Genomic DNA, 121,794 nt, shown 5'->3' with positions numbered 1-121,794 from the left:
TTCTTACACGATTTTTATATTATTAGATAGATATAGATTGATTAGACATCAGTAGTGGGATGCCACATATAATTAAGATGAAAAACTCTCTCACCCATGAATTAATAATGTGAGCTTTAGGTTTTAACTCCGTTGAAGACAACTGTCTGGATCAAAGATTTTTTTTTTTTTTTTGGGTTCAAAAGTCTTAATCAACGATTAATACTCAATTCAATTTCATTTCGAAAAGGAACAGAGTAATCTTGTGAGGTAGCAAAGGTAAAATGAAGAAATCACAGTTGAGGATTCAGGGTTGAAAATACACATTTTGAAATTTTCAATGACTGAAATTATTTTAGAAAATTGCAACGCAAAACCAAAAATTGAAATTATGAGAAAAAAACTATAATCAGGACTCTAATTCAAATCTCTTATTCTTTAGACTCCTTTTAAACTAATTATAAAACCTACTATAAAAAATATTAAACCTAAAATCATTTAGTATAAATAATTAAATTTGGAGGTTTAAAATTTAAAATATATTCATTATTTTTTTTAAAAAAAAAGCAGGCATGGTTTTCACTTTTCAGCTTTCCCCAGGAAAAGTGCGCACATCCGCGAGTGCAACAAGGCCAAAAAAAAGAGAGAGAGAGAGGAAGTTATTGTGAAAGGTAGGACAAAATCGAGCAAAACGTGATCCAAATATTAAATTGTGAAGTTAAAATATTAAAGCAGAGAGGAGGAGTCAGGTATCTCATAAGGTCTCTTCTTTTCTTTCCTGCCTTTATTCTCTACTTTTCAAATCTTTATCATTCATTATTATTTTATTAAATAATTTTTTAAATTATAAAATAAATGAAAGATAAAGATTAAAAAAATAGAGAAAAAATGAGAGAACGAAAAGGAGAGACTCCTCTCCATTTCCATTTGATAATCCCTGGCTGTTACAATTAAAAACAGAATATATTATTTAATCTTTAAAAAAGTTGGAGACCCAATCAAGATCTTCTGGCCTAAAAAAAATAATCAAGAGCTGTGATGATCTATCATAATGCTACGTGTCAGTCCCCTGTGCTTTATCCTTTTCCTTCGCGAATATAGTGTCATGCTGGGAATTAGACTTATCCAAAATATTATCTTCATCGTGAGGCTTTGTTCGAGCCTCATCATTAAACCTAACTATATTTGGATACAAATTTTATGTGATAGAAAAAAAAATACAATAGATTCAAAATTTTAATGATAGTTAAACCAAATACCAGCTCTTATATTTGAAATAATATTTGTAACGTTTGAAATGAATTCATAACTCATGTAGGTTGAAAAATTGTCAAAGAAAATCAAATATCATTTTAATATGACAAATGGCCTCTACTCCTAACCTTCTTGTTAAGCATGCTTTTCTCGATGTCAATTCTATTTTCTGTGTTAGGGTTTATGACTTTCGCAAGAATGTAGAAGGATGGAACATGAATCTTTTAAGTCGTTATTTCCATCTTGATGTGATTAAACAAATCTCGCTTGCACAACTTCCTAACCAATAAGGTGAAGAAGATATTCTTTTTTGGAGACCATCCTCTAATGATAATTTTTCTATTAAATTTGCTTACAAAGCTGTGGAATCTCATAAGGAACAACATCACTCTGATATATAAATTAAGATTTAGAAATGGCCTACACATAAAAAATAAAAAAATTCTATGGAAGGCTACTTTGAATCATCTCCAACTTAACCACGAACATACAATTGGAAATACTTCCCATCAACGTACTTGTCCTCTTGGTTATAACTCCTTTGAATCTTCAATTCATATATTCATGCGACTGTGAGGAAGCCAAAGAGGTTTGATTAAAATTAGTTAATCCAACAAAAATAAACACCTTCTCCTCTCTTGATGTGCAAGATTGGATAATTGAGAATGCAAAGATTGAAGCAGGCAGCTTGAAAATAAGAAGAACGTCCTGATAGAAATTTTTTACACAAGCTTGCTGAAATATCTAGAAAATTAGATGTAAGACATTATACTTAGAAGACGAGGTCCCAAACAATAATATTGCCTTATCTAGCACCCAACAGATGAACAATGATTTAAAACTTTTATCTAAAATCACCTACTTGGGCAAAAGAGACTATACAAATGGTACTAAATAGAGCCCACCTAAACTTAAATGGGGTAGACTAGACATAGATGACTCTGTTAACATTAATAGCGCAATAGCTTGTGGAAGCATTATCATAAATGATAAAGAAAAATAAATCGAAGGATTTTTTAAATACTTAAGATATCAACCCAGCACAACAACAGAACTAAATTTTTGAAAGTCTTAACCTTTGTTGGAATGCAAATTTGCCCAAAGTCAATGTCCATTCTAATTTGATAGAGGTGATGTTACTTATTAACCACTCCTACTTTGAGAGTCATATATTACAAAACACTGTCAGGAAAATTAAAAAACTTATTATGGAATATTAAATAGTCACATTTGACCACATTTATAAAGAAACAAATAGATATGCAAATCTCTTAGCTCATCGGCCAACTTTTGATACCTTTGAAATCATGGTTTTTGATGTTTTTTCCCATAATTATAATGATATTATAATTTAGATAGGATTAGATTTTAATTTTTTTTGGGCATTTTCTCTATGGTCGGTGGCTGCTACTTCATAGGCCCCACAATTACACTCTATAGTCTATACGTAACTAATGAAGATACCATAAATTGTTTTACAAAAATTTAAAAAATGCTCTCAAGCTCTCAATCAATAATAAATTGTCTTGTACAACAAATAAAATATTCCTCCTAGCAAAAATTATAAAATAATTTTAAAAAAATTTTGTTATCTCAAAATATAAAATTTTATTAATAATATTCTTTTAACATTACCCTTTAAGTGAAGATAGAATTAAAATGATATTATAACTTAATGATTAAATATGTAGAGAAGTTTTTGAAAGTTTAAAATTTTATTTTTAAAAAATAAATTTGTAAAATATCATTATTATATTTTATTAGTATCCATAATATTGTCTCAAAATATTTTATAATTTGATATAGAAAGAGCAATGTTTTATTTTAACCTTTTGATTTTAATGATACTCTTGAAAATGAAACTCAAGATAGTATAATCACCAAACATAAACAATAAAGTGTTCATTCCACGTTTTTATTAGCTAATCTTTTTATAACAATATTTCTATCTCTTTAATTAATAAAATTATAATTAAAAAATTGTGATACTTTTTAACCGATAAAGTAACATAATAGCTTTGTAGATAAGGGTAAAAAAAATGTCTAGAACACTTATAATTAAAAAGGACTAGATAGGGATATGAACGCACGTACAATGTGAAAGGGCACAAGTGTTCCTAAAAAATAAAAATCATTTTGCTCAATTTTACGTGTATAATATAACAATAATACGAGTTACAATGCCCTGTAAAACATATGTATGTGTATGTCTCTTTGACATTCTACAATTTATAGGACCAGAGGGTATGTAGCTTGATAAGACGCCTAGTCAGAATATCAAACGACGGCCCTTTTTATCCTACAATTTTAATATTTAAAAAAAAAAAACTTAACCATGGCATGGTCACACGGTGCAATTCTTTTAATTAATGAGGATGTAGTTGAAATTCCTAATCTACGGGAAAGATATTTAAAACACCAGGGGACTAGATAAAGTATCGATTATCAGTACTAATGATCAACATAAAATATATCAGTACAGTTTTCAATTTTTTAAAAATTATCTTTCTCTTATTTTTATTAACGGTTCAAATTAGTATAACCTCATTATGTCACATAATTATTAATTATAATTTTTTGTTAGATTGCATGCAAGCATAATGAACTTTATGAAGAAAAGTAATATTAATAATATAATTTAAAGCATATCATACATATAGAAGCTACATGATTTGCATGTTAGAGAATTAAGCACAGGTTTTTTGAAAAACATTTAGATCAATTAAATTATCACCTCTGTTGACCTATCATCCATCCATTGACGAATAATAATGTGCACAGTGCTATTTTATTTTGCATGCCAAACGTCCCCTGTAATATAGCTGCAAAGAGTAACAGTAGCAAAAACAGTAACAAGAAATATTATATAAACAAAAACCCAAGAGAAAACTGTTATAAAACTAATGAGAATATAAATAACTTGACATTCGTCTATAAGCATGCTCGGAGAACAATAAACCAACAAGAGATATTTTTCAGATTGGAAGAAATAAGGGAATTAATGCTTATCATTTACCCCCTCTATTCTATATACAAGAGGTTTTTTTAAAATTTTTTATCTCTAAATATAAAAAATTATCAACATATTTTTTAATAAATAAACTATTACACCTTCATTACATTAGAAATGAAAAAAATAAATATTTATAAATTTATTTTGAAAAAAATATTTATTTTTTATTTATAATAATTAAGAAAAAATTAAAATATTATTATGTTTTTAAGTAGATAAACAATTTTTATTAGTTTACATAATTTAATTAAAAATATTTTATATAGCCGGACGGAGGGAGTAGGTTTTATACCAATTTGTTGAACCTATTTTTGTAGGTTTTCAGTCATTAAATAATTGCTCAAAAAGTTGTATATGCACTAATATATTATGATACACATTTTCCATTATCGAATAAAAAAGAAAACGGTGTTATAATTGTTCTATATACATACAAGTAGATTCATTTATGTCATCCTCAATATTTTGAAATCAGATGCAGTTGGGGTTGGGTGACTATAAAAGTTCATGATAAATAATACTCCATTCGTTTAAAAATATAAAGTTTTTTTAAATGAATATAACCTTTTAATAAAGTAATTATTTATCTTTAAATTAATCTTATATCTTTTTATATTTATACATATTTAACAAAATGTTCTACTCCAAAATAAATATCAAGTAATGTATTCAAAATGGATACTTAAAAAAAAGACAATGGTTATATTTTAAAGATTAAAAATATTTTATATTTTTAAACATTCAATCTTTTAAAAAATAGCTTTTATTTTTTAATTAAGGGAGTAATTTTTACAGCACATGTCAACACAATTAAGCTGTTCTGGCAATGGCAATGCCGGCTGCTTCCGTTGCTTGGAAGGGGTCTTAAATTTAAACCTGCCATTGACATATATAAGAAAAGCTTGATATAGCTTGATATGTTGAGACAGCTGTGTGTAATTAATTGATTGGTCGATACTAACTGACTGGCCTTAATTATCGGACCCCAATATTAGAAGGTGGATCAACCCCGACTGGTTATGGTATAATTTTATTTCAACATCACTAATGATAAATATAAAAACTAATGATAATATGAAAACCAATGATAATCAAAGCACTGATAGTAAACAATACTGTTTAAATAAGAAATCTTACTCTTGTTTATTATCCATGTGTGTGCATAATTAAGTTGGGGTCCCTCTTACAACATAGGAACAAAATAAATTCCGGATAATGTTTTGAAAGTTTCGTGCTCTTCTCTCAAAAACGATAACCTTTTTACCCCACACGTAAACACATAACTCTAGAGTTGTTGATTTTATAACGCAGATTGGTGTTTGGCCTCCTATTATTTGGCAAAAAGTAGTAAATTTGTGCAAATAGTAATTAGCAGTATACACATATTTTTGCAAATCTTTATCAAAAGCTATTTCATAGCTTTAATCGTAAGTCATGATTAAATGCCTTAGTATTTTAAAACCCACATTTATTTTAAAAAGTACTAGTAGTATATATTAAAACAATAATCGCGCCTTCCTTTCTTAGGCATGGAGGCTTTTGGGCCGTCACTCTGAAAAGTTTTTCGAGAGAAAAATTTACTGAGTTCGCCGAGAAAGTGCCTAACATCATATGACACGTGTCACTCAAGCTGCAAAATCTAACCCTATTTGTGCCACAACTCACAACTCCAACGCTTGCAGGTTGCAGCGTAATTGACTAGATTCTCCGACTTTAACGTCCCGTAGCCAAAAATAGTCCGCTCGAGTCACTTCCACTATTACCATTGGTTAACGACGCCGTTTTTTCCCAACTCTCGTTCGATTAAATCGGCTTCTCTTTTACTCACAAACTCCAACTTTCCTTTTCTGCCCTCCAACATCTAAAATTCAACCCAAATGCACTTCAAATAAATCTCAAATCCAAATGCGTTCTTCATATTTAACATAACCTCTCCCTCTCCCGTCCATTGCCGCCACCACCTCCCACTTCCTCCTCCTTCCATAACGCTTTGTGCTTCTCGTTCATCTCCAAGCACAGTGCTTGTCCCTGGTGGATGGGAGGACATAGTATCTCTTGCCGTTAACCATGAATCTTTGGTCCGACGAAAACTCCTCCGTCATGGACGCATTCACAGGCTCCGATCTATCTTCTCTCTGGCCTCCTCAGCAATCCTCTACTTCTACGATTACCACCACTGAAACTGACCCCACCAAAGCTTTCTCTCAAAACCAGCTTTCGGCTTGCATCTTCAATCAGGAGACTCTTCAACAGCGTCTCCAGGCGCTGATTGAAAAGGCCAGTGAGAGCTGGACCTACGCTATCTTCTGGCAATCTTCTTGTGATTACTCGGGAACCTCCGTGTTGGGTTGGGGGGATGGGTACTACAAAGGCGAGGAGGATAAAGGAAAGGGGAAGGCCAAAATGACGGCATCTTCCGCGGCCGAGCAGGAGCACCGGAAGAAGGTTCTTCGCGAGCTTAATTCGCTAATCTCCGGCTCGTCGTCCTTCCCGGATGACGCTGTGGACGAAGAAGTAACGGATACCGAGTGGTTCTTTTTGGTTTCGATGACCCAGTCGTTTTACAACGGCGGCGGATTGCCGGGGCAGGCGTTCCTCAATTCGAGCCCGGTGTGGGTCGCTGGTTCCGAGCGGTTGGCGGCTTCGACGTGCGAGAGGGCGAGGCAGGGTCAGTTGTTCGGGCTTCAGACTTTGGTTTGTGTACCGTCGGCGAGTGGAGTGGTCGAACTGGGCTCAACGGAGCTGATATTCCAAAACTCTGATCTGATGAATATGGTCAGGGATTTGTTCAATTTCAATAACGCCGAGGGGAATTCTTTGTGGCCGTCAAATGCTTCAACTGCTGCCGATCAGGGTGAGAACGACCCTTCGTCACTCTGGCTCAACGATCCTTCTACAGTTGAAATTAGGGATTCGGTGACTACTGTTCCCCCCATTTCTGTGCCTAGTTCTAGCAACAGCCATAATAACAATCCGAAGCCGATGCAATTGGATACTAGAGGTTCCGCAACTTTAGCCGAGACTCCAAGTTCCATTCATATCCCAAACGCTCACCATAGTCACCAACAACAACGGCAACAGCAGCGTCATTCGCTGAACCAGGGTTTCTTTTCCCGGGAATTCAACTTTTCGGACTATGGATTAGACGGAGACGGTGTGAAGAACGGTAACTCGCATTCCTTGAAGCCCGAATCGGGTGAGGTTTTGAATTTCGGGGAGAGCAAGAGAAACGCTTATAATGGAAACGGGAATTTCCTTTCAGGTCAATCTCAACTCAATGCTGAGGAGAAGAAGAGGAGGTCACCTACGTCCAGGGGGAGCAATGACGAAGGCATGCTTTCTTTCACTTCAGGTGTGATTTTGCCTGCATCAAATACGAAGACCGGCGGCGGCGGTGATTCTGATCATTCCGATCTCGAAGCTTCTGTGATTAAGGAGGTAGATAGTAAAGTGGTAGAACCAGAGAAAAAACCTCGGAAGAGAGGACGAAAACCTGCAAATGGCAGAGAGGAGCCTCTGAATCATGTTGAAGCTGAAAGGCAGAGGAGAGAGAAGCTCAATCAACGGTTCTACGCGCTTCGTGCCGTGGTTCCAAACGTTTCAAAGATGGATAAAGCATCCCTTCTGGGTGATGCCATTTCTTACATCACTGAGCTCAAGTCGAAGCTTCAGAGACTAGAATCAGACAAGAACGAATTGCAGAACCAATTGGATTCTGTCAAGAAGGAGCTCGAGGTAGCCCACAAAGGCTCAGCGCCACCTCCACCGGATAAAGAACCGAAGCCGTCCAATCATCATGCAAGCAAGATCACGGATTTGGATATCGACGTGAAGATTATCGGTTGGGATGCGATGATTCGGATTCAGTGCAGCAGGAAGAATCACCCAGCGGCAAGGTTGATGGCAGCATTGAAGGAGCTAGACCTGGACGTGAACCACGCGAGTGTGTCGGTGATGAATGATTTGATGATCCAACAAGCAACAGTGAGGATGGGCAGTCAATTCTACACGCAGGAGCAACTCCGTTTAGCGCTTTCGTCCAAAGTTGGCGATGTCCGATAGGTCATCGACATTGGGATATAAAGCTATTCCTTGTGGTGTCGGGCTATGGGATATTTTGAGTCTTCCCGTCAGGAAACTCTGTAGCATGCTACTGTCTCAGTGTTTTCAGTAGTTCTTTCTCTTTGTTTCTGTTTTTTTGGTTGCTGGTAGCTTAGTTTAAATTTTGAGGTAATTTAAGTTGGGAAGCTGGATTTGAACCAGGGGAAATCAAGTGTGGGCAGGGATAGGTAGTTCGGGTGAAATTATCAAAAAAAAGGGAGTAATTTTGTGTCAATATTGTCAATCTAGATTGTTATGTATATACTAATAAATTTGATCATGAAATTCCTTAGATGTGATCAGAGTGCACCATGTGTTCATCATCTGGGTTTCTGTGTGAACGTGTTGGCCCTTCATATTGGGTGAAATATCTTAAAGAAGGTGACATTCTTGATCCTCATGAATTCCCTTTGATGTTTTATTGCCCCATATCTGGTCTCGTGGGAAAACTTGCATCTGTTTCGTTACATGCAATCGAGCCAAAAAAATAAAAATGAAAAAACTTGGTAAGTTGTGGAGTCAAAAACTCGCAGCGTCTCTAGCTAAAGCAAAGGGACTTTCCCTTCCAGTCATGTGATAAATGCATCAGAAAAGCCCCCTTTCTTCTCTTTCTGGTGGTAATTATTTGTTTTATGCGATCGGCCTATGACTTTGACCCCACCCACATCGACATTGATAATTAATAACTGCCGGGATGTAGCGTAAGAATATGGAAAATACGAATCGAACGTATTTGGATGCTGCTTTACCCCAAAACTGGTGGCATACGAGGCTCTGATCCCGTGGTATTTACGTGTTTGAGGAATCACAGTCACTTCTTTTGCACAGACAAACATCGCGAGCAGCGAACAGAGCAGAGCATCATTTCTGGAAATAAAGAAAGAAGCTACCTTCTGTTCTTGTGATCATCGCTGAAACTTGCTTTTGGCTTTGAATATTGGAGTTGGCAATTGATGAAACGGGTTAGGACTCTGCATATGAAGCATTGTATTATGAAATGATTCTGATAATGTGGCAGTAAAGAACAGGAAATTTTATCAACCGTATTTATGGGGTTCACGGTGTTCGTAAATTCTGATGACGATGTGTCCTTGTGAATCACGTGGTGTCGTTGAAGGATCTTCACCACGGATTTGCTACAACTGGTGCGTGGTCCCTTTCCATTTTTTCCCTCTCTTTCTTTCTCTCAGTACTGTCCTGCCACCATGTGTGGGTTCCTCTCTGTTTTTTTTTAATTATCTCTTGACTATAAATTTAAATCATTTAAATTAAATATATATTTTTAAAAATTTTAAATTTAAATTTAATTTAACGATTCTAATTTATATTGATTTATCTTTTTCTCTCCTTTACAGTGAAGAAAATCCAACTCCTGCCACCACTGCAATATAATTTATTAGATGCAATAATACTTAGAATATTTATGATACAGTTTATGCCAGTCCTTTTTATAAAAATTAATATATTACCACTAATGCGTTTAATATTCATCAATCCCAATTGCAAGAAATTAAATAAACCCTCTAATAAGTACAATTCATTCTATCAACGAAGAAGTTATACTAGTTTATTCAGAGGTTTTGAATTCTATTAATATGAAAATTTTGGGTGGCAAAATCAGTATGCATTAAGAATGAGGAGTGATTACTTAAAAAGGAGGTGAGGGAAAACGGGTGAAAGTAGCAGAAGATATAACTTTTTAACTCAAAATTTTAAAGTTAAAGTTTCTAATTTTTTTTTAAATTTTATGTCAGTTATTAAACTTAATTTTATTTTATATAAAATTTTTTAAATCAATTCAAATCCATTTACATTTGAACAATTTTATTGTATGCATGCTAAAACACTATTCTGCATCAGATATTTATTTCCGCATCAAAAAAGGTTTTGAGGTGGATTATTTGTTTTTTGGGAGTTGCCAGCATAATTATTAATTAGTTTATCAAGTCTAGCCCAGTAGTGTACTATTAATTCAATCCTAGCTTTTTCTTTCGTAACAACTAAAGTGAAACCCCGAGGATCACGACGCAACACAAATTTAATTAAAGGAATGTAAAGTACGCGAGATAAGATAAACGATAAGAATTAAGGACCACTGTAGGTTAACATATGAGGGCCATATGTGGACCCGTGTAGCAGTGATTGTATATTTGTTTATGTTCCTTTCCATGCCGTTTTTTTTTTTTTTTTGGCTATCAATATTCCCCATAAAATTGAAGCGATAATGCTCATCTTATTTTTAATTATAAAATAATTTGAGATAATATTTTACATGTAAATAAAGTATTGGGATTTGAACATGAACATAGAGAGGGACTCAACTGAAAACATATTGTTGTTATTCACTCAAACTATAATTTACTCTATCCATTTAAAAATATAAAATATTTTTAATTAAATCTCACTTTAAATAAAATAATTATTTATTTTAAATTAACTTTATTTTTTATTTTTATTCTTATTTAATAAGATATTTCATTATAAAATAAATATAAAATAATTTATTTAATGAGAATACTTTTTTTAAATAATGAGTATACCTTAAAAATAAAAAAAAATTAAAATAAGGAGTAAAACAAACATTTCTCCCCTGCTCCCTCTCTTACCTTACTTTTTCTCCCAGACAACCCACAAGCTAGACCCACACACTAATTGTCTTCTCTCACTCTTGTCACACGCCCCTTTCTTTCCTCTCTTCTCTTTCCTTATTTCACCCTCTTCTTCTTTCCACAAAAAATTCGCACAAAATAATAATAAATGAAGCTATGTGAGAGCACGAAAAATTCTTACACTCACTGTATTGGAAATAAAAAAATTTTGACATCTAAATTATCATATAAAGATTGATATGTAAATTAATTAATGTATTTATTTACTTTTTTAAAGACATAATCAAATGTAATTATTTAATTTTTTTTATCTATTTCACTCTCTTTCATATGCCCGGTAACTAATATACATATATATTTATAAGTGATACACATGCATATTTATCCAGCAGTATCTAGAAATTTCACTACTCTACTGCCATTGCCATGCTTAAGATTAGATAAGAGAAGTGTCTAGATTTTTCCTAACAAATATGGTTGCAACTTTTAAAATGAGACATTATCATCAATTTTTTTTTTGGGGGAGGGGAGATTGATGATTCTCAACATAAAATTTAATAAGGACACTTTACAAGCTCACTTAAAAAAAATAAAAGTTTTTAAAAACATCTTTCATTGAATATAACTTTTAAATTTATAAACATTTTAATTTTTTTGAAAGGCATCATGAATAAAATTTTATTTTTATCAAATTATATTATACTTTGAGATAATGAAATATTTTTAGAGTTATTTTATAATTTGAAACGGGAAGAGTATAATATATTTTGCTTCAATCACATGACTAACTAGGTTGAACAAAAATGTTCGCTTTACAACCAAACCTTGGAGTTAAACACAATGTAAACTGTTGATTTTGGGGCATTGCTTATATATATAATACCATATATTCTACGAGTTAAATAATAAATGGTAAACATATTTACTTTGGCATAATTTGAGCGCATTAAACTATAAAATAAAAATTCTTCTATTATATTGATAATTCATAATTTTTTAAACCATATCACAGGGTTTCAACTTTTTTTTGGTTCCCAAGAATGTGTTAAATAATTTAAAACTTGGTTGTCTAGCACATTCTTTTATTCTTTAAGTTAACAAAAAGATTGTGTTTTATTGAGTATGTGCAATGACGGAGTCACTCTATATTAAGGGTCTGTAAATACATTCCTTAACGTTGAAAAAACATTATAAATAAAGTATGTAAATTTTATAATTTTTTATTTTTTACTCGTGATATTTTATACTATTTAAATTAAATAAAAAATAATCATGCTTAAAATTTTATTAAATATATAATATTTTAATGGTGAAGATGATAAATGAAAAGTATAATTACATAAGAGATCGTATAAAGTGATGATCAGTCACTTTATGTTATTATAATATTAATTTTAAAATTATTATTATTATTATTATTATTATTATTAAATTATTATTTTTTAAAAATTGTTAATTTTTAAATTAAACGATTGACTTCGGCTCCCAGCCTCGCCGTGAGTATTTTTTTAATATGTGTATTTTTTACCATTCAAGAAAACAAAACGCTTTTTTCTTTTTGTTTTTTTTTTTTAATGTCCCGGTCGGAGAAGCTATCTCTTTAATGATTGGTGATGTTCCAAACCTCACATGAAATATATGCATGTTAGGAAGTGAAATGATAACTTATAATCTAAAATAAGCAAATTTAATTACTATTTTATTTAAAAACACTACATTTCCTGGGTGAGTAATTAATGAAATCTTCCTTTATGGAGTATAGGGTCTCCTATTTTTAGTGGATTAAATAATGTTATTTTAATTTGTCAGGATGATAATTAATCAAAGAGTTCACACACCTATCAAAATGTATGCATGTGCTATGAAAACTAATTTTTTTCTTAAAAAATACCACACATCTTCAAATTGGTTGACAATTGAATTTCCAAGTTGTTTGACATATTTTTTAGAAAATAATTGAAAGCTAATGACAGCAATATTGGATTTAAGAAAAATTTAAAACGTAACATAGAAGTTCATAATAGCATTTTTAGATCATACTATGGTCAATTTTGATTTTTTTAATGATACTTTTTTGAATAGTGAACAACATTGCTTGCAAGACATCAATAATCAACATATGAATATAAATGTAAAATATTAACTGGTAGGCATTGATTTCAGTAGGTGTTTGTTTTTTTTTCCTCCAAAGTATCCCATAGTAGCAATAATAAGACTAATCTATTAAAAACATTTGAATATCATTTAAGGGGCTATCTTCTTTCAAGTAATGCCTTTCAAATACATTTTCAAGAATTGAATTATGAAATAATACTAGTAGAAGGAGCTTTGAATGCATGCTTAAATAAATGTCTTTTCTATTTCTTACATGTCTTTATTTTTTCATGCAAATTCTTCTTCTTCTTTTTTTTTTAAATTCCTTCATAAGTGATAAAAATAGTACTCCTTTCATTAAAAAATGTAAAATATTTTTTGAGAAATTGAATGTTAAAAAATGTAAAGTATTTTTAGTCTTTCAAGATATAATTATTATTATTTTTTTAAAAGTGCTTTTATTGATAATAATTTTATATTTATTATAGGGTATTTAATAGGAATAAATATAAAAAATATATTTATTTAAAAATAGATAATTATTTTATTAAAAGATAAAATTTAATTAAAAATATTTTATATTTTTAAACAAAAGGAGTATATATTTTATATTTAAAGTATCATTTATCTGTATCTCGCGTACAAGCATATGAAGCTGGTATGCTGAATTTGAAGATGCTCACACGGCTGTGTACATGGAAGTGACAGCCTGCAAAATGAACCAAACTGAAGGCAATCGATTTTTTTTTTTTTTTTTTTGGGTTCAAGATTAACGAGTTAGATTCTAAAGGCAATAGATTTTTTTTTTCTTTCCGGGTCAAAAATAAGGAATTAGATTTTCTCTACTTTAAGGAAAGTAGAGGAGAGATCAGTGTAGATTTAGACTGTTAAATTAGATTAAAAAATTTAGATTTGATAATTTTTTAAAAAATAAATTTAATTTAAATGGTTTAGATTTACAGTAGAAAGGCAATAGAGAAAAAAAGTAAAAAAAAAAAGGAACCCACCCCTAAAATCAAAGGCAATAGATCAAAGCTCCCTAAAATATGAGATTAAAAAAAAAAGCTACCTAAAATATGAATAAAGAGGGTAAATGTGCATTTTTTTCTCGAATGATTTAAGGAGCGCTCATTATTTATTATAGCATTTTCACTCTTAAAGTAATTATATAGGAGCATTCTCTATCCTAATATTAAATCCCCACAAATGTCTATTAAATTAGAACATTCTGTGACCAGGGGCTATAAGACATTGTTTAATGGACATTTGTTGGGATTTAACGTTAGGATACTTAGATGAGGAAGCTCCAATTTAATTATGCAAGGGTGAAAACATTATGACAAATACTTTAGGTTACATTTGGATGGATGAATTATGATTAAGAATTTAGATTTGAAATTTATAAATTATAAATTCTTTATTTAGATGATATAAAAAATTTTAAATTATAATATTAAAATTTTTTGTTTATATCTTAAGTAAAATTTTAAATTTTAAATTTTATGTTTGAATTTAAAAGCAACTCGGATGACATCAGTGATTTGAACGGCTAACTTTCAATAGAACCAAATCGATGGTGCCGACTAAGACCACACTGTCAGTGACAATTGGGACCAAACGTCTAACTTGAACCTAGATCAGATCATTGGCATTGATCGAGATAAGATCAACAATGATCATGATTGAATCTCCATTGCTGACCACTACTAGGTTGCTGCATAAGATTGGGAGCAGACAATGTAATATTCTCCTTCTTCTAATTTCATAATTAACTTCAATTCTCAAGTAACAAGAAAATTGGATTAAGATAATTAACATAATATCACGTTTTAAATGGTTAGAAAAGTTGGGATCTAAGTTTACAAAACTAAAACCATTTTTAGAGTTCTCCAAATAGATAAATCTAAGTTCCTAATTACGTGGAAGCATGAGATCATTTCAAACATGAGTATATTAGCTTAAGAATTTGAAAACAAGAAAATCTTGAAAAGTATTGGGGTGTATGCGCCATGATTCATTGAACATGCGCTGCGGTTGTTTGCTTTTGTGACATGTGCTGTGGCTCATGGCACCATACGCCACAGTGTAATTGTATAAATTTTGATAGTAAATTTTGCTGTCAATTTGACAGCTTTTAGGGCAACTTTTGACTTGCTCCAATTCCCCGTCCAACATTTGATTGATGCGAACAAGGTATGTACAGAAAGTTCTTTTCAAGCTCTAATTAATGCTTTAGTTTCATCATCAAATTAGCACTCAATCAAAATTTGAACACTCTTTTCAAAACTTGCACTTTTTAAACATTTTTCACAAAATCAAGTGTCTAATCCATTTACCAAAAGCCAATAACCATTAACACCAATTTGATCACATATAAAACATCAAAATTAACTCGTGCAATGTACCATATCACATTAAATTCTCATAGATCACATTTTTACTATTCAACACCTTAATTTTAAAAACATATAAGAGGGAGTTTAAGCACATTTTCATCAAGTAATTGATGATCAATACATAATATGCTTTACTTTTACTTGTATTAGTATTTTGACTCTATTACACATAACATATATCATCAACTCACTTCCTAGAGCCCAAAATACAATTACAACTCACAAACACATAATACAAGTAAGAATAAAAAATGGATAAAACTTAGTTGGCAATTTAAATTGTCAAATACATATAATGACTTAAAAATGAAAAGGCATACTAAATAGGATCCAATCCTAAGCCTCAGGAAGCCTTCCTCTTCTCTATCCTCTAGAGCTATTTCCTGTAATGTTGAAGATAGTAGGATGAGTGCAATTACTCAGTAATTAAGATCTAACTAACCCATGCTAATGCATGTCAATCAGTTTAAATACAAATGGCATATATAAATAATTCTTCAAACCATATAGAATATTTGAGAATATATATATATATATATATATATATACTTTCAAGTATAATAGCACATACTTGAAAAATAATTTTCATATCCCATAAAGTTTATCACACTATACAATCCTGAATACTTAGGGGTGATTTAGACTCAATTCATAAATTTTCTCATTAGGGTCACAATACAGATAATCATGTGTCCTTATTCACTATATGCATAATCACACTTCTCTTATATCCTTTTTATTTTTCTGACATAAAATTGTAGGCCACAACACAATAGGATAATCTATAATCTATGACTTCCCTAGCCTAAATATTTGTGAGGGAATTACCCGATCAAGGCGTACCCAATTCACTTATGGAACATAGTTTCTCCGTTTCTCACACTATAGGGTGTCATATACTCTAAACTAGCTTCTTCATTGAACTAGTGGATAGCTAGCTAGGTTCGAGTCCCTCGTGTAACCAATGGGATAGTTCCTCACTAAACAAGTAGGACAATATGAATATGATCGATTTGGGCAAGCCATCACTCGAATGGGAGCTCTACTATGTGGATTTAATTCTTTAATCCTCTTCCTAGGCGAACTCCTACATTTTAAGATCATGCAATGCGTATTCAAGCAAAATTCACATTTAGTTGAATTCATAGCACTTTACACAATCAATTTTATTGAACTCTACCATTTTACAAATCATTAAACTTCTTAAATAAATTTTTATCAAACTCTAAATTACACAAGTTATTGAACTCCAATTCAAAAAAGTCGTTGAACTTCAATTCAAACAAGTCATTGAACTCCAAACATTTTAACATCATTAAACTCCAAACATTTCAAAATCATTGGACTTCTATTACTCAGATCATTGAACTCCTATTTTCATAATCATGGTACCTACACTTTGACAATCATTGAACTTCATAATTTTTTAAAATAATTGAACTATATTAAATCTCTACTTTATAGTGGGCTTTTCCAAGAAAACTAAGTCACATTTGCATTTCAATTAATTTCACGTAATTCAATCATTATTTATCAATCAATAACTAATAAACACACAAAAGTTTAAGTTAGAATTCCTCCGGTTACCTCAAATCTTTGAGAAGTCAAAGGTTTCACCTATCGACTACTCACTCTTAAAGCTTTCAAAAAGCTTGAATGGTGCCAATGGTAGTTACTTTACAAGCATTTATAATGCAAATAATTAATATCTATATTTGAGCTAATTTTTACTAATACTTCAACATTTCTTAATACTCAAGATTTATTCTTAACTCATGTAAAAGTATCTATAGGATTTTTTAGCTTCCTTTAACCCTTACTAATATTATTGAGCCCTTTAATGGTCATTAGTGGAATCACATTTTTCCCAACCACCATATTTATGAGGATTTTCGGACACTAAATGCTCCTCAACCACCAATCCTTATATAATCATTAATACCAAGTTTTTTTAGCTTAATCTGCTTCTATCAACTCAATTTAAGTCAAGGAATTTAGAACCATAACCTTTATGGATTGAAAATCACTATTATCAACTAAACTCTAACTTCTACCATCAAGAAAATGAAAGAAGAGAGAAAGATTTAAGTATAGGAAGCTTATCCTTGATGTTTAGGAGTTTCAAAATACTCTTAATACTCATATTTCCTAAGCCCTAGCACTGCTCTTCTCTCTCTCTCTCTAATTTTCCTTTGTTTTTCCTCTATTTTCTACTTCATTTTACGACTTATGATAGCAGAAATGTGACCATGTAGCGGCGCATGACACAAAAAGCCTCTCCTAGGCATGTTGCCACACATGCGTTGTGGTGGCTCATCCACAAGCCACGGCACATGGCACATAATCTTCTTTTTCAGAATTTCTTTCTCTTTCATTCCCGAGTGACCCAATTCTCTTTCGGACATGTGTTTAGGGCTGAAATTTAAACTAAAGACACCCGTTAGGCCTCTCTAGCCACACACCTCACTAACACACTTAATTAATCTAATTGGGCTTATGTAATTTGGTCTAGAAATCGAGGATGTTACAGACGACTAACTCCCATCGTGACTAAGATCGGTGACTATGACCAAGATTAAATCGTGGATAATCTAATCTTGATAGTAGGTAGTTGTCTGGTCATCATTAACATTATAGCTTAGTCCCAGTAGATGGCAGCCATTCGATCTAGGTCAGTGTCGATGGCACAATGTCATTTGGCCCCAATCATTGCCTGTACTTTAGTTCCTATTAGTTATGGTTCGATCCTGTCACCACTGGTGATTTAATAAAATTACTAAAGAGATTGATGTAGGATTTGAAATAATAGAGTGTAGAAAAGATTTCAAATTACAAAAAAATTGAGGTAGGATAATCCAAATCCATACATTTTTTAATTACCCAAACAATAGATTTGATTCAAATTTAAATCTAAATTCATATGCATCCAAACATAGTATTAGAATATTAGGTGCTTCTTGAAAAATATTTTAAAGCAAACAAGCACCTTTACCCCAGAATATATGTCATATATATGGATTACACTATCATCATTGCAGGTGAGTGGTGTCCAATCTCTTAGATCTTATAATAGGCTTTAAATCATCTGAAGTTGAGATGTATAAGTTTTTTTGGAGTTTCATTTTTTAGAACAAAGAGAAAATTTTATATTTTATAAAAATAATAAAATGAGAAAAATATTAAGAGAAAGAAAACTTCACTTGAGATATATACTTGAGAGAATTTGAATCCACACATAATAACAAATTAAAATATTAATATACACACTTCATGCGCTTAAGTGCACGCACATCTCAACTTGCATGACAATTCAAAACTTGTAATCATTAAAATGAAGTTTCTTGGAAGAATGACATATAAGTCTCAAAATGATTAATTAATTTAAATTAAGTTTCAAATGCCAAACTTTAAGAATTTATAAGTTTGTCTCTCATTATTGTAATTTTATTGTGAAGAATTTGCAACTTGTTTTCTAAATTTTAACATGGTTGAAAAATAAATAAATTTTTTTCTTTGTTAAAATTTGAAATACAAGTTGTAAATTTATTACAATGAAATAGAAAAATTGAGAGTTAAACTTGCAAATTGAATTAATTGATTCCCATGGGACCTCTTGGTCATTATCTCAAGTTTCTTACCTGGAATACTGCTGGATGCTGAGTGCTGACTGGAGACATGCACTTGAAAAAGCATCAACACTTGAAACACATGAAAAAGCATCTCAGAAATTCAATCACAGTAGGTCCACAAAATAAGTCTTGTTCATGCATCAACACTTGAAACACATGGTGAATCCATCCCTACATGAGATTCTTAATTTGTTGCACATAAGCATGCTTTGAATTTCACAGCATCACTCGGCGAAATTCAATGTTCTTAATCTCTCTCTCTCTCTCACACACACACGTGTGCATCCATTTTTAGGAAAAAAGGAGCAAAATCATATACTTCATATGTTATCTTTGCTATGCTGAAATCAAATACAGTACTCACAGAGGAACGTATGCGGGACCTCCCATATTTTTAAATTCTAAATCATATGTAGTTTGCCGAATCTCCTTTTAAGGAGGACTCTTATTAATCTTCATCTTCTGTTTTAATTAAAAGGCATACATAAACACAATTTATAGGTAATTACACTCTCCTGCATAATGTTATCTTTAAATATATGAATTCAGAATGTTACTGGAAGAACACTTAAATGAATAAGACGGAGAGGATTTTGTTGCATGCACGCAAATGAATAGTTCAGAAACGACATATATTGGTCTCTCATGCCGTCATGCATTGATTTTTGAAACCAACCGTACATTCTCTCACACAATGAAAAATGTGCTTTAATTTGGATGGTCTTGACTCTTTGACTTTTGATTAAATCTGTTTTGCTTGAATTATATAATTGGTTGGTTGGTTGGTTGGTCAGGCATTGATACACGGAATGACTAAATTGTATAAATATCATGGATGCATGGGGCATGATAGAAGTTATGTACGTAGAGACTATTTACGGTTACCTAGCTATCATGACTTAATTATATAGCGATATATAGCGAACTACGTTGCTTAATTAAAGTAGGTTGTGGACATAACTTCTAAGCAATCTTCCTATTCTATTTTATATAGGTAGGTGATTAAAACTTGTTGATTTATTGATGATGCAGTCACGTACTAAAGCTTCGTTCCTACATGTTATAAAAGCTGATGAAACACACATGTATAGAGGCAGCACAAAGACTCCACAGTCTACAACTTCAAGTACGGAAGGAGTCAATGGAGAGCGATAAACGTCTTCGTTGTTATTGTTTTTTGTTTTGTCTACTTGACAGCAAAGAAAATCCCTTAATTGCAGGAAGTGACGATGTTTAGGGTAGGTATAGTTGGCAAGAGTTTGAAAAGAGAAAAGAAATCAGGAGACAAAGATCACATACACATTCGGATGGACAGCAATTTAAAGGATAATCCATTAAAAATATGATTCATCACCCAAATTTAGAAACCAGCAGCTAAACTTTGATTATATGGGTCAGAAATTCATGGTAAAAGATAGCAATATTAGTTATTCTTAATCAGCTATCCTAAACTAAAATTAGCAACACGTCTTCATGTCTTGTGTATTCCAAACCTAACATTTAATTTATATAACTCATTCAACCCAAAACCTGAATCCCAAGCATCGCCTAGCTAGCTTCTTCCACCAACCTTCTCATCATAACCATCTTCCACGCTCTAATACAGGAGCTGGGATTTAGGTTTGGTGATTGCTATTGGGATTCACGCAACCCCGTTGTCTTCATCATCTCACCATCATGAATCTCAATTGTTTGGCATGCACCCTAATCCCAAGGACAGACTCCTACAGGGAGCATAATCTACATGAACGCGCCGCCAAACTGCGAGCCTTGGTCGCGAGAAGCTGGTCCGGGGCAATGGTTTTGCCGGACGACAGCCGCCAGCAATGCCATGATCAGCAAAAGAAGACTAAAGGTCCTTTGGCCAAGATCAAGGCCGATCATCGCCGGATTCATAGCGCCAGCGATGTCAGCTTTCCCGGCAGCCCGGAGCCGAGGTTAGTCCGGAGCTGCGGGGTGAGAAGAAACTGGAGTTTTGAGGAATTGACTTCTCAATATCTGGACAATAGGGTGGAAATCCATTGAGGTATATAATGGATCATTCATTATTTCTGCTAGCTCCACATTATTCAGACGATAGTAGAGAAAACAGAAATGAAAGTCATATATTTCCTCACATTATTCATGAGCTTTTTCAGAGCTGTGTACATGATCTATGTCTGATTGCTTGGGGTTGATGATGAAGCAGATGGTACGTGGTGGAATATTGGATGGGGAAAGTGTAGATTGAATTAAGGTTATAGGGATTTATTTATTTGTATCAGAGCAGAAGGGAATGGGGTTTTCATTATAACCTGATATTCTAGAGAGCCTGGTGCATATTATTAAGGCACCCGCCATTTTTTCCCCATCATTTTAATTTATGTCCATTAGATTCTTTTATTTATCTTTCGTAAAATTGTTCGTCAATGAATTGCTTTATGATTACTCTACTGCGAATCATCAATTAGAACGCTCTTAATGCGTCGTGTGTGTTTGGCAGAAATAATATAATGTAGATCGATGTGGGAATTGAAACTAATCAATGGATATATAGTGCTTAGCTACGAATACACTGGATGGATAATACTTACTTATCCCAGTAATGGAGCTGCAAGTGATTTGCTGTCTAAGGTTACTTAATCACGATTACCAGAAACTGAAAGTTGGGAAAGAAGAAATGCAGGATTCAAATTATTTAAATTTTAAAATAGATGGTATATATCTACCGCGCTTTAATTTGATGACAATGCAAATCACACAACAAAGACACAATCGTCCTTAAAACTGTATGTTCAGTTAAAGCTCCATGCAAGGATCAATGTAAACTCTTTTGAAGTAGCTAGCTTCTCCCAGAGGCATCTAAAAGATCTTAACCTCGTCATTCGTGAACAATAAAATGATCGTTCCGCAGACCGTTTTTTTTTTTTTTTTCCTTGCCACGAACATATCTTGCAAAAGAGAGACACCTGAAACCAATGAAATTGTGAAACAGACTCGACGAAAGACGAGCAAGAACTTTATTTAGGTATTAGACATCCAAAACACAACCTCGGGGTGGTGGCGCAGTTGGCTAGCGCGTAGGTCTCATAGCTTCTGAGTGATCCTGAGGTCGAGAGTTCGAGCCTCTCTCACCCCACAAAATTTTTTCTTTACGGAGCAATGCCGGTCTTATTTCTTTAAATTAAATAGTAATAATAAGGCGCTGACCCAAGTCCGTATTTGGTGTGGCCCAATATGGAATTAGGGTCCAAAGTTGGACTCTGTCATCTTCTAGAAACAAAGGACCAAGTCCTTTTACCAAAAACAAAAACAAGGACTCCCAAAATTTGAAGTGGCGACTTCGGACCCGAACTCTTCCGAGAAAGCAAGCCGACTGACACTCTGATTCTAACTGTTAAAGACGAATGATTCAGATCATTCCATAAAAAAATAGCAGTCCGTTTGTGGAAATGATATAATATTAACGTAGAAGCAACGTGGAATGATGATTCTGCTCTGTTTATGTTTGACTTGAGGCGTGACAGGCTCGCAATTTTAATTCGAATCCGTATTTGCTTCCACACCAAAGCTTAGTAAAGGAGCTGTTTGTATTGGACGCACTACCGATAGTTTCTTCCCTAGTCCTACCCCATGGACCCCTCATAGCCACCTCCTAAGTCCTAAATACCTAAAGCCATTTTCCATTTTCAATCATTTCTCTCCTTTGACCAATTCTCAGCTTGTTGTCTTCACCACTTTAGGGTTTTCTCCTCTCACTCTTGCTTCTACAATATGCGAGATCCAGTTGCCCCCGCTTGAATCGTCTCTTCTCAACTCTTTGGTTCTGCGCCGAGGTTGATTCGTTTCACGTTTTATCTTCTCGCTGCAGGGAATTCCGGTTTTTGCTTTGCTTGGAATCGTGTTGGGTATTCGATAGATCTCTGAAGGGTTTTCCTTCTGCCTTGTCAGTTCTTTTGGATTGAGTTAAGCTTGAATACGGGTATGTTCTCTGCTTCTACCCTCGGATCTTGGGTTAATTTTGTAGCTGTTGGTTGGATGGATCTGTACGTTGCGTGTAGCTGTGGTAAAGGGCAAAAGCGGATTTGAAATTGAAATCAGAAAACCTTAGATTGAATTCAGGAATGCTTTGCTTAGGGCTTTAGTTTTCTGGACTGAGTGTTCAGTGTTTGAAGTTCTGCGGTTCTTTTGGTTGCTTCGAAAGATATTGATTGTTGTGGGTGTTTGGGCTCTGATTTTAGAACCCTGGGGCATCCGAAGTTTATACATTGGTTTGACTTAGGGGAACTAAAAAACAAGTAGCATTTCCTTGTTGGTGCAAGTGTGAGTTTTGTGTACAAATGGATAATTCTAAAAACAGGCAAAGTGATAGTTTGGGTGTGAACAAAATGGGAAAGAATATAAGGAAGAGCCCACTACACCAGCCCAATTTTGGTAATAATGCTTCTAGGCAACAGCCTCAGCCTCAGGTCTACAACATAAGCAAGAACGATTTCCGGGACATTGTCCAGCAGCTTACTGGATCGCCTTCACACTCACAGGATCCTCCTCCGAGACCTCCTCACCATCCACCAAAACCACAGAGCAACCGATTACAGAAAATAAGACCGCCCCCATTGACACCCATCAACAGGCACCCCATGCCTCCACCAATGCCAGTCCCTGCAGCCCCTCCCCCTGTTCCTTATAATAATAGCTTGCCTAGGCCTGCTCAATTAGGGCAACCATCACCAACTCCCTTGCATCCATTAAATCCAGGGGACATGAGTTGGTCTAATCCAACTGAGTCACCCATCTCGGCTTACATGCGCTACCTTCAAAGTTCAATGTTGGATCCAAGTCCGAAGGGAGGCCAAGCTCAACCTCAACCACACCCAAACCCACAGTTACAAGGGCCAGGCAATTTTCAGCCCCGACCACCACCATCTGCTTTACTTCCTAATCCTTCCATGCCTATGCTTCCTTCTCCTCGATTAAATGGTCCTATTCCACCCATGAATGCTGCTAATCCACCTATGCCAAATATCCCTTCCCAACAACCAAATGGTCCTCCGCCTTTACCTTCTCCAACCTCCCAGTTCCTCTTGTCATCCCCTACTGGTTTCTTGAATATGCTATCCCCACGGTCACCATATCCACTTTTATCACCTGGAATGCCGTTTCCATCTCCTCTTACACCCAACTTTCCATTCTCACCAATGGTACAACCTGGGATTTTAGGCCCGGGGCCTCAACCTCCACCTTCTCCAGGCCTGTCATTTCCTTTGTCTCCTTCAGGCTTTTTCCCTATCTCCAGTCCTAGGTGGAGAGATCATTAGTCTTTTCATATTGAGCTACATGCTTCGTTGGGGAGTGCTTTGTTTCAACTGGACTAATCTAGATTCTCGCAAGAGCTTTTGTTCATGGGCATGTAATGTACAATAAGTTGTATAAGGTTTTTCTGGATATTTGCTGTGTTCCCTTTTCATTTCTCTTTTGTTGATAACTAGAATGGCTGCAATCCTTGTACTTTGACAAGTTTTACTTTAGCTTATATATTGAAGAACAGACAACTCGATTGGACAATTGGACATGAGCTACTTGGGAGACTGAACTGTAAAATGAAAGAAAGTAGGATTACAGACAATATTTGTTATGTAGACTAGATAAATTTCTTTTATGATATATTGGTTTACATCTTAAATTTTACATTTGGTTTCATTCTGTCTTTCCTATGGAACGTGTTTCTATTTAGAAGCTATTGTGCTCATTACCATGTCATCTGCTCAAAACGATATTTGATTCCTCAGCTGTAGAAGTTTCTGTCTCAAGCATTTCCTTATTTTATCTAGAGGCTGGTTTGATTGATTTGATTTTCTGCTTTAATGCCATTACTATACGCACATGTTTAAGAAAATTATTACTTGCTTTAGATGTCTCATAAGACACTGTTTGGAAGACTTGCTTACAATTGTCCTGTTAGATTTGATAAATCGTGGTCAATAATTATTTGGAAAAATTACTTAGAATGACCTAAATTGAACCTTAATGGCAATGAAGTCCCTCGATCACAAAAATCATTAACAAGGGCCCAAGATCAAAAAATTAGACATGAAAAGATTGTCATGATAACGTCTTTAAACTTGATGGTAATATCAATAAAGAAATGTTATCATGATCTCTAAGAATGTTACTCTGTATTTTAAGGGATGTTTTGATAGGTACAGCCTACAGGCTTGGTATCATCATTCTCAATAACACCTTACAATTGAATTTATAGGAATGTTTTGCGAGTTTTGGACAAATCGCCTTTTTGAGCATAATCATGCTGCTTCATGTTCATGGTAGTATGCTACTACTTGATTATAGAGTTGTTATTTTGAGGATGTTTTGATACTTTCCACTTTGCAGCATTAATGCTGGGCTTGGATCTTTGTAAATAAACAATGGTGCCTTCCTATGCCCAACATATTAATATTTCATGTGCTGTTCCTCTCTAAATGACGCCGCTAGGCGCCAAGGGTTGTGCGTGTCATGTCTTTCTCCATGCAAAGCGCTGAGTTGCGATGCACAAAAGGCCCATAAAGAGCAGTTTGATTGTTACTAATCAAATGGCTGATGATGCGTTGATGAGTATGTTTGTACCTTCTACCTTGTACCCCTTTCACTGTTCAGAAGATGTTGCCACACAAGAGAAGAAGCAAACTCCACCATGGAACCTTGGTCATCTTCAATAACCCAACTTTATAAGCCTTTTTATATCTACAAACAGCCTTCCTGCTAAAACCTTTGTTTTTTTTTTTTTTTGAGCAAAGCCAAAACCTTTGTTTTATTTTCTCTTTTTCCTTCTGCCTCTCTCTTTTAAAGATGCTTTTTTGCTCTTCCAACAAACATTTCTCCCTCCCAAATATAGTTACCCAGAGTATTATAGTTATGTCTCTGAATGGATACGTGGCACAGCCAACCATTCCCATTCATGATTCATCGCTACCACATCTCTTGGAATTTTTAAATATATAGCCCCAGGGTATGAATGTGGAAGTCGACGGCGAGACATGGAGATATTGATATAGATATAATCAAGAGACAGCCCAACGCAGCAGTACATGTTCGCATCATTTTATATACGAGACACTTCCTCCACAACAACGGATTTGCATTCGGACTGCGTGCTCATGGTCAGGAGCAATCCTAGCTATTCATTTCAATCCAAATTAATAGCTGCTGTTCATTTAAAGTAATTTTTAAATATTTTTGAGATTATATTTATTAATAAAAAATATAAAAAATTTTAAATTTTAATAAATTTGTTCATTATTAATTTGACCAGTATAGATTTAATCTAGCATTTTAATTTAATATTAAATTTTTTTATAATTTTACAATTTAATTATTTAAATAGATTCTGAATAATTTAAATATAATTTAGATAACTTAATTTAATATTAAAAAATTTATAAATTTTATAAGTTAACCATTTAAATATATTTTAAATAATCTAAATTTAATATTAAAGTTTTTTGTATCTTATATTTTAATAAATGTAATATTTAAAATATTTAAAAATTAATTTAAATGGACGGCAGGAATTAATTTGAGCTGAAATGGAAGGCCTTGATTGCTCTTAGCCTTGATGGGTGAGCACCACGGACACCACAACAACAGCTAACTAATTGCCTCCTCTATCGTACAACACTTTAATGCAAATATTAGAACTAGTAAATTGGGCTAAGCCTAAGCCCACCTGAAAAAAAAAATTAAAGTTGGGTTTGGCTATATAAACATTTTGAAAAGGGTATGATATTTTAAATTTGATTTAAATAAATTCAATCATTAGAATTTTCAGCTTTATATATATATATATATATATATATAATTGAAAATTTTAGTCAAGTTAAACAAGTCAGCTCAAACTCGATTGAAAAAAAATTAGGATCAAATTTAATTATATAATCTTTTTAAAGAGGGTAAAATATTTTAAATTAATTTAAATAAACTTGATCTAAATTAAGTTGGATTCAATCAAGTCTTGCTGTGGCTTGAATTATCAACTCTAGGTGCAATCCTTCCAACTCTCAACGTTCAACCCAGCCTGGTGTTCCATATCTATCGGTTGTAAATATCTCTGCTTCATTCCACTTTTATGCCCCTTCCACTACATTTGATTTCTGCCCCTATCTTATTCTCCACGTACAGCAAACATTTATATTCACATCATATTTATCTGCCAAACTCGCGACCGAAGCACATTCTCTATGCTCTTCATTGAATGCACCGACAGATTCTTCTTCTATATGATATCTCCCACGTGACGGACGCCGCTATAATTGTCGTAATTTCATCCCCAGTCATTATTCTTTCACTGTTGCTCTTTTTAACGTGACATTATATTTTAATTCAAAAGGTTTGTTCTGGAAATGATTCCTCGTCTTTTGTTCAACTTTTTTAACAGCGTAATCCCTGGGCTCGTGGGTTTGCATTAGAATATGTAGAGGGCCTTTTCACAAGAGGCATGGAGCATTGATTCCAGATCTCCTGCTCGCAACTCTGCATTACGCTTTGTTTGGACGATGAGGTTCTCGATAGTCTCACCAATGCAGAATAACATTAGCATCTTAATCTCATAACTAACGGATAATATAATGCGTTTACAAAAGAAGCACATGACAAAGGTAAGCAATCACATTCACATCAAATCTGCAACCAAATCATATCAACTCAGATCTCCGTAGCCCTCTGCTCATCACGCTAATGCAATCATACAACTAACTGTATCTAATATATTCTTATTTTTAAATATATATAATATCGAGTTACTACAAAGTTTATTAACAATTAGTTTAGCCGTCATTTTTACACAATAAGCATGTATCTCTATCGATTATATTACTATCATTATTACACAATACTGTTTATTATTTTTCATCTTAAACATATAACGAACATTTTGATCTTATATTTCTAACACTCTATTCTTCATAAAACAACGTCTTTCATTACATGAAAAAATGGCAAATATAGATTGAAAAAAATAAGTTTCAAAATCATGTCCGCATTTAATTAATAAAAAACAAAAGGCCCTTCCTCCACAAGTCAACATGTGCACCGCATTGACGGAATTACCCTCACCGTCGCTAGCCAGTAACTAGTAAGTAATTAATAACAGATTAACAGTTCTCGAAGTCCCATTTTCCAAATACACCTCAGTAAAATCCCAGAAGCAAAGTAAGCAAGAAGAGGATATAATGTACTCCCTCCATCATAAATTATAAGGTATTTTTAAAAGAATTTTTTCATCTCAAAATATAAAACATTTTAAGTAGATTAATGTTTCATTAAATGTATTAATTTTTATGTTATCCTTTTTCTCTTTATAATCAACTATTTCTTCTCTTTTTAATATATTAAATAATAAATATTTTTTAAAATTTATATTTTTGTTTGAAAAAGTTATTAAATGTAGTTAATAAAATTTATTATTATATAAAATTTTATTTAAAAATATTTTATACTTTGAGACGGAGGAGTATATTGTTCGCGATAATGTGACAAAAAAAAAAAATCGCGTACAGGAATAGACGAACAAAAATCGAAATAACATGATGAGCTCGTGAATCCTGCTGATTGTATCTTAGTTGATTTTTGAGCTTTGACTCTACCTACCGTCACCGTGACGGTTCATCCCTTCGGTGACGGACGCCAACTTCTGCAGGTTGAGCTTCACGACGGTATCGGCGAAGAGCAGCGTGTTGCCTTCCGGTACATCTACCATGCAAGATTCCACAACAACGGTCCAGATCTTCCCGTCATCCTCGAATCCGTGCACCGTCGTCACCGACCTGTAATTCCTCAGCCGGTGCTCGCCTCCGATGATACTGAAACCGGTCACGTGCCGGTCATCGTCCAGTATATCGAGCCTCTCGGTACTGGTTGCTGCCGGTAAACCTGAAAGCACATTCACATCTCTGGTGCAACCAACTGTCATTCTAAATCCTTCTTTGAGCGCACAGCTCTTGATGAACTGCTTATAGGCCTGAGGCTTGTCGAAACGCCTCACCACTGACCACGCCGTCTCCGGCAGTGCATGGATTCGCTGCGCCAGCAAGGATGAGCAATGGTCCGGTCCCACCATATAGGTTTGGTGCTCCGTCGCTGACCTCTTCAACCCTTCGAACTTGTTGCTGGTCAAGCCGGATGGGACGGTGAGGTGGTATTGGGTCGGGTTATTTATTTCGGAGTCAAGCTTAGATGTGAAGCTCTCGCCTTTCTCCATTGCTTCCGGAGAGAGAGCGAGGAAGAAGCGATCGATGGCGCTCACGAGGAAAGGAGATTTTGAGGAATAAACAGGGGCATTTTGGAAGAAAGTATGTACGGCTTTTTTATTTTATTTATTTATTTATTTATTTTTTTCCTTTTTTACCTTGGAGAGAGGAAGGATCCTGGCTCGGTAATAATTACAATTAATAAATAATATATATTTTCTTTGGACTACTATAAAATAATAATAGTTATTTCACTATTCTCAAAAACTTTCGATGACGATCTTTTTCTCTTAAAACAAATTTGCATATTTTAAATTATATATATTCGTTAAATATTTTATATAAATATCTTAATAATAATAATTAAAATTATAATATATTTTTTGAAAAAAAAATTAATAAATAAAATATGGATATAATTATAAAAATAAATATAAAAATTATTTAATAGCTTATGTTTTGTCCGAAAAGAGTAACTAATTATATGACTATGTTATATGAACTCTATAATTATTAATTAATACCGGTAATGTGAGTTGAGCCCTGCAGAAAGGTGCAAGTTGAGTCTACAAAAAAATGCAACTTATTTCGATGTAAGCCAATTGGGTTGGTGCGTTAGTCCACGTAATTTTTTTATTTTAATATTTTTTGACAAGCAAATATTATAATTAATAAACTCATGTGTTAGGCATTGAGGATCAGTAGTAGAGCCGTCAATTAGGGCCGAGCCCATAGGGCCGGCCCTTTTAGGCCCGAAAAAATTGAGGGCCGGGCTTCCATTTTATCTTTAAAAATGTAAATCCGAAAATAAAAGGGCCGGCCCTTTAGGGCCAGGGCCGGCCCTTTTAGGCCCGTTTATAATTTTTTTTAAATTATAATATAAAAAAAAATAAAAGATTAAATACATAATTCAAAGAAATGAACATATTAAATGCATTCATTCATCCCTTATTTATTTATTATGATAATATTAGTTAAGTTTAATTTTTATTGGTATTCACTTTGATGTTGCTATTTGATATTAGACCTAAATATTTTAGTTTTCTTTATTGTTGTGGTGTAAATTAATTTAAATTTATTTTCTTAAACTTAATTTTATGAATAATAACTTTTTTTATAATTATAAATATATATTTTATAATTTTTAATTGAAAAAATAATTTTAAAAAAATAGGGCCGAGGCCCTGAGGGCCGGCCCTTTAGCCCTGAGGGCTAGGGCCGGGCCTTAAAAAATGAAACCCTGACATGTAATCGGGCTTATTAGGGCCAGCCCGTTTAGGCCCTGACCCTTCAAGGGCCGGCCCTTTAGGGCCGGGCTGGCCCTAATTGACAGCTCTAATCAGTAGGTTGGGGGTTTCGGTGTTTACTTCATCTCCTCCACACAGTGTCATGCATGTGTTACGAGTGGCCGGGGATCTAATACTTTATAAGATAGATTAATTATGTTTCTTTCTATTCTATCAAATAAAATTTCTTCTTTTATGATTTAATATTTTATAACATTACTATTATAATTTCAATTAAAATATATAATTAAATTTAAACTGTTGAAATTTGATCTATATATCCTTTTTTTTTTGCCAACTTAAAAATTGATCTATCTAATTTAATTAAAACTGTAAACTATTATTAAAATATTTTATAAAGCGATTTTATTTTTTCACATTTTTATTATAGTTTTAAATTATTCAGATAAAATTTTAAAACTTTAATTTAATTTATATATTTTTATAAATTTTATGAAATATTAAATTGGAGAATCGTTGAAAATTTTGATATAAATAATACATAAACAAAATTTTTCTTTTTCTTTTATTATAGATGTATTAATATATTTTAAATTTGTATTGTCTTTTTTAATGATTTAAAAGGAATTTTATTGTTATTGAGATAATTATTTTTTAAAAGAAAAATATGATTTTTTATTAGCCAAAAATAAAAATTTGAATGTGTAATTTTTAAAATTCAAAAAAGTGTTTTACTTGTGAGTTAGTTTGTAAACCCATTGCAAGTTAGTAGGTTGTTAGAAATATAACCCACGAAGATGTAAGTTATGCCAGCTTGTATCGTGAAACTTGCAATCTGTTGTGGACTTCCATATTATCAACTCTAGCTATAATGCATGGATGCAAATTTTAATTATTTAGAAAACTTAAAGGTCTTGAATTTTGAGGAGTAAACAAAAGTGTTCAGTATAGTATGTCAATAGCTATGAAGCACGTATGCTTCAAAAAAGTAAATATATCCATATCCGATGTAATATTTGTAGAATACTTTTGCATACGTATTTCATATTCTAACATTTGTGATATAATTTTTTTTCAATAATTTTTTTTCGTCAATTGAAAACTTAAAAAAAACATTTAATATTTTAGTTGATTACTATAAAAATCCTTATATTACCTTAAAAATTCTTGTTTAAAAATTAAAATACCTATACTGATGACATAAAATGCTGAAATATCTATTATAAATATCTCCATACCATATCCTAAAATTTTAAAAATTTGTTGTATCCTCATATCATGCCGTATTGTATTGGGTACTCCCGTGTCTTTGTGACCTAAGTCACCGGATTTTGAAATACCAAATGGCATGTAAGGATTATATAGGCTCCAGAGCCTCCAACATAACTTAATAAAAGAGAATTGGTGTTGCACATAGATAGATGAAGCTGAGTTTGGTATTAAACTTGGTATTAGAAAGAAATTGCGATTCATGTCCTCGTATTCATATTTTTTCAGTCAAATTAAACGGAGTTAGATTAGTGGAATCACCGGGCATACAGAAAGAAAGCAAGGAAACACCCAATATCAAAAAAGAGTAATGGATGAACATAATTTCAACTGTCTCAAGTAACTGATCTAAAAATAAAGGGAACAAACCATTTTAAAGCGCATAAATGTCCAAAGCTTTGGATAATCAGAAATCTCATGATAAAATCAGAAGACCCGTACTTGCATCATGTATCAGTAATGTCCAGCAATTAGTAAAGGCAAGAAGAAATGGGAAAAGAGGTACGTAGCAGGAATGTGCTGAGAGGAAATAATGACTTAGCAGCCTAAAAGCTTGAAATGTAGCCAAGTAGAAGGCGGCACTGATCGTTTCTTTCCACCTTTGCTTTTCCTCTTCTCCTCTTTCTGCTTAGCAGCACTCTCATTTTTCATCTCATGCTGCTTCTCTCTCCTTGTCTTTTCCTGCTGCACCCTTATATTCTTCATTTTCCAAATCATTCCCAACACATCAGTTAATACCTTTGTAAAAGAATGAATGACTGAATGAAGCTTATAGATGATGGTTCAGATAAAGTTACCTGTAAAGGATCGAGTGTGTTGAGATGGGTGTGGGAACTATCTCTGTCGTGAGGAATGGTGAATGTAGGGAAAGAGTAGAAAATTTCAGTCTTGGTGCTCTGGCTGGACGAAGACTCGCCTGAGGTTTGTGTTGAAGCCAGGGACATCAGGTACGAGCTGCTACTTGAATCCATCTCCATGCATAGCTAAAATCATCACATCCCAATAACAATCTTCTTCTCATTAGCTTCTCAATATATTGATTCATATCTGAGTTTTTTATTTTTTTTCTCCCGATTTACTCTCACCTGGAAAAGTCTCTGTTCAAGGGAAGCCACCCGATCCAGCAATAACGTGTCTTTATAGTAACTCTGCTTTGCAGTAAAATCCAGAGGCACGCTTTGTTTCTCAGCATATGCATTGCTTCCCCCTCTCTGTTTCCTTTCTAAATATTTGATCTGCAATTGCAACAAAAGAATCAATGGCGTATTGATGTCGAAAGCGGAGAGAAATTCATAGGATGTATGCAGAAATAAGGAATGGGATCGAGAGAGAAGCTCACAATGAACTCCAAATGATCTAACCTAGAGACGAGAGGCAGGGAAGAGTTAGATGGAAGTGTGGCTTCTTCCATTACAAGCTTTTGCATTGTTGAGTGTATTGTGTTGAGATGAGAATGAGGTTATTATAATTCAGAAAATAGGTTTGGAATTGTAGCATTGCTGATGAGAATGAGAAGATTCAAAAAAGACAACTACGTGTTCCATCCTCTGCAGTTACACTTTCCTTCGTTTTTTTTGGATCCGTCTGAGGACACCTTACTGGTCAACCGCTAGTTTGTTAATTACGTGGCACACACCTACCCTTTTCTTTTAGTAAATTACCTTTTTATTCACCATTTTTTTTAATATCTGTCATGAATTGAAAATGATATGTGAAATAAACATTCAGTTGGCCGTCTCAACGATCGGGCATCAGTTTGATACTGAGTCTGTTTTATGGGCTCAGTGGGCTCAGTATTTGGTCGTGTCTTTGATTGAGATGGATTTAATTGGGTCAGCTTGAGTTTTATTTATTTATAAAAAATAATAAATATTAAAAAAAAGTTGTATACAAACCTATATGAAATAACATATTACCTTGGATAAAAAAAATTATATTATTAATCTTTGCTCAATTACATTTTTAATCCATAAAAAATAAATTTTATATATAGTTCAATAAAAAAAAAATTCTACTTGAATCGATCTCCAGGCAAAAGCTAAAATCATCACTCATTACGTTCATTGACAACCTTCTATTCATTAGCTTCAATGATAGTTACGATACCTGAGTTCATGCAATCCTATGCCAAGCACAGCATCAAATCTAACGTCATAACTATGTCTTTTATCTTCTATTATTTATTTATTTCTTTTTTCGGACTCCAAACAACCTATGTTATAACTGGTGTCATAACTATGTCTCTTCTATTCACTGGGGAGGTGTTGGTGCCATCACTGGCCATAACTCTGTCTTTTCACTTAATCCATGAATGAGGTGCTGGAAGAGTGAGATGGGAGTGTGGTTTCTTCCATTGGAAGCACTGAGATTGTACTGTGTCCTTATCAGAATGGAATGATTCAGAAGATGGCCTTGAAATTATATCAAGCTTCATCCTCCGTAATGACACAATCCCTCGTTTGCAGCAATCTGAGGACCCCTTATTGGTCATGAACCAGTTTGTTGATCTGCGTGGCAAACACCCGTCTTTTTTAAGTTTTATTTTTGATCATGTATTGTACTTGTGTCTTTACCGGAATAATTATGGTCATTCATTGTCTTTACCGGAATTCAAAACTATTTATCAGTCTTTGAAATGAAATATGCCAATGAATCAGCATCTGCATCAGAATCTTGTCACTTCAGATTTCATATTTCACTGCTTTTTCAGTAAGATGTTCACTGTATCTGGCCCTGACAGATCAAACAATCGCCTATAAAATTCTAAGCATGAACAAAGAACGGAGTGTGGGGCTAAAAGTATATATTACTACTGATAAAAGAATGATGATTCCTCGAAGATTGAAGAAATGACAGAAGATGAACGGGTATGGCTGTATTGCAATGAACATAAAACATGTCACTTGCCTTTTTGGGGCCAGATTTAAGAGAAAATGGGAGCCTTGGACACTCAAATGATAGCCTCACAACGCATTAACATGAGAACATATCACCCCAGAGCTGATCTTGTCACCTCATACGCTAAGAAGCAAGCTGCATTTGCAGGAACGCTTCGCGCCATTGCAGGACCGAAACCCTTGTAAAGGCCTTTAAATCCCTCTGAAGCTTTAATCTTTCTAAAGGCATCCCATGAACCAGAATACTTGGGATTTTTGTAATCATCAACCTGAATCACACTCTTTACAACATCAGTCGGGTACACCATGAACCAGAAGGAAGCTCCTGCCAAGCCTCCAGCAACTATCAAAGAACCTCTACCAAGTCCAGAGGTATCCTGGCCTCCAGCAATTAACTGCTTTACTGCTTCATATACACCAAACATTGCAGCGTTTCCAGGTATTTCACGAGCCATTGTCGGAACCAAGCCCTTAAAAAGACCTTTCGCGCCCCCTTCTGACCTGAGAACATGCCGGGCCACATCCATGGGGCCTCCATACTTCACAGCTACCGTAGCTGTTCCAGAACCTGCCAGCGCACTTTGCGCTTGCAGCCTGATACCATCAGGCAACGAACTTTTAACTAAGAGATCACTATATACTTCAGCACTCATGTATCAACAATAACAATAAGTCAGAGAAAGTTAATCCAGACTACAAATTTTAAGCTGAAATTCAGCTTGCTCTCATGAGTCATTCCTCTCTTTCAGTCAACAGTTACAGGCAGAATCAAGTGTGGTAAGGCCCTTTATAGTTCATGTAACATAAGAACTAAACAACACTATACATGATATATATACATGCATATAAACTTGGAAGAGTGCATAAGTAATCATAGCGAAGCTCTCATAGAAGTTACAGAAGAAGTAAAATACCAGAAGTCGTTCAAAATTATAAGCTATATCAACATAGAAATTAACTAAAAGGAAATCAAACACAGAAAACCAAGTTAAAAGGGGCAGGACAAAAACAACAGAAAGAATGACCTGCATTTGATTAGCTCAGTGGGGCAAGCTAGAAAGGAAACGGCGACTCCAGCCCCAGCTCCACAAACAACCTGCTGGTTCACTGTAAGAGGGGCACCAGGATGTGATCTCAATAATGCCTCCATCTGTCCCCTTACTGTGAATAGGACAGCATTGAAAGCTGCCACTGTTGCAAGTGGAGCGCCCATGCCTTTGTACAGACCCCTTGGGCCTTCAGCTGCTAGTGTTTGCTTGACCGCATCAATGGCGCCAGCATACTTGAGAGGTTGGCCAGGGGCTGGTGCAGGCTGGCTTTGGAGCTTGACTTTGATGGTGTCAAATGGGTGTCCGCATATCAATTGTGCTGCCCCTCCAACAGTTCCTGCAGTGAGGTCCTTAGCCACGTCCCCCATCTGCAAAATAAAGAGGAAAAACAGAATTGAAACAGTGCAATAATATGAATTCAAATTACCATACGATAAATTTAGGCTCCTTGAGAAACCATATTGAGCAAACTAAGAATGTGGATTCTGACATTAATAATATTACAATTCATTCAACCCAATGAAAATCCAGTAATGGAGAGGCCGGCAAATAAAAAAATTTCCCTCAGGCAGCTGGGAGATGGATTAAATGAGCATCTAAAGTATGGTAAGATTCTAAGCCAACAACTCAATACATCTATATTCCTTACAGAATCAATGTTAAATTAATTGATACTGTTTTTGTGGCTCAAATCTACTCTGTATTCTTTTGTTCTTCAACCATCAAGAAACTGAACCCAGGAGCAATACATTGAAGCAACTTAAGAGTAACACAATGGCAACAGCAGAATGGAACTGCTCGACCCAGTCATGTGTTTGAGATCTCAGATTATGGATGTATAACGAATTGATGAACAGAATCATAGTTTCCAACGACATTTTCACACCAATTGAAATACCTAAATTAACTTGATATATTAAATGACTGCCAAAAAAAAATGAAAATAAAAATCTGAAAAATTACACAATAAACTTGCCAGACCAAAAATCCAGCATATAACAACTAAAGCATTTACAATTATTTCACAGACATGCTGTAGAGAAAACTCATGTAAATACCTATAAAATTTATTCATATAAGTTCGCCTTTCTGCATTCGGAGGTTACAAACTTCTGAAGGGTAAGATAAGAAAACATCAACTGTCTCAAGTAGACAGCCCAGGTCATATTCTTTTCATCTAAAAGGGATTTTAGCTACTCAGAAATGTGAAACCAAATTATGTGGTCTATTGACAGTCATGCCTTATTGGCTAACGCTATGAGCTATATGTTTATTGCAATCACCACCTGATGATTGCTATGACCCAGAGGCTTAGAACATCTCAAGAGACAAAATTTCATATATGCAACAGTTACAGTTCACCATTTCGTTAAATGGTATAGATGGAAAGCTGTTATAGCATTTTACAAATTCTGCTTGACAGAAGCACTGCAATATCCACATCCAACGGATGTTTTGTGAGAATCACAGGAACACTGACTCATAAAAAATGGAAAGGTGCAAGTCTAAGGAGGTATTTCATTCAATTTAATTATATTTCATACAAAATTTAATCACTAAATGATTAACATACCCTGGACCTATATACATGCCCATGGTCCGCCTAAGGTTTCAGAGTATGACACACGCATTGAAGAAATGTACCACACAACAATAGCAGCAACAAGATTTATTCCACTAAGTGACGTCAGTTCCATGAATTGTACAATGCCATTTTATTCTATCATCAGCTAAGCTTTTAAAAGTGAATAGGAGTAATTTTTAGTTCAAATTATGACGGGCGAAAGAAAATGACTCTATATCTTCGCTTCTTGCGTTAAAGATTAGGAAAGAAAACAGTGACAGATAGCCTAACATTCAATTCCTCAGGAAGAGCAAACCATATCATTTTTACGTGCTTCGAAACGAACACTTCCTTTCCATTTAGAAGAAATATTTTTTAAAAAATTTTTAAAAAAAGTCGCATAACTAAAGACAAGCACCCGTTATTTTACTGGCACACAAAACAAGATAAATTCAAGAAAAAAGATTTCTTAGCATTCCAAGAGTGGCAATAAACAATGGAACATGCAAGTTCAGTGATGGTCAGCAGAAAAATAAAACAAATCGGATATGGAGACCTGACATCAAAATTTCGTATTCTCAGATTCAAGATCCAGATACATAGCTAGCATATGATGTTTACCAATGCAGCGACTAAAGTCACAACACATATGGAGTATCAGGAATCATATTATCGATGGCATTCGCAAATCAATTGTTTCAGCGTAAAAAGAAACTTGTGGCAGATGCTGGAATCTCACCGTGCCCTTAGCTGGGTCCCAAAGAATCAGATGTAAAGCAGAATGAAAAAGAATCAGATAAAGGAATCGGGGATTAAAGAAACAAGAGAGAACATTAATAGTATATATCTGCAGTATGAAGTTGTAACAGGGGACGGAGCTTTACTAAGCTTGAAATGTAAAGCTGGGAGATGGGTTTGTGAATCGAGATATAAAGAGTGAAAAGGGGGAAAAGAATAGAAACCTTTGCTGGAGATACAGAGCCACAAGACGGATGCTAAGGAAGAGTGTGAGTGTGGCTGTGATGCAACCGAGAGAGAGAGGCACAGCCGTCAGAAACAGATACGACAGAGATTGTCAGAAAGAGTAGAAGGGTGAAAGAAAATGGGAGCAAAAGCCAATCTCAGCCACTCTCGCCCTTCACCAGACAAAACAAGACTTAAAAAATTACATATTGGTTCATGGCAAATGAGACAGAGAGTGTCCTTCACACTTTGACGTATGTCGAGCGCCTTGCAATTGAGCCCCCAACACATGAGGACTAGAGTTTAAGAAAAGGCATATTTTGTGTAACGATCCGAAGTGAAATTTTACCTTCTCAAAAATTAATCCAGAGGATGTATTTGAATTAGAAAGAAATCATCAAGATATTATTTACACAATCTATAAATGATCAGGTTCGTCAATATAAAACGGTTATTTTAGTTAAATTGGAAGTTAGAAGATGATCCGGGCCGAAAAAAGAATTTCATGCGCATCCACATCTTATGTACCAAGTTCTAAAAAGCAATTTACATACCGTTTAGGCATTAACAAAGTGACACAACTTAAATTATGATATCGTGCTTTATAATATAAATTCAAAATAGCTGAGATTGAGTTTTTTTCTTTTTTAGGAAAAAAAAAAAGCACAGAAAATGCGCAAGGACGTTCTCAGTTTCCTTACCAGTATAATCAAACTTATTAGAAGAATATCTTGATTTGATACGAGAAAACATTTTGATAGAGGAAATGTTATTAAAACAGATTAAATTGAACTAAACACATTTCTGTGCATCACGCAAATTAATATGGATTACATTATATATAACTTATGAATACAGCATGGCATATTATAGATTTTATATGCCATCGTAATTATTTTTTGCATTGTTAAATTGAGATGAGCATTACTCTTTTGAGACAAACACTGATCTATTTTCTTAGCATGAGAAAGAGAGTAAAATGCCCAAAAATGTCGCACGGTTAGTGTCAGTCATTTCCTTTTTAATTGAACCATCTTATCTTAATGTTTTATCAAAGTGCGAATAATTTATCGTTATTGCGGTCAAATTACAACAAGCCGCAGCAGGAGGTTAAGAAGCGGATTGGTCAGAAATCTAAATTTTAATGAAAATGATCAGCAAATTTGTTAAGCCAACGCAATGTCAGCAGAAGAAGAAAGAGAAACACAAGTCTTTGATCACCGTTTGGCTGAAGAGGACTAGTAATTATCAGACTTCAAGTTTATGAAATAGGCCTTCTTTTCACCATGGTTGATTCAATTGCCAGTCCCATTGTATTTGGATCAATATACAAGTTTAGTTTGCAGCGGTTGAGATGATGTAGAATCTTGAATGGCGTGTATGAGTAGGCAGAATTACAATCCGCTTGACAAGTACAAAGAATAAGAGACTTAGAGAGTGCAGAAAAGAAGTGATCGATTACAAACCTCTCACCCAAACTCAATGCAAGAAACTCACGTGATGGAATCATGACCCTGTCCTGGGAATGGCAGGCAGTTGCATACCCTTCTCAATCCGAAGCCACCAAATCTTTCTTTGGCCATAATTCCTTTCCTGGGTGCTGAACCAAGTGCAAGCGTCATTTTTGAAGATGATGAACCAATAGCGCAACCACTTTGGGACCAAGAGGTCGTCAGACACGGGTAATTTTTTGTTCTCATCGATTGTCACTCTTTCATTAATTGTTTTGATGATTGTTGCCTCTTAGAATTGTCGCGGTGCTGGTAGTTGTGGATTTCCAGTATGGTTAGGGATATTATGTGTAAGAATAAAATTGATGTGTTATGCCTAGTTGAAACTCAAATCAGTGGTACTAGAGTTGATAAAGTGGTTCATAAGCTGGGTTTTGATGATTGGATTCAAGTAGAAGCCTCAGGTTTTACTGGGGAAATTTTGATTCCCTGGAATGGTCAAGATGTGGAAGTTAATTACATTCTTTCTAATGAACAATTGATTCACTGCCAAATAACCAAAAACTCTATGAACCTTTCAAGATATTTTACTTTCATTTATGCTAAGACTTATCATTTGAAACGAAAGCCTTTGTAGGATGATTTGGAGATCAGTCTATAAATGGTGATTGAGTAGTTCTTGGTAGTTTACTACATTTCTTTTCACCAAATGATAAATTGGGTGGTTATAGACTAAATTTTAACGGTATGGACTAATTCAGTGAATGCGTTCAGATGACAGGTTTAATTAAAATTTATGTTGGGAGGGATCCTTTCACTAAGGAAAAATTGAGGGTTCTAGAGAAGCTTGATTGGGCTTTTACTAACTTTAGTTACTCGATTAAGTATCCTAATTCTAGAAACTCTCATAATCTTTGCCTTAAGTTTGATCATCGGGTACTCATTATCTCATATAAGACTAAACCATTGACTCCTAGCAAGACTAAACCAATCATCTATAAGGCGTCTTGGGCTTTAGAAGACGATGTTGGTGACATTATTTCTGAATCTTGGAAGGACAAGGAGTGGGATTCAAGTCAAGCTTGGTTTAGAAATGAGGTAACAAAATGGGATATCAATAAGACTCAAAACTTTACTAAGCAAAAAGAAGGAGTTGATTAGAAGAATTGAAGGTATTGATTGGGCTCGGGAGAATGATAGGAGTAACGGGCTATTTAGATTGGAGAAAAAAGTATGGGATCAATACTATAAAATTTGTCAACTAAAAGAGTTGTTTTGGTATTAAAAGCGCTAGATGTAGTTAGTTAAAGTAGGGAGACAAGAATATAAAGTTCTTTCATGCCATTACTGTTCTCAAAAGAAAGAAAAAGAAAATTCTCACTCTCAAAAATGAGGAAAATGAATGGGTCAAAGACCAAGATCGACTGAAGAGCATGGCAAAGGATTTTTTTAAAGGCTTGTATATTAAAGCCAATAGGTTGTTTATCCATAAAGATGTGGATGACATTGAGATAAAGAGCTTTCTCCATGGGGGCCTTCAAAGCTCTAGGTCATGATGGTCTACAAGCTCAATTCTTCTAATCTAAATGGGAGACGGTTGGTGGAAAAATTTGCAAAGTTGTTAAAATAATCTTTCTTTCACCCAAGAAAATTCAAGAACTAAATCAGACTAATATCATCTTGTTACCTAAAGTGGATCACCCTACTACTCTTAAAGAGTTAAGGCCTATATCATTGTGCAATATAAGCTTCAAGATAATTACTAAAATCATCACCAATAGATCATGCCCTATGCTTAATTACTTGATTAGGATTGAGTAATATAGTTTTGTAACAGAAAGACAGGGAAGTGATAATGTGATAATTGGTCAAGAAATTATATAACATCCTAAATTTTTATCCTTGATTAATTAATGATACAATCAAGTTTAATTAAGTGAATTCAAAGTAGAGAATGATTAAAAAGGATAAAGGGACCATTTCGGCTTGGTAATGACCTTGGGATAGGGGTTTGAGACTGAGTATAGGCCAAGTAGGCTTAACAGAAAGAGAAAATGGAGGTATGTGGTTCTATACCACATGTCATGGCGTAATAGGCTAAAGAAGAGAGGAAGAGTCTCTATCCACCATTTGCTGCAGCGTAGGAAGTGTCCGCCACAATGCATGGTCACAGAAAGGCGTGGGTAAGGCCCTTTGTGCCACACGTCACATCATACAACCAAATTTCTATAGAAAAGGGACAGTATCAGTTCAAAAATTAAGAAAGGGAACTTAAAAAAAGATGAAAGAGCTCACATTTGCTCTACTAGGGCTTCAATTTTAAGAAGGTTAGAGGCATTTTGAAATTAACAAACCCTAAAAGTAAGTCTTCTAATCTCTTCTTCTCCCTTTCCAACCTATTTTCTTAAATTTTTTTATTAAGGTTTGATAATGAGAGAGAATTGTCAATTCATATAAGTTATGGATCCGAATCCATTAATTTAAATAGAGTTAATGAAAATTGTTTGAGATACTTAACTAAATAATTGAGGGTTTTACATGTTTTTGGTGCAACTTCATTAATGTCCAAAAATAAGGCATTATATTTAAGTTATGAGGGTTGTTAAGGTATTAATGACCTTATGTGAGATTAATAATTATTAGTTAGGAATTGATAGAAGTTAATACACTCAATGGATATGCCTAAATGTGAAAAATAAGGGCTTTAGGTATTTTATAGATGAAAAATGAAATTTAGAAGTGTATGTTTGGCAATGTTGATAAGTTTGACTTGATTAATTGTGGATTAATCATTAAGGCACCATATTTGACTTGGAAAGCAAGCTTAGAAGTAAGTTATTGAAAGATAAACATTTGACTTCTTAAAAATTTGAGGTAACCAAGAGAAATCTGATATGTGTAGTTGTATGATAATTTATTTGTGTCTTCAAAAAATGGATAAATTAATTTGAATGGTTGAATATTATGGTTGTTGTTTTGCAAAAAATCCTGTAAGGCTTTACCAAACCTACTTTGGCTATAATGATGAATTTGAACTTGAAAAGTTCTACCTTGTGATTTTGTATTGGAATGAAAAGTTGATGAGTGATGTGATGATATTGTGATGTGAAAAATGTGAATTTATAAGTTGACTTAACAGATGTGTGATGTGGAGATTATGCATGTGAGTTTTTGAAAAAAGAGTGATTATGAAAATATTATAGATGCTCACATGGGTTAGATCATACTTGTAAATTAATAAGTCATTTATTTATGAAACGAGTAAGTATTGCAGATTACATAATTGTTTGGCGAGAGTTCACTTAGAGAGAAAAGTAGATTAAATCCATATGGTACTTATAGCCACCTTTCGGTATACTAAGGCTAGCCATGTCCTACTATTTATTAAGGGACTGTCCCATAATTTGTCGAGAGACTAGAACCCAGTTATTTTTACCTGTTTGTTAAGGATATTAGCTTAAGATATACGACACCCTAAAGATTTGAGAATGGGGAAGCCGTGGTTCAAGAGTAAGTGCTGTAATCTTTGGCTAGATCACACCTCATAATTTGTGAGCTTAGGGTGGTCCAATCATACAGACAAGGTCCTAATTGATAATATAGCCTATGATTTCAGTTAAAAAAAATACAGAGGAAATAAGGAAAAATTGATCATACATATGTTAATTCGATATGTCATATAGTTGTTAAGTTTGTGGCAAAACGTGATAAATGATTGTGTTATTGTCACTTGGTTTTTTGTATTATAGCAATGTGCATTATTATTGTTGATCAGACCATTGTCACATGGTTGTTTGTATTTTGGTAACGTGTCTCGCAATGTGATTATGTGGAAAAATGTGATATTAAGTTAATGTTGTAATTGTAATGCATATATTTGTTATGTATGGTTTTGTGAACCAAGTTTTCAACTCCCATTTATATGCTTTAATCAATTGATATTTAAAATATCTCCCTTACTTATCACAATTAACTCCATAATCCAATGTAATCTTTGGATTAACTAATTAAATTACTAAGTTTGTAATTTAGAGAAATGAGATCTTAAGTTTTCACAATATAAAACTATTCAGAAATCATTTAAAAAACTTCTAATCAAAGTAAAATATTATTATAAAAGTATGAGATATCTCATGAGAGTGAAATGATTTAAAATCAATTGAAAAATATCAAGAAATGAAAAGCAGGAGCAACTGTCCCTCTTTATGCCATATGCCAAAGGTGTGTTACATATATCAGACAGCAATTATGCTATTATTTGACAATCAACCAAGTCAACTTTCAACGTGCCTCATTTCTCCACCCGATGTCTAAATAAGGTGATCTAGGTGTTTTCAGAAACTCTTTGTATAAACTAACTAATAGCACAGGTTTTACTTTCAAATTATATCACACGAGAAATATGGACACCTCAACACAATTTCATAACTTTTCACACTTTTAATAACTTAAGGTGTCCAAAATCTTACGCATGTGCCAATAGCCATTCTTAACACCCAGACTATGCTCAATAGATTTAGAACTAATTATACAACACACCACATGCACAAATACTCGTTAATATCAAATTTTCACTCATCAATCCCTTTAACACCAAAACCAGAAGGATGAGGTTCAAGCATTGCATTCTTACAACCAATATGCATAAATGATCAATTCAACATTCTTATACTTGCAGTAGTCTTTTAACACTATTAATACTTAACAACTTATATATAACATCCTATAGCTCAAAATACATCTCAAGATTTTAAACAAATTTATAGTATAAGTGTAAATATAAATGCATCATAATTGGCAATATATTATCTATTACACCAAAATAAATCAAGTTAAGAAGCTTTACAGTAGGAACTCAAGATTTCTAAGCCTTTGGGACCTTTTTCCTTTCTGCCCCAGAGCTAAAGCCTATAAAATCTTGAGAGAGATATGAGTACAACCACTCAATAACCAAGATACACCTATCATATATAGTTGCATATCAATTGATTAAAACACATAAAAAAAGCTTACATACTCAAACATATGTAATTATACATGACACAAGTGAAACTTTCATGATAAAAACTATTTTCATATTTCACAATTCAAATCATGATGTACATTGCCACAGTACTTGCAAAACTTGTGACAATAGCCTAATCTACAACTCGATACACATTACCACAATATAGACAACCATGTGACAATGGCATATTCACTATCATGACTTGCCACAAACTTAACAATCATGTAACATATAGAATATATACATATGCATGATCAAGTTCTCCTTATAACCTCCTTATTTTCTCTAACTGAAATCGTAGGATTTAATATCAATCAAGGTTTTGTCCGTACGACTAAACTACTCAAACTCACTAATTGTGAGGTGTGATTCAACCAAAGATCACAACACCCACTCTCAAACCACAACTTCTCCCACTCTCGAATCTATGGGGTGTTGTATACCTTAAACGAATCTCCTCAATAAATATATAGAGATAGTTAGGTTCTAGTCTCTCAACAAACTATGAGATTATCCTTCGATAAACAGTGAGATAAGGCTTAGCCTTCATGTACCAAAAGGCAGCCATAAATACTATATGAATTTTATTTACTCATCTCTCTAAGCAAACTCCTGTCAAATAATCATGCAATATCCCAAACTTACATACAATTCTCATATGTTCATGATTCATAATATCTAACTTATTATTTTTGAATCACTTAGCTAATTAACACATGTCAGTATAAAAATGTTTAATCCATCATATACAATCTTCACTTTACACAATCACTAATTTCTCACTACCACCTAATCATTAGATCACATATCATACACTTCTCATTTCAATTACATGTTCATAATTTGAAAATAATTTTTAAGTTCAACTCCATATTTTAGTCAAATCAAAGTTAATATACTATCATAAGGTTTATGGCATGCTTTCACATTTACAAATTCAATTATACATGTAAATAAATCTATTTTCACATTATAGTACAATTAACAAATAAATACTCAAGATAGGGTTCCCCCAATTGCCTCAAATCTTTGAAATCAAAGGTTTACCCTTCAATATATGCTCTCAAGCTTGCTTTTCAAGCCAAATATGATGTCTAGATAATTAATATATAATTAATCAAATATGAACTCACCAACAATACTAAACATACACTCCTAGCTCTCATTTTTCACTTTTAAAATACTCAAAGCCCTTATTTCTTACATTTAAACTTACCTATTGGGTGTATTAACTCCCTTTTAGCTTTTATTAGTTTCATTAAGCTCTCATATTGCTATTAATGACTTCCTAACCAAGTTTATCTACCATAATAAATGGCATTTTGGCTATTAATACATGCATGACCACCAAAACATGTAATTACATTATCCTTAGGTTTAAATACATCAAATAACTCCCATTAACTTCATTTGAGTCAATGGGTTCGGACCCATAATCTATATGGACAGAAAATCATCTCTTACTTACAAACCCTAACCATAAATTCAAGAAAATGGGTCAAGAAGAAAGTATAAGAGGTTAGGAGACTTACTCTTGAGATTTAATAGCTTCAAAATACCTCTAACTTTCTTGAAATTGAAGTCCTAACAGAGCTCTAAGTCTCCTCCTTCTCCTTCTCTCATTTTCTCTTTTCTTCCTTTTGTTTTTCACATTAGTTTCACATCTTAATTATGTAAAAACATATCGTACGCCACAGCATTTAATATTCTAAAATTTAATCCTTAGGTTATTAATGAATTAATCAATTTAATTAAGTAGGAATTATGTGGCAAGTAGTCAAAGGGGACTGATAGGTATTTTTTCTATGATTTCAGTCATAAGTTTGGATCTAAAGTGAAATTGGGTTACTCAAGCATCAAAAGTAGAGAAAACTAAGGATAAAAGCCTCTGTGTCACATGTTGCGATGTAAGCATGGTGTGCCATGGCACACAAGGCTATAACAAGTGAAGTGATCCTCTCTATACTATAAGTTACAGTGCATAGTACATTTTTTGTGAAAAAAGAAATGCGAACAGATAAAAAAATAGAAAAGGGATTGTGAGAGAAACCAAAAGAATGAAGAGGGCTCTACTAGGGCTTCAATTCCAAGAAAGTCAAAGGCATTTTCAAGCTATCAAACCCTAAGAGTAAGTTTTCTTATCTCTTCTTCCCCCTTCCTAACCCATTTTATTAAGTTTGGTTGGGGTTTAATAGTAGGACATTAATTTCAAACCATATAGATTATGGATCTGAATCCATTAGTCTAAATAGAGTTAATGAAATTTATTTTAGTGGTTGAAACCATTAATAAGTATTTTATGCATTAATGGTAGTGGGTGACTATTAAAATCTAAAAATGAGCCATTAATGGGAGTCTTTGAGGTGGTTGGAAGCCAATAATGACAATATAAAAGTTTAATAAAGCTATACAAGGCTAAAGAGAGTTAATTCACCTAATGGGTAAATCTAAATATAAGAAATAAGGACATTGGATATTTTAAAAAGGAAAAATAAGAGTTGAAAGTATATTTATAGCAATGTTAATTGAGTTTAGACTTGATTAATTGTAGATTAACTGTCTAGACACTATTTTGAGCTTGAGAAGGCTTAGAAGCATGTATTGAGAGGTAAATTTTTGACCTCTCAAAGGGTTGAGATAATCGAAAGAACTTATTTTTGATAGTTGTTTGTCAATTGAATTTTAATATGAAATGGGTTTATTTTCGTGTATAATTGAATTCTAAATGTGAAAAAAATAAACCATATACTAGAACATTAACCTAGATTTTACATAAATGTAGAGTAAATTCAAAATGAATTTACAAACTATGAATGTGCATTAAAATGAGAACTTTATAATGGGTGATACGATGTTAGTGTGCTTATGTAACATGTGAATATTATATCTGTGGCTAAATAAAAAGTTAAAATGCATTATGAACTTTAGAACTGGAAAGGAGAACATTTGTGAATATGCTATTGATGCTTACTTAGGTAGTGTAATACTGTAAGCCCAATATGTTGATGTTAAATAAATTAAATTGGGAAATAAGTGAGCTTGAGCTTACCTAAGAAGAGGAGTAGATAAAATTCATATGATATTTATAGTTGCCTTTCGGTACACAAAGGCCTAGCCTTATTTCACTATTTGTTAAAGGACTGTCTCATAGTTTGTCAAGAAACTAAAACCTAGCTATCTTTACCTATTTATATAAGATATTAGCTTAAGGTATATGACACCTTAGCGATTCAAGAGTAGGGAAAATCGTGGTCTGAGAGTGAGTCATGTGATTTTTAATCAAGTCATACCTTTCAATCATACGAACGGAGTCCTAATTTATATTATAATTTATGATTTTAGTCGGAGGAAACAAGAAGGTCATAAGGAGGAATGGATCATACATATGTGGTTATCCAATGTATCACATGATTGTTAAGTTCGTGGTAAGTTGTGATAATAAATGTGCATCATTACATGATTGATTGTATTATGGCAATGTATATTTAGTTAATGAATTGGGTTATTATCATATATTTGAGTGTTCCAGGTGTTAGTTGCAGCTTTTGGCACATGTGTGAGTTTTTAGACTCCTTTAAGTTGTAAAAAATGTGAAACATTTTGAAAATATATTTAGGTATCCATCTTTCTTGTGTGAAATAGTTTGAAAGTAAAACTCATGCTACTAGCTAGCTTATGAGAAGAATTTTCTACAGACACCTGGATCATCTCAATTAAACGTTAGATGAAGAAATGGAGTGTGTCAAAAGTTGCCCCTGATTGTTGTCATTTAACAACAAAATGTTGTCTAATACGTGCAATATGTTGTGGTGCAAAGCACAGAGAGGGACAACCACAGTGCATGTCCACATGCAACCATATGTCACCCTATTTTTGACTTTTCAGTATTTTTCAATTGATTGAGTCTTTTTACTCCTATTAGGTATCTCATGCTTTTGAAATAATATTTTGCTCTGATTAGAGGATTATTAAAGACTGTTTAAGTAATTTGAATTATGAAAAACTTGGGATCTCATTTCTATAAATTATAAACTTAGTAATTTAATTGGATTAGTCCAATAATTTCCTTGGAATTTAGAGTTAATTGTGATTGAGCAAGAGTGATATTACAAATTATACATTCAATAAGGAACAAAAGGACAAGGAAAAGTTATGTTGCCCTCAAAATTGATATGAAGAAAACATATAACAAGCTTGATTAGGGCTTTATTAAAGATATTTTGATGGGACTTAATTGGATAGGACTTTTATACAACTCATAATGTTTTGTGTCAATTCATCTACAGTGAAACTGATTTGAAATGGGGAAAGCATGGAAGAATTCACCCCTACAAGAGGGATTTGGTAAGGGGACTTGTTGAGTCCATATATCTTTGTTTTATGTATTGAGAGGTTAGTCCAATTTATCAAACACTTATGTGACACTAGTTCTTGAAGCCTTTGAAACTCACAAGATTTGGACCTTTCATATCTCACCTCTTTCTCACAAATGATTTATTCTTGTTTCCAAAAGTTTTAGTGGAATAAATGAATGTTATTAAAGACATCTTTGAATTATTTTGTAGGATTTCTAACCATAGAATCAATTTGGACAAGTCAAAAATATTTCTATCCAAGAATGTTCTTCATTTAAGAGCCATAGAGATGAGTCAAATTCTTAGGACTGGTCTTGCTATGGATTTGGGGAAATACCTTTAGGTTCTATTAATTCATTCTCGTATCACCAAAATGACTTTCTTACCACTTATTAACAGGGTGAAGAAGAAGCTCTCCACTTAAAAGAAAGGGTTTCTTAGTATGGCTGGTAAATCTCTTCTCATCAAGATTGATATTACTACCATTCCTCCGTATCTCATGCAAATAATGCTCCTACTCAAAGGAGTTTTGGCAGAAATTGAGAAGATAAGTAGAAATTTCTTGTGGAATCAAGATGAAAACACTAGAAAATGTATCTTATATCTTGGGGGACTATCAAAAAATTGAAAGAGCAGGGTGGATTAAGTATCAAAGACATTCATATACAAAATGTCATGTTTATTATGAAGTTATGTTAGGGGTTAATTATGAAGAGAGATGCTCTATGGGTCAAGTATCTAAGAATGAAATATGGTTGTCGTGAAAGCGATTATCCTACTGTTGCCAAGAGAAAAAAATTGCTCAATGATATGGCATGCTATGAGTTCAGTATGGGAGGATTTCAACAAAGGCCTGGGAAAGAAACTGAAGAGTGGCAATAATACAAACTTCTAAAGGGAAAGTTAGGCTCCTCTAAAGCATCCCCTAATTTATTATGCCTATATAACTAACTTCAGGATCAATATTTCTGTGGTAAGCCAATCTATTAGCCAAGATGGAAAATGGGATATTGTTTCTTAGAATTTTATTCTGCCTCCTTGGCTTATATGCAAACTTATCTAGATCAAACCCCCTTGTGAGGTTGGTCAAGACACCTTTTGTTGAAGGCAAAGCAATGATGGCACTTTCAATATAAAAGCGGCATATAAATTCTTATGGAACTCAAACTAAAGGCATTTTGAACCTTTATGGCTGAAGCTATGAAAATGGCCTTTACTAAAGAAAATTAAAATGTTCATGTGGCAGGTGACCCATAAGAGGTTACTACCTAATTCACTCAGAGCTAAAAGAGAGCTAACAAATATTGCAAATTGTCCTTTTGAGTGTCTTTGTGAGGAGAGTGTCATACACATCATTTGCGACAGAGATTGCAAAAAAAGTATAAGAGAGCATTATTTCTACTAACAATATATTTGCATTTTTCTCGTTTGATCTATAGGGATGGCTAAGATGAAATACAAAGCACAAACTGAGTCGAAGGAAATTCCAAAGGTGGCCATGGCTTAAAATCTTCGATCATGCATGCTGGCTCATTTAGAAAGCCCAATGCTGCAAAATCCTTGAAAATTCAACGGGTCACTTGCAAGGATATTGTTCGCCAATGTATGAACAACACTATGGAAGAGGCTAATGGGAACAAGTATAAGCATGCAATGCTTCACAACCTACAACAAGAGGCTGGATCCCACCACCAGAAGGCACTCTCCATGTGGATGTAGACACCTCCATTAATAGGTAAGGACATGCAACATGCGGGGGTATTATCAGAAATGAACAAGGCCAATGGATTTTGGGCTTTCGAATGGGATTGGATATGCCTCAGTAACTCGCAGAGCTCATTGCGATCAGAACAAGTTTACAGATTATCCAACAAGAAGGGTACAAAAACATTGAGTTGCATATAGATTATTTAGGAGCACTGAATCTTTTATTCAGAGATTGTGGACCCTGTCACCCACTTAGAGATGTTGTGAAAGTAGAGAGCTTATATATAGCGACTAGAATTGCTCGGTTCAGCATACACCAAAAGATCTAATCAAATACACTGACTATTTAGCCAAAAATGCTCATGACATTAGAAATGGAACCAATCTGATCCGATCATGTCCACCAAGTTGTCTTCATTTGATCATGGCCAATAGTAATTTATCTTTGTAATCTATCTCAACTTAATCTTGCCTTACTTTCCAAAAAAAAGAAAAGAAAAGAAATGATTGATTGGTCTGATGATAATTTAGGCTTATTTAAGTTTCTTGGGCGTTTCCTTTCACCCACACTCTTCTTAGGAGCAGTTGTGGATTGCCGCCTTGAAGGGAGTGGCTTCTGGCTCTGTACACCACTTATAGGGCGTTTCAAACTAGTTGTTTTGGGCCCAGTGTTAGGTCTGATCCAGGTCCACTATTTTAACCAAGTTGTTTTCTCTAATCTGCTGATGTCAATAGGGCCTTACTGGTATATTTGATCAAAAGACATTAAGAGAGTTAAAGGAAGCATCCCAATAGCCTAACTACCCTTCTTTTTCACTCAATTAATCATATTTATGTGAATGATGGAAGAGTTTAACTGAACCGTATTTGCTAGGTGGAATGAACAGGATTTAACTAGAATTTAATCTGAAGACTACAATAGTGATAAATACATATCACCGAACAGGGCAATTCCAAAGAAAATCTAGTAACACTTTTATTCTACCATCTTAGTAATAAGCAAGCAAGCCCCGTTCATCTAAAGCAGCACTTCTGTCCCAAGCATCAGAAGATTGGACCGGCAGCAAGAATCTCTTCAGTCAAACTATTGTCCTTGCCCATCTTGTGGTTTGTGAAGGTTTCAAAATTTTTCTTGAACAAACCAGCCAGCTTCAACAGAGCATCGTTGTATGCCTTTTTGTCTGACCACTGCGAATAAACAAAAATTCCATGTCAGCAGACATTCTGGAAAAGAACACAAAAAAAGGGAATGGAGACATAGGTCAGCTTACTGTGTTCCCGGGTTCCAGAATTTCAGAAGGAACTCCTTCCACTTCAGTAGGAATCTCAAGACCAAAAATCTCAGTCTTTTTGTAATTTGCCTTACAGAGACTCCCAGAGTGAATGGCATCAATAATTTTCCTCGTGTATGACAGTTTGATACGACTACCAGAACCGTAGCTGCCATTGGCCAAGGCAACAAGTTCAGATTTTGCTAGACATTGTTTTGCTCAGTGATCAAAACTCATTGAGCTAATAAAACCTTAACTTTAGCCTTACCTCCCACCAGACCAACCAGTGTTGACAAGCCATCCAGTTGCACCATGCTTCTGCATCTTTTCCGAAAGCATTGCAGCATATTTAGTAGGGTGTAGCATTATGAATGCTGCACCAAAACAAGCTGAGAATGTAGCCTGAGGCTCCTTTATACCATCTTCAGTACCAGCCACCTTTGGTTATTTTTTGGCAGGAGCAAAAGATTAAGGAGAGTTTTAACTAAAGAGTAAGTTGAACGAAGCAAGAGTGTATTAAGTTAATGCTGGAGACATTACCAGAGCAGTATATCCGCTGATGAAATGATACATCGTCTGAGCCAAGCTTAGCTTACTCACAGGTGGAAGCACGCCAAATGCATCACAGGCCAAAAGTATAACATTCTTTGGATGAGGTCCCACGCATGGTAACTTTGCATTCGGGATATACTCAATGGGATAAGCCGCTCGAGTGTTTTCTGCAACCAAGGGGAAAAAGGGGCCGGGGAGGAATTACTCTGTTAGTCTCCTTTTATTTTTTATTATAGTTTGGAGATTCGTAGCCGGTCCTAACAGTTTTAGAAGATACAAGTTTTTCAGCGTCCTTATCCCTTGGCTATATGATAGTAAACCTGCTAAAGTAATCTAGTGTTATATTTTAATGAGTTGACTTCACCACTAGATGAGGGATGGATTACGATCCCCATCACCGTAAAAAGAGGAAGTCAACTCATTCGTCAGCATGATCACACCTGGATTCCTCAAAATAATTTAATTAAAACAAGCCAAGTCATAACATTATCAAAACCGTATTTATCATTTTAAGCAATGGAATTGGAATCCAAAATAATTTTAACTTAAAATATTGGTACTTACCTGTAACTGATTTGTCAGTATAATCAACTTCGCGTGTATGTTCATCAAACGCGACGTTTTCCAAAACTGGCAATAAAAAATTCTATATCATTAAGCAAATTAAGAAAAATGGAAAAAAAGAGTTCACATCAAAATGATCCTAAAATAAATATATTACCTGTACCGAACTTGATTGCATTAAAAATATCCGGTTCTTTCTCCCTGGATAGATCAATACACTTGGCATAACAACCACCTTCGATGTTTGAGACGCCATTCTCGCCCCAACAATGCTCATCATCTCCAATCAAATACCTATTATGATCTGTAGAAAGAGTTGTCTTTCCGGTACCTAAAATAAATAAACAAGAAAGAAAAGAAAAGTAACCATCAGAAAAGGGCAAGGAAAAGTGGGGAAAGCCATAACCCAACCAGCCCCATGCCTAAGCATTCAAACAAAATATTAAAGCATGGCCAGGGAGGAGTAAGGAGCAAGATAAGGTAGGGCAGCGTCCGGAGGCACCTTATTTGCGGCCTGGATTATGTGATACTATACCTGACAAACCAAAGAAGAGAGCAACATCGCCATGTTTGCCCATATTGCAGCCAGAATGAAGAGAGAGGATTTGACGCTTAGGCATGAGATAATGCATAACACCGAAAAGACCCTTCTTCATTTCCCCGGCGTACTGAGTGCCGAGGATGACCATTTCCCTCCTAGCAAGATTAATGTCTATGCTAGTGGAGGATGTCATGTAGTGAGTATAACGATTACACGGAAACTGCCCAGCATTGTATATAGTGAAGTCCGGAGTACCGAATTCCTCCAGCTCTTCAGGAGTGGGTCGGATACACCTGCCACCCACCCAGTTATCCATTTTGTTCACTCAACTAATACACATTTCTCAATCCTTTTCCTCCACTCACTAGGGATACTTTTATATACAGACACGTGAGATAATATAATATAAATTAAAGCTTAATTTCAACGATGAGGAGACTTATCTGGCGGGCTTATACTTATCTGAAAGAAGAAGGAAATACAGTTGATAATGGTTTGTCATTCTTATGATTTACTTACATGTTGTGCATAAACAATGAGTGGTAAGCTCTGGCAGAGACTATCCTGACTTTGATTCTGTTCTCAGGGTCCCAGTTCAAGAATTGATCATTGACAAACACCTGCAAATTGAGAATTGTCCATCCACGGAATTAGATTTGGTTAAAAAGGATTCTTGCAAGGAATCTCATGACACCACAACTCGGTATTACAATTCTTTCTCATACTGTAGGTGCAATCCATGAATAGCTGGATAATTATTCTAACGCAGGAATAATTTAGACTGCTCTAACGGCTCAATCTTGAAGAGCCATATATCCTTAATAGTAATTTTGCGATGGGAGGGAAGCTAAGGTCCTAACAGGATGATTACGACATAAGCATAATAAATACAAGGCACCGCCGAGGAAAACGATACCCCTTAATAATTGACACGACGATGGTGTGTGACACGTCATGTCACGACAACCAAGAGATAGTGTAAGGGGAAGTTTCGCCAACTTGGACAGATGACCAATACCGACATCATCCCAACTTCGCCATCGTATAAAAGCAAATAATATTTGATAATGTATGTATAAACGTGAATTATATACAAGTTGCACTTAACATAATTAATTACTTCGAGTGCTATTCACGACAACACATTTTCCCCATAAACTTTCACCTCTCATTCTCCTAATCTCAGTTGCTAATATATCTTAAAGTAATTAATTGTGGTGAGTGTGTCTTACAGTAATTCTCCCTATAGACTTTTCCTTTCAGAGAGGCCTTTTATTAAGCAAGCAGAGCACAGTACAGAGAGAGAGAGAGAGAGAGAGAGAGAACCTTATCCAACGAGTTCAAGTAATCGACTGCTCTTTCTCTGTTTACCAAGAAAGTATGCTCGTCCATCTCGATGTTCGGCGAACCCCTGTAAAGCACAAAATATGCAGATGCTCAATATCAAAAGCCATAAAAAATAAAAGAAAATGGAAGAAAAAGTGTAAGAGAGAATTACTTACTTTCCCCACCAAAGCTCAGCCTCAGTATCGTCATCTTTCACCACACGTTTATCTCTCGGAGATCGTCCGGTCTTTGCACCAGAAAGTGTTGCCAAGGCTCCCGTGGAAGTGATGAAAGACCCTTTTTCATACTTGATCGCCTGCTCATACAGTTCTGCAACAAGCCCATAATATCATTTGTCAAATTATGGTATTTTGGTGTAAATGAAAGGATAATTAAATATAATATTCGTAACATTTTCTCCAAAAAAAAAAAGGCGTTCAACAAAATCATTTTATCTCGCTCTATCCTTGCAATATTGATTTAATTGAAGACGCAGGAAAGACGCATGGCATTTGTGAGAATAATCAGCGGTCAATCAAAGGGTGGCCAAAAGAAAATCAGCGATCGTCTATTTTATTCCAGATTGTGACGTGTCGTTATGAATTTACACTTGTACGGTCACGAAATTAATTCAAAGATTATACGTAGACTTCCATAAACCAGGGCGAATATTTTATTCCTCAGTTGTTAATTGTTATTATGCTGACTAATTCTGTTCAAAACTTCAAATACACATGTAAGGGCGATGCTGAACTCATTTTCGTACACTCCATGTACGAATTGATGTAACACACGAAAGTAAGAGAGGGAGGGCAAAAGACAAAGTGGATCGCAAGATACATCATACATGTAGCGCCGAAGATACGATATTTCACGAAATATAAAAAGCGCAAAAGTATAAGACAATACCAGCTGGGGAGAGGTTGTAGAGAACATGGGTAAATTTCAAGGAACTGTCGCTGACGTTGATGGTGGGCGTGATGTGGTGGTGCGATACATGAGCCACCGCTGTGCCCTCCGACTTCCTAGCCGGGTCTCCTTTCACCACCCTCGGTCCGGTTTCCCTCGTCAGCGAAGCCAAAGAAGCACTGTTTCAGGTTTCAACATCCACAAAAAGGATTAGTTCCCTTCCCAAGGAAAAATAGCAAAAAAGATATCTCAAGATTTTATTTGATCTGAAGATATTTCAGTGTTTCCTCCGTTGTGTTTTTTTAACCCAAGCAGCGTTAACTGGGCCCAGTTTTACAGAGAGATCATACAAGCAAATCCTCTCAGAGGGTGAGAAATACTCAAAGCGTGGGAAATGATCGGACTCGGTTTCATGGAAAATATCCGGCTTAGCCACAATGGCGCAATAAAAGTGTCGTTTTACTGCAGGTCCGTCGTCTTGGACCCCATATCATCTTTCCAGTCCATCAAGATCATCCCCGTGTGATGGTCTTCTATTTTCTCATTTTACATCTCGGGTCGGGTCCACAAACATTTTACGGTTTCCTCTTATTAAATCTTTAATTAATGGATTTAATTATTATTCACTGGTAACGGTGATTATGTTGGATACCTGATAGATTGAAGCTGTTGTTTCTGGCGGTCTTCATCGGACAGAGTGGCGAAGGTAGTCTGAGTGGTTTTGACGGGAGTGCTAGGAGCAGACCTCTTCCTCTGGAGCGAGTGAAGCTCATCAATGGTTTGAGCCTTCACCGGAGGAGCACTGTCGTCGTGGCAAACCTCGCTCTGCTTCTTTTGCGTCTGAATCTTCGTCAGTCCGTTTCGCGCCGTACCGTTTCCATTTCCAAAGCTGAAATCTCCGCTACCGTTCGCAGCCATATTCGTCTCCCTGCAAACAAAAATCCATCATCACATATTCAAACAGAGCCCAAACAAATCAAACACGCAACAAAATGACAAAACGAATAACGAGACTTGAACAACATGGAAGAGAGAGAGGACCTGCTGATCAGAAGGAGGATGCGAGAATGACGAAGGGAAAGCTAATGAGAGAGAGGAGGTAGGTTGTGAAATTGATGAAGGATCATATAGAGAGAAAGATAGTACGAGAAGAGGAACGGGCAAAAACGAGCAAGTGACGGGGATATGCGAGGCGTGGTTGCCCTTTTAAAGGGTTCAGTTGGGAGGTGCTCTTAACCAGGGTCAAGATTTAACCATACTTGGTTAAATTTTATCCCCCCCTTCAGAGTCAAGCTCCGCGTAACGAAAAACAGAGACTCTCTCAAAATCCGATATGTGAGAATCGGGGTCGGACAAAATCGTCTTCAATTGGAATTCTCTGCTCCTCATCCCCACCGTATCTAATCATGTTCTCTAGATCCAATGAATCATTATCAATTATTATTATTGGTTAAGTTACTTTTTTTATTATATTCTTGCCTTTTTCACTTTATCTTTTTTTGTTAAAAAAAAAAAGTTTCCATCAAATTTCTATATTTTCAACCTGGGAAACGAAGGTCGGTAATTAATATATCATCGACAAAATACTAAATTTTGTTTATTATTGTTTTAGAGCGCGTTTCTCAAACTTGCATTAAAAAAAAAAATATATTGGTTATACACAAATCATCTTCTAAAAAAAATTGATAATTTTTTTATAAGTTGCTTTGTCTTAAAAGATACTCCCTCTGTTAAAAAATATAAGACATTTTTTATCAATCTTACCCCTCGATAAAATAGTTATCTACGTTCAAATTAACTCTATCTTTTCATATTGACTCCTATTAAACATTCTATAATAAATATAAAGTCACTATTAATAAGAATATTTAAAAAAATGACAATGATTATATCTCGAAAGACTGAAAATTAAAAATGCCTTATATTTTTGAACATATTACTCCTCAAAAAATATCTTACATTTTTTAATGTAAGAAGTATAGACAACTAATTATATTTTTCTAAATTTGTTCTTTTTCAATTTTTTATAAATAAAATAAGATGTTAGAAAGTGTTTTTAAAAATGATACATTTAATTAAGATAAATTTAAAAATTATTTTTAAACAATATGTCAATATCAATAATTTAATTATCTCCATTTAATTCAAATAAAAAAGTAAATATAATTAAAAGGGAATTATATATAATAAAGGAGCAAGTATATTTACATGTCAACTGGTTATTAATCCTCACAGAGAAATGTGTAAACGATAAACTAAGTTTTCTTTTAAAAAAATAAATACAAGAGGCAAGAATATTTTAAGGGGAAACGGGAATAAATTTCTAAAAACTGGATGAAATGTAATAAATGAAAGTTGATGTAATAGGAAGTGCTTTCGCTGCAATTCTTTTGTGGCTGTGTTGTTCTATTGTTCTTGGTTTGTCTGTTTTTTTAAGTTGTGAGTTAGCTTGTCTTGGCATGTTCTTTTAAGTGTTTTTTTTTTTTGGAGGGGTTTTGGTTCTTGATGTTTGTATTTTTTGTGATTAATAATAAAATTGAATTTGTTTAGGCAAAAAAAAAAAGAACAGGAATAAATTAGGGAAAAATTACTGGTAAATAGGAATAGAATGGAGGGAGAGTGAGGATGACGGCGTCTGGTCGCCACGAATGAAAGAAAAAGTAGACAAAAGGTGGGGCCCATTTGTTGCCAGCCTCGCGAGTATGAGCCAACAGCTTTTGCTCGGGTCTATTCTGCCAGTGGTGTATGATTTAATTTACCCGCCAGGTTCTCTTTTTCTTTGGTCCGAGAGCGAAAGTAATTCATCTTGCCAAACCCAAACCCGGACAATAAATGAATTAGTCCTGCCGTTCCAAATACAAATATATTTTAATAATAATAACAATATGCAATTCCTTCGTTTAAAAATATATAAAAAAATTTTAAAAAAATTAAATATTTAAAAATATAAAATATTTTAAATTTTTTAAGGTATAATCATTGTCCTTTTTTAAAAAGTGATCCTATTAATAAATAATTTTATATTTATTATAAGATATTTTATAAGGGTAAATATAAAAAAAATAAGATTGGTTAGAAAGTATGTAACTACTTTATTGGAATGAGATTCAGTTAAAAATGACTTACATTTTTTAACAGATGGAGTATATCAATAAAATTTTTAACCTTATTTACTCTTATAGTCCTATTTAAAAACTTGAAAGAGAATATTAATTTTAATCATATTTATAAAATAGTTCAATATTTTTTGATGTTTATCTTTACCTTCCTAACCTTATTAAATGTTAGTAAAAATAATTAAAAAACATTTTGTCATTATCTAAAAGTAAAAATAGAAACTTATTAAATTTTAAGATGAGGTTAATGAACATTAAGATTTTTCTTATTTTAATGAAACATGCAAGAAGTGACTTATAAATAAGATAAAAAAATATTATTTTTTTTATTTTTGATTTATGATAAGTAAATAAGAAAATCATAAATTCATAAACGCAAGAACGCAGGTTAATGAATACAAAAGGTAAGATAAAAATATTACAAGTATTAAGTTACTTATATTTTGAACAAATATTAGTTGGGAAAAACTGCTCACATTTTAGATTAGAGGAAATACATAATACTCTGTCCATCTTAAATTATATAATACTTTTAAAAAAAATTAAGCACCCCAAAATATAAAATATTTTGAAAAGATTAAGGTTTCATTGAACATGCTTATTTTAACATTATTATTTATTTCTCTTTATTTAATTTTCATTTTTATCTCTTTTTTAATATATTAAATGAATGATATTTTTTGAAAGATGATACTGTGTTTTTGTTTTCATAAAACAAGGCTGTTAAGTGTATTTAATAGGATTTATTAATAAGTAATATTTTGTCCAAAATAATTTTATAATTTGTGGCGGGGAAGTAGTAAATACTAAAATATAGCTATGGTTTATGAATTTTATTTTTAATTTAATTTTAATCTCTTATGTTATACTCCAATCTCCAAACAATGAAGATTGTCCTTTTTCCCCGGCTCCTTCAAACTAATCACGGTTTGAACAGAGTAGAGAAGGAGAGGGTGAGAAAATATTCAACTAATCTATCGTTGTCATGCCAAAGCAATAAAATCAATATGTGATGGCGTCATTGTGTGTTTTTTTGACCATATACTGATGCTGATTGCATTATGCACACCTTATAATACATGCATGCACAGCTGTCTCTGCCTCACTCTGAGGGCCATCGCGACACCCCAGTTATCTTCTCTGCACGATAGGAGCTTAAAAAAAAAAAAAACCATTATAATTAATAACAATTGAGTTTATTTCCTTAAATCACTTTTTTTACCTTCAAGTTGGGCCATACTAGCTTGTATTTCTAATTTTATGCTTGCCGTATTATACTGACAAAGCATTGATTAATACGTGATTATTTTATTGGATTTAAATCTTTAAATATTTTCTCTCTCGAAATAACCATCTTTTCAAATATACGATGTGTGATATACAAAAAAACTTCTTAAATTGATATGCCTACTTCAATCAAGAATATAAAAACTTATACGAAAGTCTTTTTTATTTCATGAATTGTATATTTTGTCGGTGGACTTCATAAATCATGAGAGCGTAATTATGTTTCTCAATGTCTAACAATGCATATGATTAAGGGTAAGCAAAACCGACAAAACCAATCATGTCAAACAAATCCAATGAAAATCTAATAAAATTAATTATTAGTAAGGCTTGATTTGGTTTTATAAATTTAAAAATTAAATGATCTGGTTCGATTTTTTTTAAAATCTTAACTAAACTTGAACCATTCTTTTTATATTTTAAAATATTTTTATGATTAATATTAGATTATTAGTATTTTATTTTTTTAAAATTTTAATTTTAACTAAAGTCCAGCCTAAATTCAAAATACTTTAATATAATCCCTAGCCCTTCCTTTCTCAATTTTGCTATTAGAAAGTGAAATGCATATATTCATGTTACTTCAAGAATCATTTTTAGATAATTATTTATTTTTACATATATATAATTTCTCTTTAATTTTTTGATTTAAAATGAGATACTTTTTATCGTAGACATCAAGACAATTTGTAATTAAAATTAACTCATATTGCTTATAAATGCATGTTATGGTGTTTATTGATAATTAGATTTCAATATTTTTATTTTAATTATGATGTTCGTTTCTATTCATGGTAATAAAGTCAAGAATGTAACTTAAAATTGAAATATGGAAGGAAAAAAGATAGTCAAAAATTATCTTGGCCTTAACATGTGATTTTGTATGTTAAAAAAACATTGAAACTTAATCTATTTATAAACCAAACTGAATCAATCAACCTAACTCTTAATAAAAAGAAACCAATCAACTTTTTTTTTTTTTTTTTGCAAATTGGTTGATTTGGTTTAGTTCATATTTTGAATAAAATTGAACCAAACCACACCTTTAATTATCCTTGCACGTGATCCTTTGTACCTTTTATAACCTTTATAAAAAAAAAAAAGATTTAACAACCAACACCGTGTAGTGACTCCATGTTAAACCAGGTGGAGGAATTGAGCTAGTTTAATCAGACTATAGCAGATAGACATTTTTAAGCAAATAGCAACCAAGGTGTAACAGTTATAAAATTATCTGCAAAAGCTAGATCCAAAAAACTTGCTGCAAAAGCTTTATACATTTATCCTATTACGAGGCTATCCTTGAAATAAGTTATATCCATATCACTTGTTAAAGTGAAGTCCTTGTTAAAAAAAAAAAATACAGCAGGGTACAATAATTCAAATTAATATTGACACGGGTTGTGCAAATTGGTGAGGAAAACATATATCAAGAGGCTTCCAACCTTAAAATTTATAAACATATTTGGATTATCTCAACTGGATCACAATTAAAGGGCATCGGCCATTGGATTGTACTCCATTGCTCTTGAGATAAAGGCCTCTATTTGTTAAAAAATTTGTAAATCTTTCCCTCAATATTATCATATTACAGTGAGAAAACATAATCTGTAGTCTTTATGATTTTATTAAAATTTTCTTTTAGTTCTTGTATTTTTTTTATATTTTCAGTCCTTATAGAGATTAAAGCTATTGAAAAATAAAAACTATATGAACTTAAAAAATAAAAATCACCTAATCTTTTTGAAATTATAAAGACTGAAAACACTGAAAAAAAATTATAAGAATTAAAAGCAAAACTTGATAAAGCCATAAGGATGAAATAATATGTTTTTCCTATTACAATCTAGAGCAAGACTTATATGCTTAGATTTACATACTTAATATGCTTATATCCAATTAAATAATGACAAGTGGATCATAATGTGTTAAAAAACTTTATAACAAAAATTTATTATAGAATTAATTATCTACAAAAGATTTAAATATTTTAATTTAATTAAAAATAATTACATTAAATATATGTAGTTAAGTATATACGCTTTTTCCTACAATCTATTGGTCCTTAGGCTCATCAAATCCTTTGGACAGTCTCACGTCTTGAGCCTCTGTGTGAGCATTTATATGTTGGACGTAACAGATCGTTAGAAGACTTTTCGTTTTTAAAAATATATTAATCCAAACTCTTGAAATAATCCTTCTCATGTCTTAAATTATAAGATATTTTTTTAAAATTACATGTATCAAAAAAATTTATTAAATACTTTTTATAACGTTATTTTTTTAAATAAAAATATAAGTTTTATAAAATACCTTTCATTTAATACTTCATTTATAAAAGAATATTAATATATACATATATAAAGGGTAGTATTGAAAAAATGTCATTAATTAAACCTTATTTTTTTAAGGTGTCTTATATTTTAGGATGTCAAATTTTTCCTACAAGTATTTATAATTTAAAACAGAGTAATGTTAATCCATAAATTGAACAACCTTAAATTTTAATTTCTTTCATGAAAAGTTTTTTTTTTTTGCACAATCTTTTAAGAGAAATTCTTATATGGATTAGAAGTACCATCCCATTTATGCTCTCATGTTTAAAAAGTACTCCTTCCATCTTAAATTATAATATATTTTTAAACAAAATCTCACATATAATAAACCTTATTAAATACATTTAACAATATCATTTTTTAAGTTAAAAATATAAATTTTTAAAAATACCCTTCATTTAATACTTTATTGATAAAAGAATATTGAAAAGAGAGAACATATGAAAAGGATAATATTAAAAAAATATCATTAATAAAATTTTATTTTTATCAAAGTATCTTATATTTTTAAACACTGGATCTTCCCTACAAGTTTCTTATAATTTGGGACGGAAATAATATTAAGGTAGTATTTGAATTGATGGATTTGAATTTAAATTTTAGATTTAAAACCTTGCATTTCAAATCTCACATTTACAATTCATGTATTTAAAGTTCTTTCTTTTAATAGTTGAAAAAATTTTAAATTAAGAAGAGATGTGAATTGAGATTTGAAATGAAAATTAAAAATTAAAAATGATAAATTTATTTTTATTTTTTAATTAACAAGAGATGGAAAGATACACGAGAGTTATAAAATGATTAATAGCAAAATGGCAAAGAAAACAAGATGTTTGAAAGTAAATAAAATTTCAAATAATTAAAAAGTAAGAAAATTTTGAAATTATAAAATAATTATATTTTGAAGTGGACCTAAATTTCAACTGAATCTAAATTTATAAAATTATATGTATTCAAATAAAAAATTTGATTCAAATATATTTTCTATTGTAATTAGCGCGAAAATGTCCAACGGTAGCCATCTGACCTTTTCTTTTGTAGCAATTTTTTAATTATTAAAAAGTAAATAAAAAATAAAATATTATAAAGATTTTATAATAGAAAAGGTGGATAGGGGACTTACAAAAAACAAAAATGAGTTGTTAATATGAATTAATGCTATTCTCCAAATCATAATATAACATATCTTTTAAAAATTTTATTTAATTTAAAAATAGGGAATTGATAATTTTTATAACTGTTTTTCAACCATACCTCTCCTTCATTTATTACACTTTATTTTCTTAAAAAATGATATATTAAAATTTTAATTATCATTATCAATGCACTTATGTAGAGTGTTTAAAGGTATAATTAAAAAATATAAAATTTTTAAAAATATTAATGTTTTAACTAACTTGTTTTAAAATCATAAAGTAATTATCCATGCCCTACATTACGGTATAGAAGAAGTAATTTATAAGATAATTTTTTACAAAATTTTGCACATTAATAAATTTTATTGGATATACTTTATAATCTTATTGTTTTAAAACGAAAATATAAATTTTTAAAAATATCTTTAATATAATATAATTTTATTTGTGAAACATAAATAGATAATGCAATATAATAAAGAATGAAGGGTAATATTAAGCAAGTATAATCAATTAAAGTTTAAAATATTTTATATTTTGAAATATTAAAATTACCTTGAATCATGTTTACAAATTAAGATGAAGGGAGTATATATATCACAACTTGCTTTTATTTTTTATTTTTATACAAAAAATACTTCATGAAAATTAATGAATCTCAATTTCAATGATTTTTTTCCAAAAAAAAGAATCATAAATATGAAATCTATAATAAAAATATACGTGTAAAACGTGCAACAAAATTCAAATAAATATTACACAAATTATAAAATGATAGGCATGCAATACAATGATTTTTTTTTTAATTTCTAGAATTCTAATTTGTACATAATAATAAACTCTATAAAAATAATTTGATGCTTATTTTCAACACATAAAAGGTAATAAATTGTATAATAAACTAAATCATTTATTCTTTCACCATATAAAAGAGAAATATATGTCATACAAATATTGTTAATTGAAATAAACTTTTAATATTTAAAATCAAAAAACAAGTAAGCCTGACTCTTATGAGCTTGTATTCTTAAACCTTTCACTTTAAAATTAGTTATTTTTCAAAACTAATAGTGATTAAATGAGCTCAAAGCTGAGCCTGAAAACCCATCTTTTTTAATTTTTTTAAAATAATTTTAATATTGTAATGTTATATATTTATTATCTAAAATATGAATTATACTTTTAATATCTAGAATAAGTAATATACATCATTATTTTAAAGTAAAAATTTCTTATTGTAATGTCACTCAAGCCTATTTTTATATTACAATTGAGAGTTAATATCAAGGTACTGAAAACCGGGCCGATCATTGAATCGGCCAAACTCAGGGGTCAGGGGTCATGGGTTCAATTGGGGGTCAAACCGGAGTCAGACCGGTCATAATAAAATAAAATAATTTAAATAAAAAATGTATTAATTCTCAATATGTTCATATATATCCAAGTCTTAATATCTCATATAACATATAACAATAATTCTAACAATAATAAAGTATGACAACATTTTTATATTTTTTTAAAATAAGGTTAACTAAATGATAAAAAAATTTTAATGAGTTAAAATAATAGAAATAAAAATTTATTTTAAAATAAAAGATAATAAATAAAAGTGATATATTTTAAAAATTATTTAATTAAACAATTCAAATTAAAAAATAATATAATATAATATATATTTATACCTTTTGATTTCTTTTTGCTTCTTCCGTCCTCTCATCTGACATAAGTATGATTTTTTTACCCTATAACTCCTATTGACCTATCATTAATCATTATCATATCAAAAATAAATATACATCTTAATTAATTATTATTAATTTTTTTTTTAAATTTCAACCTGCCCAACCCACCTGAATTGAGGGGTTGGGCGGGTTAATTCGGGTTAATTCCGGGTCATCCGGGTTAACTTAAATAGGGGTTGGGCGGGTTAATTCGGATTAATCTCGGGTCACCCGGGTTAACTTAAATCACAATAAAAAGAAAAATCAGACCGAACATATGGCTGGTTTATCAGTCGGATCGGTTGGTCCGGTCTGATTTTAAAAACAATGGTTAATATTCTGTACATTGTATGGGTACAAAAATCTAGTTGAAATTCAAATCCAGGAAAGTCTAAGCACACCATGAAAGGAAACCAGAAAGGGTGGGTGTGGAATGGAGAATAATTGGTCTTTGGTCAATGCGTGAACAACATCCACGTCAGCCGCCTAATGCGTCGGGATATGGCAAAAGTGGCTTAGCCTCCGAGGCTCCTACTATGTGTTACGTCATCAGCGAAAAATAAAAAGTCAAAAGCCATTAGATACCGAAAACCATGATGAGAAATCCTTAAATAGAGTTCGTACACTGTATCATTTATAATTCATTTAATAAAAATATAATATTTAAATATATTTAATATAAATTAATTTTAATATCAATGATAATGAAGAGAGAGAAAGTATAAATTAAATATGTATTATGTTATAAAAATAAAATTAATTATAAAATATCACACAAAATTTTATTTAGGTTACTTGAAATATTTTAATTGAACAAATTACAAATAACATGATGCATTTGATTTATTTAAGTATTTATCTACAGTTAGGTTCTAAAATTTTAAGTTAATTACTATTAAATAATTAAATAAATTATAAAAATAAGTTGTAAACATTAATTTAAATAATTATAATCAAAATTTCAGCTACGGATTAGTAAGAGTAACTTATAAAACTCAAAGCTTGATTTATCATCGACACTCTTAAATTTGCAACTTTATCTTTAACAAGATTTTTGAAACCTTAACAGTAATTAAATTAATCTACTTGTCAGCTGCCCCCAGGCATTACAACTAAAAAAAAAAATTAAAAAGGTTAACCAACCACGTGATTCACAAATGAAGAACATCGTGTGCTATCGATAAGGCTGTGCACGATAAATCCGTATTTGTCAAATGGCGTCTCCACCAAGTTGTTTGAATTGTTTAGGGGAAGAAAAAATGAGAATGAAGTGGAACCCAACGAAGAAGCATATGAAATAAATGGTGAAGAAAATAGAGGCCAATTATATATATATATATATATATATATAATAACGATGGCATCAGATTCAGAGAAAATAATGGATGCAGATCTGTGAAGGCAGCAAATATGCGTCGCACGATGAATAGCCACCATGGCGCCATCATTTCATTATAGATTTTTTTTTTTCCAGATTCCACCTCATTTCTTATAGTTGCCACAACCTCGCCAGTTTTTTCATACGGCAAGAAATAGGATCTCTCAATCATGGAGACTATCTCTCAAAATATTAAAAATAAATTCTAAATTTTTTCAATTAAATTGCTATATATTTTACTCCTTCTTTTTTTGTCTGTGAACACATTCACTAACGAAGAACCCACTCACGATGCTATTAATACTGAATCAAATTAATTGACTCAGACGATAATTCGAATTGTTGATAAATTAAATGTATTTTAATTACAATTCATTTGATATTTTATTGTTTACCAAAAATGTCTGTTGTATTTAAGTTGACTTAGTCACAATTAATATAATATTTATTGTAATCGATTGCATGTTTATTTAGTCCATTATCATCAAAACTTATCCTCATCATTTTTTTGATAAGTCGGAAAATAAATCCTCACCATTATATATTCCTCATATTTCCGATTAATTATGATTAGGTCAACTTAACAAGAAATTAGGCTACACAAGGAACCATAAATCAATCAAATCAAATCATTTTTATTACATTAATACAATTAATGAGTATGTGAGTCGGTATAAGCATCTCTCTAAAATTAATTACACATTTTAAGAAGGCATAAAAAAAAATTGAATGCTTTTGAGTCAATCAGTTTTGGTATTTTGGACTCTTGATTGCATTTTCTGGAGCTTTAATTTTTATCCTTCTGATTTCGTATATAGAAAAGTTCCCGAATGAATTCTCGGATTATTATTATTATTATTATTATTTTGCCGGAATTTGTTGATGTGTTTGCTTGACATAGTCCATAGATTTGGTCTATTTCTGAGGGTCTAATGTTGAGAGGTAACAAGCTAGATTCCTCGAGATGGTTGATAGACGAACGAGCCAGATGATGCAAGCAAAGCAATGGTGGGTGGGGATGTTTATACTAGAATCAGATTCCAAAAAGTAAGGGTACTAGTGTCATTTTGTCATCTACTCTAGTAAATGTCGACTGCTCTAGATTTTGGTTTGGTGTAATTCTCTCAAATTTAAAGTCTGAAAATACAATAAAATATTATTCCCTTTTCAAATATAAAAAAAATAACAAACTCGCATAATTAAAAAAATTAGTTAAATATAAGAATTATGTCTGAAATTTAAAAATTTAAATTTAATTTTTCATATAATTAATGAAGCAAATTTGCTTTCTGAAAATAAATATTAACTTTATTTAAATAGACGCAGTTTTAAAAAATGTGATAAATATCTATTGACATTTGTAGATTTTTGCTTATAAAAAAAAATACGGCATCTTCTCTCATAATAAAAAACAGAGGGAGTATTAAAAATTAAAATGAATGCTTTTGTAAATAAAAATATTTATGGAATATCAATTATACGTATTATTATAATGAAAAAGTAATGATCTAATATTAATGAAAAAATATATATCTAATATTTTTATAAAATTAATTATTTATTTTATCTATGCAAGTCTACCAAAGACATGCTACTTATTACACAAAAAATTATGTTTACAAAATTAACTGAAAATATGAAATTTGTAGTACATCATATTATTTAAAAAAAGAATATTTATAGGTCCTTACAATTTCACTTAATTTTAAATTAAGTCTTTGCATTTTATTTTATTTTAATCAAACTGTTATAATTTCATCTATTATGTATATTGACCCTTGAAAGTTAAAATTAATAATAAATTATTAAATTTTATAAAAAATAAAAATACTCTTAGAGTTTGCAGAAAATTTAACTGAATACTTTTAGCCAAAATAGAAAATTGTTTAATCCATTGTTTATATTTTTATTATAATTTTTAATAAAAAATTCTACATGTATAAAAAAATATTTAAAAGACAACTTAATTATATAAATTTTGATTTAAAAAATTATGTAATTAATTCTAAAGTCATATAATTATGTAATAAAAATAGAAAAGTTCTTAATTTTATTTTTTAAAAGGAAAAATGTAAGGATTTTAATATTCAGGGATTAAAAAATTTAATTCATTAAACTACAAAGACTCAATTAAAATAAAATAAATTGCAAGGATTTAATTTAAAATTGAGTAAAATTATAAGGACTTGTAAATATTTTTTTCTATTATTTATACTAATAAAGCATGTGTTCTGTTGATCAAGCTATATGCTGTACAATTGTTCACAAAAAAAGGCATTCAAGATTATTAAGCAATTGGATCAACTGACTAGGAATTGTATAGCTTAATGAGAGGTTTTAAATTTAAATTCTAAATATAATAGTGATTAAATTTTCAATTGATGCGAAGGAATATTTTTCAAAAGGGTGTTCACAGGTTACCACTCAAATTAGTCCAAACAAAAAACTTAGAATATCGCGACGAAAACACGGCCATTCAAGCGAGATAGTGAAGCGTTTCGAATACTTCGCAAAAGGTCTCCACCTCACATCATTGGGACAAGGTGACTAAATACTAAAAAAATTGTGGGCTAAATACTAAATACTAGAAAGTCAATATCCAGCATGTAACATGGAACTCCATATACATATACATACATATATATATACAGGGAGTTAATTATGAAGACGAACACTCTTTGGGTTGGGATTTTGTGCGACACATATGAACTCCACAATCCATTTATTATAACATATATATATATATATATATATATTCACAAACGCAATTCATCGTTATATGCCCAAAGTAGTATATACAAAGTATGAAAAATATTAGGAAAAAAACTACCATGAGTTCCCACGCTTTGTTCAAGTTTTAATACAGGTTTTTATATTTTTTTTAGTATTATAAGTCTTTACTCTTTCTTCCACCTACAACATTAGTCTCTACAATTTTAGGGGGGATGTTGACATCTTACAGACAATGCCAATAATGCTAACATACTAATTAATATTACTAATTTATACTTATGTGTTAAATTGATACTAATATAGAATTTTTAATGAGCAAAAATAAAAAAAAACCTACACAAAATTTGTGTATTTTGCTGATCATTTTAAAATCCCAAGGTCAACCTTTTTATTTCATCTGATGTAGAATTTTTTTTTTAAGTTTTGTTTATTAAGAAATTCCATGTCAGCATCAGTTATACATAAGCACAACATTAACAATGTTAATTAACATGTCATTATTTTTAATACTACTTATGTCACGTCAATGTCCCTTAAAAAAATAGGAACCAATGTTGCAGTCGAAAGAAGGTATTGTCATGTAGGGATTTAAAATATCAAAAATAAAATGTAAGAACTTATATCCAAACTTAAATAAAATGTAAGAATTAAAAATAATTTTTTTCCCACAATATTAACTAGAAAGAGACACAGGACAAAATATGTTTGCAGTTTGGCCTAGTTAGTTATGAAAAACATAAAAACTTTAATTTTTTTTGGATCGTAGCACGGTGGGATTGTCTTCAAGTGAACGCGTTAGAGGCAAAACATGTAGTTCATGCCGAAGGAATTTATTCTTTCTATTGAAACTCCCTCGACCTTCCTCATTGCATAATTTATGATTATACTAAAGCTAACAATGTTTGGACTAAATCGGTTAACTAAGAACAAAGCAGGGAGTTCAGCGGCAAATATTCTCCATGCATGTTTCTTGGCCCATGTGCAAAGCAAATTTATGACTTGTCCTTACCAAATGACAAAAAAATTATAATAAAAAATTTAAAAATTGTAGACAAAGATTAAGAAAGTTATAGAAGGGGGGACAAATTTGTCATTTTTATAATTTTTTTAAGCTCTCTTCTGTCATTTTTTTTATCAAATAATGGTTAAAATTAACATTTCATTAATAACAGTAACTAAATTATACTGTTTTCAAAAATTAATTAAATAATTTTTGTAATAAATAAGTTTAAAATTTGTGATACTATTAAATTTAAAGCTTAGAAGGTAATTTATTTATTTATTTTAAATAAAATTATTGTAAGATTCCATGTATGTGCAAAATGTATTTTAAAACTCAATTTTGTTCCATTTGCAATTTATTCCAATATTCTATCTATCATACAAGGCCTTTATATATATATATATATATATATATAAATAGTTTTTTTGACCATCATATAGAAATATTTATTTAAAAACGAAAGGCACTCCACAGTCCAAAATGTGTTTACAAATTTAAAATATTGAAAATTGTGTTTACAAATTTAATATCAATAAAACGTTTACTAATTGTACCTTTCTTCATCATTTAATAAGTCAGTCAGGCCAAAAAAAAAGAGAGAGAATTAATTATTTAATTTTTATAATTTTAATTTAATTTTTAAATTTTAACTTGTTATAACTCATTCTTTAAAATTTTAATTCGATTGTAATTCATTTTTTAAATTCTGACTCTTACAATTCAATCTTTATAATTTTAACCATTTAAATATTAATGCCTGTATCTTAAAAATAAAATTATAAAGATTAAAATTATGTTAAAATTTATTATTAATATTTTAAATTATTAAACTTTTTTAATCTTTATAATATCATAAATACTAAAATATTAAAATATTTTTAATATTTTTAATTTTATTTTTTAAAATATAAAAATTAATATTTAAATGGTTGAAACTATAAGGATTAAATTGTAAAAATTAAAATTTCAAAATTAAATTTTAACTGAATCAAAATTTTAGAAACTAAATTATAATTAGTCACAATTTAAAAATTAAATTAAAATTATAAGGGTTAAATAATTTTTTTTTAATTAGCAAGCGAGTCGCGAGAACAGGGGATGATATGACAAAGTAATGAACCAAGAAAATAACAATGTCAAAATCAGACGTAAGATGGAAGCAAAAGGTATGCATGTGATGACGGGGCCCTGTTTCCATTTTATCAAGTAGGAATGAATTTCAACCACACCGCTCTGCGCGTTCACGTTCAGGTTCGCGCGCGCGCATACACAAAGTAATAGCCTGATCAAAGTAAGTGTGCCACACAACTGTAAATGAAATTTCCCGGTCAGGATCAAAAGCTTCAATTACCTGATCCACTCTTCACGGGAATATATGCATCTAAAAAGATAATAACTTTGACTATACCATGTTTTTGTTTCAAGCACATTAATTGATGTAAAGTTTCATATATAGAAATTGAGCCTCCGGGGCCACAGCCACGACGTAATAAATATTAATGTTTATTCATTCACCATCACGCATATTCATAATCTGCTGCACTTTTTCCAAAAAATCTCCAATCGCTAGCTACCGACGTGCTTTTATATATTTGTATATTGAAAAAAGGACGTAGCAATTAGCAAGTGAAGGTACGGAGGGGAAGCAAACTAGGGGAGGGGTTATGTGGTAGCGGTTGAGGCTGGTGACGTTCATCTCCTCCACATCTTTGCAGATGCCAAACGTATCCATTTTATTTACATGGTTAAGTTCAGTTAAAAAAAAAATTAACATGGTTAAGATTATACTCCTCGCAATATTATTTCTTACTAGTTATTAATTCACGTTTTATTAAAAATATTAGTTCAAATTTTATTTTTTAAAAAATATCTATATCTTTATATTTATGCCATTAAATTTTCTGAATAACAAGTGTATATCTTTAAATATGGAGCATTTTAAAAAAATAAGGGTATAAATGATAAAAAAAATATAAAATTTATCCAGTATCATATATTTTAGATCAATGAGTGCTTTTAGAAAGTAACTTATATTATGATTATAAATGAATGGTAGTTAAATTTTTAAAATTTTACTTTTTTTTAAATGATCAATATAAGGTTTATAGTGTTGATGTTTGAAAATGATCATCTAATCACCTCAGAATATTGAAATACTCCGCGGTGAAATTAGAAAAAGTTAAAAATTTAGGTGTGGGCCTCAAGTAGGACCCGCTACTCTAATCACACCCCCCCCCCTCCTTTTTTTCCCAAATCCCCCTAAAGCATCGTGGCTTGTCGAAGATACATATGCACGGTGTTAAATTTGTAAACTATCTTTGGAGGGGGAAAAAAACAGTTAGAAAAAGGCAAGGATAAAATAAGGGCAAATTGTATGTAAGTTTCAAGTAAGAAAATCAATTATCCACGGATTTTAACTATTTGTAAATACAAAAGTTTTTCACATGTAAATATAAAAGTTTTACTCATTGATGGGACTAACAAAATAATTAATTTATATTTGCAATGCCCCCATAAGATAATAGGTTTTGCTTTTATACATATGAATCTCTCATCAGCTGGGCAGCATTTCTAACACCATAAACTATTTTTTTGGGAAGAAAAACATTTACCTCTAACCAAGTCCTTTTTCATAGAAAATGAAAACACACACTTACGCACACACATAAACATATTAATATTAGGTTTAAACTTAGGATTTCCTCTAAAAAAGAGAAGATGCTGTCACTGAGACGTTCAGATGTACAAAAGTGTATAAACGTTGCACAGTTTTAGTGTCGGGTTGGCATGGCCAGAATCTGGCGTTATGTGGGGGAGGTTATAACCTTCCTTGGAGCCATAAATAAATTATTTTGAGGAATGAAAAAGGATATGGTGCGAGAAAGGAAGTTCCAAACTCGGTGGAATTTTTGGCATTTTCCATTACGTTTTCTGTATTTTTTTTTCCCCCTGCCAACAACAACGTTTTCTGTGGCCCACTCATTTCACACCTCCTCACAAGTCAAATAATTTAATAAGATATTATTACCCTGGCCAAGCTAATTAGAGGCGGACAAAAATTTTAACGTTAAGTTTGGGAGATTAAAAGATTTTTTTTTTATTTTGAGGCTTATTTGGCTTGTCCGAATAAACTCAGAATTTCAACTCAAGTCCAAACCAGAATGTGCCTGGCTTAAATACTTGAATTCCTTTTTTTAAAATAAAATTGAATTTCTATAAAAATAAAAAATAAAATAAAATAATATTTAATAATTTAGGGATTTAACTTTGGCTATATAAACATTTTTTATATGTTAAAATATTTTAAATCAAATTTAAAGAAGCCTAACCTAAATAAATTTTTCCTGTCTAAATTACCTGTTCTAGAAGTTATGGCATTGCATTTTTAATTCAATCACCGAGAAATATAAAAATAATTTCATATATCTTATTCATTTATATATAAAACTCACTTGATGTGAAATTTTTAACAATCCACTACGCAATTCATAATTGAACTAGTGATACGAGGATCCGTTTAGTTTGGTGTTGTGTTTATATATATATATATATATATATAAATTGAAGTTTATGTTTAATTCTTTAATTTTATATAAGATTTTATTTTAGTCTTTAAATTAGTTCTTTAACCTTTAATATTGTTAGTTTTATTCCAACAAATCTTTATATTGAATTTTTAAATATTCACAAAATATTTTTAAATGTTGACATATTAAATTTAATTTTTTTAAAATAATAATGATTGACACAAAAAAAATTATTTAAAATTAACAGTGTTAAGATTCAAAGACTAAAAAAATATTTTATAAAATTAAAAGATTAAATTAAAATTTTATATAAAGTTAGAGGATTAAAATTATACTTTAACCTATATATTTAATTATTTACGACATGCTATGAAAAGGCGAGGAAATTTCTGGCTTAATTATTGAGGAATATTATTGAACACGATCATCTCTTTTTTTAAGTAAGAGTTGTACAAACTTAATCTTTCATTACCTTAAGCATGGGCTTTGAACAATTCCTTCCTTTTGCTTCTTATTAAAAACGATATTCAAATCACTTTATTATATTGTCCTGGAATTAAGGCATTGTAAGAAACTTGAAATCAATCTTTAATTGTGGTAGCCCTGTCGTGTCTAGGTGGTGCGTGGTTGGCAGTGGGAAACGATAACACTAACAAATTAATAATAATAATAAAAAAATAGCCTTGAACCTGTCTGCAAAACTGTTGGAGATGATGGATCTATTAAAGATTTAAAATAGCAGCAAAACATTTCTTTTGATTCATCAAGTGGCAAGCAATAGCTTTTGGTGAACGAAAAATGAGAACAGATTCCAGAAAGGTGGGGCTTACGGATAGCTTTGTGTGTATTCAAGCAAATGTCAATAGCAACAAATTTATTTGGCCATGGAAGGAAGCAATGCGTGCTTCACAGAGCAACCTGATTGGGTAGATTACAAGTTGACATCTCAATTTGCAAGTATTAGATGTACATCGCATTTGTGGTGTCTCTCGAGCCATACTTGCACTGAAATGTTGACGTCTACATTTTCTGTTACTCTCAACAAAGGCAATCCGAGCAACTAGACACCTATCAACATTTTTAAGCCTTTTGTTTTTTTGTTTTCTATTTTGCCCTTTTATCTGCAATAACTGTACGTTTTTCTTTTCACGCTATGAAATTTAAAAATGACTATTCTGTTTATAACTTATTTAAAATACAAATTGTTATTCTTCATTTTACATCAATATTAATTTTAATATTCAAAACTATTAACTTTCTAGGTAAAGAAGGTGTAAGAACAACGATTGAGGACAGCGCAACTTCTAAGGTGGTTCACTCTTTTTCAATAGATATTTAGAAAAACATAATCATGATTTCTCAGTTTTATCAGATTTTACTTTTGCTCCTTAGTTTCCTTATAGAAACTAAATCTACACTGAAACTATAAGAATCTAAATAGCAAATGTCTCCAAATCCCGCTAAACTATAAGGACTGAAAATATTAAAAAAAATGAAAGGACCAAAAACAAAACTTAATAAAATTATAGGGACAGATGAAATCAAAATTTGTCATGGGCTTGAGAACACGGCTTTACAATCCACGATTAAGACTGAATTGAGACAAAAGTGAAGCTTGTATCATATTCTAGATTCTAGCGTAACATAAATCTTGAAGGTTTTATGTGAACTTCAAATTCAAAATTAAAAATAGATTGCTTTCAGAATAATTTGATGTCTTGAAGATAGAACAAGTGCCAAAATAATAATAATGTCGATGGGTTGACGTATAACAAATGTCCCAAAGGCCAAAACTATAAAGCAAAAATAAAATAGAGCGAGAACCTCAAAACTCGCCAGCTCTGTCCCGATCCCTAAAACAGGATTTCTAATTGCCGGTGTCCTGTTCCAATTCTTTCGGCGCCTTCAAAGGTACGTGAATGATAACAATAACGTAAAAAAAGACAACGTATTACTACTTCTCTTCCCTGCCTTTCAGACAGCTAAAACATCATCAGCTGGCAAAAAATAGCGGCATTTTAAGAAACATAACGCCTGATCGGTTGGTTGGTCCTATTTTTGTTTTTGTTTTTCATGTTTTCAGGTAAGAAATTTTCTATTTTCTAACAAAACATAATAATACAACTAATTGAACATGCGACCAACATTATCTATATCCGCCGGCAATTCTGCTCTCATTGACAAATTGATAGTAGTCTTCCTCCCCGTAGAGTCGCCTGAAACGTCAGAAACACACATATTACATATTTAGAAAGACCTCGATTACCAATTTGTGCGCGCATGTGTAGACCTCTACACACGGATCAGTACAAGATTCAACACTATTACAATTTACGACCTAATGACTTGTGTCTTGCTGGTGAAACTTTTCACTTTCACTCGCCAGCCCACGAGTTGGATTCGGTAGTCATAGTTGGCAATAATCCCAAAAATGAAACACATTTTCCTAGTAATGGGATTACCAATGGAAGAGAAAACTCAGTCGTAATAAAATGTTTGGGATTACTAATGGATCAAGGGTTGTAATTTGAAAATTTTTGTCTGTAATCACGTCTATATGCAAGGTTTACACTGAATGGACGCATAAGGAGAGATAAAGAATCAAGAAATATTCAGTGATCGATCCAATTTAACCTGGTTCTGATTTGAGCAGATTCATGATCTTCACAAGTATACTACCAATCACGAATGCTTATTCAATTTGTATCAACTTAACTATTCCGTGTATAAGGCCTTGTTTCGTTTCAAAACAGATATAGATTATTTACACAAGTCTAACATGCAATATGAGGATCCTCCTCACATCGGACAAAAAAATGACGGTTATTTTGAGCAAATTCTAACTTTTCAGTTGATATGAACAAACTACATCTCCTGAGAATAAACCTTTAGTCGAGAAGAAATTTAATTTCATCCAGATAGACTGAACAAGACCATTTGCTCAAATTAAGTTATTTCCTACAAGAGGTTCTGAACTCAACCTGGCCAACCGCACGCAAACATGCTTCTACTGAATGTGTGAAAAATTTACCCGCAAATTTGGCAGCGTCTACGATATATACTAACAAGCATGAGCTGACTAGAAAATTGACTTACGCTAGATCTGCCAGGGATTCTGATTTGATCACAGCCTTCCCCTCTGGGAGCTCTAGGCAAGAATAATGCATTATTATTTCCTTTAATGTATGCTTGGTGCTTTTGATATCATTGTCCCATAAGATGCACTGAAATTAAAAGCAGAAGGCAGTAGCATTAGTACCAAAACAGACACAATCTAATGCACTTGAAACCATTCCCTATATAATGAGAACGAGCAGGAGCAGTAAACAACAACAAGCCTTATCCCACTAGCCGGGGTCAGCTACATGAATTATATAATGCTATTCTGTTCTATCATTTGTTAAGCTTTTAGAAATATTGTTAATTAAAAAGTCTCGACTAACAACTTCTAAAAATGTTCTCTTTAACCTTTCTCTACCCTTTCTTTATAGAGTTCAAAGTTACCTGTTTTACTCTTCTCACAGGTGCATCTTATGATCTTTTTTATACATGTCCAAACCACCTCAAACAATTTTATACCAGTTTTCTTTTAATAGATGCAACGCCCAATTTATCCTGTATGGACTCATTTTTGATTTTGTCTTTAAATGTATGTTCGCACATCCATCTCAATATTTTCATCTCTATTATTTTAACTTTATAACTCCGCCTATGTTTATAGCCGGTCCCAAGCCCGGGTAAAGGAGGAGGGTTGCGTTAGGCCATCAACAGCCAATGTAAAAATTTGTTGAATCTATCATGAACATGGACAATAGACGTTATAATGTTAATGCTAGGTCGTTGCCCGTAAGTAACGCGCTGCATGGCTCGAGTACAGTGATAAGTGAGTTAGAGCCGCTGCATCGGCGCCCGGATGTAGTGTTAAATGAGCAAGGGCTACCGCGTCATTCTGGACGCACGCGGCTAAAGAAGTTAGTCCATAAGAGCAAAATTAGATTTGGTACTTGGAATGTCGGGACATTAAATTGTAAATCTGTAGAGGTTGTAGGGGTTATGATTCAAAGGAAAATCAATATCCTTTGCTTGCAAGAAACAAAATGGCGTGGAGAAGAAGCTAAGGATATTCAAGGTTTCAAACTTTGGTATACAGGAAAAGTAAGTGCACGCAATGGAGTAGGCATCATTATAGATAAGGAGTGGAAGAAGAACGTTGTAGAAGTTAGCAGAATTGGAGACAGAATTATTTCTTTAAAAATGATAATTGGACGTGAGACTGTTAATATTGTTAGCGCTTATGCGCCGCAAGTCGGGATAGAAGCCAGTCTTAAGGAATTATTTTGGGAGGATCTGGAGGGGTTGATTCGACACATACCACAGAGTGAAAAGATTTTTATTGGAGGAGACTTTAATGGGCATGTCGGGAGGGAAGCTGGTCAGTATGCGAGGGTGCATGGTGGTTTTGGTTTTGGAGAGCTAAACAATGAAGGGCAAACTCTTCTTGATTTCTCATTGGCGTATGATTTTAAGATTGCCAACACTTGTTTCAAGAAGAGAGATGAGCATCTCATCACCTACAAAAGTGGAGCCTCAAGGTCGCAGATTGATTTTCTTTTGGTTAGGAACACAGATAGAAAACTTTGTAAAAATTGTAAGGTGATCCCTGGAGATGCTGTAACGACACAACATAGGGTCCTAGTCCTTGATGTGTGTATTATGAGTAAAATCCAAAAACGTCGACAAGTAGTAACACCAAGGATTAGGTGGTGGCAATTAAAAGGTGAGAAGCAAGATATTTTCAAGCGAAATCTTTTGGATAAAGGAATTTGGGATTCTCAGGGAAGTGCTAACATCATATGGGAGGATATGGCTAAAAAGATACGGGAGGTTGCAAAAGTAGTTTTGGGAGAATCGAAAGGTCCTGGTCCGAGAGATAAGGAGTCTTGGTGGTGGAATAATAGTGTACAGGACAAAATCAAGTATAAGAAGAACTGTTTTAAAGCCATACATTTGTGTAACAATGAGGAAAATTGGGAGAGATACCGTATGGCTAAGAAGGAAACTAAGAGAGCTGTGGGTGAAGCTCGTTCTAAAGCTTTTGAAGAATTTTATAAGAACCTTGAGACGAAGGAAGGAGAGCAAAATATTTATAAGATTGCCAAGAGTAGGGAAAGAAAATCAAGAGATCTAGAACAGGTAAGGTGTATTAAGGATGAAGAGGAAAGAATTTTAGTTACAGATGATGAAATTAAAAATAGATGGGAGACTTATTTTTCTAAACTTTTCAATGATGGAGAGGATTCATCTAGTAACTTGGAGGATTTAGTAACTGGTGAAGGAGAACAAAATTTGTCATTCTATCGAAAAATACGTGATAAGGAGGTAAAGGAAGCTCTTAAGAAAATGGCAAATGATAGAGCTAACGGACCTGATTGTATATCTATCGAAGCGTGGAAATGTTTAGGTGAAGAAGGGGTGAGATGGTTAACTAAGTTATTTAATGTGATTTTACGGTCCAAGAAAATGCCTGATGAGTGGAGGAGAAGTACATTAATTCCTATTTATAAAAATAAAGGAGATATTCAGAATTGTACTAACTATAGAGGGATTAAACTCATGAGCCACACAATGAAATTGTGGGAGAAAGTAATTGAGCACAGGTTGAGATTGGAGACAAGTATTTCTGAGAATCAATTTGGTTTTATGCCAGGTAGATCAACTACAGAGGCGATTTATCTACTAAGGGGATTAATGGAAAAGTATCGTTGTAAAAATAAAGATCTACACATGGTTTTTATTGATTTGGAAAAAGCTTATGACCGTATACCAAGAGAAGTGCTTTGGAAAGCGTTGGAAAAAAAGGGAGTACGGATTGCTTATATTAAAGCCATACAAGATATGTATGAGGGGGTAAAAACTAGTATAAGAACGCCTAGTGGTCAAACAAAGGATTTTCCTATAAAGATTGGGCTACATCAGGGATCATCTCTGAGTCCTTATTTGTTCAACTTGATTTTAAATGTTTTGACGGAACATATTCAAGAGGAAATCCCGAAATGTATGCTCTTCACGGATGATATAGTTCTTATAGCAGAGACAAGAGAAGAGGTTAATTGCAAACTTGAGTTATGGAGGAGGACATTGGAGTCGAAAGGTTTTCGTCTGAGTAGAAGTAAGACGGAATATTTATATTGTAAATTTGATAAAGGACTATTTGAAAATAATTTGGAAGTGAAATTGGGAGATCAAATTATACCTCAAGTGGAAAAGTTTAGATATTTGGGAGCCATTATCCAAAATGATGGCGAAATCAGTGGAGATATTTCACATAGAATTCAAGCTGGGTGGTTTAATTGGAGAAAAGCTAAAGGAGTTATTTGTGACCGTAAGGTGCCTAATAAACTTAAAGGAAAGTTTTATCGTACTGCTATCAGACCGGCAATGTTATATAGTAGTGAATGCTGGACTCTAACGGGACAGCAAGAGCATAAAGTTGGAGTAGCAGAGATGAGAATGTTACGATGGATGTGCGGACATACACGTAAAGATAAAATTCGAAATGAGCACATACGTGAAAAAGTGAGGGTGGCACCTATTGAGGAAAAAATGGTAGAAAATCGGTTGAGATGGTTTGGGCATGTACAAAGAAGACCAAGGGAGGCACCAGTGAGAAGAGTGGAACATATAACTTTGAGTCCGATTAAGAGAGGTAGAGGAAGGCCTAAGAGAACACTCTTGGAAGTTGTTGAACGTGATCTCTTAATTAATAATATTTCTAAAAGCTTAATAAATGATAGAGCACAATGGCGTCTTGCAATCCATGTAGCCGACCCCACCTAGTGGGATAAAGGCTTGTTGTTGTTGTTGTTGTTGTATTATTTTAACTTTATGCTCTTGCAGTAAATTTACATTTAATTAATGTACAAGCGTACAACAAATTATATGAAAAATAATACCTTCCTAATATATTCTCTTTTCAGTTCTCCACAAGAAACTTTTCCTTTAGGTGAAAATACTGAAGCATTCCAGAGTGCCCCTCTGGCAACCATCATGGACGATGCACCTTCAGCCAACCAGACTTACTTAAAAAAAAATATGTAAAATAGCAACATAGCCAACGTAATATGATCGAATAGAAACACAAATGTGATAAGAATTAATATCAGAAGTCAGAAGAGGCAATAAAAAACTTGTAAAATGCGATAGAAATATACTACCATGGCAAATAGTGCCTGAAGCTGATAAAATCTGTTCACCTTAAGATTCTATGATAATCAAATGCCTATTAAGCCTAACTTTCTATAAAGGCTGAGTCAGAACCAAAAGTGTAAAAACCCAGTAGAAGGTAGGGGACAGGGGATACTTTGCCAAGAAATTAAAGGTAACACCATAACAGTCATAGCAGAAGAAATTTTGGTTATTTATCACAAGTCACATGGAACCGTATACATTTTTCGTTTTTAATTATAAGGAACACCATGACTTAGGTTTTTGTATATCCAGTAGCAAGGTATCTCTCAAGATAGGAACCCACAAAAAGCTAGGAAACTCCAAACACTAAATTAGTAGAAATTACCAATAATCACTAATCTATAATCCCAGGGTATCCTTAAAACCGATTATAATAATAGGCATAAGTCCAGAAGTATAATTACAATAACATGCTAATTATGATCATAAAATTAATATGCATTATTATTGTGTACATCATTGAGTTGCTTATATAAAATCTCCAACAAGGAATCAATCAAATCAAACTTCTTGCTGCATCCTATGTTTACAGAGGCATCATTTATTGCAAAGACAAAATTAAGTTCAATCTCAAATCCCAGACACATTTTAGAGAAATAACTGTCCATTCAAATTTAATTGTGTCTCACTGTGCAGCATCCTACAATTCAAGCAAAACATAACTGAAATAAATCTTCAAAAGGAATTTTCATTTTCCAGCTACCTGTAGCAGATTTAATGCGTTGAAAATCATTGTACTCAAAGACATCTCCATTTGCTATGACAGGAATGGATAGTGCTGATACAACGTCAGCAATTTCGCTCCACTTAGCAGGATCTCTGGGCCTATCTGGGACTCTCCTGTAAAATAAATTAAGAGTTACAGGAAGCATGATTTGATGAAGCAATGGTATAGGAGTTATTTTATTCCATTTATTCAATTCTGTCATGCTGTGGGGTTAACTGTGCTTGTGGCACATGAATAATGTTTTTTCCCCTTAAAAGTTTTTAAGGCACAAAACTGGAGCTGCTGGTCGAGAGTCATGGAATCGTTGGATTTCATGCACAGCAAATGTTACTGAAATATTTGGCAAGTTACTTTCTTAATCAGTCAATCTAGGTGTTGCTAATAAACAGGAACAATATCTGTCAGTGGAAACAGCAAATTACATGAGGAATGAAAAGATGGTCAAAGAAAAAGGAATCTTTCCTAAAGTCTAGATGACCCAGTACAGAAGGGGAAGAGCCAATAAACATAGCCATGTCACAGTGACCATTTTCCGAAGCATTATAAACACACATCTGTGAATACAGCATCTATCTTTTGGTGGCAACTCCGTTGAATTTGTTTTGTTTTGAATATCCCATTTTCTTTTGAAAACTTCGCGTTGAGCATCACATTTTGGAATGGAACAACATCCATCTTTTGTTGACTAGAACAATCAACATCTAAAGAAATACACTTTTATCTAATCCCCTTCTTTTATTCCACTTACAAAATGCCAAGAAATACCTATAATACAAACAGGAAATCATTGATCATCTCCAAACAGAACAATGTGAAAGTAATACTACTTTGGCTGTTACCCAAGCAGGCACCACAGTAAAGAAAGAACAGACTGTAGTTTCCACAAAACTTAACCACAAAAAAAAAAAAAAAAAGATCACAGCAACTGAAAATTACCTTCCATGGACAGCAAGTGCTGAAACACCAGTTTTCTCAATTCGCCTTGCTAATTCCACCGTGTCATTAGATGACTTTAGAAGTCGAATCTTACATGTCACAGGAATGCTCAAGTTCCGCTTCAGTGTTGTTAAAATCTGGATATTTTAAGAGGAAAGGATTAAGAATTAAGCAAATATTATCTAATGCGCATTCAGAAAAAATCACAGATTATAAGGCTTACATCATGAATAACTTCTGGTTTAGTCAACAAAGCAGCACCCATTCCCCCACTGACAGAAAATGACTTAGGGCAACCCATGTTGATATCTATTGCAGCAACATCATCACACCTGAGGCCCCATCCCAAACCCCAAATGTGTTCAAGGTAAAATGTCAACAGCCCTAGGTTGTTACTTAGAGTTAAATTGACAAAAAAAAAAAAACAGCTAAAATAAAACGCTACAGATCAAAAAGAAATGAAATGAAATGTAAAATTGAACAACTAATAATAATTAGTACTTCAAAAGGTAAGAAAAATATTAACGTCAATATGAAGCTTACACTAACTGAGCAGCTGTTAGGGCCCTCACAGCATCAGATGTTCCTAATTGACATACAACCCTGTTCTTCTCTTCATTGCAGGTTCTGAAAACAACACTCTGTGTTCCTTTCTCCACAAAATCAGTGGATCCAATGAGTTCTAAACAAGGAGATCATGCCCTTATTAGATTAGCAAAAATGGATTGGAATGGGGAAAAGAAAGACAAATGAATGATTAGATGTTTTCAAAGCCTCTAGTCAGTCACTTTCTAGCCACTATAATAAATAAAAACATGAGAACCTTTCTCTTTCTTTCTTAACAAAAGACTGTTTAATGAAAAGGAGGAAGGAAAGAAGCAAAATAAGAAAGACAAGTGTTAAGAGCATGAGTTTAAAGGAAAAACCCATATCAAAAGACTAGCCTATTGAGCAAGAAACTCTCACACACTTATGAACCCCACGCAATTTGTAAGGCTTGATAATGCCATCCCATTCAAGAACTAATGTCCCTGGAGGCTCCATTCCACAATACTTTACTCAGCCTCCTACCGGTTAAAACCCTTTGTTGGTTGTCCTTTCCATGACAATAGCCTCTCAATGAAAACACCATTTGTCATGAATACAAGTCCAAAAGGAGAGCCCTGTTAGATGGGAAAGCCTCTCAAATTTATAAATCTCACTCAACTTGTGAGGTTCCACAATGTCGGACTCATGACAACAAGAAATCCACAAATGCAAAAGACGCATCTTCTATGTGAAACAATATATGTGGCTAAATTCAAAGAATGGTGAAACAAATGAAATAACTTTTTCCCCTTATCTTAAAAGATATAGCAGAAATCACCAAAATGAACAGAATTTCAAACACATTGACAAGAATGCAGCAGGATAAGCCCTAGTGGTGTGAAATACTTGCATCATCATGATGTTTCATAACTAGAAAAATAATTTAGAAAACTTACTAAAACCATAAGCTTATTTTACAAGTTAAGCAAATGTAAGAAGTGCCTGGTTATATTCATCCAAGTTGAAAACCCTTACCATACACTATGTCCGACAGGATCTTTTCTTATTGTTTTTTCTTCTCACGCTGAGCTCTTGTCATACCAAATCAATTTAGAGCTTCTCTTGCATATCACTCTCTTTCAACGCGTTAATTTTACTCTCTGTGGAGTTCTCAGATCCAAATATAATTTTGGGTTGCTGATGTAGTCATCAACTCATAACCATGACCGTCCATCAATACCAATAAGCCATCTCAACAGATGACGAGCATGAATAGCCTTCCAATAACAAAGAACACTAATCCCACATTCCCAGGGTAAAATTTGAATAGTTGATCAACTCAGTTTCTTATCGTCAAGAAGAAAGGCAGTTCAATTGTGTTTCTACCTACAATGCAGAGACAGTCAGACACTTGAAAAAGAGCCACGTCCAAACAATTGACATGATGCAACCCTGTGAGTAGAGGTGGAGCCGAGATTAAAGAACGAGGGGACCGAGATTAAAAGGCACATATAATACAAAGTTCAGATATATCTTGGGGGGTTCAAAATACATAAACCTATACAATTTTAAGGGGGAAAAAAAATTAAAAACTCAAGGAGCAATTGCACCCGCCTGTCCCCCCCTCTCAGCCCGAGTATGAGACTTTAGAGTCAAACTATAAATAATTATAAACAGGTCATATTTTGTCGTGTTTCCATGTCAGCATGACTGTTTATACTTCATAGGTAGGTAACCATACTTAGAAGAAGCAAAACATGGTATGAAGAGCTTTATACCAAAAAAAAAGGATATGAAAAGCTAATGACAAGCAAGAACAAGTAGTGTCTCGAACTTACGGTAACTGCAACTGAATTGCTACACAACTAATACATCAGAAACTAAAATCAGAAACTTGATGTCATGCAGAAGAAACACGAATTTAATGATGATAGCAAGAACTGCACCATTGAGTCGGCGCTCGCACTTGACAAGCTTGTGATCAATAATTTCCTCGCCGTAAGTAATATCTGCACCATATTGAGCAGCTAGTAATCTAAATGGCAGAGTGCCCTACAAAAAAATAGTTAAGAAGATACGGATAGTGAACAAAATATGCATTTATTTCCTCCATTACATTCCTCAATTTTTTGTCGGCAACTAAGTGGGAAGAGGAGGGAAAAGGAAAACTTACAACCCGAACCATAGGAGCAAGTACGAGTTTGTTCTCGTACTCCATCTTCGGTGGGTGCCTTGAGCCCTTGACCAGCCCAGACTTGGGCGTCCGGCTTCCCAAAGACCTCTATTCCGAGGGAAACGGAGAAACGAAGCAAAAATCAAAATAACTTTCTTTTTGTATTTTTTTTTTAAACTCTTTTCCCACTTTAGTTTTTGGGCCATATTTTCCCAATTGCTTGTGGTCCTAGGCTATGCTCAACTGCTCAACGAGGAATTTCAGAGACCAGAAAAAACCCACCCCTCCCCCCCCGGGGCGGCTCGCGGGTCCGTCTTCGGGGCTCAGCAAAGTGCTCATCCATGAAAATAAATCTGAGCCATCCAGATTTTGCTGAACAGCGAGGTGCTCATCTATAAAAATAAATCTGATCCATTTAAATTAAATTTGGATGGCCCAAATTTTTTTAATTTAAATTTAAATTTATATTTATTAAAATAAAAATTTATAATTTTTTATAAATAAGTTCATTATCAATCTGAATAGTATTGATTTAATTTAGGTGGCACTACTACAGAAAGATGTATAATTGACGCCCTATAATTGACGTTTATTAAAAAAAACGACAAATAAAAAAGGCGGAGAATACTTGACGGTTTCTACGAAACAAGCGTCAAATATTTAAGTAAATACTTGACGGTTATTTAAAGATAACCGTCAAGTATATATATTTGACATTTTTTATAAATAACCGTCATATAAAGCAAAAATTTACACGTCGGTCTTCAATAAACAAACGTCAAATTAATAGTAGAAAAAAAAATTAAATTTTTTCACATACTTGACGCTTGTTTTGAAATAACCGTCAAGTTTGTCTGCCATATATTTGACGGTTATTTTAAAACAAGCGTCAAATATGTAATACTTGACGGTTATTTCAAAATAACCGTCAAGTATTGACATTTAAATTTCCTCCAGATTTCTTTTTCGCTCTCCATTTCTGCAAATCCTTCATCTTCAGAAACAAACCCAGAGCCACCGAAACCCATTTTTCGTCACTCTAACTGCCAAAAAACACGTTTTCGGTCTCGATTCTTGAGGGGTTTTTGATTCTCGGCCTCTATAAGTCTCGTGGGCACTCGTTCGTTGGGATTCTCGGTCTCTATCACTCTGCATCAGACTCTCGTCTCTGTTTTTCTGCACAGTCGGTGTTCCCTCTTCTTGTTGAGGTAGGTTCTTGTTTTCCCAATCATTAATCTTCATTTTAAATGTATGGGTTGTTGATTTTGATTTTCATACATAATAAACAATTTTTTGTGTTATTTATTTTGATCTGCATTGTTGTTCTTCTCAGTGAGTGTTTGAAGTTTTGAGTTTTTGGGTACTTAATTATTGAATTAAGGGATCATCCAATTTTTTTGTTGATATGAGGAGATTCATTAAGGATATGAAAATAGTATACCACCTAATTACCTTGTTTTTAATATTTTTGATATTTTAAATTGATATTTATATAGTGTTTGATGTGGTTTAATATGATTTTAATTAAAATTGAGTTTCTTATTAATGTTGTTATTATTGTTGTTGGATCATATATAGTTTCATTATGGATAACTTGATTTTTTTAAAGGCATAAAGACCTGGTAATACTCATTTTAAGCCATTATATATACTATCAATTTTTTTTAAATTATTCTTGAATATAACTTTATGTGTTTGTTGTTGTGGATGTTGTTGTTGTTGTCATTTAGATTAATAGGAAGAGGGGATAAAGCCCGGGAAACTCTCTTTTTTAAGTTGTTATGCTGTCGAAATTATTTCAATGGCTAGCATTAAAATATAATTATTAATTTTAAACAAGATTAAAGAGGGAATATGCAAACATGTGGTTAGTGACTTATTGACTAATTGATCTTTGTATCTAATTCTCCCACTATCTAGGAGTAGTCAAAGTCACTAATCATATTTCCCTCTTAATCTTTCTAGGAATTATAGATAAAGAATGGATGTCTGTCAATCGTCTATCCAAGGAATATTGGGATAGGGTGGCAAATTTTGTTAAGCTTGCAGTTAAGCATGCGGAGGATCCTACTAGGATTGTTTGCCCATGTTTAAAGTGTGGTCTTGTGAAGCGAGTTAGTCCAGATACTTGTGAAGAACACCTCGTGATTAATGGGATGGATCAAAGTTACAAGTGTTGGATAATGCATGGAGAGACAAGAGATGATATTGGTTGCAGCCAGAAGCATAGTGAAAGCTGTGCATCATCTCCTGATGATTTTGACACATGCACACTTGAGGAAGATTGTCTTGAACAGATGGCCAAAGCAATTGAAGAGGACCTCGAGGATTATCCAGAAATGTTTGAGAAGTTGAAAAGTGATGCGGAGACACCATTGTATGCTGGTTGTAGTGCATCAAAGTTGTCAGTAGTGTTAAAATTGTACAACATGAAGGCAAAACATGGATGGAGTGATGCAAGCTTTACTGAGTTGCTTGGGTATTTGAAAGTAGAATTACTTCCTAAGGAAAATAAGCTTCCTTATCGAATATATGACGCAAAACAAGTATTGCGATCAATTGGCATGAGTTATGAAAAGATACACTCGTGCCCTAATGATTGCCTTTTATTTCGGAATGAATATGCATCATTAATCGACTGTCCGAAGTGTAATGCCTCACGCTACAAGCAGAACGGATCAAGTCCCGTGAAGGCACTATAGTATTTTCCAATCGTGCCTAGATTTAGACGCATGTATAGCAGTGCAGAAATTGTGAAAAACTTAACATGGCATGCGAATGAAAGGATAAAAGATGGCATGCTTCGTCATCCTGCTGATTCTCTATAATAGAGAAAGATTGATTATGAGTACCCTGAATTTGGGGAAGAGAGTAGGAATCTATGCCTTGCATTATCTACCGATGGGATGAATCCTCATGGGATTCAAAGTAGTAGCCACAGCACTTGGCCAGTCATTTTGGTGATTTATAACCTTCCTCCATGGCTTTGCATGAAGCACAAGTATATGATGTTGTCCATGCTAATTGCGAGACCCAAGCAACCTGGGAATGACATAGACATATATTTGGCTCCTCTAATTAATGACTTGAAGATCATGTGGGAGTCAGGTATAGAGAAGAAAGATTTAATTTAAGAGCTATACTCTTCGATACAATCAATGACTTTCCTGCTTATGGCAATCTGTCAGGGTATAGCATTAAAGGGCAACTTGGATGCCCTATTTGTGAAGAGGAAACACATTCTATAAGGCTTCAACATGGGATGAAGAATGTTTACCTCGGCCACCGTAGGTTTTTACACCAAGAACATCATTATCGACGGTTGAGAAAAGCGTTCAATGGAAATCGAAAAGAAGGTAAGACACCTTTGCTGTTAACTGGTGATGAGTTGTTTGAGAAGATTAATTATTTGGATATTGAATTTGGCAAACCATTTGCAAGGCACCTTGGGACAACCGGATGGAAGAAGAGATCTATTTTCTTTGAACTCCCTTATTGGACCACCTTGGATGTTCGGCATTTTCTTGATGTCATGCATATTGAAAAAAATGTCTGTGAGAGTCTTATTGGGACTTTACTCCAAGTGTCAGGAAAAACAAAAGATGGCATAAAAGCAAGGTTGGACATGGTCTCTTTAGGAATAAGAGAAGAATTAGCACCCTAAGATAAGGGGAACCGTACCTTTCTCCCTCCGGCAGCTTATACGCTATCTAAGAAAGAGAAAACTGCATTTTGTGAGTTCCTTAATGTAGTTAAAGTTCTTGAGGGTTACTCTTCAAATATAAAAAATATTGTATCAATGAAAGATTTGAAGTTGAAGGGCTTAAAGTCTCACGATTGCCATGTTTTAATGGAGGATTTCATTCCAGTTGCTATACGTGCAATTTTACCCCTTAAAGTACGAGAGATGATCACTAAGTTATGTTTATTTTTTAAGTCCATTTGCAGTAAAGTGATTAACCCACATAAGTTGCCAAGGATGCAAGCTCGAATTGTATTAACATTGTGTGAGCTTGAGATGTATTTTCCACCGGCATTCTTTGATATTATGATCCACCTAACTGTTCACTTGGTTAGGGAGGTTCAAATGTGTGGGCCTGCTTATTCAAGATGGATGTATCCTATTGAGCGCTATATGAAGATTTTGAAAGGCTATGTGAAAAATCAAAGTCGACCGGAGGGTTGTATTGTTGAACGGTATATTTGTGAAGAGGCTGTTGACTTTTGCACTGAGTACCTGAGTCATATTAGCTATGTTAGGCTTCCAAAGTCTCGACATATGGGTAGAATAAGTGGAGAAGGGATCATGGGAAATAAAGTCATTACTATATCAAGTGTACAGCAAGCCCACTTATATGTATTGCACAACACTGAAGAGGTTGAAGAGTATGTAGACAAGCATATGGCTGAACTTAGGAGGGACAATCTCAATAAATCAGAAATTTGGTATGCTAGGGAACACAACAAAATTTTTACAAGATGGTTTAAGGAGCACATTCTTCAAAAGTTAAATGTTGATTCCAATTCAGTTTCTAACAAATTGAGATAGTTAGCTAACGGTCCAAGCAGACAGGCCATTTCTTACACTACTTACCTTATCAACGGATACACATTTTATACAAGGGACCAAGATGATAGGAGCACAATGCAAAATAGTGGTGTAACTCTTGTAGCTCATTCCATGCATATTTCTAGCACCAAGGATAAAAATCCTATCTATGCAAACATGTCATACTTTGGTGTAATTGAGCATATATGGGATTTAGATTACATATCCTTTCGAGTTTCAATCTTTGGGTGCAAGTGGATTGATCGAAAAAATGGCTTGAAATTTGATTACCAATTTGGCTTTGTACAAGTCAATTTAAACAAGGAAGGGTATAAGGATGAGCCTTTTATTTTAGCGCAACAGGCCAAACAAGTGTTTTATGTCCCTGACCTTGCTAATAAGAGGTGGTCTATTCTTATGTTACATGAAAAAATAAATGAAAATGTAGCAATTGAAGATGACCCATTCGAAGGGACATCAAATCAAAGTAACGACACTGTTGATGAAGCTCTATACATGAGAAATGATCACAATGAAGGCATTTGGATTTCAAAGAGGGGTAAATTATTTCAGCATAAGAAGAAAATATTTCAAGGTGGGGGAAGTAAAAAACCCAAGTTAAGGAAACGAAAAAGAACAACTTGAACATGTAACCTTTGAATTAATTATGCCATTTTTGTTTCATGTTTGAATTAATATAGTCAATTATATTTGAATTAATCATGGTTGATTAATTTTTTGAATTAATCATGGTTGATTAATTTTGGAATTTTATTGTGTTACAGGTAAATGGCTTCAGATTTTGAGTCCACTGAAATCCCTCCATCAGATCCCGCTACAACTTCTACTGATGCTCCGTTGTCACAAAAAAAATTGGAACAGGAATATTACAATATCCAGCGAGGCCTAACAATAATGGAAGAAGTCACAAAAACAAGAGCAGCAGGGAAAAAAATATCAGTGCAGTGGAACAAGAAAGGCCAAGCCATCAAATCTGCAAAGTTTATAAGTTATATTGAGGTTGTGACAAAGACAACTGTATCTACCACGCAGAAATCTTGACGCAAAGTTGATCAAGCCATGAAGGACATTGTTTGGGAGACTGTATCTGTAAGTTGCATTTGACTAAGTTATATTCTATTATAATATTATAAATTGATGCACCTAACATATTTATTTTATTTTACAGTCAGGATTTAAAATAGACGAGAGCAAGAAGGATTTTGTCCTTCAAAAGGCTGGGAGGGCATTACAGTCTTTCAGACATTTTATTACACAAAAATATTTGAAAGACCCTGATGCTGAATTTGTAGCCCAAGTTCCTCCCCTATTACAGCCTTTAGTAAAGCAAGAAGATTGGGATGCTTTTGTTGTCTCTCGGCGTGAGAAGGAATTTAAGGTATTTATGTTTCTAAAATTTAAATTTTAGTGCCTTTTATTGAATATATCTATGTGTACTAACAGGATATTTTTGTTATTGATTAAAGGAACTGAGCGCCCAAAATAAGAAGAGAGTGGCCAAGAATGAATACCCTTACAGAGTAGGGAGGTTAGGGTATGCAGGCGTGGAGCAGAAAAAAGTTGAGGCTGAAGGATCGGATGTTACTATATCCCGCCAAAGACTCTAGGCATTGGCACGAACAAATAAAGATGGAGTGATTGACAACCCTCGTGTGAAAGAGGTTGCTGAAAAAATTGTAAGTGTTATTCTTATCTATCAATTAATAAATGATCATTAAAAAGCATACTAATTAACTCTACTTTTCACAGGATTCCCTCTCTCAAGAAGTATCACAGGGCAAGCTTCTTGAGCATGAGGATATCTTAGCTAGAGCGTTGGGGACCCCTGACCACCCTGGTCGTGTTAGGGGTGTTGGCTTCGGTGTCACAAAGAAGCAATACTTTGGCAAGATTAAGAAGCGAATATCGGCTTCTTCATTTGAGGTCCAAGAGTTGAGAGAAGAGCAAGCTGTTATGAAGTAACAGCTAGAAGCCCAAGCAAAGTTAATTGACATGCTATTGAAGGGCCAGATCCCTGGGAGGCTTTTAGGTGACGTTAGCCCCAGCGGAAAAGATAGCTGCACAGTCCCTTCAGACAAAATACCCGAGGTAATGCATTTTCTCTTTTAAATTTGCTCAACTAATATTTTATCTAAACAACTAACATTCTTCATTTATTTAGGGCGAGAATGACTGCAACTGTTTAGCAGACAATCCGTCACGCAAAGTAGTTGCAACGGGACGCGTGTATAACATTGCCGAGGACACAATCCATAACCTTCCCCTCCCGCCCGATTGCATTAGGGTTTCCTTGCTTGTTGCAATCGACCCCAAATATCCATTACCTTATCCTACCGATGAGATGCAGACGGTAGGAGATACGTTGGGGAGCTTCGTTGCATGGCCCAGCCACCTTGTTATGGTTGGTACACCAAAGCCGACAAAGGACCCAAAACCGGCAAAGGACCCCTTGCCACCAAAGAAAAAGGTATATATGATTTATATAATTATTTAAAATCTTTAAGATATATATATATATGTGTGTGTGTGTGTGTGTGTGTGTGTGTGTGTGTGTGTGTGTGTGTGTGTCTAACTTTTTCATTGTATAGCCAAGGGGGAAAAGCAAATTGAAGGATAAGGTGTCGGGCCATACTAAAGAGTCAGTCAAGGTTTTGCAACATGCAGTGCCTATGCCTGTTGTAGAAAACAAATTTCGTGACTCTCTTGAGACCTATGCTTCGGCTACGAGGATGATTCGTCAAGAGCCGATAGGGGATATCATTAATTTTGACGATGGGCTATTTGGTAGAGCATCATTTGAAGTCGTTCGGGATGAAATTTTGAATGAAATTCTCAAGCACGATATGGCGAGCACTAGTTTAATGACTTTCTACATGAGGTAATTCTTCAATATTTATTAGTTAATTTCTTGAATTATTTATGTGTGTGAGTATGCAAGCATATTAACTTGTATATTTTTTCACCCAAGTCACCTTTATACCTCATTCGTGGTTCCTGGTGGCCTCGAGTCAAAGATCAAGCTGGTTAATCCTCATGATATCTCTCCCCACAATAATATTATAAAGGAAGCCCTTGAAAATCAAGCAAGAATGCTTTCGGATCAATTTCGAGAAAGGGGAGCAGCAAAGGATACTTTATTTCTCGCTCCTTACTGCCAAGGGTGAGTTGTTAATATTTGTTATGAGTAAATATTTTTTTATATTTATTTGTTTGGTAACATGTGCTGTTTCTTGTTAGGGGACACTGGATGCTTATTGTGGTTAATCCCGTTGCTCCAAAAATATAGTATCTCGATCCCTTTAATAGAGAGCCAAGCAACAGGGAAGATATGGTGGTACTTTTTAATGAGTAAGTTAGATTTTTTTACTTGTTATTTCTTTTTAATTTTAGTTTTCATTCATATATATTTCTCACATTCATTCCATAATTCCTTCTTAGAGCTGTGGTGTTGTATCGCACTGCGACCGACATGACTGTGTCCCCTAAGATGAGGGCATTCGAATCTTCAGAGAAATGGGTCACTGTTAAAGTATTCATTTAATTGGTCAAGTTTTTAATCAAGAAATTGTCTCATTATATTTTGCAATTTCATTGATATGTGTTTTTTTATAGTGTCCATTCCAGCCAGATCAGAGCAATGACTGTGGTTATTACTTGATGAAGTTCATGAAGGACATTATCACTCATGCCCCTACCACATTATCTAACAAGGTATATATATAAAATTTAATTACACTTCAATTATAAATTTTAAACAATTTTAATTAGCTACCTATTAACTTGAAATTGTTGTAACTATTTGCTTACAGTACTCCGAGGACGTCTATTGCGTTCATTATGCGACTGCACATGTAGAAGAGGTCCTTGAAGAAGTGGCCCAATGTGTTTTCAATATGTGGGTAGCAACAGTAGTTAGGCCGATACAATAGTTAGTTACATTTATATACACATTTTTGGGCCAATTTTTATGGGATAGGCCACTTAATTTTGAAACATTAGTTTGCAAATAAGTTTAGATTTTAAGGTTAAATGTATAGGAATTTTTATGTTAATTAGATAGGAGATACTATTACAAAATTTCATTATATTGCATTATTTTCGTTGCTGGCTGGCTGTTTTTTATCTTTATCTGTATCTTTATGCAGGGGGCTACTTTAAAAGCAGCTACCATATAAAAAAAATTATGTCATTAATACTTGATGGTTATTTTAAAATAACCATCAAGTATCAATATAGTTGACGCTTGTTTCAAAACAAACATCAAGTATTTGTAAATACTTGACGGTTATAAGGAAACAAGCGTCAAGTATTTATGCTGGAAAGTGCATATTTACTTCATATACTTGACGGTTGTTTTCAAATAACCGTCAAATATAAGATTAATACTTAACCGTCAAGTATTATTTCTTTAATATATGTCGCACCCTTACTTGACGGTTAAAAACCGTCAAGTATTGGAAAAAATAAGCGTCAAGTATGGGTATTTTCTGTGGTAGTGTGGTCTAATTTAATATTATAACTTTTTAAATTGACCATCTACATGTATTCTAAACAGTCCATATTCAATATCAAATATTTATCTGCAAGGTCCAAATTTAAAGTTTTTATTTTTTATTTTGATGAATACAATATTAAAAAATAAAATATATAATATTTTAATTATAAATTTTAAGAAATATTTTTTAAAAAAATTACAAGTTAAAAATTTTAAATCTAAACTGTACAGAATAGATCTAGATAGTTAATATATAAAAATTTTAATATTAAATTAGACACTCTAAGTTAAATATAGACTAGATTAGTCAAAAAAAATATTTATTAGAACTTTTTTATAATTTTTATTTTTAAAAATATAAAATAAAAATATTAAATTATTTCTTTAAATCTGGATCATTCATATTAAAAATTGCATCACCCTGATGAGCACCAAAGATGGTCCTCCCAAATTAGAGTGGGGAATAAAGGTGGGCCTGAAGAGTTGTCTATTTAGATTCATTTTTATAAAGATTCAAATTTTAAAAAATGATATTTTTTAAAAAAATTGAGCTTTCAAGCTCAGCCTTTATAAGCCCTGAAAAAACATGCTCAGGCTTAGACAACTTTTTTAAGCCCGTTTTTATTTTTCCATAAAAAAATAAAATATTTTAATTTTTAAATTGAATTTAAATTTTAAAATTTCTATTTATACTTTAAATTTAAAATTTTTATTATTTATTTTAAATTTTTAAATATTATAATTTATATTTTTAAAAATATATAAAATATTAAAATTAAAAATTTTAATTTTTAAAAATTTTAAAAAATAAAAAAATAAGAGTTTATAGGCCTGATCTGAACCTTTTCTATAAAGGCTAGAGTTTAAAAAATAAAATATTTTAAAAAAATTAAACTGAAGGATCAAGTCCATATGACCGATCTCCTCCGTCTCTCGACTCTATCCCCCATCACTTGAACTTTCTTCATTTCATTATCTTATTCTATTTTGCATATCAGGCGGGGATGAGTGTAGTATTTTTTTCTTCTTTTTTTTTTTTACAGATTTATGGTTAAATTTTTTAATCAAAATATGACTAGCACGTCAGTCATAAGTGGGATGAAGTCATGAAGTGAGTAAATGTCACGGATTCGAAAATTCCTATTTCTAATCTATTTAAAAAAATATTTTCTTTAAAGAACGTTGATGTTGACGATTTGTTCGTGAAAGAAATATATTTTTTTATAAAAGTTTAAATTTTTATAAGACATTTTCTTTCAACTGATGTGGATCCAAAATGTATGATAATTTAATTACAGCTATCAAAATTTTTTCAATATATGAAAATTATCCAAATACATTTCCTTTCAAAAATTCAAAATAATTCTTACTATCTGATTTAGTTTTTTTAATATTATATAACAAAAATTTTTGACAACTGTTTAATTAAATTGAATTATTATTATTGTACCATGTAAGTGCGTTAATTCATCCGCAAATCTAAATTTAAATCTAAATCTAAAATATTCAATGATTTTGCATTCCCAACAGGGCCCGCCTGTTAGTCACAAAAGTTTTGTGACGGATCGGTGAATGCACATGGGATACTGTCCTAGAAAGCGAAAGTCATAGAATAATTCTAAGAGTTGTCTTTTAACTTTTAAAGTTAGAAAAAAAAGGGGTATTCATTTTTTTTAATAAAGAGCCACATGAATAAGACAGACAATTTAAATTATATCGACATACAAAAAATTCATACAATTAAAAGGTAGATTATCAAAAATTTAAATATAAAAATTATCAATAGAAGCTTAGTGAGTCATCCAATCTATACATTTATTAACTTCTCTAAAGGTGGGGTCAAAAGTGACCGTCTAGTCTCTTATAGTAAGTTCTCTAATGTTGATAACTGCAGCTAGCACATAATTAGCAGAGAACTTTTTGAGTATTAATGTGAATGCTCTATAGAGTTAGAGTAGATATTAACTTTGTTAAACGTTATCACCCAACAAATGTTGAGTCCTTCTAAGATATCCATAAGCTTAATTGCTGTACTTGGATGGTAACCTACGTATTTAGAAAAGCCTTTGATCCAATTGCCTTAATCATCCTAGATGAGACCTCCGTAAGCAGCCGCACCTTGATTGTTTATAGAGCCATCTATATTAAGTCTAACCCAACCTTTTTCTAGAGAGCACCATTTACCTTTAGATCTATCACTCTGTTGAGTCAAAACGTTGATTTTAAATTGAAGGAATTGATCACTGAGAATGTCCTGGATGCTAATGCACACAATGTCTCTATCAGGGGTGTTTTTATCAAAGTACATGTTTTTGCATCTTTTTTTACAAATGTTCCAACACATATGGGCGAAAAGTCTCTTCCAAGAAGTATTCCTTGTTTTAACATTGCCCGCATCTTTTTTCACATTCCAAATTATTATATCCTATAAGGGGAGAGAAAAGAAAGTGTTTAGTTCATATTATTTAACTAATTTTAACCAAACTTCTATAGATTTCCTACAGTCTCTTAAGATTTGAACAATTGAGTCTAAAGAGTTACAACAAAAAGGGTAGGTCTTAAGATAGGGATTAGCTCTATTAGAGTAAGTGAATTTAGGTTGGAGTCGACCCCAAGCTGCTTTCCAAAGAAAGGATTTAATCTTCTCATAAATTAGCCACTTCCAAATCCTAAACCAAATTTTAGAGTTATTGACATCACAATGATTATCAATAGCATTGTAAGTAAATTTGATAGGGAAGCTGCCATCATTCGAAGGCCTCTGATTTATAACATCATCATTTGCATTTGGATTTGGTGGTTGCATAGTAGTAATATGATTAATGACTTCTGGTTGAAGATATTTGCATAATTGATCAATCTTTCATTTGCCATTATTAGAACAAAAATCTGAAACTCTAACATGAAGAATAGAGTCGGCATTAGATGATGCATACTTGACTAGGGGTTTAAGAAGGGGGCATTATTTGTCATACTAGAAAAATATTCAATCTCTCTTTCCTACCTTCCATCCCACATGAGATATGAATTGATCCTAGAATTTATAAATGCTAGACCACGTGTAAGAGTAAGAATTGGTTTTATAAACCATGGAAATAGTGAGGTTATTACATTTGTATTTATCATAAAGGACACGAACCCAGAGACAATTGGGCATCGTTATAATCCCCAAAGGAGTATTCATTTTTTTACCTGCCATTTTGCTCTTTATTTGTCTCAAAATGCTCTCTCTCTCTCTCTCTCTCTCTCTCACAACAAGAAGAAAAGAAAGTCTCCCCCTTGCAGTGAAAAGCACGATCAGTATTTTGAAGAGGATGCACCTAGTGTGATGGGATGAAGCTAGAGTGAACAATTTAGCTGTTTGTAATTTGCATGGCGTTTCATCAACAAGAAGAAAAGAAAGTCTCCCCCTTGCAGTGAAAAGCACAATTAGTATTTTGAAGAGGATCCACCTTCTACTTGCTCTTCCATACAGTTAAATGTTGGAAAAGGTAATAATTAAATTTGGTGATCTAACTTCAGATTTCATACACTGACATCGTTATGGAAGTCATCCATGTTGATTCATCAGGCCTAAAAAGTTAGCACGTTTTAAAATACCAGACAGCTTCTTCATACATGGTTGCAGAAATTTGATATGTTGAATGCAGTGCATGAAAACCCAACACTAATATGAATGTTAAGCTCTTGGCTGGAACAAGCTCTGATCTATAAACATCCAAAACGTACCAAATTCTAATTTCGTCTTCTCTACTTCAACAAGGATAGATCAAAACATGGACCCTCCTGCATCCAAAGAAGAAGTAGATTTACTTAATAGAAATATCATGAAACCAGATGAAGAAATGGTGGATAAAGGTAATGATTCTGTACAAGCCACTTTATCAGAAAATCAACTCAGCAACAATCAGTCAACAAGAAAGGGAAATGCATCCAAACATGATCAGCAAATGGATTTACATACTGAAAACAACCAGATGCAGGATGCTATTGCAAACAAGGAGAACATAATCAAAGGCATTAAAGCTTCCAAAGCTCCCATTTCCTACAAAGATTCACTCATCGGCTATAATGGCTGCTTTGGTATCAATGAGACCAGTGACACCAAATACATTAATGATGCTCTAGCTAAAGAATTAAATAAGGAATGGATTTCAACTGAAACAACCACAAAGCTAATGGAGAGATTCCCGTTAGTTCCCATATCAGACCATAAATGGAAAAACATCTGCCTTCCTTGGATGGGTGCTTTGGTTATAAACACCCTTGATATACAATTGCATCCAAGATCTCTCAAGCCCAGGCTAGCTAAGATGTGGAATTTGAAAGACTTTGAACTGATCGACCTAGTGAACAATTATTACATTGTGCGTATAAAAAATACTGAAGCCTATGAAAGAATTCTTAATGGTGGTCCTTGGACCATTTTTGATCACTGCATCCTTGTTCAAAGATGGACACCTCAATTCAACCTAAATACTAAATCATTGGGCAAAGTAGCTCTATGGGTTCGACTCACAAACATTCCCATCCAGTGTTATAGCAAAGAAATACTCTGGAGAATGGGAAATTGCATCGAGAAAACTCTTAAAGTAGACTCTAATACTCTTTCAGATGCAAACTCAACAGATCCCACAGGCAAAACTGAAAGGGGCAAGTTTGCTAGGATTAATGTGGAAATTGATTTGCAAAGAAAACTCGTCCTAAGGCTTCTCATCAGAGATGAGTTATACAATGTGGAATATGAAAGCCTAAACCTTATTTGCTTCGGGTATGGATGTTATGGGCACAACAAAGGCAACTGCACTCTCAATCCCAAGAACATTCAAACAAAAACAGGGGAGAAAGGAAAAGAACTAGTAAACCTAGGAAAAAATCAACAGCAGCTAAGGGAACAGGAGACCTTGAATTGCCATTCAAGTCCGACCCTCAAAGGGATATCGGAAACCATCAACAACACTTACTGGAGGATGACTGCGGTGAGTGGATGAAGGTGCAACAACCGAGCTATTCTTGATTCCCAAGGTTTGCAACGGATACTGAAATTACCTAAAAAAATCGCATACAACTCCCGAATAGAGGTATGAATTTCTCCACCAAATCTAGATTTGATCTTCTAGCAAACTTGATTCAGGCCTATGAAGACGGCGGCGGTAGGGATGGTGAGTCTAGCCATCGCAACGATACATCTACGAAGCCTCCCAGGACAAAAGGTGTCAGACAGGTATGGAGAAGAAAAGAAAACTCAAGAACCAAGAGGTCTCAGGTGTTAGACAAGAATGGCACGGACGAAGCAAGGAAAGATGAAGAAGAAACGGGTAAAGGGAATAAAAAAGCTCACGGTGCTGGACCCAAATTCACTTGGACAGGCCCAAAAACATTAAATGATGAATTCATGACAGCATACGCAAGTCAGCCCAAAAACGCTACAAGCAGGCCCAGCAAACGAATCCATTCGGTTATTAAAGGGAACAAACAAAATCTAGGCTCCAATAAACAGCCCATAGCCTTAAGGGAAGACATTAGGACCACGAAAGGCAAGGAAGCTTCAACATCTTATATACTGGATCCTACAATCTGGAAAGAGCACAAGGAATTAAATAAGACCATTTATTATTCTTCAACTCTAACTCCCGATCCAAATTTACTCCAAGCACGCAACAAGCCACTTGATCCAGGAAAATCACCAACCAACATTCCTGAAACATAATTTGATAATGAAGATGGTATGGAAGTCAACAATCTAATTATGATCTCAGGGAGCTATGATAACATGGAGAATACGAACTTCATGGAGGGAATTGGCAGAAGATGATCTACTTTCTTAAGACTATGAGCACACTCCATTGAATAATGATTTAGAGGATGATGAGTTCAGTAATGACTCAATCTCAAAATCAAACGCTTAATTGGTTTTTAGGTTCTTTTCTCCTTTACTTTTATTTTATCTATGGATATTATCTGTTAGAATTGTAGAGGAACTTGTGCTAAAAGCTTCCCTTCACGAATTAGAGAATTAACTACTAAATATAATACACAAATTCTCATTCTTCTTAAAACTAGAGTTAGTGGTTCTAGAATTGATAATATTGTTAGGAAACTTGGGTTCTCTGATTGGATTCGAATTGAAGCCACTGGATATGCTGGTGGGATTTGGTTGCTTTGGAACAATGATGTGGTAAATATTGATTATATCTACTCTAATGTTCAACTCCTTCATTGTAAAGTTAAGCATCTCTCAAAGAAAACATCTTATCTACTTTCTTCAGTTTATGGCGATCCTAACCCTTACAATCGCGAGCAACTTTAGGATTCTATTAATAACCTTGCTACTACTATTAGTGATCCCTGGCTTATTGTTGGTGACTTCAACTTATATCTCTCTTGTGAAGATAAATGTGGTGGGAATGGGTATAATTGGAGATCTATGAAGCTCTTTAGGCAATGCATCAACTCTTCTAACCTCTTTGAACTTAATTTTGCGGGAGACAGATACACTTGGGAGAAAGGTAGCACTAAGGAAAGGCTTGACTGGTCCTTCTACAATACTAAATGGAGATTAAAATTCAACCAAGCTAGCACCTTTCATCTTCTTAAATATGGCTCTGATCATCGGCCAATCAGAATTCAGCTTGAGAATACGGACATCTCTAAACCTCACAACAAACTCTTTAAATGTCACGCTACCTGGATGGTTGAAGACACCTTTCATCATTTAGTTAAAAAATCTTGGAATGAGAAACATTGAAAGGAAGGTGCCTTAAAATTTACGACCTCTGCCACTCAATGGAACAAAAATAATATAGGCAGTATCATGGCAAATAAAAAAAGGATCTTAAGAAGACTTGAAGGAATTGATCGTAACAAGAACTCCAAAGATAGCTATTTTCTAAGAAAACTTGAAAAATCTCTTTGGGAAGACTATAATAAAATCTTTCTCCAAGAAAAACTTCTCTGGTTCTAAAAGTCTAAGTGCAAATGGTTGAAATGGGGAGATAGAAATTCTAAGTTCTTTCATGTCACAGCCATTATCAAGGGGAAAAAAAGCTAGATTTTATCCTTACAGGATGAAGATGGAAATTGGATCCACGACCATACCATTCTAAAGGACAAAGCTGCTTCTTATTATGAAAACTTATTCAAAGAGGATGCTCAAGCCAAACTGAAACTGATAACTGGCAAAACCTTCCCTCCTCTAACCTCTATTCAATTGCAATCTATTCATAGAAATGTTACTGAAAAGGAGATAAAACTGCGGCTTTTGATATTAGAGCTTTCAAAGCTCCAGGCCTCGATGGAATCAATGTTAGCTTCATACAATGCTATTGGAATGATCTCAAAGACAGCATTAATCACCTTGTCAAGAGAGTTTTTAATGACCCCTCTGTCATCAATGAAGTCAACGACACCTTCATTACTCTTATACCTAAAAATGAGAGCCTAACATACATGAAGGATTTTCGTCCGATATCTCTATGCAATGTAAGCTATAAAATTATCACCAAAATCCTCTCCAATAGATTGCGACAATGCATGAATCACTTGATTAGGGATAATCAATGTAGCTTTTTACAAGGAAGACAAAGCAGTGATAATATCATCATAGCTCAAGAGATCATCCACTCTATGAGGAAAAAAGTTGGGAAGAAGGGATTCATGGCTCTTAAGATTGATCTTGAAAAAGCTTTTGATAGGCTTTCTTGGGATTTTATTAATGATACTCTTCACATTATCGGTCTCAATAAAAACTTCAGAAAGCTCATTATGACAGCCATTTCTACTACTCATATGAGAGTCTTATGGAATGGGGAACCTTCAAATGAATTCTCACCATCTCATGGCATTAGACAGGGAGATCCTCTTTCTCTTTATCTCTTTGTTCTCTGTATCGAACGCTTGAGCTATAGCATCTATAGCAGTATTGATAAAAATGAATGAAAACCTATTAGCCTAACAACTAATGGACCCCCTATCTCACATCTATTTTTTGCTGATGACTTGTTCCTTTTTGCAGAATCTTCACTCAAACAAGTGAGGATTATACAGTATTGCCTTGCCAATTTTTGCAATGCATCAGGACAAAGAGTCAACAATACCAAATCCAAGCTATTTTTTTCCAAGATGTCAATATCAATAAAGTCATTCAAATTAGTGATGAATTAAGAATACCCCTGACTGGCAACCTTGGCAAATACTTAGGAATACCTATTATCCATGAGAAAGTTTCTAAAATCACCTTTGCCCCTCTCCTTGATAAAATTAAATCTCATCTTTCCAATTGGAAGAGTCATTTTCTCAACACTGCTGGGAAGGCTGTTCTTATCAAGTCTGTCCTCACTTCCATTCCTAGCTACACTATGTAGAGTATGCTCCTTCCTGATAATGTTTTAGCTGAAATGGAATCTTACTCACGTAATTTCCTTTGGGATTCAACAGACGGAACCAAAAAGCCTCATCTCTTATCCTAAGACCATATCACCACGGAAAAAAATCATGGTAGCCTTGGCATCAAAAATCTTAAAAGCCAGAATAAGGCCTATATTATGAAGCTTTGTTGGGGAATCTTAACGAAACCAAATAGTCTATGGGTTCGTGTTCTTCGTGACAAATATAAATGCAATAACCCTACCATTCCCATGGTCTGTAAATCTAACTCCTGCTCCTATATGTGGTCTAGTATTTGTAAAGTTTAGGATCATTTTATATCTCATGTGAGTTGGAAGGTAGGAAAGGGGAACCAAATATCTTTCTGGTATGACAAATGGTGTCCCCTGCCTGAACCTTTAGTTTATTACGCTTACCCTAATGCTGACTCCATTCTTCATGCAAGAGTGTTTGATTTTTGTATTACTGCAGGTAGCTGGAAGGTAGATCAGTTACGTAGATATCTTCACCATTATATCATTAAACAAATCACTATTGTTCAACCTCACAATCCTAACGCTGATGATGATGTTTTATGTTAGAGACCCTCTAATGACAGCAATTTCACTATCAAATCTGCTTATAAGACCATTGAAAATCTTCATGACACTTCTAGATCTAAAATTTGGTCCGTGATTTGGAAATGGCCAACATATGAGAAGATTTAAACTTTTCTTTAGAAAGTGGCTTGGGATCGTCTTCAACCTAAATTTACCTATTCTAGTTGCGACAATCCCTGCATTAGGACTTGCCCTTTTGGCTGTAACACTCTAGACTTAACTGCTCATATCCTTAGAGATTGCGAGAAATCAAGAGAGGTTTGAAAAAAATTAATTAAACATTCTGACCTTAACACTTTCTTTTCTCTCCCTTTACAGGATTAGATACTTTGAAATGCAAAAAATGATGTGGGCAAACCTTGTGCTAGGAAGATCTCCTGGCAACGACTTTTCTCTCATGTGTGCTGGAACATATGGAAAGAAAGATGTAAAATCATATATTCTGAGGAAGACACTCCTAACAAAGACATTGCATTCACTAGCATTCAGGATATTCTTAGTGATCAACTCCTCCAATCAAAAATCAACTTCTTAACTCAACAGAGTGATAGATCTAAAGCTAAGTGGTTATCTCTTGAAGACGGATGGATCAGACTTGACATAGATGGCTCCACCAATAATCAAGGTGCAACTTCTTGTGGCGGCTTAATCCGAGATGGAAAAGGAAATTGGATTAAAGGCTTCTCCAAATACCTTGGTTACCACACAAGTACAGCGACAGAGCTTATGGGCATCTTGAAAGGACTTAACATTTGCTGGGTGGAAAAATTTGATAAAGTTAACGTCTACTCTGACTCTACAGAAGCTCTCGCACTTATACGCAATGAATTCTCTATGAATCACTCCCTTGCTGCTACTATCAACAAAATCATAGATCTTGTTATGAAAGACTGGATGGTCACTTTTGATCACGTTTTTAGAGAAGCAAATAAATATGCGGATTGGTTGGTTCACCAAGCTCCTGTCAAAAGCCTTAGAGTTCATATTTTCGATACTCCACCTCTTGGTTGTATAAATTTCCTGTACGCTAATATGACACATCATATCACATAGCACGGTTTATCCGTGGCCTTTTATTCAAAAAAAAAAAAAAACCCAACACTAATTTCAATTTTCAAAGTATCCCTTGGAGGTGGCGATGCCAAAACTTGATTTTCCAAGATGTTTGTCATCTCAACATTATTTCAAACACATTTGCACTAATATGGAACCATGATATGGCTGACACATGCTGCAAAGTGAATGGCTTTGGGTGATGCTTGACCAGTCTCCATTTTGGGGTTTTTTTCCTGCTTTCTCTTCTTTGTAATTGTAATATATCGGGAAAACAACAAACCATAGTCTCGTCTTGCTCTTGTAACGAAGCCCAAGTTCATGGCCACACAACATTCTGATGACTTCAATAAGAGAAAATCAATATACATTTCCTTATACTTTATTCCGTTATACCTGTTGCTCCCAATACTAGTACTTTTGATTCGAAAGACCAAACAACGCTCTAACACCATGTGAAATTTGCTAAGTTGGCTAACAAATGTTGATGATATAGGTTCCTTCTCACTTTGCTTTCTACGTTGTCTTTTCCTCCTCTGTTGTTCCAAATCTGCCGGCAAGCTCAGCAAATTCTTGTTTGGTCCTCCAAAGGCAACGAAAAAAAAAAAAAACAGGAATAACGCAATGAAGTGTAAGGGCTAAATTTAAATAAAATAAATTATGGGAGAAGATTTAAAATTAAGCGAAAGCATTCTGTAATTCTGGGCTCTGCCCTCGTCTTTTATCAAAAAAAAAAAAATTTAAACGAAAGCATATAGACATGGAATCTCGTAATAATTATCCACCAACAATTTCACCATCCAAAATAAAAGATGCGTGCTTCCTAATAATTTCCCAATAATTTCCCGTTCTGGACTCTCGTACGCATAGATGTCACACCCGAACACTCAGCCCTTGCCTTCATCCCAAATAGTAGGACCTCCTCATTGATAGCTGACCCAATCATTAATCATACGTCGACACCAATCATACTCATTCTTATGGCTTTTCTCAGCCTAAACCACCATCCATTAATTTCATCTAATTAGACTTGCTCCTGCCCACCAGTTTTGCCATTTTGCAAAATCATACTCTATACAGTCCATCATATTCGGACTTCACTTGTGGATTAAAAATGTATTTTCTATTCGACATTTCTTTTCCTTTTATGTACTTCAAGCAAATACAAAGGCCGAAAATTATCGCTAAAATCTGGCATTCTCAAAACCATGCAAGTCACTAACTCTGTTCATGGACTTCCTCATGATTGCCACTTTAGCCAGCCTCTCCGCGGCTCGCCAAGCTGACGTTGGCGTCAGCGCCTCCAACTTCTCCGCGCGGTTATTGCTTTGGCTTTGCCGCTGAAGCTGCTGTCTCCGCCTCTGTAACTCGGCTAGCTCGACTTCCAGCCACCGCAAATACTCTTCAGCCGATTTTGAAGCCGACTGCAGTAACAGGGCCCGAGCCGACGAAAGTAAGTAGCCAGCTCCGCTTAGATCGCAGTGCTCGGCTAGCTGTCTCGACTCGGCTATGGCTCTTGCGGTGACGTGGAGACTTCGTAATCGTTCGATTTTCGGATCCGATGAACGGACGGCGTGGGGTCGGGGAATGAGAAGTGCCTGCTCTTTGGGATATATCAACTCTTGAGTAGATGGGTCCCGGAAAGATGAACGTACGGACAGAACATGGTGGGACCCAGCTGAAGCGGCAGGCACTTTCAGTTCCACCAATAATTCTCTCTCTTCATCCACGGAGAGATCACCTAAACGGGCCAGACCCGCCCGAATCGCAGTAGGCCCACCCGAAATAGAATATACGGCGGCGATCTCAACCGGAACCGGGCGCGAGACTACCCTTAGCTGAAGCCTCAGGTCTTGTGCCACCAAATTTAACAAACCATTCAAGTACTTGGCAAATGAGTCGTCTGACCGCCCGTTGTCGAACGTGCTTTCGCCGTCTGGTATTCTCACGGAATGGACAGGGATTTCCAGGTGAGGGAAGCGCGTGGACAACACACACGAACGTCTTCCAACGGACAAAGGATGAGCGATGCATTCGTTTTCACCGTCCGACAGAAGAACGATGCTGGCTGTGGGGTTCTTCTGTCGCCGATCTTCGAGCACTTTCACGGCTTTCTTGAGTGCGTCGTTTTTAAAACACGCTCCTTGACTTTCGTCAGTCGCGGCCAGGGCGTCCACAATCCGAAGCGCCGATCTCTGCCCACTGCTTGTCATTCTTCGCAACGGAAAAAGCCTTTTTGACCCCAAAGAGAAAGCAACAATGGAGAGACGATCAGTGGACCCGAGAGACGAAATCACTCGTCGCATCGACCGTTTTATCATCTGAAGCTTTGAGCTGGCCTCGGTCCCACCGACGTCGAGCAACATCACGAGGTCTATCGGTGCCCGACAGACCAACGTCCGACAAGGCGGTACCTTGACCTTTAGAACCACGGCGTAAGTCTCATAATTTCGATTCGCCGCCATGATAGCAGCCTCGGGTAACAAGGACATTTCAATATCCCTGGTCCCCGGCGAAAACAGAGGATTCCGAACTGGGTTCACGTGAAAACCTTGGAACTCAAAGGATTCTTCTGAGAGTTCTTCGTTCCCGTCGGATTCAAGTATCGGATTGAAGCGAGCAACCGAAGTGGGAGACATGAGGGGCTCATCGTCGCTGTAGACTTTCAATGCCCTGGTCCTGATATCTGCGGTATGCTTGTATGCTCTGTTTTCCACCGAAGATTTCTTGATGTCGTTGTCATTGTGTATGGAGAATGAAGGCAATTCTTTCCAGTTTCTGCTGCAGACGGGACAGAGAAGGATTTGTTGCTTATTGACATGGGTGGCTATGCAGTGGAAGTGAAAGGTGTGAGAGCATTCTGCTGTGAAGATTGCTATGCCTTGTCTAGTTTTTACCCTCTGCATACAGATTCCACATTTACTCTGCATAAACAAAAAAACCGGAAACCCAAACGGAATGTGAGACCATGAAAAAGAATCAAATTCCCAAAACGACATAAGCGTAACTCAAATTATTACTTTGGGCAGCAGTAAGCTGGCTTTGAGAAGTGATAAACTTGATGGTGACTTGGGTGAGGGTGGATTGGAGAGCTTGTTGGGAGTTTTGGCAGTACTACAATCGAGTGTAGGGCTACTGGGAACTGAAGCAGCAGCAGCAGAGGTTCGACAGCGGAGTCTTGGGGTTGATGGGTTAGAGAAGAAGGCAAAGTTGGAACTTGTTCTGGGAGTTTGACTTGCATCATCGTCGCAACGGTGGTGATGCTTCTTTCTGAAAGCTTTAGAGTCTGTGTCTTTAGAGATGGAAGTGCAAAACGCCTTTCTCCAACCTGCAACCATACTCGCACGCTCTCGATCTCTTTCTGTATAAAGAGTTGAAAATATTGAGCCAAATGTGATGTGAGGCAAAAGCCTATGTGCTATGAGCATAGATATGACTCCAAGACCCCTTTTGGCCTCCTTTCTATGCCCAGACCACCTATTTATCACTTCTCGGATTTGCTGTATTTTCAAAATATAGATATCTCTGTTTCGAGAGCCCCGATGACAAGAAAGCCTTGGCTGCAGGTTTCCTCGTTTGAAAAATTATTCCCGTAGCCATTTAATTATATTATTATCATTTATTATTATTATTGAAGTATTCTTTCAATCTTTTTCATAAATTATTTTTATCAATTTCATCATAATTAATATAAAAAATATTAAAAAAATAAAAAGTGTAAAAAATTTTAAATATATATCTATATAATAAATCTAACAAGTGATATTCTTTTTGTCCTAAATTATAAAATACTTTTAAAAAAATTTTTCTATCCTAAAATATAAAATATTTTGGATAGATTAAAATTTTATTAAATATATCAATTTTAATATTACTTTTTCTCTTTCAATAATTAATTTTTATTATTTCTCTTTTTAATATATTAAATGATGAGTAATGTTTTTGAAAGTTTATATTTTGATTTTAAAAATATAAAGTTATTAAGTGTATTTATGAGGCTTATTAATACATGAGATTTAATTTAAAAGTGTCTTATAATTTGAGATGTAAGGAATATTATGTTACTTTTTTTTTCTCATAAAGGAATTTTAAAGATATTATTTAAATATTATCTAAAAAATTATGCCATAATTTATGAATAAAATTAAATAAATTTTTTAATATGTGTTTTATAAATAAGGCCAGAGTGAGCAGCACATAATTCGTCAATATCAATACCCACAGAAAATATTATAAGCCGTGAAGCCCGGTTTGATTTCCTCATAAAGCATCACAATTCCAAGTTTGGATTTGTCATTTGTGTACATGCGCCAAAGAAAAAATCTTTAAAAGAAGTCTACCTCTATCTGAGATGTAAGATTGTGCGAGTGCTCCATTTAAGTTAATTTAATTTAAATACAGTTTAAATAAAATTTGGATAGAAACTCAATAAGCGTAACTTATAAATAATACGCCCTCCATTTTTATATATAAAAGAGCAAAATGGTATCACATGTCCAACAAAATCAGTTAACGACAATATTTATATTTGAAAATAAAAAAACTGAACTACAATATTTTATATCAATTAATATAAATATGTATTAATTATTTTAATTAATGTAAATTATAGAGATAATTTAAAAAATTTGTAATAAATACTCATTGAGATGTGCAATTTTACTTATAAAAAATAAATCTAAGGTGACAATTTATCTAACGAATAAAAATATAGATAACATAAATTTTTTTTTATCTTATAAATAAAATAAAATAACATACGTAGGCGAGAGCAATCATACACTCCTGTTTTATTAAATTTGGGATTGACAAGATTTGAATTCATTAAATACCCTAATTATTTTCAGTGCTTTAATTATAATTGTTGAATTTTATAAATGCTTTAAAAATATCAATATATATTTCCTTTAAAAATTCAAACAATTAGTACGATTATAACACTATTTATTTATAACATCCTATCCAAAAATTTAAAATTAATATATTTTTTAATATTTTAAGATAAAAGTATCAATAATTATTTAATTATTTAATTAAATTAAATAATTGTTATTGTATTATACGAGGCACTCATTGATTGAATGAGTGAGTTTACTCAAACTACCCTCCCATCCAAATTCAAGTTGAAACTGTAACGGACCGGTGGAAGTTTGCAAGTTTGTGACAAGTGCAGCAGGTCAACGTATTTAATAAACTTTGCTTGAGGAACTGTGCAATGGTGTCACATACCCACGTTATGGAGTTCACCGACCCATGCAGCAGCCCTCTATTTCTTCACAAAGGGTTGATACCATTCTTGCTTTACTCTGGTTCACCCCTTCTGCCTCAATCTTGGTCTTCTTTATTTCGTTTTTTTTTTTTTCACTGAAACAAATCCCTATCAACCATTTTACCCTCCCTCCTCCTCTCTCTCTCTCAACATCAAGTCTGATTCTGATTGATGCCGACCTCCATGAATTACGTGCAACTGCACCGATTAGCTGAGCTATGATTCCTCGATGATGGAGTCCATTTTGTTGCCTAGTGGATCACACTCATCCCTGCGGCTGTGGTCTTGTGGGAAATTGTGACGACTAGTCCTTTCTCTGATGCGAGGGCCAAATCGTCATTTCAAGTAAAACGTCATTTATTACCTTCACGATATCCTAAGTTTATTTATATTCATGTTATTAAAGTATTAAACAGTTAAATAGAATAACGGCTGTTTTACACAAGCAAACATCGATCCCGATGAAAACGACGAAACCGCTCCAATGATCATTGACTCGTTCCAGCAACCAATGGCTTCTTTCAACATTTTTTTTTTGGGTTTAAAGAGGGGAAAAAAAAAAAGACGACCACAGGGTTTTGGTTTTCAAAAGGAATTGCTCGCAATATTATTGTCAGGACCCTATGATACTTTTATAGGAAAGGCCGAGTGAGCTTTTTAAAAGATAAACAAACCTACACTTGTTTGTCAGTGCCCCTATAGCAGAGAAGTTATTCCAACAAGTACTAGCTCTGAAAAGTTGCTAGTGTGCGCGTCTTAAAGACACAAAGCCTTTTAGACCTTGTCCTATATTCTCTCACTACATGTCTCAAATTTCTCGGCGTTCATGCACTCGGAACAAAGGGAGCGAAACACGCATTTGAACTGATTTGATCTGATTTGATTGAGAACAGGTGAAGCTCTCAAGCCTTTCATTTGAAACTGGAACATCCTTCACATTTGGCCATGGCTAATAGGAGAATCAAACCTGAAGAGTCGTGCAGATTTGGTGTCACGCTCTGATGATAGTAAGTGGAAATGAAAGGAAACATTGCTGGAAGGAAAAGGAGAGTGCGTTCGTTGCAGCAGAAAAAGCGGAGGGTATGAGTGAGAGGATAGGCAAGGCTTTGGTGACAGATTAATGGTCTGGGCTAAAAAGGGCAATCAGGGGCATTGATTAGTATAAAGCCATTCTTAGTTTTACTCAAATCATCGGTCTCTTTCCAAAAATATCACATCTAGTAGTAATTCTAATTCATAGTAGTGGTGCAGTGACTGCGATTTGTAACCGCGTGCTCATCGTGACCTTTTATTTCAGTTTAAATCGATCTATCATTTAATTAAATTAATTTTTAATATTATATTTATTAATATAAAAATTTAAAAATTTTAATAAATATATTCATTATCAATGTATAAATTTAATCTAACAATTTGATTTAACATTAAAAAATTATATAATTTTATAATTTAACTATCCAGATAGATTTTAAACAGTTCAAATAAATTTGAATGATTTAATTTAATATTAAAAAAATTATAAATTTTATAAATTAATCATTTAAATGTATTCTAAATAGTTCAAATTTAATGTTAAATTTCTTTATAATTTTTATTTTAACAAATATAATGTTAAAAATATTTAAAAATTAAGTTAAATGCACAGTAGTGATTAATTTGGGTTGAAATGGAGGGCTAGGGTTGCTCCTGACCTTGATGAACATTCAATGCTCATCACAATGATGTGTAGTGATGTTTTGTTAACTCCCAGTGCACTTACAAGAAATCTAAAGTAGTTCATCGAAGTATAGGAATTATCATGACTTGTTGCATGTTCATATTAGGTCCCTTTCTTCCACACCTATTTGTCTTTCTATAACTTACATCCCTTATTTTCTTAACTTAATGCTAAATGTGATGAATGACTTTTATTAAAATTGAATATGCTAAAGCTATCTCTTTTATTGTAATATTGTTCAACTTACCTTAACAATTTGAATTTAACAAAATCTTATAAATAGATGCACGTTCTTCATTTGATAAGAACCTTGTTCTTTTACATGGTGGCTACCTTAATGATTTAATTGTATTGCCTTTCATATCTATCTTTATTATAAATGTTAGATTTCTTAACAAACCATATAATTTAATGAACTTTTTTCTATAGAAAAAATGCTTGAAGGAGGTTAGGTTACATTTCAAATAAAGCAAGCTTATAGGAGATCAAAAAGCTGCAAGACACAAACTCTAGCTGCCTTGTAGACAATAATTTCATTTGTAGAGAATGGGTAAGTCAATGCTCCCACCATAGTCTTATTTAATCTAATAGCTTCTCATTAACATAAAGGCTGTTTGAAGCATAGGGATGTGTTTTCCTGCTTAGTACAAGTGTTGGATATATATTTAATATGGCCTAACTTAACTGCTATTGATATGATTCCAGACATTATAATATATGATAAAGCTTGATTTCTGGTCCTTGGTATCTGTATTGTACTCTCTCATCATTGCATCTCTTAAAACCTAATATTTTATCTACTACAGTCTTGTGTTTCATTTGCTGTGCCAAGAACAAATCATGGTTTTAGAGTGAATCCAATGTGCCTCTAAATAATGCCACTGTATTCATGATTAGAATTGTTTCACGTATGCTGTGTTTTCGCTAATAATACATGGAAAATAAATTTATTTTCCATAAATGTACATCAAATAGATGCATTTTTGACATGATTCGTTTATTACAATAAAAAATATTTTGTATACAAGTATAAAAACCTATACTACAATTGTGCAAATAAGTGTACTGCTTTGTATAAAATACATTTAAAGTTACTTGCTAATGTAGTTTGACATATTGCACTGCTTTTTTACATTTTCAAGTAATTTTTTTATCAGTTATTGTTTTGAGAAAAATCATATTTAAATAGTGTTTGAGAAAAAAAAAATCCATGATAATGAATAATACAACAACAATAACAAGAAGCCTTACCTATATCTAAAGTATTTATTTGCATAGCTAGTGCAAGCTTGCGTCTATTTTTCTTTTTTTTCTATTTTACATATGATAATTACCATACCCTTGACTAATCTCAAACTAGATAATGAATTTAGGCACTTCAATGTTGTTACGTTATTGGTACTTCAACGTTCACTTTCATTCGTTGCCTTGCAGATTTGTATACTTCAAGGTTCACTTTCTTATTTTTAAGTATGTTATGAGTTAATAAGACAAGTATTTACTTATGTGATTTCAACAAAGTAAAGCAATTTGGTTTCTTATAAAAGACCATAGTTGTCTCATATATAATAGTGGGATTGCAATCTTAAAATGTTATAGTAAGTAGGGATTGTCCTTCATGGATTAATTATCTTTAACTACTATAGAATTTTCTTTGTGGTTTCTTATGAAAGCCCATAGCTGTCTCATAGTTTGAATTGTTTTCCTTACTTGTATGTTGTCTTATGCTTCTTTTGTTTTTTTTTACTTGCAAATTCGTGTTTGTTTTTATTATGGGGATGTGGCATTTTAGATCTGTTTTAATCTTCATATATTTATTATTTATCTTTTTTAACTGTCATACATTTGTCATTCCAGATTTGTGTTAAGCTTTATAAAATTTGGGAAGGACCGAATATACATTCTTAGCCATGATTACAAGACTCTAAAGGTATTAAGCTTCATATATTTATTATTCATCTTTTTTTATAGATTTTCACAGTGTAAATTTTATATAGGGATGCTCATGGGCTTCATAAAGAGGGATGTCCTTACCATTTATTTCTTCATTGATTATAATATTTTGATCTTCACTTTGATTGTTATCTAGGTGGACATTCTCATAAATGGAAGGAGTATTCAGGTCTAAGGAAATGGTGCCACCGTCCCTATTGTCTTTCTTATTGGCTAGAGCATTTAAATTAAAGGAGAGGGGGTACTTTTTCATGATGTAAGATTGAGCATTTTGTGCCTTTGTTTTGATGTTTTTTTGGTTTGCAATTTGACTCCCTTTTTAAAGGGATCTAACTTTATCAAAATTCACCCACTAATATTTTTCAACACCCGCTAGAAAAAATGAGTAATTTTTTCACTGTAAAGGTCCCATATTTATAGAGTATAAGAGAGAAATATATAAAAATGATATTATATTAATTGATTGTACTTTTTTTATTTGAGGGTTAATTTTAGAATTTCATTTATAATTATTTCTTCTACTTTTATTATATTAATATTGATGAAGTTAATAGAAATGACTTATAAATAGAATCGGGTGGAGTACTAATGGCAATGCCAAAATATTTAATAAAATAGTTTTAAATCTAAAGGTGCTAGAGTTAATGGCTTTTTGTATGGTATATTAATTGATGTTGATTTAAAAATAACTATTTTAATAATGATTTATTTAAAATCAATAATGAAAAGCTTTCCTCATAGTGATACGCAGTGTTTTTTCAATTCAAATATTCAACTTGAAAAAAAAAAAATTCTTCCCTGATCCAATGCAGGGTGTTATCAACTAACTAAATTAGTTGCATGGATAAAACTGTGTCAAAGTAACCCGATGCGCGTTTTCCATATTTAATAAAAGCATGAAGTAATTAATGTTACCTTCTTTCCTAAGCAAAATCACTCGTTTCCAATTTTCGAGAGGTTAGGGTAAAAATTTTTTAATTATTAACAAATACGACAAAGCATATTATAATGTGAATTAAAAAAAAGAGTTAAGGTATATTTTTAATTTTTTAACTTTATATAAAATTTTAAATTGATCTTTTAATTTTATAAAATATTTTTTTAATCCTTTAACTTTAATATTGTTAGTTTGAAATGATTATTTTTGTATCAATTATTATTATTTTTAAAAATTAAACTTAATATGTTAACACTTAAAAATATTTTATCAATATTTAAAAATTTAATGTAAAAACTTACTGGGATAAAATTAAAAGAGTTAAATAAATAAAAGGACACTTTATAAAATTAAAAAATTAAAATAAAATATTGTGTAAAATTAAAGGGTTAAATATATACTTTAATAAAAAAAACAAATTATGTTTGTGAACAAAAGAAAAAAATTCTAGAAGGTCCCTTGTAAAAAAGAGTTGAGGGATTATACCGAGAAAAATGATAACCCATCATAAATGACAAATTGCGGACAAATAATAAATTTTTTCGTCACGTCTGATTCTTATTTTATTTGTAATTCTGGATATTTTTACTTTTTTATCGTACAGTTGTTTTGACTGGAGAATTCACCGCGGGTGAGAGTTGCTTCTTTTGCCAACGGGTGAGAATAACTGATTATTAATGAATCAAGCAAATAAAGAGTCACGTGCTGCGTTTGCCATCCAAGACTTGACGGCGTTTGCAATTCCTTGGGGAATGAATTCATGTGGGACGGTGTTAGTAAGTCAACTCGAAGTTTTTCCACCGCTAAACTCGTCTCCTTCCACTTTCTTTATCTTCAATTTTCGTCTTTGCAAGAAAACTTAAATTAATTTACACTTTTGGATTACGAGTTCTCATTATTCTCATTTGACTCACCCATCAAAAAGAAAGGGGGAGGGGGGAAGGACAACGGGCCAAAGCTTATAATTTTATTTGAGTCGCATTTATTCATTAAATCACTGGTCCTTTAATAAATGGAGTAAATTCGAAGTAAAACATTTAATCAATTTGCTCTTAATTAATGGCGAACACTTCCCTTGCGAATTTCAAGTTTCTCTCATATTTTTTTTATTGAAGGGCATTTCAAAAAATAATAATAATTAATGATTTAAAGAGTATTTTGTTATAAATATATACGTTATGTGTGGATGTCCATATACCTATGTCATAATTATATAAATGTTTATCTCTGTATGTTATCCACATTATTCAAAGATTGTAACTTGTGAGATTCTTGAACTTCATCTTCCATTTAGAATTAATGTCTTCTTTTTGATACATTATTTTGCATCTGGATCTTAGATCAGTGAGTGCCATGTGTTTGCTTCCTACGTCCACGTGTAGTCGTGCTGTGTTCATCCATGAACGCACACGAGTGAACATTGAAAGGGGCATCTTCGTGCGTGGGTGAACATTGTTCCTTAAGATGTCTGCTGTTAATTCTTCTTCAACCAATCTCCACACTTGATCTTGCTACCAAAGGATGATTTCTTCGTGCTCAGTTATGTCCATGTGCAGAGAGCCTCTGTTCTTTACTTGTCTGCATGGCAGAAATTAGGGTAACTTTTCACTGTAGGCTACTTCTGTGCGTGGTGAGATAATGTAGTGCTCTTGTTCATGAGCGAATAACCTCTTTTTTAGTCTTGTTTATCGGGCTTTGATCTGGTACTTCACATTTTGGGCCTTTTATATGTTATTTTCACTTTTTTCCTTGAAACTGTCCCAAAATCACCAAGTAAGGTATTTTGTCCAAATTTATAGCAATTTACACATTAACTAGCAAATAAAATAGCAGAAAATATATAATAAAATTAGGTAAAATACTCGCTTACCATTAATTTTATAAACAATTTGATATTTTGAATAAATGAAAGCAAAATCTTAACTACTCATTGTCTCGTATAGTGAACATTCTCTTGCGGCAATAATGTTGAAGGATAAGTTGATTAGATTTATGTAAACATGTTATATGTGGGTTTTTGAAGAATCACACAACTAATTAGTTATTGAAGAACTAGTGTCAATATATATTTCATTTATATGGGTGAAATAATGGTGAAATCCCGTAGATAGCGTTCAAAAAGGAAAGTATTTCTCTCATTTTGAACATGAGCAAAAGAAATTATTGGCATTGTATGCATAAAATTGATAAAAGCTCCAGAAGAGCTATATCATGGTTTATTATTTAAAAAATGAATTCTAATTTTGATGACATGTTTCATATGAATTTGCTAAATTTTAAATATATTCATTTAAATGCAGGGGTGGAAAGAGGGGATTGGCAGGGGTCACGACCCCCCAACTTTTTAATTTTTTTTTAATAAAATGTAGGAGTTATATTTTTTGGCTCTCCTAAATTGGTGCATGATAGAAGTTATAAAATACTAGATGAAATTTTTATTTTACTTTTATATGTAGTCTTTTACATATGTATAGAGCAACTATTTTAGTATCTTGAAGATATAGTTATCATAGGATCTACTCATTTTCAACAGGATAATTTTATGCATGCTCTTAAAGTATTGATATCATTTTATTTTACTTTCATTTTATATTTAATGAAAGAAATTATGAGAACTATTATTAATAAACTTTGTTAAGCATTATAACAAAAATTTCAAGATATATTGAATGCTATATGCTTGATATTTATTATAAAATTACTTATTCAAAAATTAAGACGTTTGGTGAAGATGTTTTTTTAAAAAAATTACTTTTTAAAAATAATCAAGCTACTAAAATTTATGATATGAATAATTTTTACTTTGATATAATTTAATCTTATTGGCATAAAGATTTTATGATAATTGAGTATTATTAATGTATTGATATATTTGTTCATTACAATTATTAATTAAAAAAATTAAATAATAATTCAATAAGCAAGTAATATAGCTTATTACATTAAATGGAATTTTAAATTCTAACAATGTATTTAAATCATTTAATGCCCATAAGGATGTTAAAATTTTCATCAATTTAATGATAATTTATATCGAGAAGAAATATTTATCATAGACATAATAACTAAAATTTTTATACCAAGAAAAATCGATGAGCAAAACTTTATACATATATATATATATATATATATTTGATATACATGTGTAAAATTAAATATAAATATATATATATTAAAATATTTATATTATGTCATATATATATATATATTTAACTTTTCTTTAATTATTATTAATACTTGTCATCTTAGCCCCCTCTAACAAATTTTTTTGGCTCCACCCCTCCTTAAATGAATATCATATTGAAGCTATAGATTAAAAAAAATAGTAACCAGAAGTTACCAATGACTGAGAATAATATTATGAAAAACCCAAAGTTTATTTAACCAAATGCATGTATTGTTTGGCATGACCTGTTAAATTATCCTGATTCACAATGGGGCAAAATATTATGAAGGATTTGCATCGGCATTTATTAAAGAACCAGATGATTCTTTGTAAATGACCAACATATTATATAAATCATAGATTTTTATATGCTGTCTGTTCTCACAAAGAATTAAATATGAGAACATCATTAGCAATGATTGAGATTGAATCCGTGTAAATTTAGAATTTATAAAAAAAAAAATATATATATATATATATTCTTTTTGTTTAAAAATGTAAGGTATTTTTAACTAAATCTTACTCTTCAATAAAGTAGTTATCTACTTTCAAATTAACTCTATCTTTTTATATTTACCATTATTAAATACCCTACAATGAATATAAAGTCATTATCAATAAGGGTACTTTTAAAAAAAAGGCAATAATTGTACATTAAAAGATTAAAAATGTTTTCCATTTTTTAACATCCAATTCCTCAAAAAATGTCTTACATTTTTTAAAGGAGAGAGTATATATATATGTACCCGTGCAGACACCATGTCGACCAAACCAGCACATATAAATATGAGAGATGCGTTTATAAAATGATCACATGAGTATTTATTATCAATTTGGAACTTGAAATTTGTGAATTAGTTCAAATAATTACATAAAGGGCATAAGTTCCAGATTTGTGATCAATATGATTTCTGTTGAAACTGCTAGTGATCTTCCTCAAGTTTTCAATGACTATATGCTTAGTTAAAGCATATTCAACAGAATTATAGAGAATAATGATTTATGAAAGCCTTTATAAGCCAGCAATATGATAACGAAATTCCCGTTCTAATGTTGGGATAAGTGATCTTACATACTGCAACACTTAAACACATTAAGCCAGCAAAATATTATAAATTCTTCGACCTTAATTGGCTTTGATTAGGAGTCAGAAATTTTTCATCTTATAATTTTTGAACGTGCAATGTCTATTATTATTGTTTCACCACGCTGTATGTTGATGATTTTTCAGAGAAAGTTGGGATAAATATTGCGCAAGAGCTTCATCCTTCTCGTTAATCTCTGAATGAAATAAAGAAATGTTTCTAAAGAAAAAAAATGGATTTAAGAAATTTAGACCGCATGATTAGCTACCTGTTGTCGTTCAACAAAGTTTTTCTAGCACAAGGGAGAGAAAATGAGTAGGTAGAATAGAAAAATATGAAATGAATTATCAACATATCTTATTTAGATCCTCACGTATAGCAATATAAACTAAAAGTTTACCAAATGTAATGTATTCCTAAAAGAATCTGCCATATACAATCATTGACTTAAATAAAAATTAGACATGTCTGAAACATTAAAGATAAATTATTTTTGAATATAAATTTAGAAAAGGGAGCAAATAATCAAGATATTATTGAGGAGGTAGATACTCAAGAACAAGGTCAAGATATAACTAATGGTAGAATCTTAAAAGAAGTTTAGGTACCTGAAAGCAATAAAGAGATTTTAATAAATTATGTCACAATTAAAAAATGAAATCCAAAAGATAAAGTTTTCGAAAATTTTGATAAAAATATCACATAATTAAATGAGAATCTTGTGTAAAAATTTATCATGAAAAGTGAACAAAAAATTATTAGCCAAACAAAAAAAGAAGCAAAGAAAAAGATGCAATGTGAGCAAAATTATGACAAAATGTGAGTGGACTTAGATTCATTTTTAATATGTAAAAATCATGAAGATGTAGTCCAAACACCGAAAGTATAAAATTATTACGGGAAGAATGAAAATTAATGTTAAAAAAAGTTTTTCTCAAAGGCCCAATGATGATTAAGTATATTATCTTGTGATAGATTTTTGTATATATCATTAATCTGACATATATGAAATTAAAATATAATGTATCTATTGAATATTATTATAACATATGCATGTTAGTTACTCACCACATAATGAAATTTACATGATAATATTTGAAGAAGCAAAAACGTCAGAAGCATGAAAAATTCTCTAAAAAATTATTCAACATATATGTATATATATGCGTGTGTTTGTGTGTAATTTCTTAAAACTTGCATGAGTTAAAATAATTTAAGTGTATACATATATATTGTCTTTGGAAATATGTATTAAAAATTATAGTTTTTTAATAAAAAAATAAGTCTAGAATAAAATTTTGATATTGATTTTTCATTCAACTTATCAATTGAGTATTTAAGATCCAATCGTTATAAAATTATTATACTACATTTATTTTGTGTGAGATTTACTAAATAGATTAGTCTAAAGTACCATATATTTATGAACTTATGCATCTAGTTAATAGTATAAGATATAATTTTATTCGCAAGTTTAAGTTTCTTGTGAACTAATAGATATTAAAAAAGAAATATGACGTTATGAGAAAAGCGCTATATCCGGAAGATATATTAGAGAAATATATTTTTAAGAAAATTATATGATAATAATGCATCTTGTATGATTCCACCAAAAGTATGATATCATTTTAAAAAAATATTAACAACAATCATATTTAAAAAATTAATATATTATCTTGAAATATAATAATTTAAAAGTAATGTCATCATTAGGAGGAGAAAATACATGCTGTATTTTTTTCTTTAACCAAAGTTTTCTTTCATTAAATTTTCTTGATAAGGTTTTTAATGAAACAACATTGGATAACATATAAATGAATAATCTACTCTTTTCTTTTGCTAGGTTTTTGTTCCAAAAGGCTTTGTTTAGTTGAGGTTTTTTATGAATTAGATTCTTATATGAGGGCTATTCAATGAGAAGTGTTATAAATATTAATATTATGTGTGGATATCCATCTCCTCACGTCATAATTATATGAATGTTCATCTTTCCATATTATTCACATGTCTCAAAGGTGAAATTCTTGAGCTTCATCTTTCACTTAGAATTGATATTTTTTTATGATAAATTATTTCAAAATCAATCGTTGAGACTTTTGAATTGAAAGTGTTTGCCTATATATAAGGCATCTCATTTGTATTGTGACTATAAAAGTGAATACAAGAAATCATCCTCATTCTATTGCCTTTAATCATCCTCTTCTTCCTTCTCATTCTTCTCATTTACACCATCTTTGTATTTTATTCATAACATATTTTTTTTTTTCGTGAACAATCCAATATTTCAACAAATACCTTGTTTAAGACTTGCGCGAATAAAACTTGAGGTCTCAAAATGGGGAAAAGTTGAAACCTGAACCAAGAAAATTCGAGAAATTCTATCAGCTGTCTTTCTTTGTTTTCCGGTCAACATCACATTTCATTGAATATCATATTAGATATAGCTCCTCCCATTTTTATTATAAAATACTGTCAACTATTTTATTAAAATTAAGTAATAACAATTAATTTATTAAATATGTTTTAAAATAAATTTTTTCAACCGTATCCATATTAATAATAGGAAGAGAGAGGTGAAATTGGAAAATAGTAATAAACAATCCTTTATGTATTTTATATTACGTATAAAAAAATTATTTTAAAAAGTGCTCTATAAAAAAAGATCGAAGAAAGTATTATATAAATGTCAGGCGCACCAATAAAGTTTAAAGGAAATTCCATTAAAATATTACACGACACAACTAAAAT

At 33.0% G+C, this 121,794-nt stretch overlaps 9 protein-coding genes and 1 non-coding gene across 14 annotated transcripts; 4 read left to right on the top strand and 6 right to left on the bottom strand.

Annotated features, from left to right (window-relative positions):
* Window positions 1-6,175: 6,175 nt before the first annotated feature.
* Window positions 6,176-8,641, top strand: LOC129311844 (transcription factor MYC2-like). Of its 2 annotated transcripts, XM_054954317.1 has the most exons (2): window positions 6,176-7,412; window positions 7,509-8,641. In XM_054954317.1, the coding sequence occupies exons 1-2, from the start codon at window positions 6,314-6,316 to the stop codon at window positions 8,306-8,308; spliced, it is 1,899 nt and encodes a 632-aa protein (XP_054810292.1). In that variant the 5' UTR covers window positions 6,176-6,313; the 3' UTR covers window positions 8,309-8,641. The 2 variants fall into 2 exon arrangements, with proteins under 2 accessions (XP_054810292.1, XP_054810291.1); XM_054954316.1 differs by having other exon boundaries at window positions 6,176-8,641.
* An 11,980-nt stretch (window positions 8,642-20,621) lies between these two features.
* LOC129310539 (uncharacterized) lies at window positions 20,622-21,433 on the top strand. The gene has a single exon (XM_054952405.1). It carries the CDS (start codon window positions 20,753-20,755, stop codon window positions 21,098-21,100), a length of 348 nt encoding a protein of 115 aa, XP_054808380.1. The 5' UTR covers window positions 20,622-20,752; the 3' UTR covers window positions 21,101-21,433.
* Window positions 21,434-22,108: 675 nt separating this feature from the next.
* Window positions 22,109-22,193, top strand: TRNAM-CAU (transfer RNA methionine (anticodon CAU)). Its single transcript is given in 2 exon segments — window positions 22,109-22,146; window positions 22,158-22,193. It is a non-coding gene; the product is annotated as a tRNA-Met (tRNA).
* Window positions 22,194-23,030: 837 nt separating this feature from the next.
* On the top strand, window positions 23,031-24,742 carry LOC129311709 (protein HAIKU1-like). Its single transcript, XM_054954128.1, has one exon. The coding sequence runs from the start codon at window positions 23,395-23,397 to the stop codon at window positions 24,370-24,372; it is 978 nt and encodes a 325-aa protein (XP_054810103.1). The 5' UTR covers window positions 23,031-23,394; the 3' UTR covers window positions 24,373-24,742.
* A 3,802-nt stretch (window positions 24,743-28,544) lies between these two features.
* LOC129311710 (abscisic acid receptor PYR1-like) lies at window positions 28,545-29,392 on the bottom strand. Its single transcript, XM_054954129.1, has one exon. The coding sequence runs from the start codon at window positions 29,304-29,306 to the stop codon at window positions 28,689-28,691; it is 618 nt and encodes a 205-aa protein (XP_054810104.1). The 5' UTR covers window positions 29,307-29,392; the 3' UTR covers window positions 28,545-28,688.
* A 2,748-nt stretch (window positions 29,393-32,140) lies between these two features.
* Window positions 32,141-33,253, bottom strand: LOC129310538 (uncharacterized). The gene is made up of 4 exons (XM_054952404.1): window positions 33,151-33,253; window positions 32,897-33,046; window positions 32,609-32,794; window positions 32,141-32,510 (listed from the first exon to the last, which is right to left on the bottom strand). Exons 1-4 carry the CDS (start codon window positions 33,235-33,237, stop codon window positions 32,349-32,351), a joined length of 585 nt encoding a protein of 194 aa, XP_054808379.1. The 5' UTR covers window positions 33,238-33,253; the 3' UTR covers window positions 32,141-32,348.
* Window positions 33,254-34,597: 1,344 nt separating this feature from the next.
* Window positions 34,598-38,479, bottom strand: LOC129310466 (mitochondrial carnitine/acylcarnitine carrier-like protein). 2 transcript variants are annotated; one of them, XM_054952314.1, is made up of 3 exons: window positions 38,284-38,479; window positions 35,734-36,125; window positions 34,598-35,302 (listed from the first exon to the last, which is right to left on the bottom strand). In XM_054952314.1, the coding sequence occupies exons 2-3, from the start codon at window positions 36,123-36,125 to the stop codon at window positions 34,801-34,803; spliced, it is 894 nt and encodes a 297-aa protein (XP_054808289.1). In that variant the 5' UTR covers window positions 38,284-38,479; the 3' UTR covers window positions 34,598-34,800. The 2 variants fall into 2 exon arrangements, with proteins under 2 accessions (XP_054808289.1, XP_054808288.1); XM_054952313.1 differs by lacking the exon at window positions 38,284-38,479 and adding an exon at window positions 38,061-38,276.
* A 13,192-nt stretch (window positions 38,480-51,671) lies between these two features.
* On the bottom strand, window positions 51,672-57,139 carry LOC129311183 (phosphoenolpyruvate carboxykinase (ATP) 1-like). Its single transcript, XM_054953257.1, has 13 exons — window positions 57,010-57,139; window positions 56,621-56,896; window positions 55,969-56,147; window positions 55,236-55,389; window positions 55,060-55,144; window positions 54,253-54,353; window positions 53,728-54,026; window positions 53,350-53,523; window positions 53,193-53,258; window positions 52,617-52,795; window positions 52,345-52,514; window positions 52,077-52,245; window positions 51,672-51,993 (listed from the first exon to the last, which is right to left on the bottom strand). Exons 2-13 carry the CDS (start codon window positions 56,884-56,886, stop codon window positions 51,850-51,852), a joined length of 1,986 nt encoding a protein of 661 aa, XP_054809232.1. The 5' UTR covers window positions 56,887-56,896; window positions 57,010-57,139; the 3' UTR covers window positions 51,672-51,849.
* An 18,764-nt stretch (window positions 57,140-75,903) lies between these two features.
* Window positions 75,904-86,029, bottom strand: LOC129311270 (uncharacterized). Of its 3 annotated transcripts, XM_054953460.1 has the most exons (11): window positions 85,818-85,904; window positions 85,591-85,653; window positions 84,680-85,030; window positions 84,087-84,279; window positions 83,660-83,798; window positions 83,340-83,448; window positions 83,117-83,253; window positions 82,157-82,293; window positions 81,159-81,265; window positions 77,302-77,429; window positions 75,904-76,421 (listed from the first exon to the last, which is right to left on the bottom strand). In XM_054953460.1, exons 4-11 carry the CDS (start codon window positions 84,124-84,126, stop codon window positions 76,352-76,354), a joined length of 867 nt encoding a protein of 288 aa, XP_054809435.1. In that variant the 5' UTR covers window positions 84,127-84,279; window positions 84,680-85,030; window positions 85,591-85,653; window positions 85,818-85,904; the 3' UTR covers window positions 75,904-76,351. The 3 variants fall into 3 exon arrangements, with proteins under 3 accessions (XP_054809435.1, XP_054809433.1, XP_054809434.1); XM_054953458.1 differs by lacking the exons at window positions 84,087-84,279; window positions 84,680-85,030 and adding an exon at window positions 85,031-85,096 and having other exon boundaries at window positions 85,591-85,696; window positions 85,818-86,029; XM_054953459.1 differs by lacking the exons at window positions 84,087-84,279; window positions 84,680-85,030 and having other exon boundaries at window positions 85,591-85,696; window positions 85,818-86,022.
* A 19,561-nt stretch (window positions 86,030-105,590) lies between these two features.
* LOC129310936 (E3 ubiquitin-protein ligase WAVH1-like) lies at window positions 105,591-108,397 on the bottom strand. The gene is made up of 2 exons (XM_054952833.1): window positions 107,940-108,397; window positions 105,591-107,843 (listed from the first exon to the last, which is right to left on the bottom strand). Exons 1-2 carry the CDS (start codon window positions 108,345-108,347, stop codon window positions 106,104-106,106), a joined length of 2,148 nt encoding a protein of 715 aa, XP_054808808.1. The 5' UTR covers window positions 108,348-108,397; the 3' UTR covers window positions 105,591-106,103.
* Between the last annotated feature and the right edge of the window lie 13,397 nt (window positions 108,398-121,794).

Source organism: Prosopis cineraria, unplaced genomic scaffold (assembly GCF_029017545.1).
Source record: "Prosopis cineraria cultivar Desert tree isolate PC_DT_omini unplaced genomic scaffold, ASM2901754v1 PC5, whole genome shotgun sequence".
NCBI classification, from domain to species: Eukaryota; Viridiplantae; Streptophyta; class Magnoliopsida; order Fabales; family Fabaceae; genus Prosopis; species Prosopis cineraria.
The sequence above is the reverse complement of the archived record's forward strand: the minus strand, read 5'-3'. Positions and strand labels throughout refer to the sequence as shown.

Bases quoted from the DNA above. Each gene is read 5' to 3' on its own strand.
- LOC129311710 (XM_054954129.1), bottom strand. From the start codon at position 29,306: ATGGAGAAAGGCGAGAGCTTCACATCTAAGCTTGACTCCGAAATAAAT.
- LOC129311844 (XM_054954316.1), top strand. From the start codon at position 6,314: ATGAATCTTTGGTCCGACGAAAACTCCTCCGTCATGGACGCATTCACA.
- LOC129310466 (XM_054952314.1), bottom strand. From the start codon at position 36,125: ATGGGGGACGTGGCTAAGGACCTCACTGCAGGAACTGTTGGAGGGGCA. The intron at 35,303-35,733 runs GTCATTCTTTCT...TGATGGTATCAG, and splicing joins ACTGAGCTAATCAAATGCAG to GCTGCAAGCGCAAAGTGCGC.
- LOC129310539 (XM_054952405.1), top strand. From the start codon at position 20,753: ATGAATCTCAATTGTTTGGCATGCACCCTAATCCCAAGGACAGACTCC.
- LOC129310936 (XM_054952833.1), bottom strand. From the start codon at position 108,347: ATGCTCATAGCACATAGGCTTTTGCCTCACATCACATTTGGCTCAATA. The intron at 107,844-107,939 runs GTAATAATTTGA...TTGTTTATGCAG, and splicing joins CCAGCTTACTGCTGCCCAAA to AGTAAATGTGGAATCTGTAT.
- LOC129311183 (XM_054953257.1), bottom strand. From the start codon at position 56,886: ATGGCTGCGAACGGTAGCGGAGATTTCAGCTTTGGAAATGGAAACGGT. The intron at 55,145-55,235 runs GTAAGTAATTCT...TGTGCTTTACAG, and splicing joins GCTGAGCTTTGGTGGGGAAA to GGGTTCGCCGAACATCGAGA. The intron at 54,027-54,252 runs GTAAGTAAATCA...GGTGGGTGGCAG, and splicing joins TCATTGTTTATGCACAACAT to GTGTATCCGACCCACTCCTG.
- LOC129311709 (XM_054954128.1), top strand. From the start codon at position 23,395: ATGGATAATTCTAAAAACAGGCAAAGTGATAGTTTGGGTGTGAACAAA.
- LOC129311270 (XM_054953458.1), bottom strand. From the start codon at position 85,862: ATGGAGTACGAGAACAAACTCGTACTTGCTCCTATGGTTCGGGTT. The intron at 83,449-83,659 runs GTAAGCTTCATA...ATGGGGCCTCAG, and splicing joins CTAACAGCTGCTCAGTTAGT to GTGTGATGATGTTGCTGCAA. The intron at 82,294-83,116 runs GTAATTTTCAGT...TTTATTTTACAG, and splicing joins GCACTTGCTGTCCATGGAAG to GAGAGTCCCAGATAGGCCCA.
- LOC129310538 (XM_054952404.1), bottom strand. From the start codon at position 33,237: ATGCAAAAGCTTGTAATGGAAGAAGCCACACTTCCATCTAACTCTTCC. The intron at 32,795-32,896 runs GTGAGAGTAAAT...TGATGATTTTAG, and splicing joins TTGAACAGAGACTTTTCCAG to CTATGCATGGAGATGGATTC. The intron at 32,511-32,608 runs GTAACTTTATCT...TGGAAAATGAAG, and splicing joins ACACACTCGATCCTTTACAG to AATATAAGGGTGCAGCAGGA.